This window comes from Blennius ocellaris (assembly GCF_963422515.1).
Source record: "Blennius ocellaris genome assembly, chromosome: 6".
Lineage (NCBI taxonomy): Eukaryota > Metazoa > Chordata > Actinopteri > Blenniiformes > Blenniidae > Blennius > Blennius ocellaris.
This window is the reverse complement of record NC_137655.1, coordinates 19112647-19248995: the sequence shown is the minus strand read 5'-3', so window position 1 is coordinate 19248995 and position 136349 is coordinate 19112647. Positions and strand designations below refer to the sequence as shown.

The 136349-nt window shown below is 40.0% G+C and overlaps 2 protein-coding genes across 4 annotated transcripts; one reads left to right on the top strand and one right to left on the bottom strand.

Annotated features, from left to right (window-relative positions):
- Window positions 1–11421: 11421 nt before the first annotated feature.
- Window positions 11422–16617, bottom strand: LOC308131894 (cell surface glycoprotein CD200 receptor 1). 2 transcript variants are annotated; one of them, XM_080498776.1, is made up of 7 exons: window positions 16477–16585; window positions 14136–14174; window positions 13277–13579; window positions 12453–12722; window positions 12264–12366; window positions 12134–12176; window positions 11422–12034 (listed from the first exon to the last, which is right to left on the bottom strand). In XM_080498776.1, the coding sequence occupies exons 1-7, from the start codon at window positions 16541–16543 to the stop codon at window positions 11945–11947; spliced, it is 915 nt and encodes a 304-aa protein (XP_080354902.1). In that variant the 5' UTR covers window positions 16544–16585; the 3' UTR covers window positions 11422–11944. The 2 variants fall into 2 exon arrangements, with proteins under 2 accessions (XP_080354902.1, XP_080354903.1); XM_080498777.1 differs by lacking the exon at window positions 14136–14174 and having other exon boundaries at window positions 16477–16617.
- Window positions 16618–52067: 35450 nt separating this feature from the next.
- satb2 (SATB homeobox 2) lies at window positions 52068–111811 on the top strand. 2 transcript variants are annotated; one of them, XM_080498049.1, is made up of 14 exons: window positions 52068–52611; window positions 68152–68367; window positions 74048–74233; window positions 84683–84809; window positions 86770–86893; window positions 87530–87632; window positions 88645–88695; window positions 88781–89376; window positions 91183–91395; window positions 92313–92399; window positions 93504–93656; window positions 95346–95540; window positions 108016–108201; window positions 108812–111811. In XM_080498049.1, the coding sequence occupies exons 2-14, from the start codon at window positions 68196–68198 to the stop codon at window positions 109289–109291; spliced, it is 2673 nt and encodes an 890-aa protein (XP_080354175.1). In that variant the 5' UTR covers window positions 52068–52611; window positions 68152–68195; the 3' UTR covers window positions 109292–111811. The 2 variants fall into 2 exon arrangements, with proteins under 2 accessions (XP_080354175.1, XP_080354174.1); XM_080498048.1 differs by having other exon boundaries at window positions 107995–108201.
- Window positions 111812–136349: the final 24538 nt, after the last annotated feature.

Genomic DNA, 136349 nt, shown 5'->3' with positions numbered 1-136349 from the left:
ACCCATTATGATCTGTTTTCAGTGACTCTGCTGCACAGAGGAAAAATAAGGTTAGTGGAGATAACATGCCTTCTTTACACTCTGGAGAAATAAGGAAAAGTAGTTCCCACCTGCATAATCATCAGAGTCTTCAACTCCCTGATTCAGGTCTTTGTGGAATAATGAATAGGGAAAAAACAATTAAAACATTTTTTTTGAATACTAATTATTTTAGTTGCTGGGTAAAAATAAAAGTGCTTACCTGAGACTGAGATGTTGATGGCATGACTCACCAAGCCTATCGACTCACACCTGTACAGGCCGTCATCATGTACAGAAACCTTCTTAAAGCTCAAAAAAGAAATCAGTTGATCCTTAAAAATGTGCTTCTGTGTTATACCCATGTTCCCAGTTTCATTGAGCCGCTCACAGTGGTCTGGTTGGAGTATTTTACACCAGGTGACATTAAGAGGCTGTCTGCAGTGTTTGAGGGAACAGCTGACTGTCACCGTTTGCTGTGGGACGGTTCGCCATGTCGTGCCCCTTCGGACAATAAGCGCAGCTTCACATGAAGCAAACACATCTGGAATCCGGGAAATGATTTCAGTAAGATATCTCTTTTTAAAAAAGACATTGCATGAATATATCAAATGTTTCTGAGCTCCACTCACTTTTATGTGTGAATTTAGGGGAAACTCAAAAACATATTTCATTGTAAGTAAATGAATTATATTAATGTAGCATGTTTCACAGATAAAATACACAAAGTGCTTCACGATGAGACAGAAGATCAAATAAAATACAAAAAATTCAAAGCTTCTATGTATAAAATGATCTCCGGCTGTTTTTAATAGAGTCAATGTAGTGTGTGATGAGCAGAGACGGTGGGGGCTGGAACTCCTGATCCCCACCAGTTTTGAACCAAGTTTGTGGGATAAACAGCAAATCCTGACCTCCTGACCTCAGAATAATGTGCTTTCAGCAGATCACAGGTGAACTGAAGAGCGTGACCATGCAGTTAAGACTCTAATTTTAAAATTAATTCTACAATCATTGAAGAGAGGGCAAGACTGGAGTCATGTGAGATATTCATCTGGTGCTGCCAACAGTCTTGCTGCAGCATTTTGCAGCCTGAGGAAAGCCACAACTTTGAGACATTTCTCAAATTATAAAAACAGTTCATAACCATCTGTTTGGAGTGACATTGAAACGACATCAAACTGGCATGTTTCCTATCATTTTGTAAGAACTTAGTTACAAAAATTCTCAGAAACAGCTAGTTCATTATTACCAAATGTGTTCTGAATAACTTTGGGATTTCTGTCATTTTAATCACAACATTGTTTTACTGTGCAACAAAAAATGTGTTTGAAATGTTGTGCTCTCAAATCATTTTTTAATTGTAATGGTTACTTTAAAAAAAAAAAACTAAAACTTACCACAAAAATTAAAGGTCACCAGTACAACAAATTGTATTTCCGGAAAGTAAACTAAATATTACTTATGTTTGAAATAAAATACAATAATCTGCAGTAAAGTGCTGATGTCCAAACACAGTTTTTCTACATCTTTTTTAGGATGAATCAATAAATCAAGTGTAGTAACTGGAGATTTCCCCCCTTGCTATCATCTTCTTACTTTTTCCTTTTAATTCAGTTCATACCCATCCATATACATATAATTAAATAGATGATAAAGCTCCTCTCTCGAAAGTCGCATCACAAAGGAAAGTAGGCCATACTTTACCTTCAGCTCCTCCACACATGCAGACTAATGCGGAGCAGCAAAGCATCATGACAATGTTGAGTCTCTCCTTGAGGCCCAACATGTTCAAGTGTGGAAACTTGTGTGGCCACTTTGAGTGGTTAACGTATTATGTATGACAAGTGCACTACTTCCTGACCACCCACATACGTTTTTAAAAAGCCCCCCTGCACTTGTACGCACTGCAGTGTTTCCTGAAATAACAGAAGTTCTTGTATGCACATCGAAAAACCTCAAGTGTTACCTTACCAAGCAGTTTGACTGCATAAAAGCTTTTGGGTTTTGTTCAGTATCGAAGCAAAAACAGGGCATTGTTTTTCTTGGATGAACTATATGGCTCATAAGAAACGTCGAACCCCTCTATTTTAAAGAAACTTGTGAAAAAGAGAAGAAGAAATCTCTATTATTTGGATTATATAAAACCTTTCTCAACTGGTTTGTCTTCAGGACCCACGCTTGCTCTTAAATGACAGGTCTGAGACCCAAATGAAAGAATAAAAGTATCACATTTTCATGGAATTAAAATAGCCACGGTGCAATTTGAACTTGAGGAAGTTGAACAGAGTATGTACCCACAAAAATTAAACCAAGTTTAATGATAAAAGGCAAAATAGCCAGTAAATGAAGATGTGGAAATTAGCCATATTGCTACTAAAATAAAAAAAAAAAAGGTAAAAAACTAGTATTCAGCAAATTCAACAAATTTTTTTTAAAGACTCAAAGCTGTTTTCATGCAGACATATCAAATAAAGTTGAATCTGTAAAACAGCTGCAGTTGATCTGAAGTCTTGACACAAAGCACAGTGCTTTTTTTTTTTTAGAGGTGTTTAACTTGTCTCTTTCTTAAAGGATAAATATTATACTGTGTTTGATTACAGTTGGTGGTGGTCACTGTATGTGGATTCATGGTAGGAATATTAAGCAATGAAAGAGATTTTTTAATGTACTTTATTCTTTGTGAAATGTGTTTCCATGCAAAACAACTTCTGGTGGTGTTGACACCTACCTTAAAGTGTGTGCACATTGCAGCTCAGAGGGTTTTCAAAGCTTTTTCCACAGCACCATCTTGTGTTGATAAGTTTTACTGCAGGCGAATGACTGCCTCGTGACTACTGTATATGTTTTGTTTTATTGACCTTTTAATCGTTGTCTGTCACTTGTTGTGAAGTCAGTTTTGTTAAAGTTGTGAGGATGTGTGCACAGAAAATGTAAGAGGTATCTATAATAATACAATCATGAACCGCTGACTAAAATACCTTTTGAAGGACAATTTTACGTGACACTTTATGGTGACAAATATAACTACCATCATTATGTGCCAAATTTTTTTCATGAAATGTATGACAACTGATTTTGGCACGTTATTGTGTTTTGGTGGCGTTAGAAAGAAAAATTCCCAAATTATTCCATAATTGACATTCATTATGCTATTGGCTTTTATTACAGGTATTGGTCTGTACTCGGTGCACAATCTCTGCTGAGTTTGCACGTTTTGCCCAAGTGGGTTTCTCTATGCACTGCAGCTTCGTCCCACAATTCAGAGACGAGTTTGTTTGTGTAAACAATGACTCTAAATCAGCTGTTTGTCTTTCTGTGTAAGCCCTGTGATGGACTGACACCCTCCCACTGCTCTCTTTCACTCTCTACACTCCTGAGCTGTCTGGAGGATAGAATGGACGAAGCAGAACTTTCTCCAACTAAAACGATAAAAAGAAAACACGTCCATAATATTTTAACAAGTTCTAACAAAAAAATTAACAAAAAATAAACTACATTTAAAACAAAATGAAACAAAATTCGCGAATGTTGAGCCTGCACACAGCACCGTCGAGTGTGCGATGGGGTAATATTCACTAAATATGCATTACAAGCTCATTACTTCTCTAGGTCCTGGGTTCAAGTCAGTTTGAGTCTTCTGTGCTCTCCACATTATTTAATGTAAGCTTAATACTAACTATAGATGAATTAAAGTGGTGCTGGGTACTGAGAAAGCAATACAATGTGCAGAATATCAAGCAATCTATTAATGATGAAAATTGACAAAACATCTCCCTTCCTTTCTTATAGTGATATGAACTGGGATTTTTTTGGGATGATTTTTTTTAATGCATTTTCTGCTCAATGTACCTAACAAGTTTTAGACAACTGGTTGTTACCTCATTAAATTGTGGGACAAAAAGACTCAGTAAGGTATCAGATGTGGTGGGATGTCATCAGCTATTATATAAGGATAGTTTCCATTTAGTGATATTTTGTCGATATAAGAAATTATATATGTGCATTTGGGTAAAGACAATTAATACAAGTGATGTTTCTTTTCTGACTCGCCCCTTCATTACTAACCACTGGAATCTTTATATTATACAACAACACATGGTTACATTTCCCAGTATCATCATAATTATTCGAGAAATTGTTAACCAGCTAGTAAATAGATAGATTGTTTTAGAATTACTGATAAATATCCAGCCAGTGCTATCTTTCATCTACCAGCAAACCCATCAACCTTCAGTTGAGTTAAACACTTTCATTTGAAGATGTTACTTACTGTGTGTATCAAAGATATACCTCCACATGACACTGACATCTATAAAGAATGGCCTTTCCAACCGACTTTGAGCTGTTCAATAAAGATGTCTTTGACTTCCTCAAATTGCACAGCAAGAGAATTTGCACAATCATATGAATGAGGCAATGCAAACATCACAGTCAGTGAACCTGTTCCTGCATATGGCTGAAGACACTTCCTGCTAGTTTGAGATATAAGCTAAAACTATTATTGCTTTCACTAATTAGGAAGGATGAAACATTTTGTAACAGGCTGGAAAGCATCAAAACTTCTGATATCACCTTGTGCTACCCAGTTGCACAAAAGGGACCAAATTCTTTATTATGAAATTACTGGCGACTGTGTGCAGTCATTGTGTGCTTGTGTGAAATACATTAAGGTGATAAGTGCTATACATTTATATAAGTGAAGTGCTATGCAAGTTAAATACATTTAATAATTATAAACTTCCCCTCCACACATCGGTGCTTGTGTTTGTTTCTGTGTGTGCAGCAGGTACATGCGATGTAGCTGTGGTTAGGTTGCACAGGAAATCAAAACGGCAAATAATCCTACACAGATAGGCTCTCTCTCTCTCTCTCTCTCTCGCTCTCTCTCTCCTCGCTCTCTCTCTCTCTCTCGCTCTCTCTCCTCTCTCTCTCTCTCTCTCTCTCTCTCTCTCTCTCTCTCTCTCTCTCTCTCTCTCTCTCTTTCTCTCTCTCTCTCTGTCGACACAGAAGATGAGACGTCAGGCTCTGAGGTATCAGCCTTTGGATGTCACAGTCAGGAGGTAACCTCTCCGCTCATCATGGGAAACTGCACGTCAGTGTAAGTAATCCAACTCAGAAACCAAGTATTCATTCACAGGATATTTGTAATTTAAAGTCTTCCTTCATATGATGCTTATACAATAAAAAGTATCTTTCAGACAAGCATGGTCACACAGGAATTAGAGGTACAAGAGCTAAAACCAGCAGAATTATGTTACGTTTATATCTTTTGTAAGCAGCTTTAAACTTCTCAATTTAGATAAAGAGGGAAATCGTTGACTCATGTTAAAAACAGACTCAGTTTCAGCCTACTATATGATGCTTCCTGTTGCAGCACACACTTTCATCGGTGAAGCTGTCAAGGAAATACCCACAGATTAAAAAAAGGTTTTAAAAACAGCTTTATAGTGTTGAAATTGTTCAGAATTTAACTTGAAGTACTGTTGCTGTGATGTCACATCACTGTAGTTGATGTTTGTAAGAGAAATTAAATGTGGGACATAATAAATGCGTAACACTAGAAATAGTAACTACTATAAAACCCAGTTCTGCTTTAGGATCATGTGCTGTGAGAATGCTAAAGTACGTATACCTACCTGCTTAATAAACGGACATTATGACATTATTGAAAATTGTTTAGTCTTATAAATAAAGCCATCCAACTGTGTTAATGTTAAGGTATTTAAATCACATCTTCCTTGTTTACAGGCAAAAGGTGAAAAGACAAGGTAAAAAAAAACAACCCATCATTAATTACAAGTATTCAGTATTTGTACATTTCATTAATATTACCATTATTCTTTCAGCTGACTCTGCAGTGGATGATAAAGATACAGACAAAAAGGTAGTCATCCTGCAGAGCAACACTGAGTCTATTTCTGTTGTGTTTTATCTTTGCATTCATCGGTAGTTTCACTACTTCTATAAAAGACCTTTGATTTGCATGAATGAACAGATGCCTGGGTTTTTGTTTAAATCTCAATAGCTTATTGACACAACTGATAATAAGCAAAATGTTCACTGGTTACAGAGGTAACAAATATATTACATTTAGGACAGATGCATCATTTTGTGCTTTTTATCTTCCGACAGCCAAATGAGGATGTGACTTATGCCTCCATCAACCACACCAATTTCAACAGACCACAGAGAGCGAGAGCCGAGTCTTACGCCGACTGTGACTACACCATGGTTAAAGTCCCAGCACCAACGCATCGACAGCCAGAGCCAGAGTGCTCAGCCAAAGACGAGTGTGACGATGATTATGTTCTTATGAGCTGAGCGAGAACAAGCAGAAAACATTCGAATGACAAGACAAATACGCAACGTCAACAAGAAGAAATGTCTGTGGTCTTGTGGCAGCATGCAAAGCATTACTGGAAATGTCAATTGCCAAGAACAAATCAAGATCAAGACTAGTTTTACCTCCCTTCAGCTCTTTCCACTTTTGAGAAAACCTGAAAGATGCAATAAATATTATCAGGACTTATAATAAGTCAATAACAACCCTAAATAAAAGGGCATATAGAGACAAAAGAGGTTATAATATCATCTCTAAGAAAACAATATGGTGTGTGTTGCTGGTATGTTTACTGAACGCAGCACGTTTCCCATCTTTAGTTTAGTCTCGCAATAAAAGTTTCCACCACAAGATGGTGTATTGGACCAAAAGAAGCAGCTGCATGAACGGTTAATACAGACTATTAAACCAAAATTACATTTCTTATTTGGAAAACAACATTGTCTGAATTAAGGACATTAAAGAGTCCAGTCATGCCAATAAGAAGATGTCTAACCTGGACGTCTGTCCCGTCTGATCTGTGGCAGGAAATCTGCAACATGGAGCAGCATTTCATCAAAACAATGTCTCTTAGGACTCACCAATAGAAAGAGATCTCAGTAAAACATCAAATGCTGAAAACCACTGTCGACTATCAACACGAAGGACTGGACTAAAAGTGGAACACTTCATGACAAAGCTCCTCATTGATGGCAGGATCATTAAAGAAGCTGTGGTCTACGTGTTGCCTGTTGTTAAGCTGTCCAGGATGCTTTAACACCCCCGGGTCGTCACCAGACCACTTGGCTCCCAAACATCTGAACCACCTTCCCCTGGATACCTGCTTCAACTGGGACACTTTACTAGAAGTGATGAATATCAATGGAGGGAGACCACTTGGATAAGGGCCGAAAAAACTTTCTTGAGACGCCTCCCCTCTGGGCCACTGAGAACATGCATGTTAATGGATGTGTGTCGTGTCTGCAGGTTTCTGTTCACACCTTCGCAGAGCTCACAGAGCACAGCTGGCCATTTGCTTCCATTAATGAAATCATGGGGTTTTCCAAGGAGTGCATCTCAAACTTGGCCAAACAACTGACCCGTTAATCACTCAGGATTTGTTGCTTCGTAGATTTCTGAGCAGCATTGCATCATTCACCAACAAGCTATTTGTGCAAAATGTCATGGCTTTGTTCAGGTCAAAACACCTTGATGAATCTGGCTTTTGAAAAAGTTAAACAACTGAACCAGCAGTTGCACAGTGGAGACAAAAGACCGTGGGACAAATTTAGTGTTGTTAAGTCACTCAAGGCAAACTCTCATTTTATATCCAGTAAATACAATGTTTAAAGTACACAAAACTCAAGCTTGGGCTTTCAGACAGATCCTGAGATTTTGAGAACCTGGAGGTTCTGTAAGACATTCATGGACAACGCTTTAATGGATGTGGACATTAATGACTGACTGAACTTTTCCATGTTGATCCTGTGGAGACGATGATCTTAAACTTCCAAAGTGATAATCTTATAAAACCACCAGCAACTTGCACAACCCTGTGGTACTTTCATCAAATTCACCAGGCAGCAAAAAAAACCAAAAGAAGTTTTTTCATGGCTTCATTGTTTGGTCAACATTTCTGTGTGAATTTGCCTTTTCTGTCACTGGATCACAGTTCAGATGTGAGAGATGTGATAGAATGAGCCCTGAGGCTGCATACAACTCTCTGGTTGAATACACATAGTATGGCCTTTCTACAACACAATGAGTTGATGATGGTGGACTTATTTGCTGGAAAAGCTGTTGAGTTTCTAATCAACACTTTTTGAGAGCGTGCATGAATTTAGAAAAGGGTCAAATCATTTGGAAAAACAGATCATTTGTTTTATATATTTCTATAGGTTTTCTACAAGGTTTGTTGGACAGTCCATAAAAATGCAAAGCTCTCTAAAGATGTCAGGAGGTCTAACTGTGAGAGTGTGGGTGAGTGAGTGTCTGTCTCTGTTTGTTTGCCCTGTAATGGACTGGTGACCCGTCCAAAGTGTCCTCTGTAATCACAGCTGGGCTGACTTCAGTACTACACAGTGATTGTTTGAATAAAGCGGTATAAAAGACTCTGGATTTTCACTCTATGTTTGAAATATTGAAAAGAATTTAAGATTTCCAGGAATTGATGTTTAATATATCTTTTAGATACAGCATTTTACATATCATATTTCTTCTCATACCCAGTATTTAGGAAGACAACATGCAGTTATTTGCTACATTAAGAATCTTTTTTTAATATGCAGCTTGATCATTATTCAAATTAACTGTGTCAATAAATGTTACTAAACATACAAAAGTTCTCTTTTCATTGTGGAAGGCAGGTCACAACAGATTAAAGTTGATTAAACAGTGGCTCAAGCTTGCGGTTATTACACAGTGCTGTTGTGTGTGTGGTAAACAGCTTAATGCCATGTGCCCAATGGACCTAATCTGGACCACTAAAACTACCAAAACTGTGAAAAAACCAAAAAAAAAACAACAACTGGTGTCAAATGACTCAACATCATCACTCAATGTGCAACAGAGGCATAACTTCCTCAAGGAGGTGGACATGTTGTATTTAGATTTTTTTTTACAGAGGAAACTCACTCTAATAGAAATATTTTATCCACCACAATTCTTGTAGTAATGTAACTAAATTGTAAAGATGTACAGATTTCATCTCATTTAACATGAGCATGGATTATTATTAATTCATTACAAGCTCCAACATGCAATAGAAAAGCCCTAAATGAATAAGATCTTAATGCCACAGTGAGTTTTACATGGACCTTTTCATTGAAATGACTAAGAAAAACTCCACATCAATAAAACATAACAGTGTGTGCATTTAAAACTCTTATATTGTTTGACCTTTATGGACTGAATTAGTTTCTTCCTGTTTCAATAAATCAGGATATTTTTAGAATTTCACTGAAAAACAACCTTTGCATTGTTTGCAGAAATGATCACGCTGCTGATGATTCTTTCAGGAAGTTACATTTTCAGAGCCTGATGTTTGTACTGAACATTATATTGAGCCCATGTGTCCAACAGTCAGCAAGTTTTGTAGTTTCACATATGATTTGTCAGAAAGGTTATCGACACATTTCTACAGCTGTCTTTCTGCTTGTTCAGCAACACTGAGCTGTGTTAACCACAACACTTGATCCAAATATACTTTTCTAACATGCATTTAAGACTTATTGAATGTATATCATTTGTTACTTCATACAAAAATGAAAAACCTTTTCTATTCATTGTTGAATATTATGACAAAACTAGACAGTTGAATGAATGGATGTTAAATAGATGGAGCAGAAACTGTAAAATGACATTGTTTAATCATGATTTAATTTAAAAAAAAAGAATTTTTATAAAAAAAAGTCTTGAAAAAAATGTGGATTTGAATTCATCAATGACATCTCTGCATAGATTTAAAAACTCTGTTACTGTAAGAGGTGATGGGATGTAAATGATGTTGATGTGTTCGGAGTCCACATGAGTCAGGCCACGAGGACAGAAATACATTTGTGAGGCCGACTTAACTTCCTATTTCTGTCTGCAGACGGCCACAACAATCCATGAGTGCATTAATCACAAAGCGCATCGCTTGTGTCTCAGCACAATACGGAGGCAGGCTCTGCAGCTGACTTTTAGGTATAAACTTATCTTGAAGCACATCTAAGGCCCAACGAGCTGTTTCATTTGGAAGATGCTATCCTATTTGAAATTGCCTGGGAGGGTGCTAATGAAAGTTGGAGGGATGTTCACTGTCATCCAGACCAAAGTCCATCTGACTGCACAGGAATTTGAGGAAAAACTATTTCCTGATGGGTTCCTATGAAGGAACACAACATGCGTGTGCAGGTGGAGCTGATCGAGCTTCCCTGACATTGAGAAGGGCATAAAGTTTACCTGAGCCACTGGTTTACTGAAAGCTAGTACTGAGAGCAACACAGTAGGAAATGGTGGAAAACACTGAAAAGATTTGCATTTACAAAGATGCAAATGTGTGTGTCATTACAAAAATGGAATATATTTTATTATTGCGTGTAGGTCACGAGTCGAAAGTTAGATATTTGACATTGACGATGCTGGATATACTACATTGAATCAAAATGTACCACATGGTGTGAAGCTGGTGTACCCAACAAGTGAGCTGAGCGTTAATTGTGTAAGAGGAGTTCTGCTTTAGTCTTGTCTCCATTGGGGAGCGCTCATTTCACTCATTTCAAAGTCGAGGGAGGAATAACTTCTAAATAGTTGTAAAGAAAGTTGTAAGCAACATCATCATTGGATCTTTTCAGACATGTTGACACAATACAGTAGTGCAATAGTTTAGGATCAGTGCAATAAGAACCACAGGGCAAATGTGTTCCTGTTTCCGGTTTCTATTTCTTGAGAAAGGTCTTTATACTCATCACCCAAAACCCTCATTCATAGTATGACGCTTAATCTCTTATAAAACTGGCAGAAAACAGTGACTTTTACTTTAGGTTCCTGTATATTCATGAATTTTAAAGAATAATCAAAGTGAAAAACATTGTACATGCCATAAATATACAATTTAATGTATAAACATATAATAACACAGATTGATCCACATTACTCACAACAAGTAGTTATTTTTGGTTGAATGATGATCTTATTGTTAAAAGCTTTTTGGATACACTGAAATGAGAAATAAATAAAAGGATTGTTGCGCTCATTGATTAAAGTCTTTAGATATATTCTGCAACTGTTGAGTCTATTACATGGTCTCAACTTGCTTTTTTAATTATTTGAGATTGTCTTTTGTACACATAGAGTAAAGTCCCTTTCAATAACATATATTTTAATTAAATGATGAATTGTTTAACTCACCATTCTTTGTTTTTATCCTGATTTTAAATATATAAAACAATCCCTTGAACCTCAGGTTTGTCCTGCATGGGCTCCCAGCTCCACACTTTTACAACCTATTTTAAATTGTTAATGTTTTTGTGATATCATGAGACAGTTGTGTGAAATCATTACAAGTGTCCTGTGCTTTTATTAAGATAAAGTCTCTGAAATGTGTTGAACTTCACAATTAATCTACATATACATGTAATTATATACAATTACAGATCATAATCAATAATAAAACCTGTACAACAGCTGTCGACACTTATCTCAAGATTGCATCTTTTCCGATCTTGCATTTGATCGCATCCATCACACTTATTAATGTTTTCCATGAGAGTGACGCAGAGTGTAGTGAGCATCAGGTATCTCCCCTGTTCCATCAGGCAGAGTGTTGAAAGAGACTTCATGTGAAACACTTCCCTCTCCAAACGGAAGGCTTTCATCTTGTTTTCCTGTCTCTACTGCTTCACAGGTTTCACAGCCTCCAGCTTGTTTACATTGAAACTATTGTGCACACATGTAGGCGTGCGTGTATGTGTGTGTTTGTGTGTGTGTGTGTGTGTGTGTGTGTGTGTGTGTGTGTGTGTGTGTGTGTGTGTGTGTGTGTGTGTGTGTGTGTGTGTGTGTGTGTGTGTGTGTGTGTGTGTGTGTGTGTGTGTGTGTGCGTGTGTGTGTGTCCTGAGCTGGACTTCAAGTGCACAGATCTGCAGATGAGTTGTAGATGGAGTTAACCCGTTGGACATAGCTTGCATATGGCTCCACTTCCTCCACGTACTCTGCCTGAAAGAAACAAGGATGAAAAAGAAAAAAAAAGAGAGATTTCAAAATGATTAAACGTTTTTTTTTACATTTCTCAAATGTTGAAGAAGAAATACATACTTGTGAAAGCTTTGATGAGGAGATGTCTGGTTGCTGGCATTGCCTGACACGAATCAGACACATAATATCAGCACAGAAAAGTTTTCAAAGGATTATTTTATTAAACATTCATGAAATGAAAACAACTCACCTCCACATTATTAATTTCTTCAGTGCAAAAGATATGGATCCCACCAAAACTACAATTACTACCACCACCACCACAATAAATATGTACAGCCAAGGAAAATTAGCTGTAGTGAGAAAGAGAGAGGTTAAAGTTTGTTAGCAATTTCATAGACATAAGGAAAATGATCATATAAAAGTCTTGCCATCTGACCTTTTTCAGCTTCTGGCACCACAATCTTGACCTGATCCCAGAACGGGTGGCTGACGGCACAGCTCAGGTTTGTTGTGTCGGCGCCTTCAGGAAGCTCCAGTTGACTCTCAACGGTCACGAATCCATCTGACTGTGGCAGCGCTTTGTACAACAGTATGTTTCCTGTGTGACTCCAGCTGATGTTGGCAGCAGGATTTCCCCTTTCGGCTTTGCACACTGCTACCATCTTGTTGTTCTTGGGCTCTAACCAGGCGCGAGTCTGAGGAGGAACTGAGCCAGAGAAGATAAGACAGGAAAAATATGACTTGATGTCCAGTTATTTACTCCAGTTGAGCGCAGAAACCTTCGTCAATACAGACTTTGGTGTATAAGTAAAGGCACAGAATTGAGTTAGTATATGTTTAAAACAGTACAGGTTCTGAATTGTAATAAAGTAAAATGTAAAAAGTGTAACTTTATGAATGGAAAATGCTTTTATCCTTTATAGGACACTCATTGAAATATTTGGAAATGGATAATGTCAACAATCAAATGCTAGAAAACATTTCAAGATGTACGTTTGTGTTCAGAATAAACATTTTTAGTGCTTATGAATGTCAGCCTCAAAAACTGCAACTAAGTGTGATTTGTATGCAATCAAAATCAGTTGGAAAAGCGTAAAACGGACTCAAATCCCATTGTGTTTAACAAAATTGCCGTAAAAACAAATGCTAAATTATTTTTTCCCCCAAAGTAATAGCTGATACAAGTTCTTGTAGCCAATTTCCGTGTGCATCCAACTAGTTATAAATAAGCTTATTTTGTCATGTTGCGTGAAATCTCACCTATGATTGTGAGGTTGATAATGTGATCTTCTTTTCCTCCGACATAAACGAACTCACACGTGTAGATCCCCACATCCTTCGCGGAGAGGTTTGGGATGTGCAGGTACGACTGAGAGCTGGATGTATACTGCAGCGACTTCCCGTCGTTGCATTGGTCCACGATTCGTTTTTCATCCATGGATATCAAGCACTCCCTGGTTTTCAACTTCACACGCCAGATTACATAAATAGTCTTATTCCACGTGCTTTTGCTGCAAGTCAGGTTGACCTGGCTCCCAAGATTGGACGTTACATTTCTGTGAACTGTTCAATCAAAAAAGCAGAATTGCATCGTTATAGGCACACAAAAAACTCCCAGAAATGTGGATGTAGTTTAATCTCAAATGTCATCACTGCTTACGCAGACAACACTTTTCACTGTAGCATATATATGACAAATAAAGGAATGTTAATGTCGAAGGTATACATCATATGAAGCAAATTATAAATGACATATGGCAAGGAAAGGATTTCAGACATCAAAGTGATGAAAAGGGTGAAAACCTTTGTTATAAGCAAAAATAAATAAATACATAAATAAATAAATAAATAAATAAAGCGGTAGTTTTATGCTCATAAACTTTGCCTCATAACCAAATTTCTGGTTGAAAATAACAGGTTGACATGTAGAGCACTGCAGGAGTGTTCCACAATGAAATACAAGCTTATTTTCTAAGTAAATATAAACACTGATTCCCAACTCAAAGTATGTAGAAAAGGCATAAATTCAATTATAGTACATAGTATACGCAAAACCTCGATGACATGTATTGTCTTTTTTTCAAGGCAGTTAGAAAGAAACATAGTGAGAGGAGTTTACCAAAAGAAGTGGTGTTCATAGGGGTGCTTTCATTAGTTCCTGAGAAACACAGAAGGGGATATATGTAAAGAAAGTTAGTAAAAGAATAAGCAAGTTAGCAACTCTTGATTTGTTTTAAGACGGTAGCATCAGTCAGTGGTGATTCAGCTGATTGGTTAGTGAGCTTGTAAAGTTTAAGTAGTGATGTGATTAAAAAGGTTTAATAGATCAACATGCTGCAAGGTGAAAAAACGATGAACAAATAAACCAAACTGTCATTTCATCCCTTTTTGACCAAGGGACCATACTTATGCATTACTTTTTGTTATAAACTGATTAACAATGAAAAGAAAAAAACCCTAATTAACTGTACCTTTTCCCAGTTAAAGGACCAGTTCGATGAATTAATGTGAAAAAATATATAAAAATGCAAATAATTGCTGTAACATCAACTTTGTACAACAATGAAATTAAGGATGGTACAACTCAATAATGTATAGGTGACAGTTAAATGGTGCAATATATGTACATTTTTAGCTTTATAACACTTTGCAAGATTTGTCCAAGTGGCATGCAATTAAATATATTCTTTATGCAAATATCTTGAATTATTGAAATATCCTTCAGCTACAGTTTAGCTATTTATTTATATGCATTTGCATGTATTTCACCATGTGTATTAGTGGGGATTAAAGTAGGTCCGCTTACAAACAGATTGTGAATAGTTCACAATCAAATCTAAAAAGTGAAAAACTGACCTTACTCATAGATTCCCATCATTTACATTTTCCATCATGCTTAACCTAGAAATTCCTCCGAATGGAAAAGATGTATCAGAGGATGTCCATTAGCCTCTTTACCATCCTCTCGTCACATCCTTGACACTACTGAGTCCTACTGTCCCATAAATATAAAACTGATTTTAAAGTCAGAAGTCTGGAAAAAGTTTCCAAGTTACCAGATACAGTCTATAAAAATGACTAAAACATTACCTGCCAATAACAGAATAACTTGCCGGTAATTTAATAAAACTGCATCAAAATTATAGAATGCAGCTCAGTTTGTTCATCACTGAATAAATACGTCATATACAATATCTGTTTTTGATGAGCAAACTGCAGAAAACACACTTTTGTTTCCAAGAAAGGCAGTTCTCTTATGTATTATTACATTACAGCTACCACATTTGTAAATGATGGAAATAGTTACTTCAACATTGTAATAAATATAAAAATGTAACAAATTATTTTGTAATGTTATCACAATATTGGCTTGACTATTTTACAACACCTTTGGCAACTTATTACATCATTTGATTAATTGATTGATTAATTGAATACAAATGTTTGAGTTGAAGAAATGCAACTGTAAAATATAGGAGTGGTGATGAGTCTATGAATAAAATGTTTCTAGGTGAGTGGGTGACACAAATTGGCTTGTTGCAACCAATAATGTAATGATGGCCATTCATGCAATAACTGCTAATAAAGTTACGATTTGGGAAATTTCAAATGTATTAAAGCAAATAATGTAATAACTTGCCAAATGCGTAAGAAATATATTTGAACCTCCATTGTAATAATATTTTTGCAATATTTAATAAGTTATTAGATTAATGGTAGTAAATAACAATAAAATTAATAAAATAAATTTTTTTCTTTTTTTCTTTTTTCTTTTTTACTAGAGCTGGCAAGAATATGATTGATACGAAGATCATAGTTCTAATCTTATATGATACCTATATATTTGGTAAATAATGTGGTGCCACAATCAATGCCTGAACAAAAGTTGTATATTTGCTTGAGTGTAGCCATAACACACACACACACACACACACACACACACACACACACACACACACACACACACACACACACACACACACACACACACACACACACACACACACAGACACACATACTGTACACGGGGTGGGAGGTTTAAACCACAGCTTTCAGGCTTGATGTGTCTCTTATTATGTCTCAGAGACCCCCAGAACTGTCCAATGATAACTGCATCACATGCTCTGACTTCAAACCGTGGTTTCCATTGTCATGAAGTTGCTCATTGCTCATTGCTCATTCTGAAAATGTGGGGAAACCTTTTTAAACGCCTCGCACCTCTGCTCTGGGACACATGTGTCACCACCTCCTCTATTTTTGCCTTGATTTTTCCACAGGCACGCTCTTTAAATATCACACACCAACCAAACATTTTTACCAGGTTTAAAAGCACAGAACACACAAAAATAAGATGTAAAAGTTGTTTGGCGGAGGAGTTGAACTGGTGAAAATGATATAAAGGTTTGTGTTACAGTCAGATATCCAGTCACATTATATCTCATGAGAGCAAGTGTTCAAACCTGGATCCAGGCCCCACGCTTCAGAAAAACAGATCAGCAGGACACAAATCCACATCACGCCTCTCATCTTCACACGTCTTCTGGAAACTTGCAGCAGCGGCTCCTCTCACATCATCAACGACATCAACTCGTCTAACGCACCATCGAACTGAGATGTTTCTCTCTCTGTACTGTCATGTTACTCACTCCTCCTCAAGTTCTTTTACTTTGTGCCGCTTCCTGCACTCTGAGCTGACTCGTAAACTTCTGATCCTCCTCGCCCCTCCTGATGAAATATAAATAGGATGCATGACAAACAAATCCCTCCCTTCTTCTTTCTCTTCCTCCCTCTCCAAAACAGTTTTCCACTCAGACACTGTAACAGGGTGACGTCTTCCTCTGCAAGACAACAGTTTCCTCTCATGCGGGGCACATGGTTACCGGCTTTCAACACAGGGTGAACACATGCAAGAAGTTCACACCAACTCCAACATGAAAAACCTCAGTACATCCTAAAACAGCCCCAGTCATGCAGTGTCATAAATAACTGATGTGATTTAAGGTAAAGATGTTTAGAGTTAAGAAATGAATGAATGAATAACTGAAGAGAAGATATTAAAACAATATACATCTTCACACCTCTCTGATGTAATGCAACAAAAAAAGCATCTTTCATGTAGTCTTATGATTCATTATTCAGGACACAAAAAAATTGATATAACTGCCAATAATTGTGACCTTTCTAAATGTTGTAAAACAATAATAACAGATTTTTTACAACCATGACTGATACGGTGTGTTGCTCTATCCTGAATATAAGGAGATGATCACCAGTATATATCATGGAGTTATTACATTATTGGCTTTATTACATCGATGTCAAAACGATGACATTATTGTAAGGTATTACCTTGGCTTCCATTATTACATTATTGTAAGAGTGATCTTGCATACCTTGCCACTAACCACTGACGATGGTTTGTTCCTATCAGACTGTCAATTCTGTTTTCAAAAAATTTAGATCAAACACTAAACATTATTTTTTGGTCTTAATGTCTAAGAACAATAAATAAATGTGTACGTGCATGTGTTGTATTCATTTCCTTAATGTTTAACTCCTCAGAGATAATAAAGATCAGTTTGCCCTATGACAACTGGAACCTGTTTTCTTCTACACTGTTGGCAACAATGACGATATGCTAGGAACCCTCCACACCCCCAAATAAGTTGTGGCTAGAAGGGTTTGGTGATTAGACTACAACCTCATGTAGACTCAAGCTAGAAGCCATTTCCAAGTGATTCACAATGTGGGTTGGAAAATTAAGTAAATGTTGTCACTATTTGGACAAGTTAAGTAAAGTTTGCTTTGGTTTGACATGTACCGTCTGGTTGATGGTGCTACCAAGGGGCATGAGGCACCGGGAGTGTCGAGAAACACCACTGGCTGAATGGACACACCACAAGGGTTTTGCATTTGAATGATCAAACTTAATATAGCCATCATCCACTGCTTGCTCATATTGAGGTCAGTACAATCGCTGGCTTCCTGTCAGAGAACTGAGGTTTATGAAGCAGTGAACAAATATGTATTGATTTTAACTCCTAATATTGGCCTTTGTAAAAAAAAAAAAAAAAGCCTAATAATTTTTTTATCTTATTTCTATTATTCTATTTATGATGATGACTATTATTCTTATTATTTCTAAATCCCGATCATGTCTTTGTGTTGTTTCTGTGCTTTGCAATGTCGGTTCATGCAAACCACTTTGAGGTTCACTCTGTTTGAACCACACTTTGAAAACAAAACTTACACTGCCTTGTATGAGGCTGCAAAACACGGAGGCAAACGTCATGCGATTGTTATGCTGAGTGGAACTGATACATTTCCAAGATAAGTTAATTCACATGCTGCGTCGGTTCAACTGTCATCTCATATCTGCAAACGGAAAAGCAGCTTGCAGCCAGAGAGACGCACAATGTGGAGCTGCTATTTATGTGGGTGAAGGCATTATTAATGTGTCTTCGCTTCACAGACGCTGAAATAACTGCCAACAACACATGTGGCGGTGTGTGGTTAGTACTTGCAAGCAGCACACAGGTTCTGCGGTTCGTTCCTCTTCCAATAAGTCATGAACCAGCCCAAATGCGCTCAGATTAGGCAGATCAAGAATTAAAAGCTCAGCTTTTTTTCTTCTTTCGTGTCTTTTTTTGGGTTGTTCTCGGTTTGAAAGTTGCATGGAAAAAAAAAAAAAAAAAACTGTCCAAACTAACAAACCACAAACAGGACATTTCAAAATGGGTGAAAACTTATTGCAACCACCACATCCAGTTTCTAGGTTATAACCAGGTTTTCCTTTTAGAAAATGTTTTTTTCAAGTTTAAATAGCATGTTTTGACCTGTAGGGCTTCTGCAGTGTGGACACTGGCGAGTTCTCCCATAGGTGACAGTAAGAAGTATGTGTGTCGCGATGTGGACATGTTTTAAATATACAAAACACAAGTGAGGTCATAATGAATGGAATGTATGTAGACATTTTTTTGTTTGCTTTAGAAATATAGAATTAAACAAAATAAGTATTATGCAACCATGGACCGTGGCCAACAAAAGTGATCCAATCTTGATAGGAAAAAAACTAAATGCTCTGAAAAGTCAGAATCACGCTTTTTTTTAAAGACAATTAGCTGTTTTTGTCTTTGTTAAATATAAATAAGTTATACAGCATGCTATAATTGGGCTCACGCCTGTGTTGTGAATAAAAGGAAAATCATATTTTTAAATGCTTTAATATGGCCCTTTTGTAGTACTGAAAGTCCAGGTCTGCGGACATGTGTTCCTATTTTGTGTAATTTATTCTTGTTTCATCAGTGATCATCATGCCCTCATTGAGAAGAGCATTTCAAACAAAGGCGCTACTGGTTTAAAAGCTGGTCGACAGTTAGGTGTGAAATGAACAATAAACACTTGGTTTTTTTCATCTCTCTTTTTTGCTCATCGGGATGGAAATTTGAGCTTCATTTTTTTTATATATTTCAGAGAAGCAGCACCAGAAAGCGGAAAGAGGTGGCCCATGAGGGAGATTCCCTAGATGTTAGCAGTGATGGACCAAACAGCCGCTGTCTCAAAGAGGCCGCCTTTTATTCACTAAACAATAAGCAGGGTGGGGCATTCTTTGAATCATATCAGATTGTGCCTTTATAAAGGGGTTTGATTGTATTGTAGCTGATTTGGACGAATGTCAGGCCTTTCTTGTGCCCCCTTCCCTTACAGAATGTGGACGCTACCACCCTGTTGCATCACATCTGCATATAGTGCTTAAAATAATCAACAGCATGCAGCAGTTAATAAATATCCTACTGATGTACTGTCCATTCAGTGTTTTAAAAAAAAAGTTTATTCATGATGAATAACTTAATTTTCGTTCCAGAGAATCAACCTGTTGTAACTGATTTGTTTGAATGCCGTATGGGGTGGGAAGAGATACTAATGTCACATGGCAACTTCCTATTTGCTTCACTTTTGAAACAACAGGCCCAGGCACTGTCTTTTCACACCTAACCACAGTGTTCTAAAAGCCTAATGCCTTTTTAATAGAGGAGCTTCTCAAAACAGGAAGCAATTGCTGAAGTCAAATGGGCATCAGTCCAAAATATCTTGGTGCACTTTTCTCTGGGCAACTAAGCCTGTCTGTTTCTTTTTCTTTTTTTGAGCGGCGGGGACTCCCACATGTGTTTTTGGGTGATTGTTTATTATAAACTGCCTGTAAGTGTGAAAGATGAGTGGCACTGTGACACTGCCACAGAAAAAACACCAGAAGCAGAGAAGACAGAGCAGGCAAAATGGAGAAATTGACTAATCTAACATCTAGTTCTAATAAATCAAATAGTATCAGCAGCAGCAGTGGTGTGCAGTCAGGGGCAGCAAGGCGAGCACTCTGAGCCCTGTCAAAACTGATCTCTTTTTTAAAATATAATCAAACAGTGATTTTGAAATCAATGTCTGTAACTTTGTCCAGAAAAGGAATATTCTGTGGAGCTCAAATCTCCTATGTCCTACAAATGCATCACAACTCCTTTCGTCTGCTGGGGCAAGCAGGAATCGCATTGCTCACCTCTAATCGAAGCTGGATGCTGCTATTGGGTTCAAATATTGAGTGACAGTATCATCGAGCCAATCAGATTTTGATGTGTTATTGATGGACCGTCTTAGGGCCAGCAGAGTTTCTAGTGCTGGTCTTAGTGTCGTCATTGAAATGAGCTTGACTGATTGGCCCATGGGCAGGTGCGTGATGACGCACTTTTATTATCTACTACTCTGGAAAGGTGATGGCGGCTCTAACAGCAAGTTTGGATGACACCAGACCTGCAGCTCTATCTGGAAAATGTTGTCCACCAGTGTTGTTTTAAAGTGGCGTAGCTGAGAGGGCCATTGGGTTATCGGGGTGAGAGGCACGAGGTGATGACATCATTTTCAGAAAATGTGCATCATGCCCATACACAAGTCAAAGCTTGAGGAGGTATTTTAAAATTTCTTTACTCTGGGAAATAATAAAAAAAATTATAATAATAATTTTAAAAAAAACAGGCTGCTAAAACACCGTGAAGGATGAGCGGTTACAAATGAAATGGCATTCTCTTGTGGACCGGGCTTGTGTCTGCTGTGTGATGGAAAGGAGACCTTCACCCATAACTGGGATTGGCTCCTGGGCTCCGCTACCCTTAACTGAATATAAGCAAGATAAAAGTTGGATGGATGGATATATATCTTCCACAAAATAGAGCCATGCTTTGAGATGACAGGATTATTTAAGTCAAACAGTGCACACGATTTTTTTTTCTTTGATGTGGATCAGAGCACGATGATTCAACATTCACAAAACTCTTACCAACTTGTAATTACACAGTAACGAACACATGAGGGCAGCATCGCCTCTCAAATGTTTTACATTCCCCAAATCCAGTTTATTCCCTGCAGAGCTCATCAGAGATCTGTGTGAAGTTTGTGTGAGAAATGCCTACACTTGCCAGTAGTTGATGCAGATAAGCACCAGGATCACACTTGACCCTGAGTGCAATGACTTCTCAGCATAGCTGCAGGCTGAAGTAGGGCTAATTGAGCAATCTGTCCTGTGTGTGTGTGTGTGTGTGTGTGTGTGTGTGTGTGTGTGTGTGTGTGTGTGTGTGTGTGTGTGTGTGTGTGTGTGTGTGTGTGTGTGTGTGTGTGTGTGTGTGTGTGTGTGTGTGTGTGTGTGTGTGTGTTGGCGCCACTGGCTGTTTTGACCTGCCCTAGCTGCTCTAGTGTGTTCAGTTAATGGTGCCTGGCCTGTCACACACAGTTTGTAAAAGAGTTCAGACCCGAAATGACAGCGAAATGTAACTTAGAGCAGAATTAGGGGGGGGGGGGGGTAAATAAGGGATTCAAGAAAAAAAATTAAAGTACTTAAGTAAATAATATAATAATCTGGTCAAGAACAATTTGAAACTCAATTTTCATAAGATTGTTTTGTGTAAAATGATTATACGACAGTTTGCTATGATTTGCAAAATTAAAAAAACATTTATTTCATAACATATTAGATGCTGTAATAACACATTACAATATTACATCAAAACAATTGAATAATTTCACAGCATAAAATAATCTAAAAAGGAAAATAAAATGTTGAAGAATGAAATTGTACTTATCAAAAGAAAAAGATTCCAACAACCAAAGGAACAATTTTCAATCAATTACATTAGTAGACTATAGTAACTGTTTTATTGTGGTACTTTTGAATATGTAATTTTTTGTTTGTTTGTTTGTTTTTCTGTTTTGGTGTATCTTTTAATTGTTTACTTGGTGATATTACCGTGGCCAGATTTTCTTTGTAAAGTTGAAAAAAAAAATCACTGAAGTGATAATGAAAAGAGCACTTTAGAGAGGCACAGTCACTCTGAAGAAAAAGATGGGCAGAAGTTTAATGACCCCCCCCCCCAAAAAAAATGTAAAGCTAAAGTTTAACTTTAGCTTTACATTAAAACAGATTATACTTAATCATGCTTGTGATACTTTTTTCACTATCGGACTAAAAATGATAATATATTAGCAGTTACAGACCACAGGGTTAAATAGTAATGTTAAATAGGGATATTTGCTTATATGACAATCTTAAAATCTATAGAATAACAATGCACCACATTTCTGCTTTACGCTTCTCTTCATAACATCAACAATATGGAGTTTTGGTTTACCACCATGCACTGTGCACAAATACAAGTACCGGTACAAAATAAATGTAAGAACTTTTACAGATATCTATAGCATGTTTACCCCATTCCGAGTAACTTCAAACTGTAAACATATGCATACTTGTATACACTTTCAAAAGTCACAATTGAAATTCTTAGAGTAGAAATATTTAATTTCCTCAAACTTAAATGAATAGGTGCTGTAAACCACTGCATGGGCTCGGGACCAGAAAACATTCTATGAACTGAATACCTAACACGAACCAAAGACGGCACAATTCTCTCTGAGCTCCTTTTTAATAAACTGAGGTGTCAGCCTTGTGGTCAGATGAGTTAAAGTTTTAAATTCACTTTGGAGGTTGTGCTCTGTGGACTGAAGAGGAGAGGGAGAGTTTAAAATGGGAGGAAGCTGCATTAGTCACAATAATGCTGAACAATTGTATCGTATTTTTAGAACAATATCTGCTCAGAGATCAAATTATTCAGGGAGAATCTTGCATATTTAGGCTAAAGAGTTACTTCAGCAAAAAGGTTTTTTCTTTATCTTACCTGAGAAATTTTGTTTGTACAAACAACCAAACAGCAATTGATATTGCTAAATATTTATTATTGTTGCTATTGAGGTTGCCAGACATTAGGTTACATTATATATATTGTGGTAATATGTGTATTGCTTTTGTCATGTGGCCAACAGGTGCGGAATAAATTGATTCAGTTTGTTAGTTGCATAGAGGTGACAATAAATTTGCAATATATAGTGCAGCCCTATTTACTTCAATGATCCAGACATAACAGACAATATTAAATGAAAGCAGCTTGAAGATTTTTAAGCTCATCTATGTAAATTTACTGTTGGAATGCAGTCAGACAGTAACAAAGGAACATCAACTGAGAGAATCTCGCTTCAAGACTTTGACTCTTATAGTTCCAAACACTAACAGGACACAATTTTATTGTCAGAGATATATACGGGCTGACAGTACACGAACAAGGTTTGCAAAAAGAAAAAAGAAATACATTGTGCCCATGGAAAAAAGAGTATAGTACACAGGTGAAAATAGTAATGCTGTTTTTATTTCAACATGAAAAGTTTTTGTGTCAAAAAAACAAAACAAAACCATAAATTCCATTTTGTTGTTTCCTGACAAAAGGACACCAGTACAGGACACAAGCAGAACATGATCCCTACCATATGTTTCAGTTTATTAGCAGATGAATAACTTGGAGTTGAAGGCAGAGTCTATCCAGTCTGGACAGGACACCAGAGGGACATTCAATCATCTATAGATAGTTGTCAAAATTGCCAAATTGCAATTCTCAGGACTAGTTAGGGTTATTACTGAACTTGCATGCATGTTTTGGGGCTATGGGGGGGGCAATAGTTAGGAGAGAACATGCAAACTCAACATATAAAGGCCTCACCATGAGACAAGGACAGTCCACTGAGCCCTCAATATATCCATAGTAATGATAATTAATAGAAAAATAGTAATTAATTATTTATAACTGTGTGTCAATAAAAGTAAATTTTTCTATTGTTACCATTCCAAAACAAGCATTTGAGAGTAATCTTATCACAATCGACCAAAATCCTTATTAATATCTACTTATTTATATGTACTTTTTTTTTTTAAACAAAAGTTGTCAATAGGCTGAGTAATACATCACATACATGGATTTTGAGTTGGCAAGGCTGACATAGTGTTAAATTGTATGTCACAAAGTCAGGGTGACAATGGAAACCCCCACTGAGGGGACAGGAGACAGCAAAAGAAAGAAGTGAGCTTCAGCTATCAATGCCACGGAGCATCAACGTAGCCCACAACCGGGGAGGACAACAGGGAGACAGAGGGGGTGAGGACGAGAAAAAAGGACTTTGCCTGAAATAAAAAAAATGTTGACGGACAAAGCCTACAATTTGTGGGATCTGAGCATAAAGCAAACAAAGGGCAGCTTTTGTAAGGAATAATGCATGTCAGCCGTGTCCTTATCCCGCCACCGCTTTGAACACTGCTGGGGACATCCATTGCTCCACTGTGTATGTCGTGTTTCTATATTAAAGCCAGTCACCTCAAAAGAGAAAAGCCTCAACTATTCAACAATTGAATGGTGGGGCTCTCATTATGGCCAATGTGGGCAGGAAAAAGCTTTGGGGGTTTTCAATTCGGCGACTTAAAGCCCTCCTGTTCGCTAGGACGAGCTGCTGTTTACCCCGATGCCTTTCGGGGGGCTAAACATAGTAGACTGTCATTGAGGATCTCACTCTCTCTCTCTCTCTCTATCTCTCCCTCTCTCTCTTTCCCTGTCCTCCCCCTTGCTCACTTTTTATTTATTTCTCTCCCAATTTTGTCTTCTAATGACCCGTGTTGTGTTGTTGTTTGAAGTGGGACGATGGCTCTCGGGGGCTCCCACATCCTGTGAGGAAGAGAAGGGGTGGATGGGTTACGAGAGGGCAAGCACAGGACAAACAATGCAACGGACCACCTATATGGATGAAAGCCACGAGTCGACGGACGGGAACACAAAGCCGGCGAGGCAGCGATGTGGATGCCGTGAACGCCTGTTACAGTGACGGCCCATCAGAAATCCTTCATAGGCGAACCACCCTCACAAAAGCATTTTTTTTTTAGGCAGAAACAGGAGGGCTGGCGGAGCCGCAGGGCCGCATGAACAACTCCACATTAGCTCAATTGCATGCTCAGAGTATGAAGTGATGTAAATATGTATTAGTCAGTGCAGGAGCGGTGGGGGTGCGGAGGGGACTGCATGCAAAGTAAAAGCCGTCTTTGTGTTTCGAGCAGAGCCCTCTGGTGGACCCTCCCTTCAGCTCGGGGCTGCCTGGGCCCAGCGGTGGCGGATCACAGTTAATAACTGTGTGGTGGGCTGTCAGAGGCACTTAGTCTGATGCTGGGCAGGCCGAGCCCGGCCGGGCCCGCAGCACACAGCCACCTCTGCCTCCCGAGGACGCACCGAAGCACTTCAGCCATGAAGGAGTCAGTCAGAGAGAGAGAGAGAGAGGGAGAAAAGGAGGGAGACGAGCCGGAGATGTGAATGAGACGAAACAAAAAGCAAAATGACAGAAAAAACATCCACACTTGTGTGGATCTGTTTTCGAAGGCTGGCGGGCATGAAGTGGCTAAATAAGCAAAATGAGCTCAGGTGGCTTCCCTCAAGACGTCTGTGCCAACCTTCAATCACAGTAAATCCAACTAAAAGAAAGAGTGCAACTTTTAAAAGTCCCTCTCAAGCTGTAAACCCATTTAGATTTAAAGTATTTAGTCCTTTACGATTGTTTGCTGCACTTGTCTCTCTCTCACTTTAGAAATAAATATAGCATGAAGTCAAAACCATCATTTATTTATCTGTTCTTTTTTCTGAAGCGTTTCTACGTGATTGTTTTCCAAGACATTGTGAAGATTGTCATATATTGCTAGTTGGGCGGTGGGAATGTGCATATTTTAAGCTACTGTAACTAAATGAAGCCTAATGATCACATATTGCAAAAATACCTGCAAATGAATCACTTCACTTTATGATCAGGTTCAAGGACACAAATTCTGCTTTTTAAACCCATAAATTCTACTTTACAGTTAATTTGGTCTTTTTTGGGGGGGGGCTGTACAAAAGATAATTTTTCTTATTTACTTTTAGTTTCTTGCAACCATTAAAGCTTGGTGACATTATGCTACACTTTGAGACTACTCTGATAGCAGCGAACAAGTAGAAACCAATATTTCTGCTTGTACAAGGAGTTTTGTACCGTTAACTGACTTAAGAAGTTATGCGCTTTTGCCATCTCTGCAAATTAAAAGAAAAATTAAGCTACGTGAATTGCAGACACGAATGACATAAATGAGTGATCAAATTCATCCGTAAATTAAAACTAGCAAAAACTAACTGGCAGTAACAGCATTCAAAGATGTTGTAACTCTTTGTGAATACAACACATTTTACCAACAACACATTTTACCAAGTGCTAAACTGAGATTCACAACAGACAGTCTGCCTGCAACAGACAGTCTGCCTGTTCAGGGACATCCTGGATGGGAAAGGGTTAAACTAATATTCACATTTCAGTTTGCAACATCACAACCATTTGCGGCTGGTGTAATTGTTTGTCCTCTGGGTCATCCGAATGTAGCGGTGGAGGGGAACTCCATAGTCGTTCTTCTGACGATTTGTGGGTTATCTCATTGATTTTACTTCTCAATGTATTAATTTTTTTTTTTTTTTTTGCGGGGGGGGGGGGGGGGGGGGGGGGGGGGGTAATGTTTCTTCTGTCACAATCACAGCTTTTCTCTCTTCGGGTTCTGGCTCCTGATTACTTTACTCAGGGATTTGTTTCTTGGTAAGATGATAACATATATTCATGCAAATAGCAAAACCAAAAAGATAATAAAAGGCTCCACTGGTCAGGATACAACAGGAAGAAAACCCATCACAGCATAAAAAGCACCAGATAATTACATCAATAAACATGTTGGAACAAAACCGTGGTAAAATAGGTTTAGAACCTAAATATTAATAATCCAGTCTTCACCTGGTGTAATTAAATCATAGAAAGCTGTGGCCGTGTTCATCCAGGACACGCAGGTCCCCAGTCCATCAGCTATTCACTGTCAACAAGTCGTTTCAAAGGAAATCGTTGAATTGTTGGAGAAAGTCAAAGTATCCAGATAAAAACCACATGGACACAGTGAAAACATGAAAACTCCCTACAGAAAGGTGTCTGCTCAATACAACATACAGCTCAAAGGCAGAAAGTGTAATATGTGCAACATAATGTCTCTGCAGCTTGTTCAGTTCATTAATGGGGGAAATAAAAGTTTCTACACTTTTAGATTTACACTATAAGAACGTCTGTGCAGTTGAAAGAAGCTGGATATTTACTGTTAAGAACAAAAGTAGTGAGGAGCATTTGAAAAGTTGTTGAATAGGTTTGATAATGTGAGCTTTTCCACAAACAAGACAGATGCTGATGCTGGCAGATCTTTCAAGATGTCTTGAAAAATAAACTCTCAGGTCAGTTTTGAAGTGATCTGTTGAGTCTTACCTTTGATTATTGCACTTTCTGATGTAGCGAGAAAAAAAAAAGATTATTGCACTTTCTTACTTGTAAGTTCTCCGCATTGAGTCAGTCTTTGCTCTGCTATGACCATGTCCCTTCCCCACCTCAACCTAACCCTCACATGCACTGTTGATCAAATGAGCACAACACGGATGTTAATAGACGTTTTTTTATCTGCTCTTGATATCCATAGAACAGCTGTGAACACCAAACTTACCAACCTGTTTGCTGAAAAAATAGTGGAACACTGGAGCTTCTTGATATTTTCCCCACTATCTACTGGTAAATTTACTTGAAATGTATTTGTGGAAAACCCCTTGAAATGTAACATCTCGTTTTCGAGGGGGACCGAAAACATAACATTTCACATCCAGCACATTACGAAACATAAAACAACTAATAAAGACAAATGACAGAAAGGGGAAGAAAAAAAACAAAACAATTTTGCTCACAACCCACAATCTCCCACCACCCCACATCTCAGAATAAATATAGACATAGATATAAAAGTACATTTACAGTATATAGATGCCCATTCATCATATATCCAAATACAGTAGACATATACATACACAGCAATACATAAACATAAGCATAGCTTTACACACAAAGGCACACGTAGCTTATATAGATAGCTATACATTACACCTCTATTGTTGTTTCTTTCTCAACATTTCCCACTGTGGGTTCAGTGGTAGAGCTATGCTCACATTAAGCTGTCAAGGTGACATCTGAAGTTGAGAAAGGTTCTATATTTAGAGTTTTTATTTAAATTATCATATGGTTTAGATCTTGATGGATATTTCTAAGGTTGTAGACATTTGGAGTGAATAGGAGGATCCCAGTTGTAAACTAAGCCACAACATTACACAATAATTGCAATACATACTTCAGTAACACAGGAATACTTCATTTTTGCTGTAACAATGTCTTGGAACTATTTCTTTTTCATATACATCATAATCATTATAGTTATATTAAGGTTGTATCCATACTTTCCAACTTCAGTCGATTAAAACAAACTTTTTTGACTCCTTTACATATTATCTAATGTCTTACTGAGTTTTCAGTTGGTAAATAAACATCTCAGTCACATCACAAGTGCATTTAAGCAAGCAACCTGCAGTATTAGTATGCTTAAGAAAATTGCGTTGCAAAATAAACATCAGAAAAGTGTTAAAGAACAGCTACTTTTTCATCATGTCCCACAAATGTGAATGCAAAATGAATGGGACCAATGTTTTCTCCTGTATTGGTGCTCATTCAACATGAAAAATTTGACTTTTTCTGTGGATTAATTCAGAGGAAACAGATTATTATTCAGTGTAACAACACAAAACAAACTGAGGGTTGAGAGGAATCATAACACCTTCTCCAACCATCAGGCCACAAGACGTTATCTGACCCTCAACAAAGAACCTTCACAGCCACTTATCTGATCCCCGCTCATAAACCTCAGCATGAGGACTGCCGTGGGACTTGACCAATGAGTCCTCATTGGGATCCGGAGTCCTGAGCCAAGCAATACATGCAGACAGACCTGTATGTCTGTGAACTCCAAAGTCCAGCTCATCCCCGCTGACTAGAGATTAGATAACCCGGTTTTAAAGGCAGGGACGCTGTTTGCTCAGTGACTCCTCTCTGCACTAATAGCATCTGATCTAATGGGAGATTGCAAGAAGCTTGTTGACAGTGGAGATCCACACAGTGTCATGGAAATGGCCAAACAACACATGGAAACAAAGCAGCACTGAACTTTAGTACCTGTAATTACTGGATAAATAACAGCTCTTTGCTTCAAACAGGCAGCATTAAATATTATATGTTGCTTTAATTGCTACTATCATATGATCTCCACAGCTTGAAATATGGAGACTGCACTGAACTGAGTTACTATCTTTGAGTTTTCTATTAAATCATGCCTGAGGTACATACAATTTCTACTTTTTAAATATACTCCATACTTATTTACACGACAGTTCCTGTTGTTGTTAGTGCGCATTATATAAATGTCAGCTTTTGATTTTGAATGTCGTGTTTTATGTTTCGGTTATCAGGTACACGCATATGTGATCGTCTCTGAAGGAAATTGTTAAATATGCCAATGTGTTTACATTCATTTGACAAGAAAACAAATTTAAAAAACCTCCCCAAAAAACACATAATTTCTTGAAGTTGATGTGGTAAAGTGTTAGCAGACAGTTTTTTATTTATACATACAGTAAATAGCAGTCTAGTTATTCATTTGGAGTCGTGTTTCTGGCCACCAGATGATTGTAAAATCAATATTTACTCTCTTTCAGCTCTATTCTTGGTCCCCATAAACTCATGGGGGAAGTGTCTAGTGCTTAGCAGCTAAATGCTCTACTTCATACGGAGCGTATATACACAGGGACAGAAGGCAATTGAGTTGAGCCATATTTCTATCTTTTATAGTTCTGGAAAACCTGTAGGATTAAATGTACTGAAAGCTTTCAAAACAATACTGTGATTCCAACCTTATTTCTGGATGAGGAATTGAAGATCATGTGTCTGTTTATTATTATTATATAACACAGGGTTTTAAAGAAGCCATTTTCTACATGATTGCCACAGTTACACAGATAGAACTGAATGACAATATCTCATAACTGTTTGGTCGTACTCACCCAGTATGTTACTGTGAATCAAAATGTTTTCTGTCCAGCTAAATGTATTCCTATTCCTTCTATATGAGAAAGCACAGCTAAAGAACACACACTGGAGTAAGAAAATGAGCTCGGCAGTAACTAATTGGCTATTGTAATTATGACACCAGCAATGTATAGAGAGAAATATTGTGGCATAAAGAGGCTGAGATGAAACAAGGTTCTTCCCAGCAGACTGATAACTACATTTAGTATTGTTTTTTTGGATAAGCTCCTAAATTATATTTAACGGTTATCAATAACAAAAGTTCCATGTTTTCCTAAACTCAATTGAATATGTTCATGGATGGATGGATGGATGGACGGATGGATGGATGGATGAATGGATGGATGGATGGATGGATTATATTTTCTAAACTCACGAGTATAAATATTTGATATAAATCTATATGAAAGTGTAAAACTAACTAATATGACACCACTTTGTCTTTCACAAATTGTTGTTTTATAAATAAGACAATGATAGTGACTCATGTCCAATTTGTGTAAAAATATCAATATTCATGCAAGTTTCATAACAACTGATAGGAAGTCGGTACAACCACCCCAAATCTGTGGATATGATACAGACTAGTCACAACTTCTACTCATTTATTGTTTGTTTTTTTTTCAAGAAAGCTGCTGCGAATGAGCTAAAAGTCTGTTAAATAAAACCAAAACAAAAAGAAGAAAACCGGCATCTGAGGTTGGAGTTGGGCGATAATTCTCTGTGGGCTCATCATTATGCTTCCCAGTACTTCACATACAATAGGTGATGTGATCCATTGTTGATACAGTGAAGCATTCATTGCAGCCACATTAAATTAAGTGATTCTGCGGCGGCGTCAGTCAATGCGAGACATTGCTTCGCGCTTACCTTCTCCCTCCGCTCTTCCTGCAGTTTCAGCGTGAGAGCCAGAGAGGTTGAGCGGCTCTGCCACTGGCGTCTCTGGTGCTCTGTTTAAATGATCACTTCCTGTTCACAATCCCCACGTCTGCTTATCCATCATTTCATAAGGGTGTGCGTGCGTGTGTGTGTGTGTGTGTGTGTGTGTGTGTGTGTGTGTGTGTGTGTGTGTGTGTGTGTGTGTGTGTGTGTGTGTGTGTGTGTGTGTGTGTGTGTGTGTGTGTGTGTGTGTGTGTGTGTGTGTACGCTGAGGGTCCTGTTGCACCCGCCCCAGCCTGGCAGTGGTAGGCAAAAAATAATTGAAAAAGGAGTAGGAAGGGGGGCTGCTCCCTCAAGATACCTCTCAAATTATGGTCTAATCAGTTAGCCCCAAGAGCCGAGCCTTCCATGGCTCCCAGACAGACAGGACAGACGTGCACACAGACCCCCGGGTCTACAGCAGCTTCGTCTTACCCTCCCTCCCCCTCCTCCCGCAGCCACCCAGCGCTGGGGTCGGCCTTGTCCCTCCAAAGACCTCGCTCCCTCTCGCCATGCTGAGATAAAACAGGACCCGCGTCGGTTTAAGGAAAGTGTCGGCTGTCCCCTTTGCTCACTTATCCACTCCTCTTGTCTCGTCAACCTGCCCCTTTATACACACACACACACACACACACACACACACACACACACACACACACACACACACACACACACACACACACACACACACACACACACACACACACACACACACACACACACACACACACACACACACACACACACTGCAAGAGGTTTGTATCTGCCTCAGCTCATTTTCCAAACTAAGCTCAGCTGAAAAATTTAAATACTGAGTTAAACTGACTTTAAGATGTTTTGTAAGAGGATGCATGCTGTTGGTGATTCAGTATGATGAAGCTGAATCGCATTTTTGTGGGGAAGGACATAGGTATTTGCAGAAAACTACTTCACAGGTTTACGTTTATTGGTTCATGTCACTGAAAGGTTTCATTTCTTTAGTTTTTAGGGAATGTGTGAGTTGGGCTACAGTCACACTGCAGGTCTTGATGCTCGATTCAGAATTTTTTTTTACTGAGATCCAATTTTGTTTGAGTGATCAGTCACATTACATTTTAAATGCAACCTCTATCAGACTGCTGTGTAAACATGATCGGACCCGGCGGCTTCGGGCCATAGAGCGCATGTGCAGAAGATGCTGTTGACAGACGTTAATAAGGATGGCAAACCGGTCAGCACCAGGGTTGCCAGATGTGACTCACTGTTTTCAGCCCAAACAATGTAAAACCCACACACCTTAAAAAAGCCCAGCCTAAATCTGTGTAGGAATCCTGTTAAAACCATAAAACTATTATACGTGTAATAAAGGACAAACCATAAACACACGAATGCATGAAATAAACAAAGTTATTAAGTAAGAGAATTGGCTCCCAAATTAGGGGATACCCGCCATACCTGCCAACACAAGTCGGCGCGTATATCCATTTTAAAGTGGTTGTTCAATACCAGCTGACTAAATGAAGAGGGGGAAAAGATGGAGAATAAGAATAATGCTACTTAAATAAACTTAGGCTCATCTGGGCTGAAGCTGATGAAAATAGATAATGGGCAAGTAATAGATAGACCTGGACAGGTCACCACACACTCACAGTCACACACGTTCAGGAAATTGAAAGTTATCAATTAACCACGAATGCAGGTTTTTTTGGACTTTGAGAGAAAACCAGAATATCTAGAAATAATTAAAGAAAATACATTACTATTACTCACATTTTAACATTCCATGTATTTTCTTAAGTGGGCTCAGCTCACTCATTTCTTAAGTGTACATAGTAGACATTGTTTCTTGTCATTTCCAGTCAGTTTTTCAGCTGAACCAGCACATATTCAATCCAGCTGCCCTCGTAAATCCATCTCATTTAAGCATTCATCCATTGTCTCTTGTTCATAGCTTTGAACAGTTCTACGCCTTTCAGGAAGTTGTCTCAATAGTAATTTGTTGCTAAATAAATGCCGGCTCTATGTTCTTATTTATGAAAACAGGCGTTGTGGTTCTTCACCTATCCTCCTCTTTGAAAAGTTGCTCTGAGGTGTATTACCCTTAACTGTATTAAGGAAAGGTTATAGAGAGATCCCAGATGTTTCTTTGCAGTCTGAAGTGGTTTCAAGCGGCATCATGATATCAATGTAATGAATGTCAGTCTTAAATCGTTGTTGAACGCAATGTATAAACCACTACATTGTAGCTCTGGATGTATGTTCAGGGTCATTTTCCTGTTGAAAGGTGTACCTCCACCTCAGTCTCAGGTCTTCTGAAAGATTAACAGGTTTTCCTCCAAGATTGTCTGTATTTGGCTCCATCCATCTTCCCATCAACTCTGGTCAGCCTCCCTGTCTCTCCTGAAGAAAAGCCCCCTCACGGCACGATACTCCAACGATATAGGCCGATGTCACATATTTCATGAATATGGCTCAGCACAGAAATGGATGAACTTTATAGAACTTGTTGGATGATTTTTCCCTCTTTATTTTCTTTGGCTTCTCAGACCCTGAAAGTTGTCCTCTGCTAAGGAGCAGGTCCTATCTTCTGCTGCGATGGAGGAAAGTGAGGCCTCTGCTGAACCCTCGCAGAACGCTGAGGAGAACGCTGAGGAGAACGCTGAGGAGAAGGCCGATGAGAAGGCCGATGAAGGAGCCACAGGAGAGGAGATGGAGGGTGATGCCGATGAAGGCGAGGATGGAGTGGAGAAGAAGAAGTGAGTGTCACCAGAGAGGTGCAATCGCGGCGATAATTCACTCTAATATCAGACACTTATTATCACACAGATGTGCAAGTCCATGAGCCTACGGTCACGGAGTCTCTGAGGTGAGGGAGTTGGTATTGCAACGATGTGATGATTCATTTTACTCCCTAAATCTGATTTTGAGCAGTATCCATTACTTGAACCTTTTCCTCAGAAAATTGTTTTCAGGAAAAATCCATGATAAGGTGCGTTAGAAAAAGTTGGAAATTAGGTGTTTCTCCTCATAGCTTTAGACCTCCTTTATTTTCAACACTCCTTACTGAGGCAAAAAAATCATGTAGGATGAAATATTATACCTCCTGTATCATTCAATTTAATAAATTTGCTCCAATTTAGTCCATCCATTGATTTCACACTTTTTCTGATGGAGTGTGCTTCACTTAATTCAGAAACTCAGATCCAGCCATTGATCTTTTGTGTTGCTTTATTTAGTTAATTAAGGGCCTCTGGGGGCTAAAGGCAGGGTGCACTCTGGGTAATCACCATCAATGCACCATTCTAGAATCAGCAATTGTTCTTGAACTTGTGTTTTTGGAGAAGAAATTAGAAAAACCCCACAGCCATGAGGAAGCTGTATAATCGCCTCAGAAAGGATAGAAAAGAGGAATATGTGTCTGAGGTGAGTGCGCTAATCACTACTCCCTTCTGCAGCTTTGAGATAGAAACAATTGTGCATAAGATCAACTCTACAGTCTATTATATCATTTCCCAAAATACTTTGACATGAATCCTGAAATTTTAAGGTCATGTTGCCCAAATCCTTACATTGGTCCAGGGCACTGCTCCACTTGTACAAAAGAAAAGGTTTTTCTTATTGATGGTCTGGCACTGATGCAACAACTCAGTGAGGTTAATGCTACATACATCCAGAAACACATTGGCCTCCATGCATTAGAATTCAAAACTACTCGGATACTCACATAAAACAAAACACTGAAGTTAGAAATGTTTGCAGGTTCAGAAATCTTGTTTGATGCAGCAACATCCCAAAATCTGACAAATGTTGAGATTATTAGATGGAGTAGAAAATTAGTTTCCTAATAACAGCTCCCTCAAGCTATACATGTTTTTACATTTTGCTTTTAAATTAAACTTCTACCTCGATAAAATTCTATGTATTTATCTTGAAATGACTCTCATGTCTTTAGTTTAAAGGCCTTTGGTCCATTCAGACCTCAAATTGATGTTCACTTGAGCTCAGACCTCCTGTTTAGTGTCAGTTTGCTCCTTTAGTGATTATCAGTGTTCCAATGGCAGCGTCAGAGATTTGCTCAGTCTTGATTTGGTTCTTACATGATTAGTTTCCCCCAAAACCCTGGTTATAAAATAGTAGTTAATTCAGGTACAAAATGATTGCTCAGGTAGGAATCAGATATTGGATAGAAAATCAATCCATCAGTGACCCACGAGGTGACAAGGCTGTGATCAAGAGACACACTTATTGTTTAATCTGTTTCATGTGAACAATTCTTAATGGAACAATCGTTTATTATTGTTGATGATATGAATACTGCAGTAGGGTCAAAACATAAGTCCCCTCTATTCTTTTACCTTGTGTGATCAATAGAAATGGTGAATAAGTTATTGGTTTGTAATCTGATGTCTCCTCAATACAAATCTACCAAAACACACTCCTGTTTACTGTTGGTGTATTTATGGTTAAATCCAGTTTTAAAATATTTTGGTTTGTTTTGCTTACATGTGACACCATCTTGGGATGTTGCTGATTCATCAAACAAGATTTCTACACTTGCAAACATTTCTAACTTGAGGGTTTAGTATTCGAGTAGTTTTGAGTTCTGATTAAAAAATGAAAACACCTGTGGTTTCATATATGGAGGCTGATGTGTTTTTGGATGTATGTAACATTAATGTCACTGAGTTGTTGTATCAAGTACCAGAAAAACTTAGATTTTCAAAATTCTAAAAGCTGAAAAGACCACAGAAAACGGTGACTATAGCTCACAAAGTAAAGTGCTTTATCTTTGGGTCCATACAGTGCTGATTCACAGCACAACTGTGGACTTTCAGGCCACATGTTTTAGATGCAATAAATGTATTAATCACAAACAAATTGGAAAACATTTTTTTAATGGATTTTTACAGTTGATGGCAGACATGAAATGCCCAAGGGGGCAGGGCTTAAGTCATTTCAACCAAATGTGATGTCACACTGAACCTTTTTGACATGACCAAACAGAGTTTATAAACCTGGGTGGCTTGTCAAATATCTCTCATTCTCACAAGCGACCAGTCGAAGAACCTTTTTTAATATCACGGACACTGTAATTGTATTGTATGTACCTCAATCAGGACACAGTTGCAAAAGAGATTCATAATCTCAATGTGTTTTTTCCTGATTAAATAAAGGGTAATGAATGAATGAACCTTTGTCACGAGAATTTCAACAATTTTTTAACTGCCAGTTTATAACTTCTTTTTATCAGTCCTTTACCTGGAGAAGTGAGTATGTTGATTTGTTGTTGCTAAAATATGTAAAGATGAAGTTGCATTATGTATAGATGGAGTTAATATCGAGAAGGTATCAGAGTTTAGATTCCTGGGAATCATACTGGATGACAATTTGACATGAAAATCACATTATCCAAAGTTTTTAAAAAGCTGTCAAGGAATATTTACAATTTGAACATAGTTAAATATATTGTCAAATGTTGTATTGGTCACTTATATCGCCTTACTTGAGTCATTGCTCAGATGTGTGGGGTTATACATATATGAGCAATGTATTGCCTTTGTTCTTATCGTAGAAAAGAGAAAAATTAATCATCCAAAGTTAAATTTAGAGAACATACCAATATATAATTTGATAAATCGGGGTTACTTAAGCTTATAGAGATGCTAGACCTTCAAATTAATATAAAAATTTGATGGCGGACATCAAAGGCACAAAGAGGCGGGGCTTAAGCCCAGATCCCCAAGGGGGCGGGGCTTATGTCCTTTCATCTCGCCACAAAGAGCCTTTGTGAGATCAAAGGACAGAGTTTAGAAACCCGGGTGACTTATCAAGTATCTCTCATTCTCACGAACGACCATTTGAGGAACCTTTGTTACTGGAGTTTCAACTATTTTCAAACTGCCAGTCTATTAACTTCCTTCTATCAGTCCTTTCAACGAGAAAAGTGAGTATGATTGTTTTTCGCTAAAATAGCAAAGATGAAGTTGCATTATCAATTGATAATTGATCATTAATATTGAGAAGGTATCAGAGTTTAGGTTTCTGGGAATCATATTGGATTACAATTTGACAAGGAAATTATCCCTATAATGTCAAATGTTGTATTGTTCACTTATATCTCCTTACTACTACTTACTACTTCGTACTTCACTTTTTCAGCATTACATTTTAGATTTTTTTTCAGCTCCAGCATTGTATTTGCTCCAGAAAATGCAATTTGTTTCTAATGTCTAATGTCTAATGTCTAATGTCTTTTGTCATTTATCTTCAGTTTTTTTCTGTGGAGTCAAAAAAAGACTGCGAGACAAACAAGCACTCCATAGTGCCTGGTTCATGTTCCCACTGCTGCTGTCGACGAATCAACAACCGGAATTACCATGGAACCCATGTATTTTCCCCACCCACAACCTGCATACTTCTACGTCCCACAGTACTGCGTTCTGCAGGATCCGCAGTACTACGTCCCACAGTACTACATCCCACAGTACTATGTCCCACAGTACTACGTCCCACAGTACTACGTCCCACAGTACTACGTCCCGCAGTACTCCATTCCACAGTACTATGTTCCACAGTACTATATCCCCCAACAGTATGGCGTCCCACAGGCTCCATGGTTCCACGTCCCACAGGTAACTGTCTTCAATTGTTAGAATAATTACCTACAAATACAACATATAACTAGTACGTTAGGTCAACGCAGGATCTAGACCATTAGTATGAATGCTCTCATATTTCAAGCTTCAACATTTTATACCAGCTTAGATAGATTATAGGATATTTCTTAACTTCTGCTGCAACAGTGCCATCTGCTTTTACAGTATGTTTATCTCTACTCCTTCTGCATGATCCATTCCTCTGCTCTAAGTTAGCTTAACAAAAGATATTGAATTTATTTGGTGCACTGCAGACTTTAGTCCAAAACTACCACTAACATTGTATCTATGAAGTGAAGTTCCATGTTTTTGTGAAAGAATATGTAACCAAAATCTGTTGTGCTAACGAGAACTTTTAAAAAATGAAACAAAGAAGCCCAATTGGACATTTCCTGCTTTCTGAATAAAGACATTGTGACGTCTTCCTCCCTGTCTTTCTGTGGATATTCATCATGTATTTTCTTTTTTCTGTGTCATCTTGTAGCAGTCCCCGCAGACTGTTGCACAACAACAGCAGCCTGACGTGCATCAGAATCATGAGAGGTCTGAGGAGCCTGAGGATCGACAGCAGCCTGCACAGGAACAGGCTGCGCAGGAGCAGGAGCAACCTGCCCAGGAGCAGGAGCAGCCTACCCAGGACCAGCCTGCTCAGGAGCAACCTGCCCAGGAGCAGGAGCAGCCTGCCCAGGACCAGCCTGCCCAAGACCAGCCTGCTCAGGAGCAACCTGCCCAGCAGCAGGAGCAGCCTGCTCAGAAGCAGGAGCAAGAGCAGCCTGCCCAGGACCAGCCTGCCCAGGACCAGCCTGCCCAGCAGCAGGACCAGCCTTCCCAGGACCAGCCTGCCCAGGACCAGCCTGCCCAGGAGCAACTTGCCCAGCAGCAGGAGCAGCCTGCCCAGGACCAGCCTGCCCAGGAGCAACCTGCCCAGCAGCAGGAGCAGCCTGCCCAGGAGCAGAAGAAAGATCTTGAGCATCTGGACCTCAAGAGACAGAGAGGTGAGGCCCAATGTCCAAATCCTCTTTCAGTCCTAGAATGTCATGGGCACACCCACAGTTACTCAGGAAGCCTACAGAGATGCTATTGTGCCCAACAGCAGACAGGAAGGGTTCTTACTTCCATTAATCTGTTAGCTGACTTATAATATGTCATCATGTATAGCAGAAATAGTGAAACATGAATAACTCAGTATGATGTGAAAAACTGTAACAGTTATGCTTACAGTTAGCAGGAGCTGGAGCTACTTGGTAGGAACTATAACAATAACACAACCAAACTAAGTAACATATTCAGACACACAATAGTTTAAACGAGAGAGACTTTTAGGCTGAAATTCAGGACCAAGACTGGATTTAAAGAAATACATTTTGAATACAATATTGCTGGACCTCTGACGTCTGTGTGAAACTGTTGAAAAACTCTATAACATAGGACCTTTAATAAGTCCACTTCGGTGGTGGTGTGTTCTCTCCTAGATCCCCGCAACCAGAGAGAGCTCGACGATCGGCGAAAAGACACTGCGCCTGTGCCAAATTTCATTGGCATCAACAGGATGAGCAGTTTTCTAAAGTTCTTTAAGGTGAGACTCACTACAGTCAGGACTGAGTTTCACTTGTCAATAATATCACCAGCAGCTGGATGGAAACTCTAAACTATCCTTACTGCTGTTTTAACAGACTCCAGCAAATGAGGCGATCACCTCGACGAATGTCAACAAGTTGCGGGGAACAGTCAGTCGCTTAGGTAAGATCTCCTCCTGAACTGTAGCTTCAATACATGGGAATGTCAATTGGGCAGAAAGCCGCCCAATCTGGCAACACTGATCTTCTCCCCAACATTGACTGGAAGTAGACACAGAAACAGCATGTTCTCATGGCTGGGTTTGGGGAAATACACTTCGAATACAATGTTGTTGGACTTGTGACGCCTGTGTGAAATTGTTGATAAAATGTATAACATTTGACTTTTAAAAGCACATTTCTCATTGTGTGGTGGTGTGTTCCAGATATCCTCTTAGATCCTCGACTGCGCCCTCAGAATAACAACGCAGCCATGAATAGCTGGAGGCAATGGAGGAGAACACACTGCTGATTCCTCCCTGCAACAAACCCAGGAGGCCGTCGTTTAAACTCTGTATTAAAGACTGAAGACAAAAAAATCAAAATTGCCACAGTTGATTTCTTTGGGGTGTGGTGTACATTCTCGAAAAGATACAGTATGACCTCAAAGACAGACCACAAGGAGATGCAATCATTTGGAGCAGATGATTTTTGATGTGTCTATTGAAAGCAGTGCTTGGGGGGGAAATCAACAGATCACTTCTCCTTTCTCTTCGCTGCATCAGTGGCTCCCTCTTCTCTCCATGCTCTTGTCTTTCGAGTCTCCTCTTCTCTTCTGTCCTTGCTCTTGTCTTTCCCTGTCTCTTCTCATCTGCTTCAATTCTTTCCAGCAATGAACTCAGAGATTAAAGCAACATTTGCGAGCCTGAAAAGTTGTGAACAATATGATATCAATGCATAGCATTAACATTATCAAAATGTATACCTCAGGTGGATACAGCAAATGGGGTTTCCTTCCTTCTTCTCCTTCAATACAGGAAGGAAGTTTTCTTCCGCATACAAGAGGCATGCCGCCATTTCTCGACACTATAAAGGAAATTTTACACAGTATAAAGCAGCCAGTGGGTTTTAAAACATGACCTTGTATTTATATTGTGTCAATTGGAAGACAAAATGTATTTGCTTTAGTTGCTTAAGTTAAATTATTGTCTTTTGAAAGTTGACAGTTCCCTTAAATATCGTGTCTTAAATCTTTTTACATGTTATTAAACAATATAAATACAAAATAATAGCTTGAAGAGCCTGTAAACAGCTAATTAAAGAAAGAGACTTGCACATCCTTTGCTATTATTAAAATTATTTTAGCGATTGTGGATTTTCAACATCTACAATTATCAGTATCATTAAAGGATTCAGCGAAATCTCAGAATGTAGAGTGCAAGGTGGAACATCAACAATGGATGGATGTGACCTTTGACTCCCTTAGGCAGTAGCGCATTAAGAACTGCCTTAAAAACTGCATTAAAAACCCACTTCATTGTATTGAAAGATGTTAAGAAAACATACAACGTGCTTCCCCCACCATGTATTTTTTCGTTGCAGGACACAAACTTTACATCACTGTTACAGATCTTAAAAAAGTTCCACACGGCCGACATGTTTGTTATTGATGTTTGGGGTTTTTGTGATCAGCCATGAAAGGCATTGCTCGGCAAACGCCGATCACATATTTTCCAGATCGGCGCCAATTATTGGTGGCTGATCGATCGGAGCACCACCAGTAGCAACTAAGGAACACTGTGGCAGATGTGAATGCAACCCACGGCCTCACACACAGAGGTGCCGAGAACTATTTCTCCAACACCCTCTTTACTGAGCACACACACACACACACACACACACACACACACACACACACACACACACACACACACACACACACACACACACACACACACACACACACACACACACACACACACACACACACACACACACACACACACACACACACACACACACACATACACAAAATGTGCATACAGTTGCATGGAGAACTTTGTACAAAGACAAACACAAAACATTCATATACATGTGTAAATGAAATTATATTTCAGTATCATGCCAAACGACAAAGTAAAGTAAAAGATGCAGCATCATTGCAGAAATCAGAAAAGTTTGGGATGTGTGTGAATCACTTTGCAAATTCTATCTGGTTATCTAAATCACCTCTCTGAAACTTTTTACTCCTCGCTTATCTTCTTCTTTAAATACACACCTTGACTTTCAACGCTTTTAAAACTGTACTTTATTTCATCTCATTATCTTATGGTTGGTAGTTCAAGATGATTACATTTCTACAGGCTTGACAAAATCTTGCTGAGGTAATCTGGTGGACAAGAATTTGGCTGTAATGTATTTAATTTTGAGTAGTTTACTAATATTCAGACTCAGTTTAGACTTATTTGACGTCACATTACGAGACTGAAAATATTATTTCCTTGTGTATAAAGGAATGCTTTTTACTCACATTAGATTCAACCAGAGGAAGAATCCTGATAAAACATGGCTGAAAGTAAAATACTAAGCATTTATGATAGATTTAGAGGACAAACATTTTCCTTCCACAGCCTCATTTAAAGAGCAATATTTGTGTTTAATTTGCTTGTTATGTATATATTCTTTATAATCTATGAGAAAAATGTATGATACAGAGGAGGAAATGATGGAAAGATGTGGAGCATACTGAGGAGGAAATTCATACCTGGTATTTGTGTCTTGATTATTTGAACAACAGTTACAAACCCATAAGGCCTATGGGACCTGGTTCCTGAACATGTTGACTTTAAACCTCTCTGGACGATAAATAAAAGCTGATTAAGTGGATATCCTCTTCTTCTTCTCTCTATCTTCATCAGTTACTTGTCCAGCGCTCTGCCCTGAGCACCATCCCCCTCGCAGTATGTTCTGTATTAGTGGGTCTTTGTAGAGTGTTTGAAGTATGAAAATTAAGGAGGTGGGTGGGCAGCTGACCGCCGTCCTCAGAGGAGACCTGTGACGCACACAAAACTATCTTCTGACTCCATTAGCATACCTCTGCTGGCACAGCTACAGTCAGCAAGACCGCCTCTGCAGCTCTCACATGTGGCTGCTGTCGTGTTTGTATGTAGGCGATGCCGCAGAAGCGTCTACAGGCAAACGTCTGTCAGTCTGAATACCTCAAATCCACTGAGATCTCAACAATGTCCAACGCTGACATGAGAAGCTTATCAGTGGTTGAATCTCCCATACAACTTGGCTGAGTCATCTAAATATTACTAAATAATGTAAACAATCTATTCAACAAACCATCTTCTATACCCACGTGACCCTATGCATGGCTGCATGGCTGCATGACTGCATGGCTGCATGGCTGCATGGCTGCAGAGGTTGGTTAAGATGCAGCGTACCACCTGAATAGGATGTATTGTGATTTGATTGTCAGTTAGACTCAAATCCAGTTGAAACTGTACATTCACTGTCACTTTAAATATTAGAACATCACCAGAATTCAGCATTGTTACTGTCATCAATCTGCTTGCAATGTGAAGAACTATTTGTTGCAACAAAGTAAGTAATAGTGAAAGCAATAGTTACATAGTTTGTCCAGTACTCTATAGTTCATAAAAGTTGCATTTTCCATGTATACACCAAAAATGATGTGTTTCTAACATTGTACAGCCTGGAAGCCATTCAAAAAAGCCCAGTTACCTTAGTACGAAGAGCGAAAGGCCCAAATATGCTCGACTCTATGTATGCAGATTAACCTGGAGGTTAGAGAAGCAGATTTCGGATCTGACTTTCACTGGTTCAATTCCCACAGCTGACAGGTTATCACTGTGGGCCCCTGAGCAATGCCCCCTGACTCACCAACTCCCTGGGCGCTGTAACGGCAGCCCACCGATCCGAGTAATAGGATGGGCCAAATGCTCACAAGTACTTCTGATACATAAGCTTAATCAAGTACTTGAATTTAAATTAAACCAATCTCTGACAAGGTTCAAATTTGGTTCTGAAACATTAGATTGTAGTTTTTGTCTTCATTGAGCAGAAACCTGTCCTTAGAGTGAATTAAACCATTAAACCCAGTCATCATAAATACAGTAACATTCATATTTGAATTCCTCCTCCCTGTCAGCAGGATTATTTAAGCTCCCGCCATCCCTGCAGTGGGATAACATTTCACCAGTGGAGGTTAGTTTACTCAGAGCCCATCAGCACATGTGGAAGTGACCCTCAGACGGCTCTGGGCAGCCCGGTGGCTCGGCACAGTTTGTGTGTGAGGAAGTGTGCGGTGCAGTTGATGCCGTGTGTGCTATGTTAACCCGTCCAAGGGCAGCATAGCAATAACAAACACAAGATCACAGCGCCAGGGTCACCTCTGACCCTGCACCCTCTCTGCAGCCGGCCAGATTGCTATCGTCTTGACAATCACTCAGGAATCAGATAACACACACACACACGCACACACACGCACACACACACACACACACACACACACACACACACACACACACACACACACACACACACACAACACACACACACATTCAGACGCACTAAATACTTGACGAGCCAATGAGGGTGTCCCTCAATGCATGTTTTCAATCATTGACTCCCTTTAAATAAATCAAAGAGAGACAAAAGCTTCCTCATTGGTGTCTGAGAGTCAATGATTGACATTTACTTTGACTTTGCTGGCTCCACCCATGCAGAGAAGGGTGGGGGGGCAACCTGCAAAGTGAAACCATCCAGTAAACCCCGCACCCTTTGTTTACCCACAAGGCTGCTGTCTCGTCTGTGTCCCTGCAGTGAAGGGCCAGAGGCAAGATGTTTGGGAAACCCGTGACACCAAGAGCGACGACAGACGACACATTTCCAGGAGCTTTCGGCGACCAACATGCTTCACGGTAGGACCGCCCTCAGTTCCCGTGATTCCCCCTGGTGGTAGCAGCGTGACCTGTGACCTCTCTTTGTGAGAATCGAGAATCTCTTGCCGTCTGCCTTTCCTCTTTTTATACCAGACAAGGCTTTCCACTCAGCCTCCTCCAACCCATGCAGACACTTTTAAACCGTATCAGTTTCCATTTCCTCCAAACATCAGCTGACGTGAGGCTCTCAGGTATTCCACGGCCGGGTTATTACCCCAGACAGCTCTGACATGGCGAGCATTTGCCAGGGTGATTGTGTCAGAAGCCTAGCGAGACAGAAGTGGAACGGGGGTTGAATTTGGAGTGACTTTCCGGTGTGTCAGCATCAGTGTAAGAATTAATGGTCTTCAGAGCTCGAGAGGATTTTCATTTTTCTGGCAAAGGTGGCATCCTGTTTAGTAATTCACATGCTGTCTTTTCAGGAAAAAAAGCAAAAATGCCATGTTAAACCTGCCAGCGAATGGGTTTCCTACCGCTTCACCGAGGGTTAAATATTAAGGGGCTGATCGCAGGATGAATTAGGCTCACCTGTCTTGGAGAACCGATCCCATTCGGATACTGTTTTCCACATTTCCGAACAGATTTAATACAACATGGCTAGTTGGTAGTGAACGCCTAGACAGCTCAGCTCAGCGTCTGGCACAGTGTCCGCTTTTGGAAGACAATCCCCCTGGCAGGTCAAGTAAACCCTGGCCCCCAAACACTGAACACACTTTCCAAACCTCATTACAGAGACCTCCGCTGTTTTGTTGCTTGTGGGCCCCAATCAAACTCCCCCGACATCCCCCTCTTCCCCCTCCTCCATTCTTTTCAAATGAGAATTGAATTTCTTTTTTTTTGTTTATGTTATCATTTGTAAATCTTAGAAGAAGTGGGCCATGAGGCACACAGAGGGGAACCTCATGCTCAGTTTAATGAAGTATTTACAGATAATTCCAACTGTCAAATACTTGCGCCCGATGACATAGTGCAGAGTGCTGACGCTCACAACTGCCTCCCCCCCTCCGCCTCACTCCCTCCTCGTTAAGCAGGCGGATTTGATTTCAGGTAAGAACTTATTGGGAAGAAAAGAGGCAATGGGGAGCTGCCAGCGAGGGCCATGGCTTTTACCGAAAGGGAAAACAATCCTGCGAGCTGCATATCGGAGCTCAAAGGACCCAGACACTGAGAAGCTCAGATAGGTATAAAGGTAATAGCTGTCATCTCTGATGGATGCAATTTGCTCAGAAAATGAAACTCCTGCAGTTTTGTTTCAGACCTTTGAGCTCAGCCAGCCTTTGACAAGCCCATTAAGTGCACCAGGCTTGCTTTTTCCTTTCATTCGTGGAGTGTGAAGAAAAATTGGATTCACCCTGAAGCCACCTTTAAATTTCATTATTAACCTCTGGTACACACAAGATTAAACTGCGGTGTTGATAATCTTCAAACTGGCTTTTTGATGTTCAATAATTCAATAAAACTGTACAGTTCAGTAAACAACCATCTGTGGGAATAAATATGAAGTTGTCAGATTGCAATAAAAAATGTCAGCAACACAACAAATGTAGATGTAGCTGAATATTTATAACTCTTTAATATATACTTAGAAATAGAACTAATTTGGTTGCCTGATGCCCTGCAGCTTTCGCCTGGCAACATGAGTGAATGCAATACTGTAGGGCTCCAGAATGTGGGTGTTCACACAAAAATACAGATTCACCATCGAATCATTTCTTGAAACAAAATGAAATTGCTACTGCTCAATGTGCCATACTTTGTGTATACAAATCAGGTTGCGTGTGTGTGTGTGTGTGTGTGTGTGTGTGTGTGTGTGTGTGTGTGTGTGTGTGTGTGTGTGTGTGTGTGTGTGTGTGTGTGTGTGTGTGTGTGTGTGTGTGTGTGTGTGTGTGTGTGTGTGTGTGTGATGAAACAAAAACAGCATTATTATTATTATTATTACTATTATTATTATTATTATTATTATTATTATTATTATTATTATTATTATTATTATTATTATTATTATTATTATTATTATTATTATACCTAAGATTAATGTAAGCCCAGTTTTGGGGAGCGAAAACATTCTCCTGGTGAGAAATGGCGTGAAGGAGCAATAATGGACTCCTGGGTGCTGACCTCTGTATGGAAGCAATTTGGGGGGGAGAACGATTGAAAGTGAGCAAAAAGGCAAATTAATCTTGGACGGAAACGAGATACATCCTTTACAAAACAACCCATTTGGGTCGTTTTAGACCGTCAGCTGCTCTTTAAAGTAAGAACGAGATGACACGAGAGCTGCACAAAGCTGACGGAATACGGTGGAATTAAACCCGCAGGACAGTCCCAGATTCTCTGTGCAGGGGAAATATTTCCCAACAGACCTTTAAATTTGTGTATCAGAGCAAAGGAACATATTTTTGCTTCACGTCCTTTTTATTTAATTATTTCGTTATTTATTCATTGTAATGCACTCGAATCACGCAAACGAAAAAAAAAAGCTAATCTGATCCGGAGTGTTCAGTAGAATGGATCTATTGGTTTTTGAGCTTTTGTTTAATCGTCTGCTTTGTGTCAAACGTCTGTTGATCGTTACTTTCGTTTTGAATTAGCGCTGATTGTGAACATGAGTGCGCAATTTAGCAGATATCTTTGCAATATGAAGAATTGCGCTTGAAAATTATTATTATTATTGTTGTTAATAATAAGAATAATTATGATCATTATTACAATAATAGTAATAAAAATAACAATATGATCATTCTACTTTGTAATATATATATACATATATAAGCACTTTAATATTACATATTTATTATTCATTATTATCATTAGTAGGAGTATAGTAGTAGTAGCAAATTATTGGTGCATTAGTAATGTCTTCATTATTTTTTTATTTGTGTATCTTACTACCACAGGCATCAATAATAATAATAGTAATAAATATATTATTATTATTATTATTATTATTATTATTATTATTATTATTATTATTATTATTATTATTATTATTATTATTATTACAATTAAAATACTACTGCAAAATTAATTATGATGCGCTTCAGTCATTCTGCGTATTTCTTTCCTCTGCCTAATTTTAGTTTTACAGTAATGGTAAATCTTTAATTACATGTGGTAATGTCTCCAGCTGCATCTACTTTTTTGTTGTTTGACTTGTTTTTTTTTTCCAGCAACCACCGACGGTGCAACAACGAGCTGGTGTCCAAACAGCGGGAAACTCTTCCACATGAATAAATAATGTTCTTTTTGTGCTGAGAAAAAAAACAATAAATTTCGAGACATCAGGGGGAAAAAAGTGCTTCAACCAAGCTGCTTTCTGCGTCGTTTCTTTGTATTGTTATTGAAATACGTATTTGTGTAAGCGCTTCTTTGCGTTGTCAGGGTCACATTAAAACTTGAATATCCATGTCTGAAGAATATGAGCAGGGACAAGAAACTTTGCACCGTCACAAATCGATTCAAAAATCTTTATTTGAGAATGGCGCCTCTCGGTTCAACTGTTGTTTTAAATCTGCGACCTCCTGCCTCTCTGTTTCTGATTTGTCTGACAAATTCTTGTCCCAAGTGGACACTTGGAGCCCGTGCAGACATTTTTCATCACGATCACTTCCATCCAGCCTTCGTTTAGGAAAACACGGTTTAAGGCATTTCTCCCACCGTCTGAAACAAAGCGACTTGTGTCGTTCAACAAACACTTTGGCTCTGGAGTCTTTGGCCCTGTTTCCCTGCATGCGCCTTTTCTCTTGTTTTTTGTGTGTTTTTCTCTCCACCACACAGCCGCGCTGTTTGCACAACGGATGTCACTGATTTTCTCAGCTTCAAACTTACAAGGTGACAAAAAAAAAAAACCCTGTCCAGAGGGAGATGGCACAGGACAGGCGCGCATGGTGCAGCATGGACATTCAGTCCAGATCTGGGTTGTACCAAGCGCGCGCCCCAGTCAACATCCAACCGTGCAAAACTCATTGAATTAACATTTTAGAGAGATAACGACATAAAAGGCAGCTTTACTATCCGTGTGAATATTACACTGTAATCGGTCAACTCCAGACTGAAACTAACTGCGCGTATTTACGAATGCTTCATTTTACTTGACGCAGGCCAGGCGCATTCTTCTCGAAATGAATCTGCTGACTTCTTGAATTTTAAATGAGTTTTGTGCCGGGGGTCTGCTCTGCTTAAAATCACAGGATCCCTTTCTATAAATTGGTCCGGTCCTTGGATGTGAAATAAATAACAGCGTGTTTTCTTTTTTGTGGGTGGGGGTTGTTGTGAGGTTGAAGGAGCGAGGGTGTCCATCATGTGGCCGTTTTTTTTTTATTTATTTTTTTAACCTGGGCCACTGTACCTGCATTGCTCTGCAACCGCGAGTGTGTTGTGTATTTTTAGCAGTGCATTGAATTATTTAACGAAGCCCTCCTGAATTTGTCTCTATCGGGGTTATTTCTGGGATCAATATTTCATTCCGCTTCACTGCACTGAGCAGCTTTATACGCTTGTTTGGACCCGTTCCTAGACTCCCAGTTCCCCAAGAAATGGAAAATAGAAAAGAAGAGAAGAAAACGATTCCCCTATAGAGCTTCAATAATTCACAGTTGTGTCTTGCATGACGAGGTGAAACGCGTAGGGCGCAGATAGTTAACAGAGCTTTCCTCGGAATAAATACATAGCTTTGAGGCCCCTTGCGCGTCCCCGCAACTCGTCTCTCCTCTCCGGAAGTCAAACATCTGTCCTTAGAATTCTTAATTTAACGTTTTATGTTGAAAATAAAAATCGGTGCGTCTTTATTTTAAGTCTATTGCATTTACTTCTGCCTGCAAATGAGGCTTGATTCCTCTTCTTGCAACTGCTGTGATCAAATATTTAGTACAAACTAACTTGTAATTGAATACGTTGGGTTTGGCTGAATTTAATAAAAATTTAAATACATGCATGATATTCCTAGATTCAGTTGACAAAAGAAAAAAAAGGATTTGTCTCTTTGTGTAAAGGTTGTTTTTATACGCTGGATTCTCTTTCTGTCACAATCGGGACTCGAACCTATTCTCCACCCTCAAGTTCAAGACTTTACTCGACCGATAACACCTGACAATGATAAGAGCGAAACGATTTGTGACCACAACTGCAGTGGAGTATCATGACGTTTCTACATGAAAATAAACAAATAAATGAATAAAATGATGATGTACAATAAGTTGTAAAAAACGTTACTGGATGCATGTCAATAAAAAAAGCCAACCCCTCCTCCTCGACCGAACGAAAAAAAGACGCTTTGTAGCACAATATCGCCTTTTCCAAAAACCGCAGACACTTTGGGTTTAACAGCCTGCATGGTGAGAAATGCAGCTTTAAATGGATTTCGACGCGCTCATTTTCAACCTCTAATGAGTGCTTTACGATGGAATTAAAATAACTGAGAGCCCAGAACAGCAATGTGCGATACACACACACACAAAAAAAAATAGAACTCTCCACAGTGATCATTTGAGAGGGATTTTTTTTCCCGGCATTATTTAATAGGCTCATATCACACACTGACACAGGTTTTTCTGTGAGTGCTCGCAGGCCTTCGTTTCTTGCTCCCACGCTGCAGCCGGAAGCCTCCCTGCAGAGCGCATCCACACCGCCACCATCATCATCTTCTTCTTCTTCAGCGTCATTATCACCTTTAATAATATTGACGAATGAGCGGCTGAGCTGGCTCTCCGCCGCTTCTCCACCCACCGAGTTTAGTTCTCGTTTCGTATCTGAGCGAGCAGGAGCTGCCAGGTGTCAGACACCAAACGCTTCATTGAAGAGGTGAGTAAAAGATGAGGCGTGCCTTTTTGTTTGCTTGTTTGTTTTTCAGGGACGCTGTGCATGAAGTAAATGCATTTAAAGTGACTGTAAACTGATGGTCTGTGCGAGAGTCACGCATCGAACCTGGTCGGACTTAATTGCGAAACAACTGGAAATTATGTGCGTTTTCTCCCTTTCTGCTTCCGTTTTCATCCTCACATAACATGCACACATTTAACTACTGCTGACCTGAACAGCTTTAACAGCTCCATCCTGGAGGCCAGTGTGTCATTACGCGCGTGCGTGCGTGTGTGCGCGTGTGTGTGCGTGTGTGTGTGTGTGTGTGTGTGTGTGTGTTGGACCCCCATCCACTTTTTCTAAGCACCCAGTTGGATACACTTTTCTCTCATCCTCTTTTTCCTCAGCGGCGCTTCCGGCCGCGGTTCCCCTCACACACAGAGCAGCGCTGCGAAAACGCCGCAGCCAGCCAGCCTGCTTGGACATACTTCTTTTCACTCGCAGTCACATTGCTGCAGATGTTGTAAACCTGTGGCTTCGTGTTGGTGTTGCTCAATTCGCTCTCGTTAAAATGTGAGCGAAAGACAGCCTTGTTGCAGTGTGCGATGAGGCCGCACATATGCAAATACGGGTCTTGGTAAATGCAAAGAGGAGAATAATGTAATTAGAAGCAGTGCTGCTTAAAAATCCCCACAAAATAATAATTTACCAGCTAGTAAAATTTGCACATGCGGTTTACCTCATGGATTAAAATTTAGTACTTTTGCGCACTAAACCCAAGCACCGTCGTTAAGCTTTTCTTTTCGCATACTACCTCACATTTTAACTGCCTTTGGCTGTCTGACTAAAATGTGTTATTTGGCGTCAGAGAAACATCTTCAACGTCTGTTGACTCTCCATGGCCTCAATATCTATCAGACACCGAGCTGTGACATCTGTCTATCAAGTTACGGGTTTATTATTAACAGGGATCTCGTAACACACAAGAGCAGAGAGAGAGAGAGAGAGAGAGAGAGAGAGAGAGAGAGAGAGAGAGAGAGAGAGAGAGAGAGAGAGAGAGAGAGAGAGAGAGAGAGAGAGAGAGAGAGAGAGAGAGAGAGAGAGCGAGAGCTCATCCTCGCCTTATTATTAGGCTACTTATTAACATCTATCAGGACATGGACTTCAGCTTGTGCGGACTATCTGTTGGATGATACTGAGGTATTAGAGAGAAGCTGCAGCGCTGATAGCGGAGCGATAACTTACTGCTGCGTTAAGCAGAAATATTCTAATCACGACGACGTTACAAGAGAGAGAAATCGCTCTCCTTAACTTCAAGGTCTCCCTGATAATAAGCAGAGTAATATGGCAGCGAGGAGATTTGGGCGAGATGTGATTTGGAAGATCAAACCTCTCCAAGAAGGACGCAAACTTTATATTTTTTCCCCGAAAGGGTCGCGACCTCGATCGGTGATTGAACGTGGAAATGCACGCAGCTCTCCGCGACACTTCTGTTGAATTTCCATGCGCCCCAACCGAGATCCTGTCCACAAAAAGCCTCCGAGGGTCAGATTAGCTTTTTGACGCCCCTTCTTCCTCCCCTCCCTCCACGCAGTCTTTGTCTCTCCTCCCCTCTCTCCTCCCTCTATCAGTCAGCGCGCCCGCTGGCACAGGGAAGATTGAAAGTGACACACTCTGATTAGAAACCGGTCGGTTGCGCTGTTGAACCAGCGCCGTGAAACTGCACCTCGGACGCTTTTCGGCTAGCTCTCTGTTTCATTGAGTCTTTGTTTTTTTTGTTTTTGTTTTTTAAATGTTTCACGTTCCTTACCGGACTGCGTGTATTTCTTTTGTGCGGTTTGTTTTCCCGGCGACACGTTTTTGCGCTTCCCCCCCCCCTCTCGATTCTGTCGTCCTAGGATGAAGCCAGGAATTCAGAGGAGAGCAGATGCCGCATTGTGAGCGCTGAGGCGCACAAAAAGAGGACAAGCGAGGAAAGAAAAAAGTACACAAAAGTACTCGTGTTTGCGCGCTCTGGTCCTTAAACACCGCGATCCACAACATCGCTGCTGCGCGCAAAACTCTCAGTCTCATCCTTCCACTTCTCCACACACACACACACATAAACACAAACACACCCACACACACTGCCACCACCAGCAGTCACTAACTTTTGTCTCCCTGGATCTCCGCTCCGACTTCGGGTCCAGACTCACCTCAGCGTGATCCGCCGCGTCCCCAGGAGCCGAACCAAAGCCCAGCCCTGGATTCAATACTCCTGATCAATGGACAGAGCCTCGTCAGCGGCCAGCAGCGCTACAGACACGCCGTAAACAGTGAGTAGGACCACAGACACACGCACGCAAGCACACACGCGCGCGCCAGATCTGATTATGAAACAAATGACTTACGAGGGAAATTATTTCAAAGTTAAAGACAGAAACTGACGTCTTTATATTTCATGTTTTTTTATTTAAATGTAATTTCTAATTACTCGCTTAATAGCTAAACATGGCAGCAACAAAATACCTAACACATGCATTTGCCATTAACAATTACCTATATATGGAAGAATTTTTATTTATATCTATAATAAAACACAATCAGTAAGCATGAGATATTTTTTCAAAGATCATTCTTTCTTTCATTTTGCGAATAGCTGATTCGATCTGGTCAGAAAATGTAATCAAAAGCGAGTCCAAGAAATTCATCCAAAGAAAAAAATTGACTTTTTCGAATATTGTGTGTTGACTGGTTTATTTTTTCGACGTTTTTTGACATTCATGAAATATAGTTTTTAAACGTGACTCGAAAACATTCTGCAGGGAAATTAAAAAGCGTGTGTTAGAGCGGAAGTGTGTGTGTGTGTGTGTGTGTGTGTGTGTGTGTGTGTGTGTGTGTGTGTGTGTGTGTGTGTGTGTGTGTGTGTGTGTGTGTGTGTGTGTGTGTGTGTGTGTGTGTGTGTGTGCGCGGAATCCCTTGGCAACCCCTCATTGATTCCCCATATTTTATCTGCGCTCCAATCTACATGCTTTCTTATTTTTAGCTTTGTCCTCACACCAAATCCTTTCCTTTCCTCTCTTTGACCGGCCAATAAAGCGTATCTATTCAGAGTCAACCCTTCAAGTTAAAACGCGTCACGTTACTCCACCATTCCCTCTGACTTTGTAACTTTTTAACACCAAAATAAACATTGAGCACTCTGTGAGAGGTGTCAGTCATTAACGCTCTTGGAGGCTGACTAATAAGAAGCCACTCATTAGCTTTACGCCGGTTAATTTACAAACTCGGCGCACAGTGAGCGATGAATAAAACATATTGAGGGAACAGACGCGATGTAACAACATTGGCCAAGTGCTGTCTGCAGCTACAGCGGCCTTTTAACCTCCGGCACACGCGGGACGCACAAGCAGCCAACACAGCGACACGAAAGCCAACCAACGGCCTCAAAACCAAAAAAGGGATGTTCGGAAATACTTTCTAAAGAAAGCATTCACAAATGCGCAGAGGGATAGAGAGAGAAAAGAAGGGGAAAGAAGATAAGTTACAGGTCTGATGAGGGACTAAAAGGCCTCCAGGTCTCCTGCGCGTAATATCATGAAACCCAAGCCAAATGCATTTGGCTCCAAATGAGAACCATTCCTGCAGCAGACCATCGTGTCATGAACAATATTTGGGCCTGCACTAAAAATAAACCCTCCATTTTCTGCGCTAATAAATCAAACCCTGCATCCCATTTTCCCCCATTTTTTTTTAAAGTCAGCTGCAACTTTATATTAAGACCCCTTTCGCAGGAAGTTAGTATATATTTCCCCAATCCACTAATTAAAACAAAACAAAAAAAAAACTTTTTACCATTTATCGCAGCACTACGAACAGCTTCTTCCCACCTCAAACTGAAACGTTCCGCCCCAATGTGACCTTTAAAACGCAGCAGGTTGAATACGTTTCTTCCTATTCTTCGTCTCCACACCACCAGGAATCCAAACAGCAGGTTTTCTCTCGCATAAACGTCGGCTTCTGCTCACAGAAACGCCACTGTTCAAGAATCGGGTAATCAGGTAAATGCATCGATATGCAATTGATTAATTTGCAAGGTAACACTTGCACAAAATTAACAGTTTTGTCACGGAAAATAGCGCGTGTACCATTAATGAGAACTGTCTTACGTGCGCACACCGCTGTCAAACACGTTATTATTCCCACAAGGCTTCTTTGGATTCACTTTTAAAATAAAGACTTAAAATAAAAGTTTTCTGAGCCAGTCGTGTAGAAAAATTTATTCGACTCGGATGCTGTGATTAAAGATTTTTACTTAAAGTTTCAAATTTACTCAAGTGGTAAAACGTTTAAGGAACAAAGAGCAACGCGTAAAACACATAAATATGAAGGAACACTTTAGTTTTTATAAGATGTGCAAGCTTATACTGTTTTTGTTTTATATTAAAGCACATTTGATCACATTGCGCAAATAATTTTTGACTGAAAAGTTATGCAGATTACATTTTGCGAAAAACGTGTGTGTCTTGTTCTGTGACCATTCAAAAGGCTAAAGTAAACAACAATTTCATGGAAAATCAGCTTGTTCATAAAATCTATTTATTTTATTATTTTGTAAAATTGGAATTTTATATTTTAACTGATAACCTTTTTGGTAAAATATATATTTTTTTTTTACAAGTTATTGTAAAATAATATAATTATAACACTTTAAATTAGCTCGATAACCAATTAAAAAAAACAACATTATTTCACTTAAGGTCACTCCAAACTTAAACTTGAACTTAAACTAATTTTGAAGTTTTAAACAAACTTTTTGAATGTGTTTGTGATTGCCATGACCTGAAGTAACTATTAAATACACCCTGCTTAATGTTGTATCCTGTGTTGTAAAGTTATAAAAGTAGTGATCTTGAGGTTAGAGTAGTTGTAACTGGATGTTCGCTGATAGTCTATCCTGGTGGGTCCTCCTGTTCATATGCTCATCTTACTTAACGGATAACATCCAGCATCAAACATAAAACCTGAACACGACCCTGAAGTGAGGCGCCAAAACCCCAACAGTAGCTGCACCGAAAATCAATATTTTTTTATCGACTCTGTAGAACTTGATACTTTGACCTTGAACACCTCTAATGTCTCACTTATTGTGTGATCTTATGAGTGGTGCAGCAGCTTTACAGCCACAATAAATTCCTGCTACATCCACCTTTCAATCCTAAATCTCAGTGTTTCAGGAGCTCTGCCTCCCTGGATGAACCTTTACTGAGGGCGTGTCTACCTTATTAAACTGCAGATTAGATTGCAAAGACTGAAGATGCTGTGCTGTCTGGTGTATTGCTCAGGCAGATGATGGCAGTGAGAAAAAAGCAGGACTTCCCCTCGCAGGTCCATTCAGAAAAACTGTCAATTGACTAACAACAGACATCCCATCAACTCCATGACTCACAATTTTTCTTAATCGCATCCAACAAATATGATAATCACATGTTTCCTATTTGACGTGTTTCGTGATGCACTCACGTTGGTGATTGTTGGTCAATTTTGTCTCTTGATGTTTGGTGTGAGTGAGGAAACATCCTCCCTGCAGGTTGCCGTGAGCTGTGAACAGTTCTTGCTCGACAAAGTTTTACGCCCTGGAGGCGCTTCAATGCGCAGGGTCTGACACAGTCTGAGAGCGCATCATGTTGGAGCTGCATCACTGTCATTTTGTGCAGCGTCTGCCTCGGCTTGGTCCCTGCTGAGTGTCACCGGGCTCTGAGTCAGTGTGTGGTCCCTGGAAGTGTTAAAGCAGAGAGCCTGTGCTGCATGTTGGCTGCGGTTTGTGTGGCTCAGTGTCAGTGTGTGTGTGTGTGTGTGTGTGTGTGTGTGTGTGTGTGTGTGTGTGTGTGTGTGTGTGTGTGTGTGTGTGTGTGTGTGTGTGTGTGTGTGTGTGTGTGTGTGTCCTCCGAGCTGGAAGGGCGAGGCCGTAAATGCAGTTCTTCATCCAGCATTATCAAACGAGATGTTTACGAGAGAGCCAAACATGTTTGTCTGAGGGGCCTCCGACTCGCCCTCCTCTGAGAGCGAGTCTGCCTGAGCCTTGTGAAACATCTACAGAAGTGCGGAACAGTGTGTTCACCCCGAAGGTCCGCTGTCCCTTCACACCAGCTCCCTCCACATCCCATCTGACGGCCATAAACAGCAGATTCCTCTGTATGTATAACTCCTCATAATCAGTCACATACATATAAAAAGTTGCCGGTGTTGTTTTCTGGCTTTAGGAAAAAATAAATAAATTCATACTGTGAGAATGTTTCAACTTCCCCTCGAAGTAAATTCTCCTGTAATGTAGTCACACATTAATTAATATAAAACTGTCACATCATGGTTTGATTACAGAGAAAATTGCTGGCATGAGGGTTATTGCTGTAAAAGACATGCAGGAATAGAACGGCTCTTTGCAGCTGCAGCAATTAGCCATTTTTAAGCTGCGAAAAGGAGGTTTGCACACTAAAATACACTTTTACTTTGTCCAAGAATGAGCACAGCGTGCAGCTGATGGATTGGTCATTTGTACATTTTTCCGTCCTGTGCTCATATTTGCCAGTCTGGACTGAAGAAAAGGAAATCAAGTTCATTTGACTCTACAAATCATTTTGTTTTGTTTGTTTTAACTTTAGTATTTAAGCAATAACTGCACATTCTCTGACTTGTCGGTTTGATTACTCCCCAATTTTTTAAAGATGAACTCAACAACTCTGGGGGGGTGTTTTTTGGACAACAAAAATCAGATTTAATAAGTTGACATGAACTCCTTGTGTGTGTGCGTGTGTTATAGCTGACTTGTCTCCTATCACTCAAATCGGCTTATTGACGTTTATCCTCATGTATACAAGAAAATGAAGTCACTGAATGAAATTGCTTCAGTGCCTTCACAATCGAATACTCGATCATCACAAAAGGTTGTGCGTGTTTGTTCATTTCCTCCAAAGTCACAATTTTTACCACACAACAGAATTTAACAAGTCAGATATTTGCCAATTTTTAGACTTGAAATCAAATAAATTTTCAGTCGAATTTTTGGGGGACTTAATATCGACATATAAGGTTACAACATCGCTGCTAAATTTGTAGGACCTGTAACCTTTTCTAAGAGATGTTTTTACAACTGTGCCACTGATTCACAGATTTGATTTCATAGAAATTAGAGACAATTAAGTTTTTGCTCTCAGATTTCACTGCCTACTACTGATTGAAACACATGGATGATGCCCGGTACAGTACCCAATATTACTTTAGTAAAACAAAATACCGACACCACCGTTAAAACAAAGGTATCATATATGCCTTTGGAACATTTCCAGTCATTTTAATTGGCTGGATACAGATGTCATTGTCTGTTTCTGAAACGTGAAATTTGCCTTTCTATGATATAGGCAAAACATTGAACTATTTCATCAAAAGAAGACTAAAAAACAAGCCCTATCCTGATGAATATATTTAATGACCAATTGTGACATTTGTCAAGGATGTATATGTTTTGCTTCCTGTTCACCCCAAACATTAACAAAAGTCCAAAAACACAAATGACACTATAAAAATAAAGACTACTCATCCATAAGATAAGAGTTTTGCATGATAAATACTTGAACACCAGTCTGAACAAAAAACTAAAACAAAAAACCCAATGTATAGAAAGGGGATCATAAAGCACATAGTTGGATATTGAAGGTTGAATAAATTACACACACTCAAAGTGCAGCAAGGAAAATGTGATTAAATTATTGAAAAATTCCATCAATGACGAATGTGGTCCCTTGTTGATGTTATTTAATTGACTTTCAGCTTTGTGGCTTCTAAATCCAGCAGTCAGATATATTCAAAATGAGCCGTTTTGTCTATTGCTAAGCCCATTGTGTTGTTTTTGTATAGTTGTTTTAATGTGGTGGTGCATTGGGCTTTATGTAGGGGGCGGATCAACATGTCTGTGTGTTATTGTACCATCCATTTTAGCTGCTATCCATCCACATGTTGGGATTCATTTTGTAAAATATTACTTCCATTTCCGCTGAGGACCCATGCAATGTTCTGACAACCTGAGGCTGGTTTCTTAAAAAAATTGACCAATCAGATCTAAATCAAAACAAGTCTGAACTCAAAACCACATTTCACTAAGTAATCCAACATAATATCAAGAGTATAAATCAGTTTTTTCCAATATTAAATCAAAGAGTACAAGATTTGTCTGTGAGGGCAAAAAATTATTCTGAACATATTGTTAAGAAAAGAAGGATATCACGGTAGATTACTTTTGCTATTTGAGTCAGTCTCTGAGAAAAAAAGCTTCATTCTGCCATGTAGCTATTTCTTCTTGTTTGTATAGAAAAAGTGCAAACGGATACAAGAAGGGATCATCTCTTCACCTTCTTGCTCTGTACATTTAGCTTGAATTCAATGATGATTCACCAATTCACAACTGGTCTTAAATCCAAAATAAAATGAGTAAAAACTTTAGACAAATGTGAGAAATAGCAGTGAGTAATATTAAAAAGCTGTCAGGGGAAGACATGCTTGAGTAAAGAGCAGATAGCTGAAAACTTGATTTAACTTTGTGGTTTTCCACCTCTGCTTCACACATGGTGGAAAACTAAAAAAAAAAACCCCAACAAACTTTGACCTCAATGAAAACAGTAAAACGTTCAGATTTGTAGCAACTTGGCAGCTCAGAGGGAGCCCCAAACTGCTTCTTATCGCCATTTGTGCACATCATTATTGTGCGTCCCTCCCTGCACATACATCCATGTGTACATTGGGCGCTTCTTTGACAGAGACAGCAGGGCTTTTAATATTCCTCCTCCCCTCCTCCTCCTCCTCCTCCCGCTTTATCTATGTTGCAGAGCCAAGCATTAACCAATAGCTTGATAACCCTGCTATAAAAGTGGATCTGGAGCGGGAAGAACAGCCGTATCTCTGGATATTTCCCTATAGGTGACGCCTCTTTCATTCTGCCCTGCTATCAGTGCTAATAATGCCCTCACAGGTCACTCCTTATCCTCCCTCTCCCTCTCTCTCTCTCTTTTTCACTGTGTGGTTTGCATGTATAAACTCGGGGGCCTTCATTAGAAACACACTGTAAAAGACACCGGCTTGGCGGTTAAAGCAGATGTAAGTTTTTTTTTTCCGTCTCTTGCGTTCTCCTCCCGCCGCTCGGCTATACGTCTATCAGCGCAGCCATACGTCTCTTTTGTCTGCTGCTGCGGCAATGGCTGCCCTCCGCTTCCTGTAAAACTTTGGTCACGGTGAAGCCACGTGATCGGTGCGTGTTTATGTGAGGATGGTGAATTTCATCAAAAACAAATCCCTCTAATGGTGCGTACGTCAGAAACTACCACAGCTCGGCGCACGCTGCCCAACCTGAGCGCAGGTGAGACACGAGCGAAGCCGCAAGAGAGAGTGATGGAGTTGAGAAAGAGGCGACAGCAGGCTCCCGGTTTACACTTCTCCCCTGCAGCAGTTATTACAGCGCTTGTCTCTCAAATGTTTGGGAGTACCAATCAGTGCTTGTCAGCTGTCTGATTTGTAGAGTTTAGGCTGGCTTTGAATTACACGTTGGCCTGCGTTTGTGTGTGTTTACGTCTTTGAGCTGGACACGCTGTTTAGAGGCGCGTTTGTTGTCGTGCCTTACTCCTCCATTTCTTTGGGTGTGTCCACATTTTCCTCCTCTCTGGCCTCTTGCTATGTATTTGTCATGTCTGCAACCGTGTAATAATGTGGAATATGTTGGGTTCAGTTGGTAAATGGGGCAGAAGGTGGCCTGAAGGTTATGGGAGAAGCGAGGTTCTGATCAGAAGTTCAGTGGTTTGGATCTGACGGCTCACCGCTGAGCAAAGAACTGAGCCAAGCGGTTGAGTCAGGAAAGCTTTTCCAACGGTAATCCAGATCACACGATTCCAGAAAGAAGAAGTCTGTGATTTTACTCTTTGTATTCCCAAAACATGGACATTTATGTCATTCTACAACTTGTTTGAGTGGTCTAAAAGTGAGAAAATTGATGGAAGATTGCTTTCAGTAGGTGTAGATGTAAGGTATTGAAAATGGCTGATAATGTTTATACTGGCTATGGACAGTTCACTCTCTTAATCGCTGAAGAAATAAAGGTCCAAGTCAAACAAACTGAGAAACACACTATAGACGGCATTCCCTCCTCAGTACTTGGAGTAACTGCTATGTACACAATGAATTTCTCAAGAGCAATATTCATATTCCTATAGTCTTTCTCTGATTATATTTCATGCCACATTTTAAAATTCCAAGGGTAGAAAGTAACAAGTACAAATACTCGAGTCGATGTTCTTAATGCATCTGTGCAATAGTTAGAATCTTGTACATCATAGCCTGTTTGATTAATTAATTATTTTCTACTTAAAACTTTTAATTCTAAAACTGTCATTTGTTATTAATAATAAATAGTAGTTTTATATTTCTTTTATCACTCGAAAGTCAGGTTTTGTCGTTGATGTCATTACAGATAAACAAAACAAAACAAAAAAACATTTCCTGTCCCACTTTGTAATTCAATAGAGTTCAGAATGTATTGAATACAGTGAACCAGAAATCAGCTTTTTTATGCAAGTTATCTCAGTAAATTTACAGTTTTTATTTTGTACTTTTGTATTTCTACTTACATAATTATATAAGTGTATTTGTTTTTAATGCAGTTTTTCTATGTCAAATTTTGTTCAGCACTTTTATTGGCTCCTCTCATAGACCTCCACTTTGTGGCGAGACAGTAAATCTTGTTGAATCTTTAAGTACTTTTAGCTCACAAAACTTTTAGATAATAATAATATTTATTGCGGATGAGAGAGGCACCTCATGGAGGAGCTCAAAGGAGATCAGCGTCTGTTGCCATGGAGACGCTCGCTGCTCAGTGTTTCACACAGTGATGTAGCTGCCTGCCCTACCTAGTAAGCATCAATATGAGCCAATGGCTATCGTGCTAGCAATGCTAAATCGGTTCCGCAAACAATTGTAGCGTTGGCGAAGGTCTGCGCTCTGGCGAGAACCTCTTCCCGTTAATAAAATACACTAACAATAGTTAAGTAAACTGGAACAATCATTATAAAATCTTCTTTCTTTTCTTTCTTTCTGCAACTAACTGTGGTAAATGAACGTCATACATTAAGAGACAGTTATGCTATAAAGTCAGAGACAGGTATTGTTTCAATAAGAATGTTAGAATTCATTACAATCATGGCATATCGCTAAACATATCTGAAATGCAAAAACAAAAATGAAAAATATGAAACATTCATCTCTGATGAGACGTTTTGTACACATAAATCTCATGCAAGTGAAAGTATTTTATTCATAAGCTCAGTGTGTAAAGTAAGCCATATTTACTGAACGTTTTTGCAAATATTTGATTATGATATTGGACCTTTGGACTCAGGAGGAAGTGACATAACGCTTCAATTCTGTTTTAAAGAAATTCTATGGAACGGGGAACGTTTGTGAAATTTCACTTTATTAAAGGCATTCATTTAGATCTTGTTCATGGCAGCCATATGGAGGTGAGATTTAACGTTCAGTCAGGGAACATTTTGTCCTCATGATTAGACCACTGGGTCAGGCCATCTCTAAAACTGCAGCTCTTGAGGGGTTTTACTGGGCCGGCAGCGGTCAGTATATATCAAAAGTGGTCCAAAGGAAGAAGGCAGTAAACTGAGGAAGGGGTCATTGGTGCACGAGGGATGTGAAAGTTGGCCCGTGTGGTCCGATCTAACAGACGAGCCACTGTAGCTTGAACTGCTGCAGAAGTTAAAGGAGTCACAGTGAGATGTGGAATGGAGCTGAATAGCTGCAGACCAGCCCGATGAACACCACTGCAAATTACAACCTCAAAAAGAACATGGAGCTAATGTAAAACCTCTCACACACTAAATCTTTGCAGAGGCAAAGAGCTGCTGTCGTAGTAGCTGGTGTGTGGAGTGGAAACAAAGTAAATACAATATAAATCTTTATGTCTTCTATGCTCACGTCATGCACATAAAGGGACTGGAGTCAATCTCTTCTAACCCTGGGGGCAAAGCAGGTTACATACAGCCCATCACCCCCACTTAACCTAACCTAACCGAACAAGCACACACTTTTGATTGAGGGAAGAAGCTGCATCAATGAGGCCCACCACCATGACAACGTTTCAAGTGGAAACAGCAAACGTTTCCCCGAGTTTTGGCTGCGGTACGCATTTAACATCTTCAACAAAGTGCACATTTACCACATCACATGTCAGTGGCGATGCATCTCTTACATGAGTTTGCCAAATGTCTGCATTGTAGTGATTGCTCCGTGCGTGCATACATGGTTGTATATTTGAAAAAAGCACAGAACCAACTGATTTTAGCTGATATAAAATTGTATTAAAACAAGGCAGAGAACATGCAAACTCCACTCAAACAGTCTGAAATGATCTCCTCTCTGTGTAACTATGATGCCAACCATCATTGCAGAATCATACAACCGTATATAGTAAATTACTGGCAGCTGGAGTGGCCACATCATTTGCAATGGCAGGAACTTATTTTCGAAATGTGTAGAATTCCCATTGAGTTAAAATAGTTTTGTGTGTATGATTGTATTTGAACAAAATATTTAAGTTTTTGTGCAACTTTGATTTTTAGATCGGCCAGCGTGAGCCACACTCTTTCATAAACTACATGTACACACACACACACACACACACACACACACACACACACACACACACACACACACACACACACACACGCGTTGTTTAGAGGTGTGTTTGTTGTCGTATCCTACTCTTCTATTTCTTTGGGTGTGCCCTCATATTGCTTTTTGCTCTGCAATCTTGTCTCGGGCCCCTCGGTTTGTATTTGTTATGTCTGGAGCTTTATAATAATGTGGAATTTGATAGTGGCTTATCATCACAATGCAGGGTCGCAGTAGTATCAAAACGCCATGCGGGACAAACAGAAGAGAGTGTTTATTCCCGCTCACAGCCAGGGGCATGTACATTTTGGAAACTTCTAAGAAAATGATGCAAGATTATTGGCAGTATATGGATTAAATATCCAAGTTACAACTTCTCTGAGAAGTTCCAGAGAAAAACAATAAACAGAGAAATGTGTCATGACCCTTCTTATCAAAGATACATTACATTAGTGGTGCCCGTTTCCATAGCAGATACGCAACAGCTTCTCTTATCGCGGGTTTATTAACAGCTCTTACTATCGGGCAGCTTATCAAACAGTGCAGATGCATTTAGGATGTTTAAGAGCGGCTTTAATGGCAACCTGGAGCCATTGACATACGATGCTCCGCCCGCGGGGATCAAAATGTGTCGCTGGGCTGGTTTGAAGACTCATCTTCAGAACAAAAGGTTATTGCGCAACACGCCTGTAATAATTGCATAAGGCAGATTAGCATGTATCAGTCAGTGAGAGGGGATGTTTACGTGATAGTGTGATACCAGTCCACACCCCGGGTTTTATTTACATGCTTGGTCAATAAGAACAGGTAGACTCCCAGCATGAGGAGTCACCACAAGTCATTGCAACATCTTGGAATAGTTGGATTTCTCTCTGTATAAGTGCTGTGATATGTTGTTAGTATCTCTATAAAAAGAAAAAATAATTGGGGGAGTAAACAAGGACTTTTTCTATATTTTTAACAACCTTGTGCATTCCTTTGCATAAAGTTGTATTGCCTGAATGAACTTCTGTATTGAAGCTTGATAAATGCATGACTGGAAGAGAAATGCTGTGATCTACAGGCGGCTTTCTGACATCTGAATATTTCATAAACAACAGCACGCTTACACCCTATCCATTATTCACATGTCTACGCTGCTTTACCTCTGATCCGAGCTCCCTGTCGGAGGGAATCTGCCTGTTACAGTTTACTTATTTCTATTGAACAACAAAAATACTAAATTATGGGGAGCAAAGCCCAAACTTCAACAACTTTAGTCATATTTGTATTATTACTAACAAGGGGCCAGATTGAGAATAAAATATTTATGCCCCCTAATTAAAAAAAAAATAAAAAATTGAAGAACATAGATTGCTTTAATAATGTCGGTATGTTGTATTTACATCTGAAATTGAGTTTAATGTGATTAAAATGACTTAAAAAAAAATATATAACCTGTGAAATCAATAATGTAGAATTTTGCCCTTAGACTGTATTTTCAGCCATCTCTCAAGGAGATGGCTGAAGAAAAAAAAAAAAAAAAAAAAAACTTTACAAAAAACACCCATGTTTTTTATTCTTTTTAAAAATGATTTTTTCTCTCGGTATTTCCACATTTAACTTTTTCAGACAGAAGGCCACTCAGCTATGCCACGGTGAATTAATCGTGTCAAATTTAATGACGTTACACTCAAAATGACACAACAGAGCCTCAGTTACCAGAGTATAGAAACCACTTATAAACACAATTACATTAATTACAAGATGCATTACCAAATCAAAATCCATAAAGGATAGTTTTTCATCAATTTGGATGCTCACACTCAACACACAAACGAGACAATTATTAAAAACAGAGAATCTACGGACTATAAGATCTTGAAGCTACATCCTTGTCAAACAGAAGCCTTTGAATTGGATTCACTTTTGAAGGGTTGTGAATATTATACAAGTAGTGGTCTTATCAAACATAAATAATTTAAGTCAAATGTACTGAAATAAAAATGTCAGAAGCAAAATCTCACTGCTGAATTACATTTGATGTTTCATATATTTGAGATCACATCTCTTAAAAGCCCATTCTTATGAATTCCTTCAGTATTTAGTTAAAATTTAACATAGAGAAGCAAAACATTGTCATACCTGCGAAGTTAACAAATCAACAAAATCAACGCATCAGATATTTCTAAAACTTCCCACTGTTTGTCCAGTAAAACATTCAAGCTTAAAATATCAACAGAAATAAATCATAACTGATGTACTACTGACATGTGGGGGGAAAATATTTTTTTGGTTTGTTGATAATCTGTTTATATAATATGCTTTGGGTATATCAGGTGAGCTCGACGTCAGGTCTCATAAAATAAGAAAGAGAAGAAACTTTTTTAGAGGTGATTCAACCTCTGCTTTGGAAAAGGAAGAGGAACTGGACTAACTGAGTCAGAGCCACACACATTTATGACTCCAATATAACGACGTTTGAAATAAATGTCATCAAGTTCCAATATTAATAATAACATTTTACTTTGCATTCATTGGAAATAGACAAGTGAAAAATACACATTTTCTACTTGCAGATACGCAATTATTACAGTTCTCACATTGTTTAATTTAGTATTGAGACTTGTGTATATGATATTGGCACAGGAAAAAAAAAACCCAACTTAAGTAAAAGATAAAAAGTACATGTTATGAAGTGTACTGCGATATTATTTTTTTGAATCTTTCATTGATTACAGCATCTTGGAGAGCTTTTGGTGGGACATACACGTCTGTGCGGGTGATCACACACTTTATAACTATTGTTATTGAGGAAACAGTAATGGAGGAAAGGGTTTGGGTGAGACGAAGGTAGTTGATTGGCTACAATGACCTTTGAAGTGACATAAGAAGACGAACACTGTGTTTAGTGGCTCATTCATTAGTAATGACACAGATCATGATTCAGCCTGTGTCATAGCTTTAGGTCAGAAAATAAATTGCTTTGTCAATAATGACTAGATAAGAAGAGTCGCTATTAACTTAGGATTACTTTATAAAAAACTAAACTAAGTTTTGAAAAAGGACGTTTTTACATTTGAACCTGTGTTGTTCTTAAAGGGATCCACAGCTTTAGAGTGGATAAATGTTAACATCAGATACGTTGATCCTTTGATTATAACTGAATCATCCTCACAGAGCCTGTTTGAAGGACGTAATGAGGAAAAAGCAGCGATAATACTTTTTCATACATCTTGAAAATGAACTTGTGCACAGCAACAAACTCCAAACACTCCATTACTGGAGCGAATGCGCCTTGGTAAGGACTTGACGTGGTAATATTTGCAGTTGTTTGTCAGGTGGGACTTCTTATCTGGGTTGGATGGCACAGCTTGATAACATCTTTCAGGTCAAATGCAAAGTGAAATATAACTGACGCAGGATGTGTGGAGAGATTACATTGCTGTTGGAAGGCTTTGTGTGAGCGTGTGTGTGTGTGCGTGTGCGTGTGTGTGTGTGTGTGTGTGTGTGTGTGTGTGTGTGTGTGAGCGTGTCCCAGGTGAGATGGTGAGATGTCGGCGAGGGCAGGCCTCGATAGGGATCGTCAGAGGTTGAAGCAGGACAGGACCTGCCGGCGACAAAGACGGATTCTTTGGAGGATTATTTCTCAAAATGAAATAGTCTATAGAGTGTCTCCGCCGTCACTGATCATTGAGCAGTTCTGGCCTCAAACTGCAGCTACCGGACTTCTCTTATTCTCCCAGTTGTTCTTGTCCTTACAACATTGTTGGCGGTTGAATTTATTCGCAAAGCGTTCCGTTTTCTTTTTTCCTCAGCCAGCCTCACAATGTGAATTATAGCCACCACTGTACACACATTTGAAGCCATTGCTTTTCACTCAGTGCAGCTCTTTGAACTTGTTTTCCTGTTGTTTTGTTTCTCAAAGCCGCTTTTATTAAAACTCTGCCACTTTGCATTTTTTTGTCCCCGTCGCCTCCCACACTTTTTAATCACGCCAAAGCTAATGCTTTTAATTTATTATTCTTTTTTTTTTCATTTTCAACCCGTCTTCTTTTTAATACTTGTCAGATTGTGAGTTAATTAGCTTTTTTGTGGTGGAGGGTGTTTTTCTGGTCTTATATAAGAATTAGTCAGTACAGAAGGTAGAGGGAAAAAGGGAAGGAAGAAGGAGGTGGAGGAGGAGGATGGAGAGACAATATCACAAAAGTAATAAAATAAAAAAGTCTTTTGTTCAGAGTTACATCAGCCGGAGCCTTAAAAGCTGCAGAAATAATAGAAAGTACGGGGTGGGTGGGTGGGTGGGCGGGGGGTTCAGTTTCTAATCAAGCGCTGTGGAAAAAGCCACACTCAGACAATAACCACAGATCCTTTCTCATTTGTTCTGGTGAATTTTTGGCCCTTTGTGTCTTTCTGGCCACTGACTTCATTTCCATACTCTAATACGCTCCTACACTTTCTCACCCTCCTTCTCCTCTGCACTGAGGGGGGTCACTCATGCTGGCAGATATCGTCCGGGGGCTTGTATGTATATAAAAGAAGTCCATTTGGCCCGAGTGAGCTGGCTGCTCTGCTGATACTTTGGCACATGTCCCTCATCAGGCCTGGCACCACTGCTAATGGCATTACCCTATATTAGACGTTTGGCTGCGGCTCCACTCATCAGGGGAAGCCGACCCAGGAGGATCATGAATGTGCGTGCACGGACTATATATATATACACACACACACATATATATATATATATATATATATATATATATATATATATATATATATATATATATATATGTGTGTTTTTAACATAGACAACCTTGAAGTTAGGTGGCTTTACTGGTGCTTTACTCTGCTTCACCATATAAAAAAGCTTAAACAGAACCGCAGACATTTCTTTGCTATTGCTATAGTAAACCCGAATGGTGGAGGCTTATACAAGCTGACGCGACACAAAGGGCAAAACTCAGTCCAACAATCATGTGTAAGTTTTCTGCTTTGAATCAGGTTCTGCCATCTCTCTGCATACTTTGTCTGATATTGATTGAAATGTAATCTTCCCACACCACGGAGATAAGTAAATGTACATCAATAAAATGAAAGCAAAGTTCTTGCATCATATATACTTATTTTCATTTGATTTCCAAATTGTAAGGGACCTTCTCCTTTCTGTTCCTTCTTCACAGGCACGTTCTCTCTGGCTGAATCTCCTCTGGGGGTCTGGAGGAGGATGGAGCGAGGAGGGGAGAGTCCCATCACCCAGGACAGTCCTGAGCGGATGGGAGGCAGCCCAGACCTCAGCGGCCTGCCGCCTCCAGGGAAGAAAGGCCGGCTAGAGCTCAATGGGAGCCCCACCAGGCCTCGCTTACGCCACAACGGAGCCCCGCTGAGACCCCTCGGAGGTAACCCACCCCCCCAAAAAAAATTTTTTTAAGTAAACATTGGGGTTCTGTGTATCTCGTTTACATTCACTTCTTTAGAAGCGTAAACACGATGCAAAACCCATCGAAGAAATCTTTATATCTCTAAAGTGCTTGAGATTCACGTGAAGGACAATGAAACCTCATCTAAACCTCTGAAAAAATGCAGGGACTGCTTTACTATTCAAATGAAAACAACAACAAAAAAGATCAATATCACACATCCATCGTGTTTTCTGAAACAAGCAATATATTGCGACACATGGCTGGAACAGATATTCTCTATAAAATGTAGTTGTGTTGGGAACCACATTAGTTTACATTTCCAGGTATTCCAAGAAGTGCAATAGAAAACGTACTACTGTAGAGAAAACTGATCCAGTAATGCACAAAGAAAAAGACACTGGAGGTTGCTCTATAGAGAGAGTTCAAAAGCCACCCAGCGACGCAAAAAAACCCCCCAAAACAGCAAAAAAAATGAAATCTTAAACTGCAGATGTCACTGGGTTTCTTGGACTGATACAGGCTGCACGAACGACACGCGCTGCAGGGTTTCAGAGCAGCTTGTTTCCATCTCGTCCAGGTGTCGGAGGTTTCTGAGCTCTTATGCACCAAACCCAAAGACAGCCTTTGGCTCCGCAGCGAGCCACATCCTGGCCACGAGTTGAGTTTGGCTGAGTGTGCCATGTTGTAGTGTGGCAGCGCGGCAGTTTCTGCACTGTTAATCTACAAGTCTGGGGGGAACTGTATAACACAGGCTAACCGAATAAAGGAGATTGCTCCATATAAACAAGATTTATACAAGTCACTCTGGGTTATCGATCCCTGCTCTCATTGTGAAAGTTGTTTCTGGTTTATGTGTGTGTATGTGTATGTGTGTGAGCATTTTTTTTTTTTACAGTGTCTGGATGTTGTGATGCCATAATATTTCAGTTCATCTCGTGCACTGTGTTATTTTTTTTTCTTTTAACCAAACTAAAGTAAGAAGGAAGCTCCACGTGAAAATTAAAGCAATATCACAAAAATATTGAGTTGCACTGAATTTAAGTCACATTCATCGTCATCATCTTCAGTGCTTCTTTGTTTCTCATGAAATGCTCATGTATGATTAGAATTAGTATTACTTTGGAGCCAGGAAAGGGAAAGCTTGAAACGCTGTTTAATTTTGGTGTTTATTAATCTACAAAATGTCTTAGTAAAGCCTAAACAAAAACTCAGTGTTACTCTCATTTAGCTGCATTACAACCCTTGGAGGCAGATTCATGTTTCTTTCACTCAATGTTTCGTAAGCTTATACAAGTGATCTTCAGAAGATCATTTATACCGGTTTCTACTGAAACACGTCGACAAGCAGCGGAGATCCTGCAGACAAATTTCTGCGGGTTTGAACAAAGCTCAGCATTTGAGAAGATACACTATGAAGAGTTGACGAAAGTAACAAATCAACAAGAGGCTCAGATTCAACCACAGTCGGAGAAGAACAAATAGGAAGAAACTCTAAAACTCAGTACTTGGCTTTGCACTGAAGAGTGTTCAGGCTTTACGTGGCCAGAGTATTTATATTCGGGCACGTTTTGACTTTCGATGTGAATTTCAATGAAATATATTCACTATAGCCTTACATTAATTAGTTAAAATTTGACTTTGCATCATTTCATTTTAACGCAAACACCAATTTTATCTATCTAGTTGAGTTGACTCACCATGATTTTAATACACAGTAGTCATTTTTGGATTGGACAAGGTTTGGACTAGTTTCTCTATGATTTTGAATAGTGTTGACATTTTCCTAACACAGATTGAACCAGGTTGAGACTGAAGTTTTAACCTGTTTTTATAATTATTTCGAAGAAACAGTGGCTAGAAATGTTCCAGAGACATTTGTTTTGGGGTTTTTTTTTAAACTCTGGTGTCTTTTTCTTATAAAAGTGATGAATATGTGCATATTTGCCACGTCAAACTCCACATCACGGAGAATTTTCAAGCTCCAGAAAGCAGCAAGATCTGAGAAACTCAAACTAAAACAAACATTTGTCCCTGATCCAAACTGTAAACCACAGCTTCAAAACAAGCAGTCACTGACACACATGTAACTGAATCTGCCAATCCAACAAATCTTCCCAACAAAACTTATCAAAACAAAGTCATTTTCATTTGATGTTTTTACTGAACAAAAAAAAAACAAAAAACCCTAAACCTTATTCAGTGTATTACAAATAAAATGCTGAAAAGGTGAGTCTGTCATGAGGACATTTCTATCTAGTCTATATTACCAAGCAATATCTGATTTTAGGAATGTAATATTAGAGCAATTGTCATGTTAACTGTAAATATCTGTAAGAATCTATACAAATATTTGAAATTAGTGAAAGAAAAATTAAACAAAGATCAGAATTTTTTTTTTTAATCACTTGAATGTACTCATTTGTAAACAACTCAGTTACAGATTATTGTTTGTACATTGTACAAACTTTGGTTTGAGATGAAGTCATTTGTTCATTTAAGCTCTGCCTTGTTAGTTGAACATTTTACATTTGGCCAAATGATTCCCAAGCACGATAAAGTTGGAGGCCTCTGACAGAATCAACACAGCATTTCAAATACATTATCTATATTCATATCTGGTTGACCATTGAGACAATAACGGAAAACCAAGACTGAGATTATCTGTTTGATGTGACTTCAGTCAGCAATTTATCCGTTGATGCGAACAGGAACTCAGAGCAGTTTGATTGGTTTTATCTGTCAGTGTCTGAAGTGACGGAGGATAGAGGGGAAGAACAACTGCATCTGAGAGAGAGGGCTGATGGCAGGAGGGCCACAGAGAGGAAGGAGGACGGGGTTTCCTGAGCTCAACGGATGGTTGGCCTGTAATAATGACGGGTTGTCTTTGAAGACAGGAAACCCGATGTGTCTCCTCCAAACCACACCGCTGCCGCGAGGAGGGGTCCACACACACTGAAACCGGGCGGCGAGCACACGCGCGCCATATGTCCGCCGGCTCCCACTCTCACACCCGACTAAAGGCTGCCAAAGAACACACTCCCACCTCATATCTTATTTTAATACCCCCCCATTCACTCGTCCCCATGTGTATTAGAGGGATTAGAGGTTTTGAGGCAACGTCGCATCATCCAAACCAGATCACACGGCGGGTGGGCAAATCACAGGACACGGGACTGGAGGGAAGACAGACCGAGGTGGAGACACAGAGAGGACAGAGAGGAGTGCTGGTCGCAAGGAGCTGCTGCTCCGTGTTGACAGTTATATTTCCCTGTTGGGGGAAATTCACTTACTTGAATTGGCATGGTGCTCCAGTGTGTAATTCACTCCATGAGAGCACGGAGGACCGGGAGCCGAGTGATTAATGAGGAGGAAATAGAAATATAGGAATTGACTGATTAAAACAACGAGTGGGATGGATCGCGGGGTGGTAGAGGGGGAGCTAATGCTGCCTGCAACCTCCGACTGTTCGCACGAATTGTGTGCGTGTGTGTGCGCGCGTGTGTGTGTGTGTGTGTGTGTGTGTGTGTGTGTGTGTGTGTGTGTGTGTGTGTGTGTGTGTGTGTGTGTGTGTGTGTGTGTGCGTGCGTGCGTGCGCTGTGGGAAAGGGAGGGAATGTGTGAGTGTTGCGATGGCCACACGTTGCCATGCCCTGTATTATTAGTGCTGGGAAGCTGCCTAATGCGCTCAGTCCATCATTTCTTCAGAGGGCCTTAATTAATTGCCAGTTGACAGGTGGCCCAAAACCAAAAGCCTTTTAGGAAAAAGACGGATATTGGAGAGGAAGGATTGATAATGGGAGCCAAGAGAAGGACATTTTTGGAATTAGATTCTTTCTATGAGCTAATACTGAAAGTATGCAGGAGGAGCAGGTGCTCCTCTCAATTTGGATCTATCATACAAAATGAATGAAACGATATGGTGACATTTTGATGACTGAGACAACCGTGGCTTCGGTGCCTTTCCTAAGTTTTGTCATTGAACCCCCCCCCCCCCCCCCCCAGTAAATCGACCAATCTATGAATCAAGGTGTTTCTGATAAGGCAAACCTCAACCTGGTCGAACACTTTGACTGGCAGTAGTCTCCACTGATGTGTATAAAAGTTCTTTGTAAAAAAGAGCCGAATACATTTTGCATCACTTTAATACAAAATTGTGTTTTGGAGGAAAAGATGTGGCAACGCTTTGTTTAAACTTGTCAATGCTGCAGTTCAAGTGAGTGTTGAGTCTGTGTGGCTAAGTCTCCATTTACACACAATTTTCTTTACTTAATTGCAGAACCTCAGTTCTCTAGGCCTTGTAAATGTCAGTATGGAGTGATGTCCTTTATATCTGACTTGTGTGAGTCCCATCAGAAGGCATTAATAAATGGAATTAATAAAAAAAAAAAAATCCCTGTGCAACACTTTGACAGTGATGAAGAAATATTTGAAGATGAACAAAGCTGTGATAGAGCGAGATTAATGTGGAAAGAACAGATACTTTGTGACTGTATTTGTTCTCACTTTGGATTGTGACACAAATATGTAGTTATTTAGCTGGTTTGAAGAGTTCTACCGTTGATTCACATTCATCCCACAACCAAAAGACACTTGCATATTAGATTTTTGATGACATTCATTTGGCAGTGGGTGTGAATGTGTGTTAAGTCTGTGACAAGCTTGTGATCTGTCATTGGTTTACCTTTGGTTTTACGCTTTGTTGGACGGGGTTGGAAAAATATACGAATTTAAAAATAGAATAAAGAAAGAATGAGCACAGTTTTGCCACCTTTTACTCTCTAGAGACAACCACCCACCCCAGCAAACCTCAATTCTATTTGGCTGCAGTGTCCTTCGGGGACACGGTTAAACTTTGAAACAGACTTTGGATTTTAGGTTGGCTGCTGAGCTGCAGGTTCAACAGCCAACAGTCACCAGAACAACTTCTCTTTTTGTTTCTATTGATAATAAAAGAAACTAGAATGTGGCCCTATGGAATAGCTTCAAAGAAGTACTGAGAGATTTAAAACTTACAGTGGATTATTTGTATGCTGGAATCCTAGATTTGATTGTGCATGGTGGGACAGAGAGAAGTTAAATCAGTACATGTCAGGGTGAAAATGTGATTCGGGGTAAAAAGTTAAGGTTGTGCACACAGCTGTTTTACTATGTGGTCTCTGGTGGGAGAGTCTTTTTTCAGTAGATTTCATACTTTATACATGTAGGCTGTTTAGTTTAAACCAAAAAGTTCTATTTTCCACGGATGATGTTTCTAATCTTCCATTGATTGTTATTAAAAATAAGGAAAGCATCAGCTGTTGGACTGGTGTATACTTGGCCTGGCATTTGTCTCAAATGAGCCATCAAAATGACTTCCTATCTAAGAAGTTGTCAAATTAAACACTAAGAAACTTCCAGGGCACTGTCAGAGTCAGTTAGTTTACACCTGGATGTCATTTCTCTTTTAAAATTCCACTGAAAAGTTCAGGTGTCGCAACATTTAGCAGCGCAAAACGAAAAGGATGAAGTGATTTCAGGCTTCACCCACAGTGAATGGAGTCCACATGTCTGCTGTCTATGTGGGATAAACTGTGTAGTGATCACAGACAATTAAAGCCAGGCATTAAGAAAAAAAAAATGTTTCTTTAACTTTTTTTTTTTGTCATCCGCCTCTGCAGGTCTGATGATTCCTGTCTTCTGTGTGGTGGAGCAGTCAGACGGAGGCATCCAGGCGGAGGCTTGCGATGGCAGAGAGGAGCACGCCGAGTTCGTCCTGGTCAGGAAGGATATTCTCTTCTCCCAGCTGGTGGAGACGGCTCTGCTCGCCCTCGGCTACTCCCACAGCTCGGCCGCACAAGCCCACGGTCAGTCAGAGATGCAATTAACACCAGGAATCCTTTAAGCTCTTCCAAACTTTGAAAGAAAACTTGAATGGGCCTTTCAGCTTTTCAAAGGAAGGTTTGATTTCAGCTTGTAGCTATTTTGAAAGCCAAGGCATCCATCCATGCAGCCTCCTAACCACTTGTTCCAGTGGTTCTGCTGGTGAAATGTGTTTTTAGGCAAGTGCAAAACAGATTTGCTAGAATATTACAAGCCAATATGAAGGAGCATAATAGACTGCCATGCTGGTGTAATAAAATCTTGAGGAAAAACAACATGAAAACTGACAAAAAAAATTAACAAAACCCTTCATTTTCTGTTTGTTCTTCTGGGTTTTCCTTTTTTATTTCTATTTTTTGTTTCTTCTTCTTCCTATCTCACTTTATGTTGTGCTTTTTCTAATAAAGTTCTACTACTACCAGCCTGAAAGGCAAAATCATTAAAACAGTTGAAGACACATTAAAAAAATAGAAGTGTTAAATTAAATGATTTTATTGTTTTATTTAACAAACCCATTTTTGGCACCATATAGCTGTAACTGTTAGATTCAAGATGATCATATTGAACAACTTTTTAATCAAACCACCACTTACAAAATAGTCACTTTATATCAAATAGGCAAAACATGATGTTGATTGTCTAAACAATGAGCTGGTATATCTTTTATCGTCATCTTCACACTGACTCCAGCTCAATGTTTCCTTTTATTTCCAGTTGTCATGCTCTGCTGACTGGTTGCTGGCTAAAGACACAATAGTGGCGAAGCTCTTGAAATGAAAGCCATAACAAAACAAAAACAAGCATATTACCCTAAAAGTTGGAAGTATTCCTTGAAATCTATTCTTCCACACGCTGAAATCTCAAAGTGCTGCATTGATTATCTGATGGAGAACACACTGAGATTTACCTAATAAAAAGCATGTTAAAACGTCTGTCTGGAAGGTTTTTTTTTAAAGGCAAAAAAAGTCCAAAACGAGCTGCCTGTGTGTTTTCAATGGTTGCAAACACAGAAAGACGCCAACATAACCTGAAGGTGCACATAGTAACAGAGATAATCATCACAATACATTTTTTTTTAAATCGTCCTCCATGAACCACAGTGGCAAACCAAATAACAGAAAACTGCCTGCCTGTTTTTTAAATCCCGTGGATATGTTTTTCCTGTCCAAGGTCGAACTGCCTCTAATTGTTACCGTGACGAGAGCTTCACTGAAGCCGTTATTAATAGTCGTGACTTCCTCACCGCTGTGTGTCTCTGAGTGTAAAGTACAATACTGATTTCGGATTAAACGACACCGCAGCTGAAATGATCTTTGAAAGCAGACTCTCCCTCTAATCAGCAGTCTGAGAGTGAAACTGGATGTGAGGTCGTCTATTTAGAGCAGACACTGGACCGTCACAGTGGCAATAAGCACAAGAATGCTTCGACAACACAACTGAGACAGAGACAGAGGCTGTAAAAGTCATTAAAACACAACAAAGAGCTGGACAGGAATGTCTATGAAAGACTAAGTTACATTTTGTGTGTGTGTGTGTGTGTGTGTGTGTGTGTGTGTGTGTGTGTGTGTGTGTGCGTGCGTGCGTGCGTGCGTGCGTGCGTGCGTGCGTGCGTGCGTGTGTGTGTGTGTGTGCGTGCTCTACGTGTGATGATGTTTATGAAACGGCGCGGAAAAAAAAGTAATGTATCGTTGCACACATGGTAGTCATCTGTGACAGGACAGTGTCATTTACTGCTGTCTTTTTTTCAACTATGCAGAGTATTCCGTCTGGGAAAGTTGCCTTGCGTCGACATAAAATGCTAACGACAGAGCGACAGCGAGCAACACGACTATTGCAATAGAGCGAAGACGGTGGGAGATCCCCATCTGTTTGAAATCTCGCACGGGTGTTTGCGTCTGTGTCCGTTTTTGTTGGGAGTCAACTCCGCCGAGCCTGCAGGCAGACAGACGTCCTCGCGTGTGCAGGAGTTGACGTGAGCTTCTCAGTGCAGAATCTGTGTTGGGCGGCACCCCACAACTTGACACTGCGATCCTCTTGCTGGAGTTTACATTAGCATTGTCATCCATTACAAAGAGGAATCTGGGTGTTGATGTCAAGAGGCAAGTCACAGGGAGAATGTGACTGAGGTCCACCTTCGTGGAGTTTGCATGTTTCCCACAGACATGCAGGCTCTTGTTAAAAATGGAATGTTAAAAAAAGGTGTGAAAGTCTGCATAGGTGGTCATCTATCATTCAACCTTGTCTAGAACTCCCTGTCCACATTCAGGTAAATACACCACATGTTCTATTTAGAATCTGATATATTGCAGATAAAACTGTTTGCTTGTTCCATAATCATCAATCTCAGGAGCCAAGACTGATGAAACACTTAAATAACTATGGTTTGAAAGTTGGTTTAAGATGTACAAGTTAACATATTCATTCTCATGATGCAGTGTCAGAAGCTGGAGTTCAGTTCTTCTTATGAACAGCGATACATCGTCATTCTTTTCCACAGGTTTGTGTAGTTCCCTTTTCTCCTGGTTGGAGCAAACAGCAATTTGACAGTCTGACTGTGAGAAATAAACACCCATCAGATGCACAATAATCCTTCAGCAATGGTTTAAAATTGGCTGTCGAAACAGTGCGGGGCGAGCGATTGCTACGGGAAGGCAGATGAATGGCATTAGAAACACTTTGAGGCTCAGTGTTGTTCCTCAGTATCAGGGGAGGTCTCTCTCTCTCTCTCTCTCTCTCTCTCTCTCGCTCTCTCTCGCTCTCTCTCTCTCTCTCTCTCTCTCTCCCTCTCTCTCTCTCTCTCTCTCTATCAGCGTATATGGAAAACAGTGAGCCACAATGGTACCCTGTCCACATCAATACACTCGTCTCGCAAAGAAATTTGAATAAATAAAAGAAGAAGAAGAAAAAAAAAAAAGTAACAGAACCACACCAGCAGCTTCAAAGGGAAGACTGAGCGGGACATTGCAATGCGACACAAACAAAAACCAAGAAGACCGACTTGAGCAATTCTCACTTACAGGCTTGTAAACTACATTTAACCCATGCGGAGATGCATCTGGACGCTTCGACCTGCTTACGGTCGACATGGATGACTGTGCAGTCGCGCGGCATCGCAGACAAAACACACACATACACACATGCAAGCAAACCCCGAACGTCTCTCAAATGAATACGTTTTGTTTTTTAAAACAAGCGTTTATGTTAAATGAATAATTTCTGGCTTAAATTATACATTTTTTCCTCTGCGGTCCACAACCAAAATTACACAGAGTCTCAGCTATTTTCTCCCTGTTTGAATTGTGTCCTGCATTCTTGCGTCCACGCGGTGTATTTAAAGTCCCCAGCGAGGACCACGGCCTTTCTTTAATTAGCTTTGCCCAGTAATTAACTGGGAGATATTGTTTATTTCGATTATAAGGGTTTGAAGGCTTTTATAGAATGGATGGGAGCAGACCTGTACTTACGGCTTTAAGTCAGCGAACAGTTAACAGTGGTCAGTCGCTGACAGAAAGACAGCGAGCATTGTTGGACTGCCACGTCTAACAGGCCGCAAAGATCCTCAGTTTATAGGACAGACGAGTTCTGTAGTCTCAATTGGACGCTACTTTTAATATACATTAACAATTTTGTCTGTTTGAAAGCAACTTTATTCATGAATAGTTTAAGAAAAGCCTTTATTAACTACATTTGACTGTTTAAGGGGTTTCCATGTCTTCTCTCAGATCAATTTCTTCCATTTTTAATGTGTTGCCACCACATTACAATTTGTACTGAAGTTATAGTTTCATTAGTTTTGCATGTAAACAGAACAAAGCCACACTGTGATGGTAACTTCCATCCAACACTAAGTAAATCTTTATTTTCAAACCTGGTTTTCTGGTTCAACATTACAATGAATCCTTACTGATCTGTGCCAGTGTGTCTTAACCTTAGTGACAAATATACAAATCTTACCTTGTGGACACAAAGATGCACCCTGAATTATGTCTGGATTCATGAATCCTCATTTCAAGAGGTTTGTCCTTGAGAAAACTGAGTGTTAAATGACTGTCTTTAAGTCCAAGTAGCTCCAACAAATGATGGACTGCAACTGGTTTATCATACAAATAAAGTTGTTATTGGATTAAACAGAGCAGCTCTTGAGACACATAAACAAAATGCAAACTTTACATCAAGCTTACTGTAATCCTTCAAATGAGGTTTGTCATTTTTATAAAAGGAACTGAAGTCAAATGGTCATTGGTTGAATACATCCATAAGGCAATGTGTTGTCCAACATTTAATTAAAACGGCAACCTTTTCTTATTTTTCATCAAAGTGCTTTTGTTGATGCAACATTTTGTTTCACTGACCTCAGTGTAAAATAGGCTTCCAATGTATTTTCTATTATTAATTGTTAAGTAAACCAACAAAGTGAGGTAATGAAGAGGTTTCATGGGCAGCTAAAGAACGGTAATAATTTCAAATAACTTAAATTTAATGTTGTTAAAGTGTTTATAACGAGCTATTCTTCCAGTAATAAGGAGTCCAGCATATTAAAGTCCCTGTCACCAGGGTTGCTTTCATAAGGAAAGAGACAGTATGTCACTTCAGCAGACCTGTTGTTGATCGTTATACAAAATAAAATGTCAAAACTGATACCGCAGAGGCTGAAATATCCTGGCTCTAATCACAAGAATCAGGGTTATTTTTTGATTTTGTTGTAAACCTAGGAGCCACAAAATACAAGTTTCCCCTCAACAATTCCAACGTGTATAATCAGTGGTGCCCCTTTTATATCCAGAGAGACTCATATTTTCATGAGAAAATAAAGACAAATGATGAAGTTATTGCCAAAACTGTTCACTGCAAACATCCATCACCACGTACATGTTGACTCGCTGTACTCGAGTTCACCTCAGACTAGAGTTGGGTAGATCCTCTGTTAGCTCATTTACAGCCTGGTCTCTCATCATCTGCTGAAGTGACTGTTGGTGTCCAGATCTCAGAAAAAAATTTAATAAAATCAAGATTTTTAAGCATTAACACAAGTTCTACATTTAAAAAGGTTGTTAGAATAACTTTGTGAGCATGTAATTCATCTTTTAACTAAGAATGTAATACTGCGAGACTTTGAAAGAAAGTGAAATTATATAGAAAACTGGGCATGGTGTGGTACATTTACATAATAAAGTACAAATCAAGGGAAAACCCTCATAATAGACTCCAAAGCAAAAAGATTATACAACCATCCCCTAAAAATCCGAAGTTCTTCTTTACTTGAATGTTGATGCTATTTTAAATGTCAGAAAGGTTTTATTCTTTAAAATTCACAATTATGACCTTGACTTGATTTTCCACACGTAGAAGCAATTTTATTTCCAGACTACTGGGGTCCTCAGTTTCTTTACACAGAGAATGTAGACATTTAAATTTTGTTAATCTGAAACTTATCGCATCTTTTATGCATGAATTTGATCGCAGTAATTTTTTTTTTTAAACTTATATCTCAACAAGTGTTTATATTTTCAAGAACATGTATCTATATATGGGACTATGATCACTGAACAAACAAATAAAAACAAGACGTTAGAATTTATTATGAATGAATATTACATTTTATTTCTTTAAAATAACAACTCAGCTCAGTGGCAAGACTATTGAATTTAAGTTCTAATTGGGTCATAGGTTCAAATCCCACACTCTCTGGGCTGTATCCTTGAGCAAAACAATGGACCACACTAACTCTTTGAAAGTGGTGATGTAATGTCATATGAACTCTTACATGCGCGTCACTTTGGGGAAACGTAGCTGCTAAACAAAATCAGAGACTTGTAAGTCTTGGTAATAAAGCGACTAATTAAGCATTAATACAGCCGACCGTGCACATTTCCTGAACTAAGCCTTGTTTGACATTGTTGCATTTGTTTTAAGTGGTTTTTATGAAGTGACTGTAACATAACAAAACCAAGTGCTCCCCCCCCCCCTTTTTTTTTATTAGCCGTTCTTCCTGCAGCACACATTAAGTTGAAGACGAGTGTTTAAGGGGTGTGACAGAGAGTGATCCTAAAAGTGACAGCGTTTCCCAGGGTGCTGTTGTGGGTGACGGAGATGAGTCATGGAGTGGGGTTTCCCTTGGTGTGTGCCAGGGGTAGAACCTGGAACTAGTTTTTAAAAAGCACTGCATGTGTGTGCAGACGTCTGCTGCCATTAGGACTTATTGTAGACTGTTACAATGGGATGACTGTGTGTACAAACGTACGTGTGTGTGTCTGTCTGCGTGTGTGTCTGTGTGTGCGCACGTAAGCATTCATGCATGCAGGCCCACGTGAGCGTCTACGGGAAGAGTGGAGAGACTTCAGTGTGTGTTTGTGTGCAGATCTGTGCGCATGGGCACACTCAGACATGAGCCAAGCCACCAGCCGGCCACATAAAAGCATGTCTCTGGGAGGTGGAATTTTAATGTGGAAATGGGAACAATGATTTCTACTTTTAAATGTGGACAAGAAGCAGAGCCCATTGAACAGCAGACCAAAAATGATGGATCAATTATTAATGCATTTGCCGTCACACTGTGAGCGTGTGAGTGTGTGTGTGTTCGCGTGCGAGGCGATACATGTACATGTCCACTTCTCTGTGTGCTGTCATGTGTCCTCGGTGAGTTTGTGTTTGTCTGCTTATTCACCCGTTTGTTTCCACCCAACTTGGCATTAGTGAAATTCTTGGCTTATTTTCAGATGCTGTGTGTCGAAGATGGCGAGCAGAAGCAGTTTTCCGTCCGTCCGTGAGGTAGACAGAAAGGTAGACATATTAAAGGATCCAATAGTGAAAGGGGAAGACATATAAATAAATGACAAAACATAAATATTAGCAGTTGAAATTTAGGCGGCATATGTTTTGTTGGTTCTTGCAAGTCATAAAGCTACATAAGCAAAGACTGACTGGAGAATATTGCTGTCATTTCTCAGCCAAATCAAATCACTATAAATGTAATGCTTTTAAGGAGCTCCAATTTAGAATATATTCATATTTTTAAAAATCTAATAGCCATTTTCCTTAAAATGTGAAGGACCCCCCCCCCCCCCCCCCCTCAAAAAAAAAAAAAAACCTCCAAAAAAAACCCAAAACAAAAAAAAAACTGTCCCCCTCAACAAGAAACATTAATTGCCACACTTTTCCCTCAGACTGGTAAACCCATGCTTAATATGCACTTTGCAATCAAAGACCTGGGCATAACGATGCACAGCCACTGGATCTCTACTGCATCAAAGCCACACAGAGGCCTCGACCTTGTGCTCAACTCCTCTGGGTATGGGTTTATAACATGCATCTGTGGGTCTGTTTAAGTTCAGCCTTTGCGTGGCTCCAAATCCTACCCATTTCAGAAGTGGAACTTATTGTCTGTCTGAAAGTTGTCTCATTAATTCTGTCCGTTCTCTTTGTGTTTTCTGCTTGTATCGTAGTTAAGCAGACTGTGTAGTAAACACGTATCTAAACTTGTCGCTTTTAATTGTATTTCTTGATGTTAATTCCTACTTTGTCTAGCTCATTTACAATTGCGAGTCAGGAAATTGTGTTTTTTTTTTTTTTTTTTTTAAAGGTCACTGGATATTTGATGCTATTCGTGTGTCTGAATTCCTTCTTCCTGACATAGAAAGGAAAAAAAAATAAAATAAATGAAGGGTTGGTTTATTGCCAGCCCTCATCTTCAGACTCTGGCTTTGATTGATGTAACAGAAAGTGCCACTTCTCTCCTAAGTTTTCCAGTCCAGGTATTTATTGTTGGTGAAGTGGACAGTAAATAAATGCTACATGTTCAAAAACCCCAAAAAGGAGTTGTGGTTAACAGTCTAGGTCAAGAAAACAACACCACAAAAAGCTTAGCTTTCTCTGCCCAAACCCAACAATATAAGCTCAGCAATCTCTGAGAGGATTGGAGAACATTTGAGAGCCGTTTCAAATGGTCTAAACGTGTGCAATCACAGGTAGAATCAGAGATGCCTTGGTGCCAGAACGTAACATGAGGGGATCCTGTGACATGTCGAAAGGGTTCCAAGGGGATTTTATCGTAATCATTCATCACAAGAATGGATGAGAACTCTCTTGGCTGCCCTGTTTCACTTTCTCCAACTTTGGAGAGTGGAGATTTTTCCATTCCAGAGACTGCTGTCGTCTGGTCCCACCTGTCCCCACTGTGTAAGATCGTCTCCATGAGGCTACGATCGATCCAATCATTCAGATTAAGGCAGAAGTCAAACCAGTGAGACAAAGGTGCATGAAGACCGACAACGGAAGAAACCACAGATGTGGATATTCCAGGGAAAGATGGAGGTGTACGCCTTCTTCCTTGTGCCTATTTTTTCCACAAGAAATCATAATAATAAAAAAAGGAGGATATATACTATATATTTTGTTAACAAAGAAGTCTGCCATTGATTGGGTTATGTCCGTCATCTAAGAATGAAATAATTCAGATGATCGCACTCCTGCTGCAGATTCCTCAATATGCTGTGCAAAGGTTGAGGTGTCGCATACTCCACACAGATGGGTCGTGAAAGGTTTTACATGTGGGAAGAATGCTCATGTGGGCAGCATGAATGAAGGATGATTTTTTTTTAAAACAGCTCTATCTGGTTCTGTTTGGGTTCCTTCACGTCTCCATGGTGGTCTCGGGTTCCTCTGAGGTTCCTCTGCACCTCCAGGGTGTTCAGTCCATTCTGTTCATGGTGTTCGGATGACGCTGCCTCTGTACGACCCAATGATTAAGAACACAGCCCAGCCTGAGCGACATTAAAGATAAAGCTGAGTTGTAAACACTGTGAGAGATCAGAGTAGAGAAAAGGAAAGAGGGAGATATGGAGAGGCAGGACGGAGGGAGAAACAAGGGGACAGAAACAGAAAGAGAGAGGGAGACTTCTCTGGACCCGTCTGGATCTCATTTTGAGGATAGTAATGTGATTAGCTTTGTTTAGTTTTCACAGCTCCAGCCAGTCCCCATGAAAAAACCTCTGAGAGTAAGTGTGTGTCTGTTCTGGCATGTTAAGGTGAAGCGCATATGTGGGTTTGTGTATATTATATTGTGCACTCAAACAGTTGTATTCTTCGTAGAGAGATTCAACCAGATGATAACAGTATTTCATTGGTGGAGCTGCTTGAACAGCCAATGGATGTTTTTGTTATTCAGTCCTGTTGCAAAAAACACCAAACAACTGAATTGTTTGTGTGACTCCTGCTATGACTTGTGATATTATTTATACATTATACTGTCATTCAAGCCGTTGCAAATCACTGACACAATGGAAAAGGCTGGACAAATGCTTTGAAACATGTTTAACTTGTCACAAGCCGTATGGTTTGCATGAACAATTTTTCATAAAAGTTGGGTTTAGGTGTTTGCAGCCTTTCGAGAGCACTTGAGAAAGAGAGGGCGCAGACTAAAGTGTGTTGCAAGAGATAAAAAGTGGCAGTAAAGATACTACAGTAGTCACTCACGCTCTCATGCATATGAAGATGCACAAAACACAAGAGCAAAATGACTGCAGATATCTGCAGAGCAGCTATGGACACATAATCCTTCTTGCTTTCCAACAATTGATTGAAAAAGTATTAAGTGTAATAGTGGAGCCACTTGATATTTTCTCACATAAGGTTAAGAAATAAAGTAAAATAAGTTCACCAGTCACATCAAATCACTTGTTTGAATTAAATCCATTCTAATGTTTAGAATATTTTGAAGAAATCTAATCCAATTATAAGATAACAATTTCTCTGAAAGTTTGTTTGTTAACAAAATAGATACATTTTGTTTGAATGTAAAACAATAAAATTAAATAAAATTCTGCATCTTTTAAGCCATGTGATTCAGACCCCTGGTTTACAACAACTTAGTATATTATTAAAAAAAAAAAGGGGGGGGGGGTTCCTTCAACCCCTTTACTCCCATCTTGTCACCACTAACAAGATTTGGCATGCATACTTTTTCTAACCACAACTTCCAGACTGTTTATGTATATAAAAAAAAATCAAAAACAACAAGAACACAGAGAAGCAGAACTTTCATAATACAAAAGCCACTATAATGGCATGCTAATCAATAGCGTGTCATACATCTGCAACTTGAGCTTCTGAGTCCCGTCTGTGTGTTTTATGTTGAAAAACTGCCAGAAACTGAGAGTTGAAGTTCTTAGAAAGAAAAAAAAAAGGCAGAAACCTTTATTCAACCTAGTTTGTTGAAATGTTTTTTCCTTCAACATGCAGACATACAGTGCATTGCTTTTTGCAGAGAATCAATGTCACAACTTTTCTTTAATATTGAGATTCCTTTTTTGGTGACATTTTTAATGCCTGAAAACTGTAAGGTGGTATTTGGTAATGTATTGGATTATTAATACTGGTGAATGAATGTTGGCTTTATTGTGCATCTTAAGTGACAGAAATCTTTGTTTTCTCACCAGGCATCATCAAGGTAGGGAGGTGGAATCCTCTACCTATCCACTTTCTGACCGATGCCCCCGAGGCAACCGTCGCCGACATGCTGATGGAGGTCTACCACATGGTCACGTTGCGTATTCAGCTACAAAGGTGAGCGGGAGATTTTCGGGCTGGAATCTAGAATTTTTTTTCATCCTACTGCTGGGCGAGACGATCAATCTTTACTGTCTTGGTGAGGTTTTGTGGAAACTACGTGTGCGGCAGAGCTAGGTGGTTTGGATCTTTGGGCTGATGACATCACTGAATTCAGGAATATATAATATCGATCAAATTTGAAAGCAGCTATTATTAAAAAGGCTGAAGCTCCAGGTCAAAAAACTCCCATGGGGATTTATCTATTATCCGTCTCTGTTGGTGTGCCAGGAATTCTCCATTCTTCAGGCGGAAAACCAAAAAAAAGTCAAGCAGGGTCTTGATGGACAGATTAAAAAAAATCAGATACACTCCAGATGAGAGGTCGCTATCAGTGTTATTGTTTTGGCACATACCAGCCAGGTTTGTTTATGTGTTTGTACATGTAACCATGGCACTGGCGGAGCATTTGGCACGTTCTGCACACAGAGCTGAAATGATTTATTTGTGGTTAAAATTAAATAAGAACAGTGAGACTGCAGGGAGATAGGATGTGGTGCTTGGAGTTGAAGTTAATACGTGATGTTTGCATGATCAATCTGAAATCAGTAAAGGTGAAACAAGAGGCAGCGGACATTTAATGATGCTTTGTATGTATTTTTCTGAACGAGAAAATAAAGGTATCAGCATCTTTTCCCAGTTTCGAAAGCCAATTCAAAACACTTTACAGGGCAAAACTTGAAGTGGTTTTCTTGCCTCATAGTAGTTGTTTGGATCTTCCTCTACTTGTGGTTATTTTTGTTGACTCTCCCAAATATTCTGGTCCTAAAAATTAAGCAAATTTCCAGACGTCAAGTCAGTTTTTCCGAATTTAACATTACCAACTGATTATATTGGAGTGATTCTGATACTGAAGACATCCTGTGTAGACATACAAACAGAGCCCTCACTGCTGCTGCTATTCATGACATGTTACACCCAAACAGAAAGACTGTCAGTACAGAATTTGTCCATTCATTTAGCCAACACACTTTGAAAATACACAAAAACATTCACAAACTAAACGCTTTTGTTTTTCCCTGCAAATTTTGACGGTCTCAATTTCCCAGTACAGCTGACCACAGCAAACGCGTCATAAATCGAGACACTTATTACAATCAGGTGTGTTTGAAGTGAGAGAAGCTGAAAACATGCAGGACTGTGGCCCTCTTACGACGAGGATCCAACACCTCTGCTCGACATGATTTGTAACGAACACAGTTCACTTGACCTCAACACACGTTTTTAAATTCTTGTAAATTATTGCTCGGCATTATCAATACAAAAACCCACATGAGGTAGACAGTGAAATGAGGGAGATTCAACCAGCAATATGTGAAGATAAGAAGGTAATAATTGGTGGAGAAATAAATGAAAATGGTATAAAACAGTCAAATGTTTCCCAAACGTGATTTGGGGCTTGAAATCTCCCACCCTGTCGTGACCAACACTCCATGACAGATTGATTTCAATATACCCCTGATAGAGAGCTGAAGTCACCTGAACACTAAATCTGGTATATTCCAAAGAAACCGAAACAATCCAAAAAACTAACAGCTCAGGATATTCAAAAATTTGTTTTAGCTCAGACTGTGAAAAAAAAAAAATGCAGTTGATTACTGATCAAATTCATCAATGTCGTCTCTATATTCTGCATCCCGTAGTTCCCAGAACAGTGACTTGTTCGATTCATGCTTTGGTGCAATGAGGCAAACATTATCACTTATGTGCAGAGCCAGGCTCCTCCGTCTCCCCGTTCCCAGACCTCACCCCTCAGCCAGAAGAAATTCCCAAATGCCAAAATAGCTCAATGAATTTGGTAAAGCTAGAATGCAGAAATACACTTTTTAAAGTGTTGTATTGTTTTTCAGAATTTATGTCTGAGTTAATTAAATGTAATGGGTGATGTCACCAATGACTGGGCTTGTTTTGCATGCAGCTTTTCAAAGCTGGAGGATCTGCCTTGTGAGCAGTGGAACCACGCAACCGTCAGGAATGCTCTCAAAGAGCTGCTGAAGGAAATGAACCAAAGCACTCTGGCCAAAGAGTGCCCTCTATCACAGGTGAGAACAAACTGTGTTTCTTCATCGCGATGCCATATGTGTGCCTGAGTCATGACTCCACAGTCGAACGCCCCCGGCCAGAAGCTGAACGCTGTTGGATCTGCTTGGGCAATTAGTTGCGACAGTTTAATCAAACTCAACCCCGTAAAGTTAAGATCCGTCTCCCGAGGCACGTAGACTGTACAGCTGCCCTCCGTCCCCGTCTCGTAATCACTTGAGTGTGAGATGTGTTTGCGCACTGCGTTTAAATGGATCTCTGCTCCGAGGATCTCTGCTCACGTCAATTGCAAGCATATGTGTGTGTGGCTGGAGATTCCCTCTGTGCTGCGCTGCACTGGCTCCATTTTCCATGGGTGGCTTCCAGTCATGATTAATGTTTGTCTATTTCTATTGTGTGTGTGTGTGTGTGTGTGTGTGTGTGTGTGTGTGTGTGTGTGTGTGTGTGTGTGTGTGTGTGCGTGCGTGCGTGCGTGCGTGCGTGCGTGCGTGCGTGCGTGCGTGCGTGCGTGCGTGCGTGCGTGTGTGTGTGTGTGTGTGTGTGTGCCATGTGCCATGTGGTTGTTGCGTGCGTCTAAGTATTTCATATTATGTTGGTTATTAATTATCTTTCCCTCCCTCTTGCTCTTTTTCCATCAGAGTATGATTTCCTCCATAGTGAACAGTTCCTACTATGCCAATGTCTCCACTGCTAAATGTCAAGAGTTTGGTCGTTGGTACAAGAAGTACAAGAAAATCAAAGGTGAGCCCAGTAACGTTGTGTTGGAGTTCAGCTGGTTCTATAAAGTTATTTTAATAAAAATCTAACATTTACGGGACAAAATTCCATTTCCCCTCTTAACTTTTCTTTTAATGTTTATATTTCTTGCTATTTCTGCAAAAATGACTAAATGATCAAGTGTGACACTGAATAAACTGAATTAGAACTTCTATAACTCCTTCTCCCTTTAGCAATAAAATGCGTCGCAAGATATATGCAAGAAATTCTTGCATCCAGATTTAGTAGGGCAAACATCACGTGATCCTAAAGAGACACCCACTTGGTTTTTCAAAACCGAAGCAGTATAACCTAAGAACAGTATTACACACAATGTAAACACTCTTCGTGCACTTCTTCAAGATAGGATGAATTACATTGGCATTAGTGGAACCCTGAAATATTCCCAGCTACTTTGGACTGTCATCTAACCCATCAAGGGGGGAATCTTGAATTTAAGGGGATCTACACGAGTGCTTCAGTTAATGTCAAATACAAACCCAGCTGCAGACAATCAAAGAGCTTGGACAGAAACTAAATATGGCTTCTTGATTTTTGTCAGCAGTAATATCTTTTCCCATGCTCCTAAAGCACAGTATAATTTCAATGAGTAAAAATGTGACATTCATAGACATGACAAGCATTGTGATAATTACCAGTATCAGCTGATTTCAACACTTTTTTTGAAATGGCTGAGCCCTTGGATGGGAACATTCTCAGAATGTGTTTGTCTCTTCAGTTTGAATCAGGATCTACATGAGGATTACTGTGTTTTATAGCTGAAAAGTCTGTTTTTCTAGCTGATATAACAGCTTTACTTAGAGGAATTCCACTTTGTGCTTCAGTTCTGTCTCATCATCATTCGCATATGCAATGCTTTTCAATTACTCTGCACATATTTTAAGATCTCATTGTGTTCAGCTGAATGAAATCGAGGTGAGATTGCAGCCTTTTGTTAGACCCTCTCTCACTGTTTCTATTCTGTTTTGTGGAGCAGTGGATTACTTGGAGAAGATGTGGTCGGGACGAGAGGCTGCTGACATCAAAAGTGAGCAACCTTTTCAAGTTTTGTGACGCTGCGAATCACCAGAGGCGTTCTTTTTGTCAAACCTGTCTTCTGTGCTTCTCACCAGTTGAGAGAGACAACATGGCCGACTTTTGTGTGCTGGGCCAGAGACCTCCTCCTCACCTCGCCGGCCTGGCCCAGCTCAGTCACCTGGGCGCTGGCAGTCCGCTCCGAAAGGCCGGATCTGGAGAGCCACAAGTGCCCTCGCAGCCGTGCCAGCAGCCCCCTCCCCCTTCCCAGCAACAGCCCTCGCCTCACGGCCCCCACCACCATAGCCCTCCCCTTCATGCCGGGCAGGTGCCACCTCCTCCCCCACCGCCTCCGCCCGGAGCCCTGCAGCCCCTACTGGGGCCAGGTGGACTGCTCTCCCCTCAGCTCTCCCCGCAGCTGGTTCGCCAGCAGCTCGCCATGGCCCACCTCATCAACCAGCAGCTGGCTGTGAGCCGCTTGCTGGCCCACCAGCACCCGCAGGCCCTCAACCAGCAGTTCCTCAACCACCCGCCCATCCCTCGAGGCTCGTCCAAAGCCGGGGGCGACCATCCTGGGAGCAACCCCTCGGCCGCCGAGGTCTCCTCTGAGATCTACCAGCAGGTCAGAGACGAGCTGAAGAGAGCGAGTGTCTCTCAGGCCGTCTTCGCCCGTGTGGCTTTCAACCGCACACAGGTAGGCCCACGAGACAGGCAGGGGTCAAGAAAGATAGCGGACAGGAGTGAAATCAGATGGAGGGAGACGTGAGGTGACAGCACAGGGCAGTTATACTGCAACAGTTAGCCGTACAGGGAGACAGCTAACAGAGATTAGCCACTTCTAGACTCTCAGTGGGTGAAACACAATGATCCCCCCAGTCTGTTTAGCATACAGCAATATAAGATTTATTATGCATGAATCAGCCATAACAATATACCTGTTTCATTATTTTTACCCTGGTTGGCAAACAATTTTTCTTCACAGTGTATCAACACCTTTTTTTTATCAGAACCAGCAAAGACGTCAGAAGCGATTTAAGCTAAAGTAGCTCCTCTTTTCTATTGGATGAGGCAGGATTAACTTTTTACTGCAATGAATCCATTCATTCTTCCTTGGACCACTTTGATAGAGAACCACTAAGAACATCCCACTGAGAACTCTGGCAAGATCAAATTCACTCACATTCCTACACCTCAATACTTTTACTGCTTCTTGCAGATCAACTTTGTGGACAAATTGTTCATTAGTTCTCTTAAATATCTCACCTACCTGGTGCCACGAGGAATCGGTACTCTTATTCATTTCACCGGTTTTGGTCATATCATTATTGTTGATTGATATTTCTGTAAAACAAGTGTCAAAAGCTTCACTGAGGGGACATTTGTCGGTTTCTGCCACCAATCAAGAGAAAATGTTCTTTTGTTTAATAGACTAGTGCTTCTTTATTTTCTTCGGATCTTAAAAAAAAATCACTGAATCTATACAGTATAACTGAATATTGAAGGTTTTGCACACAATTCTGAATATACAAAAGCAAGACATTGTTTTTGTGTCTTTCCATAATGTGTTCAAATTTAAGCTGAGAACAATTGGATGCTCCCCATCATCCCTGGTACCGTCTCATCCCCCTTTCCCAGGCTGTAAATCACTGCCATGAGAGGGAGCATCACATTTGATGCCGTCACTCAGGCAGAACTTGAAATGCCGCTCGCTGAGCTACGATTCCTCAGATCAAAGTTCTTCAATGCGCGGCAGGGGAGAAGAGATAATTGCTGTATTTGATAGAAATGAACAGTGAATCACATCACTGATAGATGGTAATTTTTCACACCGGGTTTGGCTAATTCTGCAATCACCCACCTCGTGGTATTTTAAGGGGGATTAGCGGAAGCGTGGCAGGGTTGCTTGCTGGGTCGTTGAATCATCTTGGGCACCCTCGCAGCAGTGTAAACACCTGATGCATTCAGGCTGTGCTAAAGTGTTTACCGCACGGCCCATTAGATCAGTGTGAATGGGAGGTGGCTCGCAGACCTGCCGGCCTTCCAGCCAGGTGTGTTTCACAGGCTTCTCTATGTGTTACTGAAGAGTTGAGAGCAGCCAAACAATGAGCAAATTTCTCTTCTTCGTGTTTTGTAAATGAAACCGGCACATCATTCTCCATTTTACTTCAAATTCATACACAAGTTGAACATTTCCACCTGAAAGAAAAAAATGTGCTTTAAACAAATTTTGCTAGGTATTATTTAGAGGTGAAGCTAATGTTAAATGTGATTTTCTTAAATGTTCTGGTTTCCTTCACGTTTTATATTTATCCATCAAGGTATATGTCAATGGTTTATCCATACTGAAAATCATTACTAATATATACTAATATGATCTGAAATTAATTGTACATTATTGTCAGTGTGTATGTGTATTGTCAGTTTTACAGACATAAAACTTGACTTGTTGCTGTACTGTAAAGCTGTAACATGTCTTCCCTCGTGTGTTTGTGCTGCTCAGGGTTTGCTCTCAGAGATCCTGAGGAAGGAGGAGGACCCCCGCACGGCCTCACAGTCTCTGCTGGTCAACCTGAAGGCCATGCAGAACTTCCTCAACCTGCCCGAGACCGAGCGGGACCGAATCTACCAGGAGGAGAGGGAACGCACCATGAACCCCTCCGTGGGCCTACCGGCCTCCAACTCCTCCAACGCTGGCCCTCCACGTCTCACACAGGTTAGTTTGTCTGAAACGTCCCTGAACAATCTGCATGACATGTTTCTTAAAGCACCATTGATCAATCCGTCATCTTCATCTGCATTTTTCAGTATTTGGTCAAGGGGGAGCTGAAGCTTATTTTAACTAACTTCAACCATGAGGCAGAGAGTACTCATTGTACTTATAACCACGCTATCAAAAAAACTTAAATAGTCTAATATTACGGAATTATTGGGGGGTGGGGTGGGGGGTACAGCATCAAGATTCAAGCCCCTGAACCTCCGACCGCAAGCTTGCTTTTCCAACCTCAAGGCTCATTTTACAATCAGCCGGCTCTTTACTATTTTTTTTGAAAGATGGAGGGGGACTTGCTTATGAGCAATTATATGTACTGCAAACATTTATATGTATGCAAAGTGAAGCCTGGAAATGACAAATAGCTCTTAGACAAAACATAACCAAAAAGCAGAAAAAATATAGGTTATGAATGTTGGATTATTAAAGAAAAGATTTAAAACAACGCTGTTAAAACCTAGCATATATATCTTTTCCACCACAGGCATTATTACATTTTTCTTTCTTGAGGACAATTTAGGGGTTATAAAACTGTCAGTAAATCATTTTACTTTACGCAGATATTTTAGTTACATAGCATTGTGATTTGCGGTGAACAGACGGAACAGAAACTTTGTAGATTACAGGTCGCGTGTCAGATAACAGAGGACAATAATAAAATAAAGCAAATTTATTTTTGTGCTACGACATTAGGAGTTTGCCCATCTTTTCTTGTAGGTTTTCCATATTTTACCCATTTAGTCTAGTATGAAGGTTAATCTCTCCATCTCATAGATCTTAACGACAGCGATTTTTACGCTTACTGGGTGGATACTTGGCTGTAACTTTCACGTGTTGTGTGTGTCCGTGTGTGTGCATAGAAAGTGTGGGAGAGGAGCCTGGACGAGCAGTTAACACCTGATACCTGGGCCTCCATCTGGAAGAACAAGACGAAGATCTCAAACTCTGTGAGTCATCCTTTCAAATTCAACTACAGTGCACTGTGCACCGATTCCAGAAGAGTTTGTATTATCTTATGCCATTTATAATGGAGAAAAACAGCTTCAAAGCTATCATAGGAGCATGATGTAAACATAAAGGACATTATGCAGTATTTGGAAATGTCCTTCCATGTGCACATAACAATTCAGCGGAGTCAATGATAAGAAGCTCCTTCTGATGTCAGGGCGAATGCCCTTTCTTGGCTGAGGGTGAACTTGTGCGGCTATTCTTATTATGGCTATGTTAAAATTATCTTTGCGAGGTTTACACTGGGGGAATGTAAGCTCGCTGGTCTGTACATGTCTCATAGGCGACTTCAAACGCTGTGTATACAAGCTCCTCGAGAGCCAATACATGCTCATTCAAACAGAAACAACAAAGAAAGACAAAAGAGGACGACTTAATGACTTTGATCTGTAAACACAATTCATGTGGAGACGTGCGCTGCAGATGTGCAGCTGATGTTCATACAAGAACCGCTGCATGTCTGCTCTTGGAGCCACTCGGCCTGATCGTCAGCTGATAACCTCCACTCACATGTAAACACCAGATCTGCTCTGGCGCATTCAACCCTCAGTAGTTTTATGAAATGAAGGATAATCCTGTAAAAACGAAGGCATGCCTTCAAAGCGTCGTTTCACTGATATCTCCTGTGAGCATATTTCATCATATTCTATAAGATTCACGTGAGAAACAGGAAATAGCACAAATTACTGTAAAATATGGTTGCAGTCAAGCAATGGAGCCTGATACTCGTTTTGTACATCTCTGGAAACCCAGAACACAACAGGTATACAATTACTAAATCTTGCATTAAGACAAAAAGAGAGCATGCAAAGTTCTCACAGAAAGAGGCAGTTGTGGGGAACCGGTCCAAACTCGGAACAATAACCACTAACCTCTGAACCACAATCATTCTGACATGCAGGAATATTTAAAGAAAAAACACATGATGGAAAGTAGTTATTTGGCTTTATACCTATTTTTTTTCTTCACAAAAGTACTTAAAAATAATAACTAATGATTTCACTCACTGTGTGTTTCTTCTCATGTCATTCTTTTTGCTCCAGCCCAAGCCGTCCGGCCCAGTGTGTGACCTCCCGCTGAAGCTGGAGTCACTGGTCAACATCACATCAGGCATTTATGAAGAAATTCAGCAGGAGATGAAGAGAGCCAAAGTGTCCCAGGCTCTGTTCGCTAAAGTGGCCGCCAACAAGAGCCAGGTAGGAGAAACACCGCAGGAAAAATGAGGCCATGAGGAGTCTCGGACTATCTTTTTTGTGAGCCAACAAAACAGTCCAGTAAAGAGAAGTGGCAGGGGAAAATATACTGTAGGACATCAGTGATGAAGATCACTTCAAATGTTTCACACTTCTGTAATGGAGGGAACAATTCATCAACAAAAGTAATGACTATATATGTGTTGTAGCAGTGGTTTGGATGTTGATTGGATTTTAAATGCAGCGCTTAGTGAAGAATTCCAAATCTTGGGAGAAAATTAAAACCACAGATTGAAGCTGCAATGGCTTTCTTTTCAGTTTTATTTGAAGAGCCATTGTGTTGTTGTTTCGAGTAAACTTCAACTCTGTACCTGAATGCCTCCTGTGTAGTCATAAGGACGGACCACTTGCATTAAAAAAGAGTATTTTAGTAAATTTTGTTGTTGTAAAAAAGTTATTTTTTGTTCATTTGGTCAGATAGCAGAATGGCAGCAAGTGATAAAAACACCAGATTTAACTGATATTAAAAGGCTCCAAGCTCAGATTAAACTGGTTTCATAGATTAACAAGCACATGTTTCATGAATAGGTGTATTAGATGATTTTCAACTCATTTATTTTAGAAAAAAACGTGATGGATTCCAAATCATAAGGTGATGAAAATATTTCAAAAAGCATCTTTTGACTCCATATTGATAGGAAGAGAAAAAAATAAGTCCCACTGCCTTGTAGAGGAGCAGGACCTCCACTATAGTTCCTAATATATGATGTGTGTGGGACACATGGAGGTCCTTCATCTTAGGAGACACAAAGACAATCCATTTCACTACCTCTGCTGTGCCAAAATAAATTAAAAATCAGACCTAGCTGTGCAAATGTATAAAGTTATTAAGTACACAAATAAAACATTGTACGGGAAGATCGTATATACATGTGACACACAACTTCCCAATCATATGTCATATCAAACAGAAATCCCAGTTGTTGTCAAAATAATGTTGCTTCAAGACAAAACAATTTGCTGACTTGCAATAATAATGTGGTTAAAAAGCCTTAAAGATGTCATTTGAATCCACTGAATCTATCTCAGTCACGTGTTTTGTGCAGCTCAGTCGCAGGAGAAAGGTAAAGCTGCATGCACACCAGCAGATTCCCCCGGCCGGTGGGTCTGCAGGGCGGCTGAGGGTCACGGCTCAGTGCACCCATCTGCTGCAGCTGGCCACGGCGACAGAGAGCGAGAAAGAAGGAGATGATCAGGCTATTAGTGGCGCATGCCGCCCGAGGTGGCTGGTTGAACACAACAGCTGGTCTCACAAACCGAGCCAGCCTAGCAGACATAATTGAATCTGCCCCCCCCCCCCCCCATCATCTTTACGTTCACCACACTTCCTGCTCAGGTCCAACTTGTACCCAAGTTTTCATTGATACTCGGAAGACTTCTATGCCTCCCGATACTGTGTGGTTTTCCATATTTGTCCTTCTGTGCATCCGCCAGTGTGTTTCAACTATTTTGTCAAGAAATTTAGTGTTTACAAGAATACAACGAGCGATCTGGGAAGCAATCCAGCACAAAGTTCATGATTCTACTACACGCTGCAGAGGTTGCCAGTGTATCCCAGCCCACAAAAAGCTTAGATCTAAACAATTGGAAGCCCACTCTGGCTTTTAACCCTTACCTCCATCTCTGCTGCAGGGCTGGTTATGTGAGCTGCTTCGGTGGAAGGAGAACCCGAGCCCGGAGAACCGCACTCTGTGGGAGAACCTGTGCACCATCCGGAGGTTCTTGACGCTGCCGCAGGCCGACCGTGACCTGGCGTACGAGGAAGAGTCCAGGCACCATCACAGCGAGAGGCTGCACACCGTCCTTCACCTGCCACAGGACACACAGGTAAGTCTCGCTGCTGCTGGTATAACATGCAATTTCCAGACCAGATGTGTCATCTAAACCTGGAACTAGAAAATGTTCTCCAGTAAAAGCACTGGAAGAGATTTTGCGTGTAACCTCATCTCATAATATTGTATGTGCTAAAACGTATATGTTGGTCTACAGTTTTTCATAAAATTGGTACCCAAACACCCCCCCAAAAAAAAAAAAACAACACAAAAAACCTGAGCATTGTAAGGCTCCAGGGTCACATGTTCTCCTTTAACTCTGCTCGACCGGCCCTCAGGGTGTTATTAGGAAATCCTAATAAAAAAAATACTATTATTCATGGCTTTATTATATCTAAAATGGATAGATTTTTCCACGTTATTGGGCATTATTACATTATTGGTTGGATCTAGCACCTCAGCCAGCTGAGCTAGCAGTTGTTTCCTCACAAAATGTGTGTTTAACAGTAGGAAAAAATGCGCTTCTTATTTACTCACCTCAAAATAGTTAAAAATGTAATCAAGATTTACACACAAAGATCATATTCCTATTCCTTACAGTTACAGCGCTTAACAAGTTAAAAAAAAAATTTTATTGGTTCCCTTTGTAGCACATTTTTTCACTTCCTGAAAATATAGAAGACGGTTCTAAATAGGTTCAGTTGCACCCTCAATTCCGAATTAAAACTTAAACGCACTCTTGTATGACACATTTTAAAAAGAGATTCTGTTTTATCGTATTGCCCAAAAAGTCCTGAGTTTCTGCATAATACAGATTCATGGTCATCTAAAACTCTTTTTTAACAATAGCATTTATTATTTAAGAGTGTTTTCAAAGCCTTTTCCCCAGCCTGCAGCCAACATCCTGGACCTTTGTTACCCCTCCTCTCTCCCCCCTTTGAGATGCAGAAATCACCATTATAATATATAATGTGTTAGAAAATCATTTGACTCCTTCTGTCCACCTTCTGAGACCAGCATCTGTCATCAGTGTTCCCTTATTTCTAACTCTGAGTATGTGCTTTTGATCTGTTTCTGTGTGCACATGTGTTTGTGCGTCCCTGCGTGCCCCGCTGGAATGAAGAGTAAACAGTGTTGCTGGGTGGCACTGGAGGAAATGCCCCATTAGTTTTTGAGAAGAGAGTCGGAGGCCAATGGGGAGAGAGGAGGAGGGAGAGAAAAAGGGGGAGATCGATGCAAGAAACAAAGTGACATCTATTACTCTTTCATTTGTGGAAACCCGTCCTATCTCCGTCTGTTTGCCATTTATCTAGTTTGATATCGTAAAAGAATGGTTGACTGAGGAATCTAAATTTATGAACAGCTTTGTCAACACCGGCTCAATATCTAATTTTCTCTGAAATTGAATGTAAATAACAAAAATATATCATATCAAACGCTGGTTCAATGTGCAATCAAGCACAAACACAACAGCAGCAACTATAACTATGAGCGTCTACCCATTCAGAGGGAATACTACATGGGTTTACCGATATTATACACTTTAACACTTAATGTGCTTCACATAATTAGTCACATTCATTCACATACAATCAATCGTGGTGCTGATATGCAAGGAGCTTTGCTAGTATTGGAGGAAACTTTGAGTTAAGTGTATTGGCAAACAGAATGTGAATAACCATCAACCTTACAAATGAAAGGAAATACAAACTGAGCCACTTTTGCTCTTAATCAGTCGTCAAATTTACCTAAACGTTGAAGAAATCTGAGTCTTCCTGACATTAAACATTCTTTATATATAGAAGGGTCCTCTGCAGGGAGTTTTTGTTGTAGACTGTTCACATACAGTATCAACTCGGTCGGTTTGGCAGGTTCAGCGTTTTGGTCCAAAAAGTTCAAGGACAATTCAAAGAGTCAATGATCTGCTTTTATAGATAAAAGCATTTTACCTAATTTTGTACTTACAGCTTGACTATAATATTATCTTTTATTGATTTTGATCATTGATCATGTTCGTGTAACTGCATTCAATCAGTCATAGATCTCATTATGATGACGATGTCCTTAAAATGAATAATAATAAATGGAGCCAGTGGGAGCTTAGAGAAGTGAGCTTGTGTTTGGAGGTTCGCAGGTTTGAATCTCACTGCCTAAAGTTCACCACTTTGAGCTCCTGGGTAAGCCTTTTGACCCTAGTCCCTTTGGTGTTTGAAAAACAAATATTTTTTGTCACATAGAACTCTGACTTTGTAATTGATGAGAGAAGAATAACTGCTCTTTTTTCCAACTTTCTTGAGATACTATTTATGAATCAGAGTCCGTTTCAAGCCCAATCCAAATGAGTAGCTTCTTCAGCTCGCTGGGATCGGACCTCTGGTCCTTGTCCCAGTTAAGCTAACCAGACGTTTAAACCATGTCAATGGGTTTCAATCACTATTGAGAAATAACAGTTCTGATCCCTGATTGGAAATGTGGACTGGACTTCTAATGCTTCCTGTTGGAAGGAAGTGGCCAAATCTGCCGATAAAACATTTTTTTAGCCCTGAAAGTAGGTGAAGGCATTGATGTAGACCAAAAAGTAAATGTATTGATGCTTCACAATTTAGGAAGTGGTTTCCTTGAGGTTCAAATAGTATATGTAGGACTAATTGATATGGAAAAAAAAACCAACAACTTTTCATAGTATTATTCTTATATTGTTCAGTTAGAGGCCTCAAACCAAACCGAAATCTGCCAGGCAGTAAAAGTTACGGATCTTTTTTTCCCTTTGACCTGTGTGGCTCCATGACGGAGAGGCAGACCCAACAACTGTGGCTAATATGCAACATGTAGAGGAGACATAGTCATAACTAATTGACGCACCTGTCAAGTTATACTTTTGCAGACACCGAGCTAAATGAATCGACCGCAAGTAAACTTGTATTGCTTGTATTGCCTTCAATAAACACAAGGCTTATCATCGTAATCAAGCGTAATTTTATGGCAATCCGATATCGAGATTGCTTTATCGACTAGCCGTCAGTGAGAATGTGAGTGAAGTGCGCAGTTAGTTAGACAGGATGAGCAAAGGCTCGTGCTGCAGCTGCTCCAGATGTTTGACAATGAATGCGAACAGAAAACTGATTTAAAATGGTCATATGGTGATGGGAAACTTAAAAAAAAAAAAAAAGTAGAGAATTGCTTTGCTTTGTATTAATGAGCAGAGCAACAATGACAAACACAATCGAGAAATAGTCAAATGTCATAGTCAAATTTGATCTTGGCGGATTTACTGAAGCCATCAGCTCTCCTCCTCTGCCTCCCCAGCAAAGCCATTATATCCCACATATAGTATACACACCATATGCCATAAATCAAAACCAGGCAAACTTCCTGATCCCCAACATGAATCGTCCCCTGCGTGTTCAGTGGCTCCGCCCACCTCCACTCCACCACCGGGCCATTCCATTTTTCTTTTCCCCCTGCCATTCAGACCTCAGTATTAAAGGGCTGATGGGAAGCCTGGGAGGAAGCTGCGGTGGCACCATTAACACATTCCTCTGCTCGTCTCAGCAAAAGCCTAAAAATACAGTTTATCCTCGCATCGCCAATACTGTCACCCCTACACGTCCCCCTGAGAGGGAGTACAGGAAGACGAGCTGTGGTGCAACGCTGGTGATTTATTAATGGGAATGAGGTGTGTGTGTGTGTGTGTGTGTGTGTGTGTGTGTGTGTGTGTGTGTGTGTGTGTGTGTGTGTGTGTGTGTGTGTGTGTGTGTGTGTGTGTGTGTGTGTGTGTGTGTGTGTGGCAGATGGGACACATGTGTGGTCTGTGGTGGCAGGCTTGCTGGAGCCTGAGGTTGGTGGTGGTGGAGATGGTGGGGGCCTGTGAAGGCAGCGCACGCACGCACGCACGCACGCAAGCGCACACACGCACACACGCACACACACACACACACACACACACACACACACACACACACACACACAGTTGTGAGCACTCTTTTTTGTATTTCAGACAATAAGAGGGCCTTAACAAACTGCAACAGTTGACCACAGGCTGCACTTCCCACTGAGACATAGCTAGAGAGAGAAAACACCACCAGTGTGTGTGTGTGTGTGTGTGTGTGTGTGTGTGTGTGTGTGTGTGTGTGTGTGTGTGTGTGTGTGTGTGTGTGTGTGTGTGTGTGTGTGTGTGTGTGTGTGTGTGTGTGTGTGTGCGTGCGTGCGTGCGTGCGTGCGGCCTTGTTCTTTATATAGGTCGGTACTGAAACTTGAACGTACACTGACCCACCTAAGTCACTGTGAGGACAGACATCACACAGTGTTGGCCTATGGGTGAAGGAAGTTAGCTTGTGATTAAAGGTTCACCAGTCGAACCCCACTCTTGACAGGTTTCCCGTTGAACCCTGAACCAACTGTTCAGAGCAGGTACTGCAGAATGGCTGTCCACTGTTCTTCGGGGAGGGGATAAATACAAAGAACAGATTTTGCTGTACATCTGTTGTATGTTTGGACAATGAAGCATTCTTAATCATTTCTCCTAAAGACAGGCCATTGTTAGAAGTTAAATAGTAGTTACTGTTAAGTCTTCAAGAAAGTTACTTTAGACAATGTATTGTTCAGATTGGCGCAATCGCAATAGCTTATGTCCTGACTTAAAATCCTTTGTTGTGCGTGAGGGTTTCACGAATGGCTTTCGTCATGGTCATATGACCACAAACAGCCTGACTGAATCTTCTCACACCACTGCACAGTGTGACTGCTTCAAGTAACCGGCAGAAGAGGATGCGATAATGCAATAAAACAGTTTCCAAATGAAGATAAAAGCTGCCAGATTCACCATCTTCCTCCATACCAGGTTTTGTCGCTGTTTATAAATGTTATTCATAAAAACGACTTGATTCTCAGTGAGCTTGTTTTATTTATTTCCTGAATTTACCAGCCATGTGTGTTGATGGCTTACTGTATAATATGGTTGGTCTTGTGCACTTTAGTTTGTCATAGTGTTCGTAATCTGGAGTTCAGACATTGGCATCGTTGAATCAAACTTACTGTTGAAGCCAAGATTATGAAATCCACACTGCATAGCATATAAAACTGCTAAAATAAAAAAAGCACAGTCTGTAGTAGCCCCAAAGTACAGTTATATAAACACACAGTGTGCATCTATTTATTACCGCTGTGATTGTCAGAGTTCACAGTTTAGGTATAGGCAAGTAGCAGTTTGAAGGAAATTAATGTATGTCAATGCATTTTCCCCGTTGAAGGTTTGAAAACAGCTATGCATGCGTATGTGTGTCTGTGCGTTTGTGTCTGACTGTACATACAGTGGCGTGAGCCATTTCTGCATGTTTATGGGCCTGTGGGAGATGTAGCAGTGTCGGCAGGTGCTGCATGCTTTAACCTCGGCAGCATCACTTTTATCCATGACTGACGAGGCCCCGACACTCACAGATAAGTGCGTCCCACAGCTAATTTGGCAGAGTCTGCCCTTATGAATTATTTCTTGATTGTTTCTTGCTAAATTGATTTCTGCTGCGAGCCGAGGTGCGTTCATGTGTGTGCGGGTACGGAGGACCACTCGCCACAGGGGCCGAGACCCCAGGAGTGGTGGACTAGAACAAGAAGTATCCACCACTGAGTTGCCCCACCTCAGTCTTTGTTTCTCACTTAATTCCAAAGGAGCTTTGCAGTCATATGCATTTAATACCAAAATAACCTGAAACGACACCATTAAAGACAGTGAAACATATACATTTCTTATTTGTTCAAACAAATCTCTCTATTTCCACATCGATGTATTGTGTCTAGACCGTTTCATATGGTAGTGGCTCGGGATGTGCAGGATGGGATATGTGCCAATAGCCGATATGCTGATTTATTTCAAACAAATTTCACAGATTGCAGATGCCGATACTGGTAAAATACATCTATGCTTTTGATGCTCTGCTCAACACTGACATAAAATCACAATACAATTGTAATGATTCTGTCTGCTGTTGTTTTATCGCTGCTCCCAGACCAAAATAAGAAAATTAATTCAACTTACATGTGAACTACATGCCATTTGGTTAAGGAATTCCATCTGTATGAAGTTAAACACTGTGCAAAAACACCAAAACCTTTGTGTCAGAATAGTTAGTGAACCATCTTCCTCCAACACTTCAAGGCAGGACACAGCAAATGACAACAATATGTTAAATAGTTTTAAACCTTCACATACAGTGATGGTATTTTATGGCACTGCAACTTACATTTTTATGCTGATTAAGTATTTGTGTTAATTCTTTAACTTTCTAGATAAACATATGCAGACATGACAAAAAACAAACAAACAACAAAACAATTTAAATGTATTTTTTTCTCTCAATTTAATTCTAAGAATAAAACAATCATAATCTATACAATTACACGGAAACAAAAAAGATTTTCCCTGCCTGGGAAACACCTTCATCTTATGAAGTCCTTGATGTTAAAAGGTTAAAATAAAGTGTGAAGTACCAGGTACCAGGAAGCCCTGATGTAATCACTCAGTGCTACAAACATTTCCCACCAGTCACGAGTCAGCCGTTTCAGCCGGACGAGCTGCAGCAGCACCCAGTAACAGTCATGTGACATGGTTTAAAAACTGGAGTGCTACGTCACAACCCTAACCCTAACCCTTCAAAACGTCAGAGAAACTATAAAAGATGGCTGAGCTCCACGGAGCTGCTTCACTTTCAGAGTGAGGCTCATGTGCACGCTGGCACACGACATTCAAACACAGCCACCCGAGACTTGTGCAGTGAAAAAGGCATGTTAGTTTTAAAGGGTGGAGATTGGGCAGGTTGCCTTACTGTCTATTTGTTCTGATTGTTCATGATGGTTTAAATTGGATCAAGTTGTCTGTCAGTGAATGTAGCATGAAGCTTTTCAAATGTTCACAACCACATTCCAACTACAACACAAAAGCACTTAAAAACTGAGCAACAGTTTCTTGTTTATCTTGATTATTGTCCAAAAACTACTGGAAAAAAAATCACCAGTCATCTGAGCTTATGTACGTCACTCTATTAGTTCCACATAAACTATTTTGCAGTGAGAATATGAAATAAATGCAACAATCCCACACACCCAGCTTTTACTCTTGTATTTGCAATTTTAGTTGTTTTTTTAACTGCAGTAAAGAAATAGTTTTTGAGAAAAAACACAACAATTGCAATTGTAAGTTCTGCTTATAGACAAGGGTACAGAACTGAATGACATGACATTGGCTATTTCTTTTCTGTAAGAAACTTTAAACATGATATGTTGTGTTTGAGGTTGGCTTTCTAACATATTATATGTCAGAGACAAAAATAACAGTTGAAACTGTGTCAACAACAAAACATTCAGGCACCAAAGCAAAAAACATTGAAAAAAACAATCAATTAGAGACGTTATTAGCTGGAAAGGACAAATATGAAAACTTTCTAATCCATATGAACAATTAAAAAAAAAGTTAAATTTTCAAATGAGTGACATGTTCTGTAATGTTTTTATCCTAAAGTGTAAAGTTATGTGAAAACAAGAAACCAAATGAAATAATAAAGCTTTGAGCACATTTTATATCTCTATTCCTTTTGAAGAAAATAATTAGTGTGCTGTTTGCTCAAAAAACTGATTGGTTTTCACATTTTGGGGCTTGTTTTCAACGATTTTCAGTCTATTCATTCACATTAAAAGGAGCTATCTCTCTGCCTGTCTGTGTCTCTGCCGTCCTCAGTGCATCCCGGTGGCCTCCAATCTCTGCGGCAGGGTGGAGTTTGGGTTCTTTTGGCAAACCACAATTAACTTAATTGTTTAATTGCAGATAAACTGAACGAATACCACACACAGTTCAAGTGAAAAAAAAAAAAAAGCCCAAAAAGATGCACCAATGTGTGCATGTGCAAACACATGCGACCACACGTGGCCTCAATGACATTATGTGTTTGCAGTTTTTCATCAAAGAAACATTATTTTTCAAAAGTGCTGTGACTCATCTACTCCAATAGCCTGGATGCAGTCCTTGTGAATCGCGACCGCACACACTTATTCAGACAGTGAGTGAAACAGACAGACGGACAGACACAGGCAGATGGAGGGGAAATAAAAAATAAAAAAAAGATACAGACTGATTAACAGGAAAAGGTGAAGTCATGCAAAAAACTAAAAGAAAAAGTGATTTTCCCTTCATTACATATTTATCCCTGTGTTAATGGTGTCTCTAGTGGTCTCTCTCTCTCTCTCACACACACACACACACACACACACACACACACACACACACACACACACACACACACACACCACACACACACACACACACACACACACCAAAACTCAAACACACACAGAAACAGGGAGAGTCGGAGGTCCTGCCGGAGCTGAGCTCATTAAGGAGAAGATGAATATTTCATGTTGTATAATTCTTTCATAGTTCTGTGTCGTAATTTGCCTTGATTTACGTTTAAAAGAAAACTTTTTCATTTGAGAGAGAAAGAGAGAGAGAGAGAGAGAGAGAGAGAGAGAGAGAGAGAGAGAGAGAGAGAGAGAGAGAGAGAGAGAGAGAGAGCAGTTCTGTATTGTGCTGCCCTGAGGTGACATAAATTCTCTTCCAAAGTAGAACTGTCATTACGTGGGAATGATTGAACCTATAAACATACCAGATGTGGACATTAAATGTGTATGTCTTCCACAAGCTAAAGGTATTCATGGGTATTTCTTTAATTCGAAAGACATGTCAATCATATAAACTACAGGCCTTCAATAATATCAGCTCAAATGAGCTGCTTATATCAGTATTCAAGAGATCTCTTACTCATATTAGTAACAAATCAGTTTGTTTTTTTTTGATAAGTAAATTTTAATTATTTCTTTTTTTCAGCTTCAGATATCTGTAGAACTGAAAACACTAAACATAATTTAAATCGAAAACACTCATTGAAATAAAAAAAAACATCTCAGTATGAGAGAAGTGGAGGTGAAGAACTGTATTTACATGTTTGGGGACTAATGAAAGAAAAGTACAATGTGTGATTTGTGTCACATGTAAAAATGTAAAAATGAACTGCTCCGCTTTTTCTTGCTGAGAAAAAGTCTTCACGTTCCCTGGATAATGTAGTTTAGGTGTGGTTGTGTGTTCAACACAAGTACAAACGTACAAACGATCATTTACCTGTTATATAAAGCATGTTAAAGCCAGTCAATAAATACAACATTTACTTCTATGTGCCTGAAAAGAATGGGAGGTGCTAATGAAATTAGATGGGCTGTTATGTCATCACGTGAAGCTGGTTTCTTGATGAGGACTGCATTTGTAACTACTTTTTAAAAAAAATTATAGAAGGTTTTGACTCAATTGATCTGGTTTTGAGCTAGTTTGATTCACTTTTTGGACTTTTTGTTTTTTATAAGTTGGACCAGTCATCAGTGTACAGTGTTTCTACTATTCCCTAACTTGTAGATTTATCAATTCCTACGATATTTGAGGTCATCAGCACAAAGGTCATCAGCACAACCACTGGACTGTAGTGTTGTTTGCTTTTTATTCCTGCTGATTGTCTTTAGGCTTCAAAAATTGCATAGCAATAAAAAAACAAAAAAAACAATGAAATGTCACTTTTGTTGGGGAACCAGACAAATGCAAGCGACCCTAACTTAAGGCCGTTACACACTGAGCGATTTTCGGCCATACCAGACCAAAGTTAACAATCGTGAGAGGATAGTGGCGAGATCTTTGGTCTTGTCTCTAAATCGATGGTCCTATTGCCATCCAGCTTGTGTTTCCGTACTGCAATCTGCACACAGCAAACCTCAAGCTGTGTCCAAGGTTAATAGATTCATATTATACAGTGCAGCTCAATGTGAACTTATAAGATTGTTGAAATCGCACAGTTTGTAGCCAGCCTTAGTGGTACACAAATTCACAAAGACACGTGAAACACAAAGCGTGGAAATGTGAGAAAAACTTAAGGGAGTCAAAACAAAGTAAAGGTTCCTGTCATCCATGACTTCAGGCTGTAGTTGGTCATTGCTTGGCAGCATCCCAATCACTAATACCCTGATGTATGAGAAGCAAAGCGGAAAAGAAGGACTGAAATGCAAGTTTAGTTGTGGTGGAGAAGAAAACAATACTGAGGCAGGTATGAGAGATGAACGCGGATGAAAAAGTGGTTTCTGATCACTGGAGATGAACTCAAACCAGCACTGAGGGTTTGGCTCTGCTCTCTAACATCATCATTAGCGCATGAGGGAGACCAGGCCCCTGTGTTGGCCATTGATCCGAGAGTCCCTGCTGTCAGCCCAAATAAGCATGGAAATAATAAAGGCCTGTAAATGGGGATTGGCAGCGGCAGGGTGGGGGCGGGGTAGGTTTCATGAGTTACCCTCAATTTGGCTATTAAGTGTCGGTAAGTTTGCACGGGGGGGGGGGGGGGGGGGTTGTGGCTGTGTGGTCCTCAGTAGGGCAGGGATGGATGTTTTTCTGTTGTTGATTTCCCTGCATTCTTACAGTCTCTTCTCACTATCTAAAATTGTCACTGCATGTGGAAAAAAATAGCAGATCTGGGAAGAGAAAGAGAAAAATTACCAAAGAAAAAAAAGTCCTAGTGAATTCCTGTAAACTGGTCATCCCCCCCCCCCCCCCCCCCCCCTCACCCCATCTGAAAATAAAGCCCTCTCGAATGAAATGAGAGCAATTTCATGGTCTGGCCTGCCCTCAATATTATTTAAGTAATACCCTGTTATTATTGAAGAGAGGGAGAGAAAAGGGAATGACTATTATCTTTATGTGGGTCCTTTAATTTTAATGCGCCACAGATTTATAGCTGGGCATTCCAGTGGGGAGGCCCCTCCCTGCTCTTAAAGCAAGCGGGCGGGACACGACCGCAACGCTCTCACAACAGCCACTACCTTCAGACAAACAACCAAACTCTCCACTTTCCCTCCCAACACTTCAGCCTGCCCTCCTTGTGGCTGTCAAACAAGACCCTCGAGCCGGTACTGACAGCTGAAGGGTCGTTGTGCATTTTAGCACGTGTTTAGAACAGCAAACACTTGACGCCGTCTTTCTTCTCCTGAGATCCGGTGAAGAGATCCAGCTAAACATTGAGCTACCCATGTCATAAACTGGATTACTGAATAATCTGAGTTGATAGAAACCCAGAAACATTCACGTTTTTGTTCTCAGGCTGCATGTCGGTCACTACCTGAAAGATCAATCTAATCGGTCAACCTTACATACTAATCAATAACTAGTAGCCAGTCAACAAGCTTCCATGACAAAGTAATTACATTAGAAGTGTATTTTACTTTGAATGTCAAATGGTACAACAGCAGATAAGACTTATTGTAGGTTTAACAGAATTACAGATTCAGAGGAAGTGGGTTATAGTAAAATGTAAAAGTTTGGGTTAAAATATAAAACAAAATACAATAGATTTCTTTTAGACTGCAAAGGGTGACACAATTCATAACATTGACACATAAATCCTCTTTTCATATTTATTAGCTGAAATACAATAAATTAATAATCCAGGCATACTACGTGCCATGAAGCTGAACCACAGAATGTATGTTCCTCTTATTATAAGAAATAAGAAATATTAAAATATAAATAAATATTTTCACAGCAGTTCTTGTCCAAACGGTGATCCCCAAGGTTCTGTACTGGTGCGCTTTCTGTTCAAAGAAATATGTAGATGATACTATGATTTTCAAGATTGCAAGTCGTTGTATTAGATTGATAAAAACTGAATAGATTTATTCAGAGTTTTCATTTCATCACTATGTTGTTTGCCGTATTGAAATGCCTTATCTTGTGATTTTCTTATTTTAAAGGACCCAAATTTGAAGTGGTCTCCAGTGAGCGCATGAAAAAAGGCATCATCTTACACTGTTTTTTTTTGGTGTTTTTTTTAATAGACTGGTTAAATAGTGATTTGCCTGTTACAAGTTTGTGAGTAAGAGCCTTCCAGGCACACAGGTGGTTGGCGTTTCACTAATCTCACACACATTAGGTCAAAGGTAAACTGGAGGCAGAACCATTTGAATGCCAGTGAGGGAGAAGTTTAATGGACCGTGATGCTGTGTTCTCACCCTCTGTTCACGCTGCAGCGATTGGCTACTGTGTCCTGGGTTGAGAGGCTGTTTGATCAAATGTGCTGAATGACACAATGTTACTGTCAACGAGACATGAAGCCTTTTTGTTGTAATGGTGTGCTGTGTGGTTTTCTCTATTTTATGAGAAAAAATTTGACAAGTTACTGAAAGACATTTCCAATGAAACAAAGTTGAAGCCCAGAATTTAAGTATAGTTACAAAAAAATTGGAAATCAAAGGTTCCTTAGGTCTCAAAATTGTGTTCCAATATATGTTATAGTTTTGTTAAGTCTCCTGAAGTCTGGAAAACGTTTTCTAAGACAATGTTCTGTAAATGCAACCATACATTTTGTTAAATGTTGTTAATTGACATTCAGAACTGCTTTTCTGGCTGCAGGGGTCACTGTGCCCCATTTATCAAATAGGTGTTCTGTTATTCCCGACAGGCACTTCACCGACCGCCACCAGCCCCGATGAAGGAGCACCACCTATCTCCGATGCGCGAAGAGCCCTTATCTGCCCCTGTGAATGAGGACAGGACACAAAATATGGGTACAGGAGCTGCAGGTGGAGGTCTGGCCGGCTCCGTCAGCAGTGGTGGGAGCAACAAGAAGCCCCGATCACGTACTAAGGTACAGCTTACTGTTGTATCTTAAATGTTTCTTCTTAACACAGTCCCGGATCATAAAGGGGAAAGATACAGCTGACATTATCCAAAGGATAGTGAAAAGTAAAGCTTTTTTTAATCAAGTGATTTAAAAGGCCTTAAGCACTTTTTTAATCTTAGGAAGACATCGTTTCTTTAACGTGTCCAGCATGGCAGTTTGGCAGTCTATCACAGAGCACATATGTGGGCCTATCGTCAGTATTTTGTCAATTTTCAAGGATGTCTTTGGATTGTGAGAGCAACTTAGGGCGCCTCGAGAAAAACCTGAACAGCTGCAGGAAGGACATGCAAACTCCACACGAAAGAGATATGCTATAGATTCAAATCTTAATCTTCTTAGTGTAGAATGACTTGCCTTGGCAGCTGCCCTACTGGACCACCCAATAATCCTTCATCTCTTCTTTTTGAGCTGTTCTACACCCATTTTGTTTGAGGTCTTGTTAAAAGAGACCTTCAGTTCCTCTTCAACTTTTACAGAGATAAAAATGCAAAAATCATACTTGAGCTTCACTCACATAATTTCTGTTATTAAAAAGATTTCTTATTTCTTGCACCCTGTTTGTTTCATTTTCCAGATTTCCTTGGAGGCCTTGGGTATCCTGCAAAGTTTCATCCAGGACGTGGGCTTGTACCCAGACCAGGAGGCCATCCACACCTTGTCCGCACAACTTGACCTCCCAAAACACACCATCATCAAGTTCTTTCAAAATCAGCGCTATCACGTCAAGCACCACGGCCGGCTCAAAGAACTGGAGGGAGCTGCTGCCAGCGGAGGGGTTGACGTCAGCGAGTACAGAGAAGAAGAGTTGCTCTCAGGCTCTGAGGACCCAGAATCCAGTGAGGACGGGGCTGAGGAGATCTACCAGACCACAGAGGGAGGTGTTGGGAGCACGGCAGGGCTGAACCAAACTCCCACCTCCTCTAACCCCAACTTGTTAGGGACTGGTGCAGGTCTGGAAGAGGGCAAGGACAAGGGGCACAACCGGGTTGGTGGCCCCGCAGCCCCTGGCAGCTCTTCGTCCAGTCCGAGAGAACAGGCCGACTACCAGAGGTAGAGACCAACCAACATATAGGAGAGGAAAGAGGTCAAAGAAGGGGAAGGGAAAAAAACCAACGGTCTTTGATAGTGAAAAGAGGATTCTAAACAAGGATGGATGTTTATGCAGGCACATTCACCACCAAACCATTCAGCTGTAATACTGAAGACCACACAGAGAGTTTATAATGACAATCCTGGAGCTGTGGAGTGAATTTACCTCAGTTAAAGTCGTCCGGGTTTTCAGTGTGCCGTGACGTACAACTGTGAAATAATGTCTCCCAAGAAATATTAGAACGACAGATTGCTGCAGGAATTATTCACATCGGTAGAGGTTAGCATTACCTTCGTTTGCTGAAAAACAACAGTGGGATTTTGGATTTGAGGCCTAAATAAGGCAATCTATAGATAAATGTAATAGGTTTTACATAAACCAGTTTTTGCTTTTCCTTGGCTCTTTGGTATTGATGGTAAACCAGATCACATTTGACCGTGAATTTAACAGCAACACTTAATTACAAGAATTGTTTCATAAATAAGAAAGCATCTTAATCAAACTTGATTAAGTAGCTGTGTGAACTGTTTAAAATCAGGAATCCACTTCCCAAGTTAAAAGCCCTCATTTCAACTGTAAATGAAGATGGTCCAAACTCTGCTTTGGTCACAATTTTTGAGGGCCTTTACTGCACTTGCCATTATTTTGAATATTCAGGATGCATGACATGATATTTCTGAAGAGCACCATCAACGAGAACCTGGTAGTTCGACCTAAAACCTTAAAAGTGTGGCGGTGACAGCAAAGCACAACATGAGTCGTGGCCCACAACTTTGCTATTACAGCATCATTTAGAGTCAAGATAATTCACTTCTTTAAAAAAAAAAAAAAAGATCAGCTTGATCACTCAAGATATCTGAATGAATTGAAAGTTCTTTGACCCAAAATATATGTGATTAAAAAAGAAAAATCAACACTAGGATGAAGGAATCAGGTGAGCAAAAACATCAACTTAATCTTAAACGCATTCCTGCAGCTCTCTGTTCACACATTTTCAACATTAATCGTTGCTGCTCAACACCAAAACAATCACATAATGACCCAATCAGAACAAGACACTCCGAGGAGGCAGGACGTTTCTGCACCTTGTCTCAATGGTCTGAGCACCGTCATCCAGGACCCGAGTCTCCCTACACACGTCGGGTTGGATTTGTCCTAAACAGTGACTGAACCCTGGGGCCTTCAGAGACCTCCACGACTGAAGAAATCCTCAGGACACAAAACACACCGCAAACTCAAGCTTTATGTCCTCTACCCCTTTTTTTATTTTAGCACTTATGTTTTCCAGTGACGTTGACATTTTGCTGGTTGCTCCTCTTGAGGAGAAGTCGCGGACAATCTTGCAAAGAGGGCGAAGAAGAAATGGCATGGAGGAACACTCGGCGTATTCTGTACCCTTCTTGTCCTGGCACCACATATTTGTGGTGAGAGAGAAAAAAAAAATCAATATATTAAGAAGAAGAGACAGAGCAGAAATTCAGCAAGCAAACAATCAGTCACTTTATGTGCGGTAGTCCACCTCTTCCACCCTCTCCAGCTCACTGCCTGCCCTCTCTTTCCTTCTCGCTCTAATTGGTGCCCACAGTCCTGTGTTTCACCACACCTCCCCGCACTTAAACTTCACCAGCCCTATTTATTACTATCTTTATCCATGATTATTATTATCATTATTATTATTATTGTTGTTGTTATTATGGTTAGAATTGCTGTCATCGTGTGCTATTTTAGTTTATGTTTTGGGTTTTTTCCGAGTTTTTAGAAAACTGGGCGGTTGTTTGGCTAAAACAAGAGACACTGAGAGTGCTTTGCCCTTAAAAAGAAGATGAAGAAGAAAAGTGCCAGAGTAAAAGAAAAAAGAAGCAGTTACTGAGTGTTTTGAAATGAAAAATTCCCCTCTATGTTGTACAATGCCATTTTTTTTTTTTTTATCGTTCTGCTTCCCAAAAAATTGTTGTAAAGAGAAAAATTAAAAAAGCAAATGTGCTTTTTTTGGTTGCTGCAGTTGATGACAATCTACTTTTTTTTTTGAGCCATGAAAGAAAATGTGGCATGTTTGACTCAGTTTAATATCTGTAAATACCTGACACAAGATAAAATGTTATTGATATACTTTTAGTTTAAGTGTTTGAGCCAGTTTTGAAGAGTTGGAAATGATCAGCTTGTTTCCAGGCGAATTTAATCACAAGACTATTTAAGATTTTTTTTTTTTTTTTTTGTTCCTTCGATGTCTGGTGCAGCTGTGCAACTTTAACGGTATGTTTGGATCGATATCTGAGCATGGACACCATCTTGTTTGACCATCCTGATTGGCTGCTACAATCAAACAGATGACCTGGCTATAAATATATATATATATATATATATATGTATATATATACATATATAATTACAAAGTCGATCACTATGTACGATGACATTGTGCTTTTCTGTATGACAGGAATCAGGGTTAGACTCAAATGCAGTTTCAAAGAAATCTTAGTTCATCCAGTGTTAAAGTGAATTAAAAATTTGTGAATTGAAAATGTGTCTTTTTTATTTTATGTGGATCGCCACACTCACACACCAATATGGGAAATACACATACTTTCTTATTACACTTCAGAAGAATTTTTCAGGTGAATACATTTCCTTTGTTTGGAACTGCATTCTTGCAGAAACGGGCAAATCCAGAATAATGAGGCCAATAAGTCTTTTTTTAATCAAACTTAGACAAAAGAAAATCTAGGGTCCAGCTTCATAAATGGTAAAACGTATCTTGCTGTCTTGAGACATTTTTAGACAACCAAGGTCAGGATCAAAGGACCGGGAGGAACCAGCGGTTCCAACATTGTGAAACTTTTAAATAAAGACACTGATCCTAGCCCTGTATTATAAGTCTGTCATTTTTAATTACCAGGGTGGAGAAGTCATGCAAAAGTATAAATACCTCGGCATCCCAATAAAAATGCAACTTACTGTCCTTTGAGTGTCATATTGATGCTCGATGTTGATGCTCGAGGCAGCCAGCACATTTATTTCTTTATAGGAACCTGAGGAATGTTAATGGTGATCAAACATTTATGAGAACGATTCATTGTTTAATCTTATCTATCCTCACAGTTTCCTTTGCGTGCTGGTATGACTCGTTCACAAATAAGAGCAGAATGATGAGTAAAAACATGCAGTAACATTGCAAAACAAGCGTAGAACCACAGGCAATCGGAATACAGATCCAACTGGATCATTGCATCTCTGAGCCTTTACCTCAAGGGCAAGTTAACTTTATTATCAAGGGGCAATTTGTGCAGTACAGCCAGCACACAGATGAACACACTCATTAGATCATAAGGAATAAGAGAAAACTTGCATAATTGCTTTATTAGTCAAGTACAACTGAGTTGTTCAAAGTGCAGTTAGATGGTCTTAGTTTTCTTCCAAGCAGTTGTAATCGTTTTGTCCAACAGTTGTCAGAAGTACCACTAGAATGATCCCACAAATAAATGAATTCCAGAATTGCTAGGTAATTGTCACATGATAAACTTACACATATCGACCTACATTTTGTCTCTATATATGTTTGAGACTGATGTCAAAAATGGCAGAATAGACCCCCTGAGAAACAAACAAACAGAATGGCACACAAGTGTGAGCACCCCTTAATGAGTGCAATGAACCGTCTATAGGGTTCAACAAGTGTTGGTTAAGAAGGAGACATAAAGCATTAAAACATAATCTCTTCACCCAGGTACCCAAACTGAAACAGTGGCAGGTTGTCAGTCAGGTTCCATCAAACAATCAACAACACATCAATCTGCTTTCTTATTGAGTTCCAAGTCCGAGGAGGTGCGGCAGATCAGAAAAAAAAAAAAGTATATATATATATATATATATATATATACATATATACACACACACACACACACATTCACAGTAAATGTACTTTATCATTTGTGTTTTGTGAAACTCTCAGTGAGAGGAACTGGCAACAATTCAAACATGCTCGCACATATTCGGGAAGCATCATCCCAATACTGTGCTCAAGACTCAATAATCCATGAGTTCCGATGTGATGGAAGAAGGCCAAAACAGAAAAAAATACATATGATCCCCAAGCAATGAAAATGATTGCCTCCTGGGGATGATCATACCCAACAGGTTGCACCAACATCTCTTGGACCCAAATATTTGTCTGTCTCATGGTGGCTGCAAGTGTGTCGAGCAAGCTACCTGCAGCGTGTAGGCAAGACGGAAATTATTCACCGATGCTTTCTGAAACACAGCAGTTACTTTTATTTGATACTGTTGATATTTTCATTGTCCAGAAAACAAAAACCTGTTGTCTGTTTTCCGCTTATAGTCTAAATCAATCTTTTTCTTCCGAGTTTATGTTTCACTGTCCAACGTACCCTTGAAACAACTTGTTTGATGATGTTCAAAGGCCTCCAGACTATTTCAAAGCATCCCGTCTTTTGAACAATGTTGTGTATTGTGTATAAACTTTAAAAGGGCCTGGCTTCAGGGTGGAGGAGTAGGCGTTGAAGGAGAGGGGGCTGGGATATGTGGCCACAGGAACCAAATATCGCTCCATTTGAACACAATCAAAGAAAGCCAAACACAAGAGGGAAAAAAAACTCTGCCTGAGAGGCTCTTTTGGGTGGAATTTACTGGAAATTATAGATGACAATGCAGCTTCCCGTGTTTACTCAGAAAAAGAATATGCTTTTAAATGCCCTATTACTAAAAGGAGGACGCTATGGATGTTCCAAGGAATTAAAACATGAGCTCTGAAAAGGCTTTTCCTCGCCAGCTCATAACAGCTGATCTGCTGAGTTCCCATTTAAACGGTCCAAACTAATCAGCTGCAAACTAAATAAAACAAAACATTATGCACGATAAAAGCTAATAAGTGGCCAGCAGCTCAATCTGAATGGTAATGCTATTCAAATCTGCCAATTTCTGTGCAGGGAAACTGGACTTGAAATCATATTACTTTGCATTCTTCGATGGACGTTCCAGGGAATTAAAAGGAATAAACTTCATCAAACTGCAAAAAATGATAAACACTGGCACAGACACTTTATTTTTAATGCTCCAAACTGATTAAACTGCAACTATTATGCAAAACACACCTTTTTGAAGGACTCCAACTTAATATGAATGGAAATGTGTTCTGTCATGCAATCTTTCAGCAATGACGACAGTACATAGTTATATTTATTCTCGCAGATCGGTTGCCTCTTCTTCAGACAGATACGAAAATGAACATTACATCTGCGAATCTGTTCGTGAATGCTGAAAAAGAACACCCTCACTGCTGAGTCCCTCCCATTACTCTTCACATCACACAACCTCTCCACTCTGCAGCTCTGTGGTAAGCACCTCTGGTTTTCATTCATTCAATACCACCCGTCCCCTTCCACCTCATCCCTAAATCTCCTAATTCAACTCATTATTCGCTCAATTGGTGGGCTTTAACCCCTCCCGCCCGGGGTCCTATAGAGCTGGTAGTCATTAGCAGGCGGGATTTGTGAGCGGAGGAGTTGGGGTTGTCGCGGGCCGAAACGATTCTCCCTCTTGCTCAACACATGCACCGTGCCGTCAAAGCGCCTGTTGAGCCTTTGGGGTGTCGATGCCGTTGCGTCGGGCTTCCCCGCCATGTTAAGGAGCAAGTCCACCCCGAGTTGGAAGGCAATCAGCGGTCGTCGGTCAGGACAGACATGTTGACAGACAGACAGTAATGGAGGACCACCCACAGGCCTGTGGTTTGCAGAGATGCCCGCTGCAGTCTGAACTTGACTTATGGGAGCTATAGATCTGACTGGGTGAAGACTTCTGGGGAGAGTCTGCTCATCTGACCTTCCTTTAAACAGCTCATTTTGATTATTGTGAAAACCCTTTTGGCTTGTGTCGTCGACTGGAAGACACAAAACAAAAACAGAACCACAGGCTTGTTATGCTGTTAATAAAAGTTTACTGCATGTTGTGTAATAAGGGTCAAAGTTTAAGAATGTTATAAATGTTAGGTGATGAAAGCATTATTCTGACATAAAACACTGAGAATATGATTATTGTTAAAGCTTATCTACTGTATTCCTTGTACTAGTAGCCCTCCTTGTTATTGCATATATCATTTTATTGTTTAGCACTGCCTGTACACTTTACATTTCCTGACCTGTATTGACCGAACTAAGAACCAATGACTCTTGAATGCTTTTAGATGTTTGTGATTGCCCGTTCTTCTCCGTTTGCCCTGGAATTGACTCGTGACCAGTCTTGTAAACTTGATGAATGCAAAAAGAAGATTGTGGATGGAAATTGAATGTCAAGGTATAAGATGGCAAAAATAAAGAAATTGATTGAGCTTTTTTATGCGTTCAGATATTTTGATGCTTAACAAGAAAATAACCAGTTCCAGTTTCTAACTTATGTTGTTAATCAGAACTTATGTTCTGATTAACAGATCATTTAAGAGGTGAAGGTCTCTGTTTCAATCAGTCTTTAATCTTCAGTCCATCTCTCTTTCCATTTGCATTGAACCTGCCGGTTTGATGAACACCAGGGTTCAGATGACAGTGTTTATACTTTGACAGTTGGACCTCACTAATGTAACCACTGCACCTGACAAGTGTGAAAACAATCTTAAATCATTCATTACCATTTTACATACGCAACTCTATTGGGCACTGGGAATTGCACAAGGACATCTTCATTTTTCTGGCACACCTCTGTTGGGAGATCTTTCCGGTCAAAGGAGTTCACGCGATCACATTATTATAACACTTGGCAAGGCGATATTGCCGTTCGCGTCAACTACTTGGCAACTGTACCTGAACGCTTCGTTTGTAGACACTTGCGCTTGCTGCTCCAGCTCATCTGCCTTTTCTTGGGTTTAGAGACTGACCAAAAGCACTGACAATGGAAGGAAACCACAAATTTCATCTGCGACACGCCAGGTTTTACACCCCATTTTATTTCCATCATCGTATAAATGATCAGGCTGTGGAACAGTCCAAACTTGATGCTGCAAATGAGTCACGGAACAGATTAGATTTCAGCATGTTTCTGTTTTTGTGTGCGCTTATCTGCAGAAGAGAGAGAGATTGACAGGTGTCTCGATACCCAGGGCCCCTCGGACAGCTGTGAGGGCACCGCTGCAGGGTATTAGGCCTGATAGAGGAATGATTAGGGGACATTAGAGGTGAAAGTGGGAGGGAGAAAGGGGGCACAGCTGTTGCTGCTAACTATTATTACCCACAATGCAGCATCCGAGGGGAAAGCTCTCTGTGGTGTGGGCTCACACACCTGTGGCCTCCTACTGTGCTCGAGAAATAGATGAGCAAATGCACTCCGTGTGTGCATGTGTCTGTGTGTGTGCGCGCATGCACATGCATGTTGCAAGTACACCATGTATTGACATGATTATGACACAGCTGCATGTTGTGACACAACACACAAGTGGAGGAAATAGCTTTCTTATCATTATTCTCTGTCTTCACTGTTGCATTTTTAAATCAGTTATTTGTAGTCTGCTTGCCATAACTTAATTTGGTAAAACTGGCCTGGAAAAGGGGATTAAAAGAAAGAGACATGGGAATTTTCAACAATCTACTCTGGGAGCTCATGCACAGCTGGAGGGTTTGAATCACACTGGCGCAAACACGTTTTTTTTTCAGAGGTTCGAAATGATTGCGAAATCAAAGCATGTGAATGCCACATTTGGTTGCCGTTCCAGGCTTTTCTCTACATTTGTGTACAGTGTGACTTCAAGAGAACAAAAATAAACAACCTCTTTGTGCACACTTGCATTACATCATTTCAGAGAACCCTCTTGGTGGTGCAACATACAGATGAAATGGAACCCCAGAAACTTTTACTTTAAAAGAATTCTCTGGAAAGAAGCTTCTCCAGTTCAGAAAAGGCCCGGTCACACAGTTCAGTTAACAAGTATCAGTGGTTCCTCAACTATTTTCCTTGCACCAGTTCCCTCAAATTGTCTCAAAGAAAGGCTATGGACTCTGTCGTCAATCTCTACAGTGAAGCCAAACACTGGGTGGTTTTCAAGATCTCCTGTAGATCACTGAGAGCATTTTATTCTGATTTTCCTTGACATAAACAAATCAGACTTTGAATACCTCAGCGAGGGTGTCTTTGACCACAGGCAGACTGCATTAAAAGGCCCATACAAGATGATATGATGATATATGTGAATATATATATATTTTTTTTTCTTTTTTTAAATGTATATCACTGTTGAATTCAGGATGTCAACACACTGCTTTCAATCCATTGAACAAATACCACTAATGTGCTGTTGGCTGTATTTAGAGAATTAAAGGGAAGAGATGTGACTTTCCATGGAGCAGTCTCCAATGGGAACCAAGCCATGGAGCTCCACGGCGACAGGGCAGCTGGTGGGCCTGTGTCACGCCAACGCCGTACATCAACGCTAATGCATCCAAGGAACAGAAGGCAGCGGTGGCGGTCGTCACTTGAGGGGCAACACGGGAAACAAACAGTAAACAACAGCAGACATTCAATTAGCCAAATGTTACTGCGAGATTAACAACTGCCTGTCAGAATCAAGACTTTCCTCAGATCCCAAGCAGGGAAGACTCCTTGTGACATTTCATGTCGATCATGCAACTTCAAGCCCCTGTTCTGTTTATGTGATTAGATGGAATGAATTAATGTGGTATGAAGCACAGTGAAGAGTATGCGGGAAAACTGAAAAACACAGACATTTCATCTGTGTATAGCTGTGCGAATTAGAAATGGCTCGGGTGGCTCAGGGTCAGATTTGTCTCATTCAATTTGGGTCTTTGTCAGGCGAGATCTTCAATATGAGAAGGCAAACAGCTGCTGTGATTAAAAATAAATCACACTCAGCACTTCTCCAAACCCTGGAATAACTAATCTGGACTGGGACATGAAATATGCATGAGGGCAAATGTAATAATTTCATCCATCAAAGGATTTACTTAAACACTTTAAACCAAGTCCTGGATACAGACGGAGAGAGGATTGTTCCACCGCAACAGCGTCTGAGCAGTAATGAAGACTATATTAGTTTAAAGAGGCACTTGGGATTGGTTGTTGGGTCATTAGCTTCATGAACAAACATTTTCAAATAGCTTAGACCTAAATTTGCACTCGAAATCTGAATGGAAATGGCCGTGCTGCAGTTAAAACACTGTGCATGGCAGCAAGTTGCAGTTGCATTCAGACTTTAAATGATTTTTTTGTGCTGTGAAATGATTAACATTTTTTTAACCAGATTAATCACAGGGTTGCTGTGGATTGATTTTGAGTAATCAGGATAAAATATTGTTAATTTTTAACTATATTTATCATGCTCCATTTTGTATGAGAAACCCAACTCAAGAAATAAGGGAATATATATTCACTTAACGTTAAAACACATTTTACAGTTCATGTTGACCAAAAAAAGTCTCTTTTTCAAAACAAAATTCATTCACATTAATGTGTTCCTGTTACTCTTTTCTGCCAGCTACTAAGACACACTAACTTGTTGGTATTCCGAGGGAATAGTGGTTGCAGGAGTGGTGAGCTAATTCCAAGCCACCAGTGCCAACTTGCCATGAGCTTCTGAACGAATTGCCCATTTGCGCAGGCACAGTGACATGCGTAACGGGAAGTCTATTTGAATAAACTGCCTGAAATGTATTGCCAGAGATGTTTTAGGGATTTCGAGTCATTCTGCGCTTCTGATGAATCCAGTGCTTTAAATTTCTGATTTTAAAATGTATTTCATAATCAATTTCTATTTAAAATATCTTGATCCACATTAACACATCAATTTTGACTGCCTTAATTACTTTCTTTAAGTTGTTTGGTCTTTAAAATGTCAAAAATTGGTAAAAAAAAAAAAAAAGAATGTGTCAACTTGTGTTTTCTAAAGATTGCATGCCGTCTGTTTTGTTTTGTTTTTACCAACAGTTTGCAACTAAATCATATTGGATTAAACTAAAATTTTAACAAATCAATTATATTGATATATATATGTCATTTACATATATTGAAGCAGTTTATGCACAGTAGAATGAGTATCGAAAGGCAAGTGATTAATCATGTTTTGAAAATTTAATAAACATAGAATTTATTAGAATATTAACATTGATGGGTTGATTGATTATCTGTAAGTTAATGAAATTTAGTCTTGACGCATCCGAAAACGTCTCATTTTGTTGTGACAAGCAGTCTAAACATAAAATACTCCAGGCTTTTGTCATCATGGACTAAGAGGATTAGAAAATCTAATAGTCATTCTTGTCACTTCTGTTTGGGAATATCAGGGCATTTTACCAACAAAAATGTTTAAAATTATTGAGCCAAAACATACCTGTCAGAAACGTTTGAGTTTGTTCAAATAATTCAAATAAGACAACAACGTAACTATATATTTACATGCCTTGTAATTACAATGTAACTTTCCAGGAAGCTGTTGTCAATGCGTGAGGGTGAACGTGTGGATGTGAAAGTATTAAAAGAGCTGAAGCTGGATCCAAACTATTCCCAGGCCTGAAAAACTGTTTCACTTTATAACTTTTCCAGGTATTTCCCAACCACAGAAAAGTTGAAAAGCCTATCAAGCAGAACAACATGAGGAGCCATCAGATCACCCTGCACTTCACCTCCACCCTTCTCCTGTCCCCCGTGGTGCAACTTGGCCTCCGTCAGGATTCTGCAGTGGGCGGGCGGCGGTTGAGCTGCAGCAGATGTGTGTCGGGCAGTGCAGCCTGAGGCCGCCCCCGGGTACCAGCATCCACCTCCGCCGTCACTGATGCTTCTTGACAGAGAAGCAGGTTGCACAATGCTGATGCCCAAGGGAAGAGGCACCGGGCTTTACGTTTTTGTGAATGATTCTTCAATGGATTTTGCCCTTCCCTCTGAGAATTTCATGTCTGATCGCCAAAGATATTCATCACACCTGTTGTTCGACACTCCAGGTATTTCCTCAACAACTTCAGAACCATTGCCGTACCGTACAAAATGTTAGCAACAACTGACAATGAGATATCCATCCCTCAACTGCAGATAAAGTTTACTCTTGAAAGAAGTTATCAGAGTGACCATTAAAAAAAAAAAAACGATAAGAAAAAAGTCACTTTTAAGTTATTTAATCTATCAAGGTTTTTACAAAATGAGAAGAGACATGGATATTCTCTGGGTACTCTTCTTGTCTTTCTGTTTGTCCGGTGGTTTGCCCAGGAGGAAACAATAGTGGAATAAATGCTATTAAAACCTGTTGTAATATAAAAGAATAGAACAATGAATTAACTAACGTCTAAATAAAATAAACGTGAGTTAGTTTTTGCACTATGTTCAAAACCCTCTCCACCCACTACGTCACTAAATCTATAAAAGTTTGCATCACCATGGGAATAAATTCAGGCAAAACCCTGCTGTGGTGCTGCGTGATTAATAAAAGCACTACAGTTGAAATAACCTTTGACCAAACCAATCAAATTAGTTGAGGCTAAAATACATTTGATTACTAACATTACTGAGATTGTGTAAAGGAAAACTGGACTTCCAGTCAGAATGATTGAGGATGATAAATGAGAGATGTTATGTTTTAATACCATTTGATTTGATATTATGTAATCTGTCTTCTATTTTGTCCTCGTCTATCTGTCAGTAAAGGCTAAAGAAGATTTTATTTTTAGAATGACTATGACCAAGACCATGACAGGACTGAAGACAAAAGCAGCACATTATATTCAACGTTTTAATGTTTAGTTCTGAATTTAAGAAGGTTTTTAAAACTTGTGATATTGCTGTTTTTGCAAAACTGGGTCCTCACAGTTTGCCAAGTTTACATTAAATGTTCAGAAACATGGTGGCGTCCGGGCTGCTGTCAGTCAGTAACAACTTCCTGGTAGTGGATTCTCATTAGGCATTAACAGCATCAGTAGCCTATTGAGCAGCACGTTCTGGTTCAACGGATACCTGTCTCTTATTTGTTTGCCTTGATGCATCCAAACGAACATTGTGCAGATTGCGAGAACGTTGGGTCCCTCCACTTCATCTTCTCAGCCATTCATTCGAAACGAAGACAAACAAGAATCATTCAAATATTTACCCGTGTGGGTGTGCGCAGGTGATGGCCCTGTTCTAATAGAACAAATTCAGCATGAGTGTGCAACACAGCATGCACTTCCTCTCCTTGACGTTATCGGTTTCATCACACATTTGTAGAGACGCACGTGTACGTACACACACACACACACACACACACACACACACACACACACACACACACACACACACACACACACACACACACACACACACACACACACACACACACACACACACACACAGGGTGTATTCAATATTCATTAGCACAGGCTGTCATATAAGGGGCTCCTTCAGTTGAAATAGTTAAACCGCTGACAGAGCAAAAGTCGCCACTTACAAAACACGCAGATACCCAACTACTCCAAATGGGAAGATATGAATGAATTAAAAGAACATAAGAAGTGATTCTTTCTTTTTTAGCATACCCAATGACAACATCATGTGGAGGGTCAGGAGATTACAAAAACTAAAAGGCACATTTATGAAAATGGTCGGATGATCCAGGCTGCTGAGAAGTGCCTCCACTCATGGCGGCAGTAAAAGAATAAAGTACAATAAAAAGCATGTAGGTCAAAACAAAGATCATATCTCCATGCTTGTTCACTTGTTTAAATGACAGCAACAGCATTTGCTGACAGATGTTTCAGGTTACTAATTTAACTTTTAAATGTAACAAAAGATTATTCAAGATTAATTGTCCGACTTTAACAAAGAGACATTTTTTTTAAAATAAAAAATTGACCTTTGACATTTTGTGGGTGTGAGTTCAACGTGGTGCAAATGCACACTTCTGCAACACGGTCATGCACTTTGTTATTTAGTTGAATAAAAGTGGCAATGTTCACCCGATTAGTCTGCTAAACGTCTGTCAGCACCAGATATTATCAACGGTAAAACCAATTAAGTCATGCTGTCATGTTGAAGGCTGTCCAGCATGCAGTGGCTCTTCGCTTCTCATCAGTGCAACAGAGCAGCTGCAGGACATTGCAGCTTTAAAACAGGCACATGTGAAGTTCTAAACTAGCATGGTTTGTCATTATTTCTATAAGATGAAAACAAGTCCGCATGTAGGCTTGCATCAGAAAGAAAAATTAACTCGAGTAGCGCAAACTACAACCACAACCCCTCCGAGCATTTGGATTTCAATCCAGTCTGGACAGCCATAATGCTTGCAACACTCCATTGTTTACCCAGAGACACTGTGATCTCGCCTTGTTCAAGAAGATAAAGTTAATCAGGACGATTACCACTCAAGATCTGCTTCCACTGAATCTATTTGAAGATAATGGTTTCAAGGAGCCGATGGAATACATTGAATTTGAAAACACAATTTAACTTTTTTTTTTAGACAGGCAGTGTAAGAGTTAAATAATTTAGCTAATGAGAAATTAGTCATAAGTAACGGCACTAAACCAGATGGTATCGAACCAGTTCTATCCCCTGTGGCTCAAAGCTGGACAAAGATTTTCTATTCAGGCTTCTTGATGTATTTACTTTGAATCAATTCAATTGTATTTATATAGTGCCTGTTACACATTTGACATCTCAAGAAACCTTTACATAAAAAAGCAAAACAAAAAGTGGTAACGGAAACTGTGAACCTCAGTTATAGAGTTATGTATAACAATATATCTTAGACTTGCTCATGAGCCATGAATATGTTTCGCAATATTTCTTTTCCCACTTATATTTTCAACGGTGTTCTTCATCACAGAAGGATCATGACCTGTGTACGTGTTCCAGCTCAGGTCCATAAAGTATGTATATTAGCTCACCTGCTCAACGACAATAGCCGCCATCTCTGCAGTCACGCTAAATTAGCTTTCACTGGGCACGTACACACTTGATACTGGTGATTGGGTGATGATGGCGCCGATATGACTGCACCTCCCTGTCTGCTAGGTAACGCTGGCTGTCTGTTGATGCCAGCGTGGATAACATTCACAGCTCTGCTCTCGCCAGCCTTTCATCCCATTCCCATCTGGAGCATGGCACACACACACACACACACACACACACACACACACACACACACACACACACACACACACACACACACACACACACACACACACACACACACACACACACACACACACACACACACACACACACACACACACACACACCTCCTCTCATACTGTACATGTTTTCTATTGTTAACTTGCACTGCATTGTTGGATCAGCTGTTCTAGATATCAAATAGCAAGGCAACACTGAGTTTCTCAACATACTCTAAATAATGACATTTAAAAGTTTTCGAGAAGCATGTGAATTTGAGTAAGTGTGTCACATAGCAGGCCTGTTTGAGTGGGCAGCCCCACCAGAGACTTGGAACACGCCGCTGACTGGAAGGCCAGATGATATCGGTGCCTGCAGTGACGTGTTGTGATGGGCGACTGCTGGAACTCGGCCACGTATGCCATCGGATACGAGCTTTAGGTGAGAAGAGTGAGGAAGTACGGAGAAGAAAAACTGAGGACTGGGAAAGAAAAATAGACAGATGACAGGTTTGTGTTGGTTTTCAAATGTTCCGGGTCACATTATGTGCTTACGTAGGCCTGCTACCACCTGGTGGAAAGTTCATTCTCACAAAAGCTGCGCTTAGAAAATCATTCTCAGGAACTTAATTTAAGTACTTCCACTTTCTAACATACCTGACTCACTTTTGTTTTTGTTATATTAAATACAGATTGGAAATTACTGGAGTACTTTGTTTTGTATTAACTATTTGAAGCAGTTTTCATGTGAAATATTTAAACCCATTAATTTGCATCCATTGATTAAAGAAAAAAGCAGATAGTTTCTCACTGCATCTTAAAAAATTCCCTTCAGCTCCACTCATACTGATCACAACAATGCATCAACTGCATCGCTGTCGACAGGCTAATAAATATGAGGCATGAAACTGAAGAGAGTGCATTGTTTGACCAAGTGAATAGGTTTCAGTTATTAAAAATGTCAGAAGTGTGGAGACATATCCAAAAGGTTCATATCACTGAAGCAATTCAAATCTTTGGTACCACCTCAATGAACATGAAGGTGCATGGGCACCAGGGCTAATGTTAACATTACTCTACAGTAATTGTCTTCTCCACATTGGAAGTTAAAAACAAATGTGTATCTCTCTTCATCTGCCAAAATCTATTTGGTGTATTAATGTAAATTTTAGTAGCAAATACTGATGAATAACATGTGATTACCTGATTGAAAATTCCATAATTATTTTTTAATTAATTGCTTTTATCAAGTCCCACAAATACCATTTTCAAAGTATCTGATGATAATGGCGGCAATATTGGGTAATGTGTCGTTGCAGCTAAAATGCATTTTGGGCTGCTTGGTCGCAGTACCACAAATGTCCACAAGGGTAACAGGCAGCCCGGCTAAGCTGTGTTCCTAATTAGCCCTGTTAAAACATTCATGCCTTCACCAGTCCACTGCAGATCAGCCTTTTCGGTCACTGATAGGTGTATTCAAACACTAATACGACACATCTTAATGAGACTTTTACCTTCCTGTTTGATTGACCTGCTGTTTCCTCTGCTCTCCACTCTGTATCCTCTCCCTGCTCCTCAACTCTCACTTCTCCCCTCAAACTCCCTCCCTCCCTCTCTTTCCCTTTAACTACGCTGTGCCAGCCAGTGGGATCAGGCCCGGGCCTCCGAGCCTCGCCTCCCAGACAACTGCAAACAATTAGGGAAATTAGTGGCTCCAGCATCACCATCAGGAGGCCTGCTTGTTTATAATTTAATCGGGCCGCATGTCAAAACAGTCAGGGCTTGAGAGAAACAAGATGCGTCGGCGAGATGAAATTCAAACTGCTAGCCAGCTCAAAATATTAGGACTGTTTGTTTAATAGCGTGCGACCAACTGGGTAAGAGCAAAACGCAAGTGGGCGGCAGGAGGAGAAAGGAGGGAGGAGAGGCAAAGAACACTAATGAAGAAACGAGGAAAGAAAACAGCAGGGGGAAAAAAAAGAAGATGTATTAATTTAGATTTTTTTTTCTCCTTTTTTTAAATCCATTCCACATTTTGACTTAATGCATTCATTTTTTTGGGGCTTCTCCTATTCCCCTTCCACCCCTCCACCTACCCACCCTCCGTCTTTCACTTAGCAGTGCTCTGGGAATTTCAAACGCTTGGATCTGTGCCGCCTTTCAAATTCATTATAAAAGCTTTTTGCTAACTAAATAGAGAGCAAGGGAGAGAAAGGAAAAAAAAAGAGCTGCCACATTCATCTCTTAGCCCCAGTGAGCCCCTCCACCCCCCTGCCCCCTGACAATATATAAATAAACTAGCGTGACCTGATTGAGATGTAAAAGGCAGGGAGTTAGCACTGGGACCCATACATTACGTCCCAACATTAACAGGAGTCTACTCAGCCGACACATGGTGGTGGGAGGATGGCCTCTGGGCAAATGGTGAGGTTAGAACTAATGCCCCCCTTCATTTAACCACTCGCCTGTGCCCACACCCTTGAAAAGTATAGCGCTGCGATGATACTGCTCAATATTTTACATCCGTGATTTTAAATTGTGGCATCTTCAAATGTAAAGTTAGGGCACAACTTAACCAATTAAACCGAATAGTCACCTCTTCCTCTGAGGCTAAAGACACAGGCATCTGTAGGACTTGACAGACCTACAAAGTTGCAGTTGAGATTTTTGGCCTGGATTCCTTTATATGGTGATGGTTAAGTATTGCGATAAACAGTGGTGTGATTGTTTAGGAGCTTTGAGTCCACATGAGGGGCAGGTGGGTGTACACCCAGGGCGGAAAACCAGCCAGGCACACGACTGATCATAAGGAAGACGCTGCAGTCGGATATCATGTTACAGTAGTCTTTGGCCACTTTTCCAAATTTGCACCAAAATGTAACCAGTCAATCCTTGAAACCTCTCGATCACGCACATCAAGTTTGAGGATATTTTATCAAGTCTGAGTTGAGGCATCTATAGAGGACCTGGATATTAGCACCAGATCAAAGTGGCTTTGACTTTTAACCACTACATCTTAACCAGTTCCTCCGTGAGTCCTTGACGAAAATTTAAACTGACTTTGAGGATTTCATGGACATATAGTCAATGAGAATGGGGCAAAGAAAACTGAGCTTTCAGAAGCAATCCCTCAGCAGGATAGCCTTAGTCCACATGAACATTAGAGACAAATCTGACTTTAAATTTGATCAAGGTGTTCTGGAGATCCATCCATTCATAAACTAGGACCTACACAGAAACATAAATTGCAATTTTTTGTAGGTCATATGTGAACACAACTGTCTTGTGCCTTTCTTGCACAACAATCATCTTAACCTTTGCCAACCACTTAATCCCTGAATGAGTATTTGAAAGGCGATATTGTTGAGCGATACTGATTTAGACAAACATTGAGAACATAGTTTCTTTCAACTCAAGCCACCAGAATCTGACCAGTTCACATTGGAGCTTGACCCAAATGTAAGGTAAATAAAAACTTTTTTTAAGCACAATATTCACAAAACTAGGACCAATATTTGTGTCGCATTACCTTGGTGAAGTAAAAAAGAGTAATTATGATTATGAAAATATGATCCAAAGTTCAGTACTTGCTGGCCTGCCGCAAGTACAACCCAGATTAATACTTTCTATTTGTGGTTTTCCAGAATAAAAGATGTATTGACCAATGAAGAAGTCCAGTTTATCCTTGGTGTAAAAAGACAATATCTGGCAGTTGCATTAAATTTGATCAACTTTGAGATTGATTTTTGACCACCATAATATACACAGTTCATCCTTGACTCAAACAATTGAGTCAAACTGGTATATATTAGAAACCTAAAAACTGAGCTCCTAACAAGCTTAGATCATCAACAGACCTGCCCATCTTGCATTCAAGAGAACATCTGTGCTTGATGTAATCACACTCTTTTTTTTATTTTACTCTTGCTGCACGACCAAAAAATGAGGCCATTGTGACTTTTGACCATAAAAAAACAATCTTTTCATCCTTGAACCCACATGAACTCTTGAAAAATCTCGCTCAAGGAACTCCTGAAGTGTTTTTAAAAGAATGGGACAAACTTTTCCCAACCCAAATGCCTCACGGAACAGCAAAATGATGATTTTAAAGCTTTCAATGCATTCAAAAATGTGTGATTTTTCTCATTTTCCTATTAAAAAAACAATTATTCAAAGAAAATAATTTTTTGTTGTATATTGATTGCTGCTATAATAAATAAAGCCAAAGAGAATATTGAGCTTATGGTGAGTTTAGTATAGATGTAGGAAGAGGGGTGAGGCCTGATACAACCCTGACAATGATGGTCTCAGTGGAGCATCATTAAGACGATGAGAATCACAACAAGGCAGTAATTGGTGATAAGCTGATGCTCGGTGAAAGTGATCCTGAGCCAGAGATCATGATAGCAGGAATACAGAGCAACACACAAATAGTGCGCCAGAGTGAAGGACAACCCAGTGAGCAGACTGTAAGCCTGGCAGACATGCAGGGTCCTGGTCAAAGAGCATTATTTAGAGTACATGACTGCACGCAGCGCGGCACCAAACGGCTTTCATTACACCGTCCGCCTCAGCCCACTAATGCGTGCTCCCCTGGCTGCCTCGGCCAACCAGTCGCACAGACGCACAGGCCCTGACCATCAGCCGCCAGCCCGCACAATCAGCCGCCTGCTATCAGCTCTCTAATTGGATCAGTGGCACGAATGTGATTACAGCAGGCGTATTTATTTACATAATAATTATTACTGCCCTCCCCAGAGGAGTCGGGCAAAACAGCAAGGGGAGAGATGAAGGATGGGATAGAAGGAGGGAGGAAGTCAAGTCTTCCTGTTAGAAAAGAGGAAGACAGATGGACTCTGAGACAAACAATAAAAAAAACAAGAAGAAGAGTCATGAAGATACAAAAACTATGAATGTTGCACAATTTCCTAGCATCATCTAAAAAGCATGGTGTTTATACAACTAATATATAGAGACAAAGGTGGAGTTGTTTCCCAAACATAAGTCAGCAACATTGCAGGTTGTTGGTATATTCTCGCTTGTGCCAGAAATAGAAAAAAAAAACAGTTGTAAAGTAAACATAGACTGACCATCATATATACAGAGCTGTCCTGAAAAGCTACTCCGTCAGAGCGTCAGCAGCCTAGTTTTTATTGGATATGCACAATGGTAAACTTCAGCTACAAGAGCCAAACTTTTCAGCTTTTCTCATGGATCATTAGAAGAAAAAATACAGCGTGTCAGCAAAGCAGCTAAACAGAAACAAGCATTATCATCATAATACAAGGTAGCTTCACATGTTAAATTGCACACGTTTTCCATGAGTGGTTATGATATATGATGTCTATTGGCTATTCCTCACAAGAAAAACCTGAACCAGACTAAAGTGCCTTAGTTTTGTACCCTCTTTGATATACATAGCAAATGCTCTTCGGTAAACATAGGCTTTCCACGTTGCATCAAGTGAAGTTAATGAAAAGTCAATCTTTGAGTGATGATTGCATGAGTTTTTAGGGAAGAAAAAAAAAATCTTAAAACAATCATGGTTTCATAACTTGTACTACATAGCTGTAAGTTGAAACATCAATGGTATGCGGTACTTTATCAGGGTGGTTAATACTGGAGAGAAATTCACAGACGGCTACACTTGGTTACACTTGGTTCTATCTGGCGGTGATTTTCACACAGAGGGCAACAACATGAAAGAAATATTTCCAAATGCTCCAGAGATATAAGAAATTATTAGTCGTATTAATTCAATACAGTAAGCAGTTCTTCTGCACTGTGCATCTACATGAGATAGTAGCTGCCTGTGTGAAGAGGAGCCAGTATCAGCTCAGGCTAAAGTGTACTACAAGAGATGTAATGTGGCAATCAACGGTCCTCAAATTGTGGCCAAATGTTTTCAGTTGTACGTTGCATCTTGGAAACTGATGCTAGTAAATCAAATACATACATTTTTTATTCATTAAGTGATCGCTTTTTCTTCTTTTCCCTCTTTGGCTTCATGATGCCACTAAGCACTAAAAAACCTACCGTGTCATAGGCATATCATCTGAAGCCACTTTATCGAGACCTTTATGGGTTCTAACTTTTTTTTTTTTATATATATATTTTGAGAAGCAATTGGGCTCCCTTGTTATCTGTGCTATTTAAGAACAGCAAGCCAACTAAGAAGGTGTGGTTTACCAGACATTAAACTGTGGTCGTAGCCATAAAAAGCCTCCCCTGCTACAGCTGACTGTGTGGTCTGAACTGAAGCTAACCAGATTAACATGCAGGTTAGGACAAAATGGAATCAGGTTAGCCATTAGCATGGCTGATGGCAGGGACCTCGGTTAGAGCAGTCTCTGTGTGGGAAAGCAGATTGGCCGACTGCCAGGCTCACATCCAACTCTTCATACTAATATGCATTGTACATTATGATGCACGTGGCATAAACTCACAGTTGCAAGAACACAATACTTACCTCTCATGAATTACTTCTCACTCCACCAGATGCATTTCACCAATGCCCCGTGACGTCATCACTGTTTAAATACAATTCTGATAAATTCGGCCTCCCTTGAGAATCCTTGTCCAAACTCGGTATATAAATACGGGCCTCTGTGTCGATACTAGAGACAGACAGACAGAGGCAGAGACGGGCCGAGACAGGCAGAGAAGGATGGAGGGACTCTGGGGACGCTGTTCCGTTTACGTTTGCTGCCATTGAAGTTGTCCAAAGCCAGGCTCCGCTTGCCGCTTAATGGTGCTTAATCACAGAGCTCCTAAAATAGGCCATTATATCAGCGCTGAGCTCTAGAATTACAGCGAGCCCTCCGGGCCTGAACAGCAGTGCTTTTGTTAATAAACTGCCATTAATCAGATCCATTACGGAAGCCACTGGTCCGGCGGGCAGCACTGAGGTTGATAAATACCTCACGGATAAAAAACAATTTACTCACCTTGTCTAAACCGCACAAACGATATGTGTGCGTACGTGTGTGTGTGCATGTGAGTGTGTTGATGTCTGTGTGTGTTAATACAGAGTCTGGGTGGGACAGGAATCACGCCTGCTGACTAAAGACGCCCAGAGGACTGGTAGCGGAGCCAATCCTTAGATAAAGATTAATAACACAAACTGATTATTACACAAGCAGTAAATATCAGCTGAGAAGGTCACATATGATGGTTCGGGGCTGAAGCTTGTCAACACTACTCAGTGAAGGGCATTATGTGCCTCCAACAGTCGTGCAATGGCCAAAAGTTCATCAGAAATCTCAAAAGATATTGTTGAAGATGGTGCAGACTGAGAACTGATGTTTCAGTGCCAAGTAAATGCCAAGTGATTTGCTGACATGGATTTCTAATACATTTGAAATGTGTCTTTGAGAGACAAAAATATTAGCAGCACCACTCAATATAATACAGTCAAACTAAACACTGCTGCAAGCTAAAGATGTTCCTTGAAACTAATTTCTCTATTGACTAATCAGATATATTGTTCAAGGTAAGCGAAATAGAAAACGTTCAGCAGTCACACATTTAGCACCATGTATTCAGGCTTGTTGTTTTTGATCACCTTCATGAAAGTGATAGTGGACCTTGTGAGGACATTGTTATGATGACTATTCAGATAAAGATAATAAGATCACAGTGACTCAGAGTAAATTATGCCAGATTAGGGTGGCCAGCAGAGTTAGTGCCAGCACTCAAAACACTGTTCTCAGATTGAACAAATTCCACTGTCAAGTTAAGCCTTTATCTTCATCACGCAAAGTGAAAGCAGATCTTGCAAGATGTTTTTTTTCTGATGATTTTATTCTCTTAGTCTTGGAAGTTTCAGTGTCCCAGTCTAAAAATTAAATTTCAATTTGATCTGAATGCGGTTATCGTTGCGAGCAGTGGCAAGCGGGTTAATATCCAAATGCTTGAGTTAAGTTATATGACAGTTTTTGTCGTGCTACTTCAGAGGGAGACTGCTGTCTGATAGCTCTGACAAGATGGGTCACTGCACAACAAGCAACCTTGTACATTAAAAAAAACTGTTTTGGTTTTTTTTGCCAACAATTTAACAAGTGGACATTGTATCTTTAGCTGGCTCATTGCTCACATTCTTACAAGAATCCACTCCCTAAAATTGAACAAAAAACAAAGAAAATCCTCCCTAAGCAAGGTATGCTGACATAATTATTATGTATTTAGCCGCCTATCTAGCATGCATGCAGGAATCAGGTTTATAGAACTATTTAAAAGACTTAACAGAGACCGAATGTTATTTTGATATCTCTTATAAAGCTCTTATGTTTATACATCACTTGAAATGAGTTTCCTGGGGTCAACACAAGAGATCATTTGATCTGCATGTTTAGGTTTTTTGTTTGTTTGTTTTACACCAAGTAAATCAAGGTTAACCACCTTGCTTAACATTGTACTTGTGGTTGTTTCTCCAACCATTTAGTCGTGGCTATCCTCAAATTAAGTATCCCACTAGGACATTACTCAAAAGTAAAAGTCCACCATCTGATATTAGTAAGTAAGTATTTGTTGCAGCTCTTGATTGGTGTTAAACTTTTCGATTGAGACAGAGGATGTGTTGTTTCAGTATCAGTTTTAGTATTTTTGTCCTCTCAAAAATGGTTTTGCTGTTATTTGCCATAAAAAGTGAGCTATAATTTGTTTGTAGATCAATTTAAAAAAATGTGTGTTATCTGGGCATATCAAAGGGTTTCCTCGATAGGAATTTCTTAAACATAAAGTCATGAAAAATCCCTTTATCCAGTGGTGACTCTGGAGTAAACAATAGTGAAAGATTTGTATTTTTTTTATTAATTTGATAATTTTTTTGTACTGACCCCGCTTTCCACCATTACTCAGTGATGGACACCTATCAGGCGCTCACTGTCATCGCAAAGGCTCCTCTGGGGGCAAACGCCACGCACGCTAATGGGGGTTAATCAAATATCTGGCAACCCTGTTTCTCACTAACAGCCACAGAGCTATACACGCAGCTGCTTTTACTCCGTGAAGTCATCGACCTGCACGTTTCACTGTTCGTAATTAACCGACTGTGAACGCGACAGTAACGCTGACAAACTATCACAGCAGCTGTTGGGATATCGATGGAAACTTCTCAGACGTTGGTCTTGCTCCTCCCACTCAGCTTTCTCCTCATTACTGCCACTCCTGTTAATCAGTCGTGTCTTTGTCATCAATCTCTCCCTTCTTTCACCCCCCCCCCCCCCCCCCCATCGTCGTCTACTACCCATCCTATCTGTCTCTCTTGAGTCAGACAGAGACAGACGCAGGCCTCTTCATAGCAGATAACGCCGCTAATTTCATTAATTATGAACCAATATGTTGCAGCCTCTGTGTGTGTGGAGCAATGGGGGGATTTAAGGGTCCCCTGAACTGGCATCTGGTCCACTCAGGCTTCCAGGGAACAAGGGAATAGAAAGGAAGGAGGGAGAGGCAGATGCAGGAAAACAGAGAGATGAAGGACAAATGTGAGTGGAAAAGGTTGAAAAGACCAATCCTGCATGTTTCCTTCTTTAAAAAAAAAAAAAAAGGTATAAAGACATTACATTTGTTTTTACCCTTCATAGCTCAAAATTTGTTGTTAACAAAAGACGGGAACACAAATCTCGGGATAAAAGCATGAAAATAAGTGTATTTAATGTAGTGACTGTGTTCTCATAGATTCTGAATGAACTCAGTGCAGCCCAGTTTAGTTGTACCAGTCATGTATTAAAAGAGGACTTGAGCACTTGTGTAGCTGAGAATCATTAGCTCTCCATCAGCAGTTATTCATTTAACAAAAGTGCTCTTTTTAATATTTCACCTCAAAAACAAAAAAGAACACGTGGAGATTTCTTTTGCAGATTGTTCTTTTACGTTCATGATAGATCTGTTTGTATGACAAAAACACAGCAAGCTCAAGAACTTTCCTTCAGTAATAAAGTTCGGAATCAACGTGAACTCAACAAAGTCCGTGACACCCATTGACACTAATACCAACTAGCTTTTCTAAAGCAAGTCAATCATGTCAAGCCTTCTCAAAAAATGTTTTACACAGTTCCAGCTATTTTCTTAAACTTTTGATATATTGATATATGTAGGATTCAATGTAGTGGTTCATTTAACAAAATATAGAAATTGAGTATCTGCACTCATGGCTCGTATGGTTTAATATGCTTCTCTGGTTTGTATTCATCCAGTTGTGTTCATTCAGATTTTAAAAAAAGTCAGTAAAGTTTTGGAATTCTTTAAGTCTTCGATGACCACAATGCCACATGTGATGATGCATTAATGGAGGATCTGCTATAGCTCTTCTAAACCTGCAACTCTTGACCGTCAGTTGAATATTGATATTGAACATTTGACTTTATTCACATTTTGCTAAATATCAATAAAAGTCATTTGATTTTTACCCATTTAAAATTTTGCCCAAAGTTTTCTGTATCACAGGGATCAGCTTCTGCGGCATCTTTAATACATTATTGACATTTATGACATTGTTTTTTTTTTTTTTTGGGGGGGGGGGGGTTGTAAGGGGGGTGGCTAAAACAAGGAGACAAACTGCGCTCTCTCTGTATAGACTAATGTTTGTATGAATCAGCAAAGAGAAACTCATTACAATCACACACGGTGTTTTTGAAATGAGTTTTATGAGTTGAATCTTACCCTTGAGTTTTATGGGATGTCATTGCTACACATGACCTTCAAAGTCTGTATATTAGTGTGAGGCAGTGAAGTTATGAGCTTTACAGCACTGACAACATTACTGTGACAGTTATATAACAACAGTCAACAGGTCCTGCCTTGTATCACGCCACCAATTGCAAAAAGCCAAAGTAGTCGTTAATGCCTGTCCTAACTCATTAAATTTGTGCAGACGCGACTGTTTTAGAAAGTAATAAAGCGTCAGATGTGTACCCTTGAGTTCAAAGAAAATATCTGTGGCAAATTTGAAGGACTTTTCCAAAGGCAGCCATCAACTGTGGTAATAGACTATTAAAGAAGTTTCTATCACAGGTTAACCATCTTCTATGCAGCAGTACTTCCCAATGATAATGATTCAAACTTTTAAATTCTTCATTTATTTTTTGACTTGCTTTCATTCTCAAAATTATTGCGTTATACTGTTTGCAACATTATGACTATTCTCCAAACCACTTTTTTTTTTTCTTTTACTCGAGATGTTTTGACAGTTGTCTGTCAGGTCAGCTTTCAATGCGTTTCAGGAAATATTGGGCCAGTTCAAAATGATGTAATAATTATTGAATCCGGGTTGCATCAGACGGGGTGAAAATGAGCCCAAATCATTTTGCAAGTTACAAGTGGAAACATGGTCTCACTGAAGCTACACCTGCAAGATATTGAGTTTTCTAGTTTTTTCCACTTATTTTTAACATCTGCTGTAAGGAGAAGTGATGAATGACAAGGTCAAAGTTGATCAGCAATTAGAACAGAAACCAGTAGGTCTGAAACATGCAAGTCATGTGTTTTATATTGCTGACACGTGATGCAACACAAACACCATAAATCAAGATTCATTATAATCATACAAAATATACTTTGGATTTTTTTTTTTGCCCAAGTTGTGATTTATTTGATAACATGATCCAACATATTGTGCATCCTGATATAAGGGTTACTTTGCTCACAAAATATTTGGTGTACAACTTTTCTAGTGTAAAATGCACTTTTTTTCCCCCTTCAAAGATTTCACACAGCTTTTTCTGTATTAAGTTTGCATGTCCCTATACTTGCATGAGTTTTCTATATATAAATCATTGGCTTACACCTAACAGCCCATAGGTGTCCTTGCGTGTCTGAATGACCAGCTCTTTGCTCAGTTTTGATGAATGAACAGATTTAGTTTTTTGTCAACACTATGTACCTTGTCACCAATGTTTAATCTTTATTTTCCAATTGCAGATATTTTCCTTTCCTCGTTCTGTAGTGCTCCCGACCCCCAGTGTCTTTCTAATACTCATGAGTCCTAGACACTCATGTTGTGCGATAACCTTGCTGTGAGACGTTGTGCGTTGGTGGCTTTTCGTGTCTCCGCTCCTGTGTGCATCCCTAACAGGTGTGCCCCTCACGCTACACTGCCTCCTCTGTCGTCCTCTCTCAAACACACACACTGCAGCCTAATCAGTCGCGCTTCACATCCAAAAGATGGCACGGGGCAGGAGGAGGCGCATGTGTCTTTGGTATTAATAGTAATTGTGTGTGTAAACTGTTTCACATCAGCCCACTCTATTACAACAGCTGCCCTGCAAATCAGCACAGACTGAGGCAGCTGATGACTCTGTGTGTGTGTGTGTGTGTGTGTGTGTGTGTGTGTGTGTGTGTGTGTGTGTGTGTGTGTGTGTGTGTGTGTGTGTGTGTGTGTGTGTGTGTGTGTGTGTGTGTGTGTGTGTGTGTGTGTGTGTGTGTGTGTGTGTGTGTGTGTGTGTTGTTGTAGGCTGGGCGGAGCCATGGCCACACATCTGAGTGTTATTTGAGGACGGTGACCAAGTGCACTTTTATCTGTGGATTATTGCCATTTCAATGATTGATAAATAGTGATTTAACAGTCCGGATATTGGAGGGAAGCAACAGCGGTGGAAGGGTGTGTTGGATGTGTGACTTGTGCTGAAGACGACAGGCCCAGGTTGTTAAATTGTACTCATAAGCCAGCAGTTAAATGCTGGTTAATGATGCTCCGGAGAGTCAGTCGGCACAGCGACCTTTGGACACCACAGAGCGTCCTCAGGATAATCCCTAGTCATAAATATCACCCTATTCATTTGGCGCGCACGCAAACACAAGGCCGTTGGTTTACTGTGAAGAGGTCTTTTGGTCCATACGGGTCAGTGGTGGTTGTTACAGTGCACAAACAAACACTAACGCACACCATCTCTACCGCCCTGGCCACAGACGCCTGGCCGTGCCTCATGATTAGCATGGCC

Excerpts from the sequence above, each read along its gene's own strand:
- LOC308131894 (XM_080498776.1), bottom strand. The coding sequence starts at position 16,543 with ATGAGAGGCGTGATGTGGATTTGTGTCCTGCTGATCTGTTTTTCTGAA. Across the intron at positions 13,580-14,135 it reads TATGAACACCACTTCTTTTG|TTCACAGAAATGTAACGTCC; the intron begins GTAAACTCCTCT and ends TTGATTGAACAG. Across the intron at positions 12,367-12,452 it reads GGTGCCAGAAGCTGAAAAAG|CTAATTTTCCTTGGCTGTAC; the intron begins GTCAGATGGCAA and ends TTCTCACTACAG.
- satb2 (XM_080498048.1), top strand. The coding sequence starts at position 68,196 with ATGGAGCGAGGAGGGGAGAGTCCCATCACCCAGGACAGTCCTGAGCGG. Across the intron at positions 84,810-86,769 it reads TTGCGTATTCAGCTACAAAG|CTTTTCAAAGCTGGAGGATC; the intron begins GTGAGCGGGAGA and ends TTTTGCATGCAG. Across the intron at positions 93,657-95,345 it reads TGGCCGCCAACAAGAGCCAG|GGCTGGTTATGTGAGCTGCT; the intron begins GTAGGAGAAACA and ends TCTCTGCTGCAG.